At 42.4% G+C, this 144,179-nt stretch overlaps 4 protein-coding genes across 4 annotated transcripts; 2 read left to right on the top strand and 2 right to left on the bottom strand.

Annotated features, from left to right (window-relative positions):
* Nucleotides 1-39,677: 39,677 nt before the first annotated feature.
* TIMP1 (TIMP metallopeptidase inhibitor 1) lies at nucleotides 39,678-49,514 on the top strand. Its single transcript, XM_039320371.1, has 6 exons — nucleotides 39,678-39,832; nucleotides 40,482-40,651; nucleotides 44,286-44,383; nucleotides 45,009-45,126; nucleotides 47,617-47,738; nucleotides 49,207-49,514. The coding sequence occupies exons 2-6, from the start codon at nucleotides 40,525-40,527 to the stop codon at nucleotides 49,414-49,416; spliced, it is 675 nt and encodes a 224-aa protein (XP_039176305.1). The 5' UTR covers nucleotides 39,678-39,832; nucleotides 40,482-40,524; the 3' UTR covers nucleotides 49,417-49,514.
* A 1,872-nt stretch (nucleotides 49,515-51,386) lies between these two features.
* On the bottom strand, nucleotides 51,387-93,288 carry SYN1 (synapsin I). The gene is made up of 5 exons (XM_039320370.1): nucleotides 92,195-93,288; nucleotides 58,569-58,626; nucleotides 55,551-55,642; nucleotides 52,787-52,943; nucleotides 51,387-51,836 (listed from the first exon to the last, which is right to left on the bottom strand). The coding sequence occupies exons 1-5, from the start codon at nucleotides 92,557-92,559 to the stop codon at nucleotides 51,654-51,656; spliced, it is 855 nt and encodes a 284-aa protein (XP_039176304.1). The 5' UTR covers nucleotides 92,560-93,288; the 3' UTR covers nucleotides 51,387-51,653.
* Nucleotides 93,289-107,152: 13,864 nt separating this feature from the next.
* LOC120297583 lies at nucleotides 107,153-118,275 on the top strand. Its single transcript, XM_039320373.1, has 5 exons — nucleotides 107,153-107,555; nucleotides 111,715-111,874; nucleotides 114,980-115,163; nucleotides 115,252-115,323; nucleotides 117,169-118,275. Exons 1-5 carry the CDS (start codon nucleotides 107,489-107,491, stop codon nucleotides 117,313-117,315), a joined length of 630 nt encoding a protein of 209 aa, XP_039176307.1. The 5' UTR covers nucleotides 107,153-107,488; the 3' UTR covers nucleotides 117,316-118,275.
* A 1,078-nt stretch (nucleotides 118,276-119,353) lies between these two features.
* LOC120297595 (complement factor properdin) lies at nucleotides 119,354-143,402 on the bottom strand. The gene is made up of 10 exons (XM_039320402.1): nucleotides 143,262-143,402; nucleotides 138,125-138,275; nucleotides 135,560-135,726; nucleotides 133,634-133,804; nucleotides 132,106-132,303; nucleotides 131,121-131,294; nucleotides 130,381-130,575; nucleotides 128,800-128,911; nucleotides 126,109-126,248; nucleotides 119,354-120,245 (listed from the first exon to the last, which is right to left on the bottom strand). Exons 1-10 carry the CDS (start codon nucleotides 143,341-143,343, stop codon nucleotides 120,241-120,243), a joined length of 1,395 nt encoding a protein of 464 aa, XP_039176336.1. The 5' UTR covers nucleotides 143,344-143,402; the 3' UTR covers nucleotides 119,354-120,240.
* Between the last annotated feature and the right edge of the window lie 777 nt (nucleotides 143,403-144,179).

Here is a 144,179-nt window from a genome sequence, read left to right as displayed (position 1 = left end):
ACGGCCTTCTTAAAGGCCGGCAGGGTGGGAGTAGTTCAAACCTCGGGGGGAAGCTGATTCCACCAGGTCGGAGCCACCACAGAAAAGGCCCTTCCCCGAGGGCCCGCCAGCCGACATTGTCTGGCCGACGGGACCTGAAGGAGGCCCAATCTATGGGACCTCACCGGTCTCTGGGAGCTATGCGGCAGAATGCGGTCCTGGAAGTAACCTGGCCCTATGCCATGAAGGGCTTTAAAGGTGATAACCAACACCTTGAATTGCGTCCGGAGACCCACAGGAAGCCAGTGCAGCTTGTGGAGGATAGGTGACACATGGGTGTACCTTGGCGTGCCCACAATCGCTCTCGCGGCTGCGTTCTGAACCAACTGCAGCCTCCGAACGCTCTTCAAGTGGGCAGCTGAGATATTTTCCTAGTCTAAAAGTTCATTTAGAAAATTCTACATTATTTGTAAACAATCCTACAAGCCATCAGGAAATCTATAAGGAATTTTCTAGCATTGTAGCAGCTGCAAAGGTAAATTTTAGTAACAGATTTTCACAGTTCCATAAGATGGAGACAACCCTCTGTTTTCTTACTTCTCCAGATAAAGCCAAATTTGAAGAACTTGATCTTTCCTGCTTAGAATAGTTAGATTTAGAAAATCTAGAAATGAAGCTACTGGAATTTCAGGAAAATACTATCTGGGAAAATAAATTCTGTGACTTATGTGAAACGCTAGAGAAGATGGAAGGGATGACAAAGGACAGCAAAGTTAGTGCTGAAAACGAAATCCTCAAAGTGTGAAATTCTCTGCCAGATCATTTTACATCCATGAAAGCACTTGGGATTGCTTTCCTTACTTTGTTTGGATTATTTTACGCCTGTGAGCAGCTGTTTTCAGCTTTGAATTATATAAAATCTGACACCAGAAGCAGACTAACAGATGACCTGAGTGCTGCATGTGTTGCTCTCAAACTTACAGACTATGAGCCAAGGGTAGATAAGTTATCAGCAGGCATACAACAGCAAAAATCACATTAATTGTTTAAAAACATGCCAAATGCAAACTTTTACTTTTCAATAAAAACTTATTTGTGTCATTGAAAGCTCCGTTGTTGTGTTTTTGGGACGTGGAGTGAGTGGGGGATTTTTACTTTTTGCCTTGTTTTGCTGTTTTAAAAAGCACGCGCCCCAATGCCCCCCTGCATAGCCAGAAGCCTTGCACCAGCCGTTCTCCCCCAACCCTTCTTTCCCTTCCTTTGAAACAAACAACCCCCCAATCCTCCCGTTCCTTCTGAATTAAAACGAAAGAAAGCCAAGTTTTTTCTTTTGTGGTCTTTATTTAACCTGCAGCTAGAAGGAAGTGGGGAAGAAAACCATTGCGAGACACTCTTCTGTTTTAACTTTTTTTCCTTCTTGCTTTTGAAGTTTTCATCCTGCTTTCGTGATAGGGCAGCGTTTGGGAGGGGGTGTAGCTACCCTTCTCCTCCAAGCCATCAGCTGAGCCAGACACCCACCTGCCTGCGCTCTTCCCTCTGTCCGAGGCTTTCATTGAGGATTGGCGGAGGGGCTGTTTGGTTTTTATTCCCCTCCTATCTGCTGGATGGTTGCAGCAGGTTTTGATCTCTTCTGTCGCGCTTTGAGGTTACCCATGAAGTACGTTTGTTTTGGGGGGGATCCCCACTCTGGTTGCTAAGCTTGCTTAAACCCTCTTCCACCACCTCCTCCTCCTCCTCCTCACTGGAGCCCCCCTTTGTCTGCAACCAGCCCCTGCCGCACCTTGCCTTGCCCCATGGCAATGGCACCCTGCCCTGCCCCCTCCCTTGCCTCACCTCATCCTGCAGGACGAGCCTCCTATCCACTGCCCCACAACCAGAGAACTCCTGGATCTCCCCCAATCTGCCCAGCCCCCACATGCATCCCTCCCCAGGAGCAACATTGAGCTGTCAATGTCAATGTCCTTACTAGTCCCTAGCCTCCTCCAACCCGATAGCAGAAAGACTGACATGCAGGAACATTGCAACAGATACTTTAATGGTTTGCACACAAAGTCAGTGCTGGGAGTGTTTTGCTCCCAGTGCATTAAATACCTTCCCTCCTGCAGCTCCACTCTTCCCCTCACAGCAGGCCAGCATCCAGTGTCTATCCTTAAAGGCAGCCGAATCTTCCTGGCCTGCCTTCCTGTCACTGCCGACCGGAGCATCTGTCCCGGTAAGCGGAGCATCTGTCCCTGTAAGTCCTTATCCCCGAACACCCCCCAGGGTCCGTGCAGTGTTGGTGCTGCCTCCTTGCCACCCATAGCCAGCTGCAGGCTCCCCAGCCATCTGGTGGGGGATCCGTCCTGGGCCACCAGCTGATCAGCAGTGTCAGGGATGACGCTGTAGGTATCCTGGCTGCTTGGCGGTGCTGTAGCTGCTCGGAGGCCATCCTGGACCGCCAAGTGATCGGCAGCGGGGAGAACAGGCCGACGGACCTCCGAGCTGGTTGTCTCTGCCGATGGAGCTGCTTTCAGTGTCATGCTGGCTGTCTCTTCCCTTGAATGTGGAGCCCAAGGGGTTTGACACCCTGGTCACACTCACCCACACTGCCATGACTACCATAGCCATACCCACTCGGTGGCCACGCTCACTCGGTGGTCATGCCCCTGGCACCCAGAGATGCATAAGTGGGTTTCAGGTTGCAGTTTAGGCACTCAATCTCTAAAAGTTTCCTCACCATTGGACTAGACATACCCAGTTCCCATAACCATTCATCAGCCTCAGCCCCCAGTCTTCTAATCATCTTTGTTGCACATCCCTGCTCTTTTTCTAGAATTTCAACATCTTTTTGTATTGTTGTGACCAAAACTGGATACAATATTCAAATGTTGATCTTACCAGTATAAAGTGATACTAATGTGATCTTGATATTATTCCTCTGATGATGCAGCTTAGGACTGCATTGGCTTTTTTTCACAGTTGAAAAACTCTACTGGCTCATATTTAAGTGGTTATCCAATTGTACTCCTAGATCTCTCTCACAGTTACTGCTATTGTGCTAGGTACTACCATTCCTGTGTATTTGATTTTTCTTGCTTAAGTGGAAAACTTTACTTTTCTTACCATTGAACTGCATTTTGTTGGACAGGGCCTATGTTCAAGTCTGTCAAGATCCTTCTGAATGTTGAGCTATTCCTCCCAGCTTGCTGTCATCTTCAAATGTTATGAGTTCCCCTTTTGTCCCCCAATCTAAATAGTTTTTGAAAATACTGAAGAGCATAAAGCAGAACCTTAACAGAGTAATGGAATAACAGAGTTGGAAGGGATCTTGGAGATCTTCTAGTTCAACCAGGGAACAAGCAAGAGACCCAATAGCATTTTGGACAAATGGCTGTCCAATCTCTTCTTAAAAACCTCCAGTGATGGAACACTCATAACCTTTGAAAGCAATCCATTCTGCTGGTTAATTGTTCTCACTGTCAGGAAATTTCTCCTTAGTTTTAGGTTTCTTCTTTTCCTGATTAATTTCCATTTATTTTTTTCTTGTCCTGCTTTCTGGTGCTTTGGAAACTAGGTTCATCTCTCTTCTTTGTACCTCAGGATACTCTACTACATGCTTCCTCCATGTGGATGTAGTTCCATTGAGAACTACACACTGAGTTCAGTTGGTCAGCCAGTCATGAATGCATCTCATGGTGATGCTATTTATCCTATATTTTTCAATCCTGTCAAGTGGGTGTAGCCTACTTTATTCTGCCTGAGCAGGGGGTTGGACTAGATGACTTCCAACTTTATTATTATTATTGTTGTTGTTGTTGTATAAATATCTTATTGAAATCTAAGTAACCTACACCCAGAGCTTTTTGCTGGTCCGCCAGTTTAGTCATTTTGTCAAACAATGCAATAAGGTTTTGTTGGAATATTCATGAGCAGGAAGAGTCATGTGGTAACTCAGTCAACCAATGTGAAGAAAGTGCTACTGAGTCTGTACAAAAAGGGTATTGAGTTAGCAGCTGAATTTTCAGTCTCAGGTTTCTCTCTGTATCTCTCTGTAAGAAGTCTTCAATTGAGCTATGTTGCTGTAAAGAAGAATGTATGGTATTGTAAATATTTTGATATAAATATAAAGAAGTTATTTTGAATCAGCTAAATGCAGTCAACTATGAGAGCTTCTGATTTATTTTTTCACCAATAGAGAAATTAAAATTCTCTAACAGGTTATGGGCCCAGAGCTTACTAAGGACTGCATTGTAATTTAAAGCTGGAAGAAATTGCCTGTGTTTAGAAAGTATAAGAACAAGGCAGAATAAGCAGAATGCCTGCAATGGAATTTAAGGAAAGCTCTGTGCCTCATTTGGGCCAGAAGAATTACATTATATGGGCTGCTAAAATGGAATGTTTGCTCAAGGCTAAAGAGCTGTGGTATATCGTAGAAAATCCACCACAAGTGTTTGCAGCAGCTGATCAGAAAAGTCATGATCGAGCAAAGGCTTATCTCATCTTGAATTTAGATGATGAACAATTTCTAAATGTTGCAAATTTAAAGACTGCAAAGGAGATTTGGTTGAAGTGAATGTTTCTGCATGCAATATAGTGCAATTGTCAAGAAAACTTTACAGGGCCTGTTTGCAACCAGGTGAATCTGTGGAACAGCATTTAAATAAAATGCAAAGTTTATTTTTGGACTTAGAACAACGTGGGATTAAATTCCCTGAGTCCCAGAAGGTTTTATTGGTGTTGAACAGTTTAGATAAAACCTGGGACACAGTTTCTGTGATATTTGAGTGTAAAGAAGAGCAAGACTTAAATTTTGAGGCTTTAAAGGCATGTTTGCTTAATGAAGAAGAAAAGCGCCATTTTAGGAACAGGCACGAGGAGGAGAAATTCCTGAGGAGGGGGTCCAGACTGCAAGTCTCCAGAGGAGAAGAAACAAACAGATCGGACCTGGACCAAGTTGCAACAAAAGAGAGATTTTGCAAACAGAGAGCTGCTCAGCAAGAAAAGAATTGCTACATTTGTGGAGCAAAGACACATCTGAAAAGGAACTGTTTGCAGAGGAACAATTTGCAGCGAAGGACATTTGTGCAAACAAAAAGGACTGATTTACAAAAGGAACATTTTGGTGTTGCAAAAGTTTGCTATAGCAACAACAGAGGCCAGTGGCTAATAGATAGTGGGGCAAGTCAAACAATTGTTAATGACTCTGAATTATTTTGCAGGTTTGTTCCAGTAGCACATGAAGCTGTGGCTTTGGCAAATGGCCAGAAAGCAAAAGTCATCGGAAGAGGCGATGTAAAAATTCCATGTTTGGAATCAAAGTTTACCAATGTGTTTTGTGTACCTGAGATGGAACATAATTTGTTAAGTGTGTCTAATTTAGACAAACAAGGTTTTGAGGTCATTTTTGTAAATGGGAAGTGTCTCATCAAGAGGAATGGGAATATTTGTGCAGAAGGCATAAAGGAAGATAATCTATATGTATTGCAGGGACAAAAGGTTCAATGTTCCCATATATTTAAGAATGTTGCAGAGCATGATTCGTGTGTTCATCTTCTACATAGAAGATTTGGCCATGCAAGCTTTAAAGTTTTGCAGCAAATGCAAGAGTTTGCAGAAGGGCTAAATTTGAAGGACTGTGCAGTATGCAAAGCATCGAAGTCAAAGGCATTCCCAGTTAGTAAATATAGCACAAGACAAACAAAAAGAGTTCTAGAGCTGGTCCATGCAGATCTGGTGGGACCTATGCAAGCCAGTTTGGGAGGAGCAAAGTATGCACTGGTAATTGTTGATGATTACAGCAGATATGGTTTTTGTTACCTCCTTAGAGCAAAGACAGAGGTGCTACAACAATTCAAACAGTGGGTAAGTTTTGTAGAGAGAAGGTACAGACAACAAGTGTGTCAGTTGCAAACTGACAGAGGTACTGAATTTATGTCAACTAAATTCCAACAATGGTTGGGGCATTTGGGGATAAGACACAGATGTACAAATCCTTACACAGCAGCAGAGAACGGTGTAGCTCAGGGGTAGGCAACCTTGGCTCTTTTATGACTCGTGGACTTCAACTCCCAGAATTCCTGAGCCAGCCATGCTGAGGGGAAAGGGAGAGGTTCCCAAGCTGAGCCATGCTGGCTCAGGAATTCTGGGAGTTGAAGTCTTCGAGTCATAAAAGAGCCAAGGTTGCCTACTCCTGGTGTAGCTGAAAGAAGGAATGGTATTTTGCAAACAATGAAAGATTCATTATTAGAGGATTCTGGTATGAGCAGGGGGAGAAGCCATATTGACTGCCAATTATATAGTTAACAGGCTGTGGAGTTCCTCCATTAATAATACTCCATATGCCATTCTATATGGGAGAAAGCCATCACTGGCACATTTGAGAATTTTTGGAAGTATTGCATGGGTACATATTCTGAAAGCAATCAGAAGAAAGGGACAGCAAAAGGCAAGAAAGCTCAGGTTTGTGGGCTATGAGCCAGGGTCAAAAGGATATTGCTTTAGCGATGGAAGTAAAAGAATTGTAATTTCAAGGTCTGCTAATTTTGCAGAACAAAATTGGGACAGAATTAATGCAAATTCTGGGTATGTCTCACTTAATGACAGTGATCTATTTAATGACAATAACTCATCTAATGATAAAAAAAGTATTATTGAAGATGTCAATGTTCAGGGAGGAGAGGCTGAACAAGACATGAAGCCAGATAGACTTGAGACACAGCAGCAGTTAATGCCACGTAGGTCAGAGCTATGTAACAAAGGAATTCTGCCTGACAGGTATTCTGCCAGCAAGGTAAAGGTTTGCAATGTGTGGTATGAGCCAAAAAGTTATAAAGAGGTGTTGGCATTACCAAAAGCTGAACAAGAAAGCTGGAAGGAGGCCATGGATAAAGAGATGAAATCCATGGGAGACCATGAAGTATTTAAATCAGTGACTTTGCCACAGGGAACCAAAGCTCTGGGTTGTAAGTGGTATATAAGAAAAAGGTATTGCCAAATAATGATGTACAGTTGTTGCAAGATTTAAATATTAATGTAAAAGAATCTGTAAAGGTATTTGAAGACAATGCTGCCTGTATAAAAATGGCAACTGGTGAAAGGGTGAAGAACAGAAGTAAACATGTAGACATTAAGTATTGTAATGTCAAGGAAGCTGTAAAAGGAAAATTGATTAGTTTACATCATTGTTCTTCTGAGGATAATTTGGCAGACATGATGACTAAACCATTGGGTAGTGTTCACTATGGAGAATGTGTTAAGTCAATAGGTCTGATGTCTCTTCCTGTCATGAAGGGAGGAGTGTTGGAATATTCATGAGCAGGAAGAATCATGTGGTAACTCAGTCAGCCAATGCGAAGAAAGTGCTACTCAGTCAGCCAATGTGCAAAAAGGGTATTGAGTTAGGAGCTGAATTTTCTGTCTGAGGTTTGTCTCTGTATCTTTCTGTAAGAAGACTTCAATTGAGCTATGTTGCTGTAAAGGAGAATGTATGGTGTTGTAAATATTTTATATAAATATAAAGAAGTTATTTTGAATCAGCTAAATGCAGTCAACTGTGAGAGCTTCTGATTTATTATTTCACCAATAGAGAAATTAAAATTCTCTAACAGGTTTGTCTGGCATGATCTGTTTTTGAGAAATCCATGTTGGCTTCTAGTAATAGCCTTACTTGTTTCTAAGTTTTCTTGGGTCTGTTGCTTGATTATCTTTTCCAAGTTCTTCCTAGGTATTGATATAGGTCTGTAGTTACTTGGGTCTTTTTTTAAAATATTGGAACCACATACATTCTATGCTAGTCCTCTGCAGTTTCCCAGTGCTCCAGGTTTTTAAAAGATGTGCTTCATCTTTAATGTCCATATCCTGGTGATTTGAGCTTGTCTAGAGTGGATAGGTGTTGTCTTACCATTTTCTTGTCTATTTTTACTTGTATTCCTAAAAGCAGGGCTTTTCAACCGGTGGTATGCGTACCATTGGTGGTACGCGACCACTTGGCTGGTGGTACACACTGTCGCCTTCCTCCCCCACGGCCTCACCTTCCCCCCCCTACGCTCCTTCCCAGCTCACTTACTTGTAGAAAACATGCTGCTTGGCAGTGGCCTGCAGGAACCCTACCGAGGGTGCACAAAGAGCGCAGGCACAGAGCAAGGCCCCGCCCTCCCCAGGGACTCATTGTGCAGAAATCAGATTGAATTTGTCTCGTGCAGGATCCATGTCGCCCTTCCCCCCCTCTTCTTACTTCAGAAGCAAGCACGATCCTGAAGGGGACAGAGCCATCCACTCCCTCAGCAAGTCGGTGTTTGAGACCACTTGCATCTCAGCCCTAAATGCCAACGTCACAACTGCCCCCTGCTTCTTTCCCCCCTCCCCCTCTCTCTCTCCTTCTCTCTTTTGCGGCCTCAGTCTCTTCCATTTTCTTTTCCTCTCCCCCCATCCCACGAGCTTGTGATACCCTTACAGCCCTCACGTTGCCTTCCGGGGCTTGAGTCTTTTCCCCCTCTCCTCTTCCCGAGGAGCTTGCCGGCTTTCTGGAGGGGAAAGCAAAGCGGCCAGATAGCACGCGCCCCTTTGAGACTCATCCTGCAGCAGCAGGTGGGAATCCAGACCATTTGTTTTGTTTATGCGCACCAGGCAAAGCCATCAGAACCCGGCTATGGAGTTTCCCCTTTGAGGCCAGGAGAAGCGCACAGCATTGCCTGTATTGTGGGCTTAAAGTTTTTTTTAACTCACCGTTTTTAGGGGCAGTGTAAAGACAACCTCCAGGAGGTGTGCACGGGGCGATTGTCTTGGCCGTCTTCCTTCCCAGCTCACATGTTTCCAGAAAGCAAGTGAGCAAGATTGCCAGGAGTGAGGGTAAACAGGGGCTTTGCACGGGGCTAGCCTGGAGAGATGCAGGGCTGCAATTTGCCACAAAGTTGCTGGAAGTGTTAGGCAGAGGAGTGGGGGAGGAGGCAGAGTACAAGGCTCTGGCAGGTCTTCAACTGGTGTTGTGCTGTGTTTGTTTGTTTGTGTGTGTGTGTGTGTCAATCACACTCTCCTTGCTTGCAGAAAGCGATGGGGGTGGAGGAGGAGGGGGGGTGGAGGAGGAAGGAGCAGAGGGCTCTGAGAGGTCTTGGGCTGGTGTTGCACTTTGTGTGTGTGTGTGTGTGTGTATACACACACACACACATATACACAACACAGGGATCCTTGGGGGAAGAAGTGTCCTTTGGGTGTGTGCTCAGAAACGCAAGAAAACAACCAAGTTCAGAGAGCACCAAGGACCCCTCATGTCAACCCTGACCTACAAATACTCTCCTTTATCAGTTGAATAAACATGTTATTCTTTTCAATATTTCTCAACTTTACTGCATCCTTCTTGGTTGCATTATCATTATCATCATCTTAACTTTATTGCAGTCATTAACCAGAACAAAAGAATTGGCATTTAAATACTCAGAATATCCAAAAGTAAAGTGAGAAATTCAGTACTTTCAGACAAACATTTTGGCTAAAAAACAGTATCAAATCAGAATCGGACAAATATTTTGGCTAAAAAACAGTATCAAATCTGTAAGGACCCACACCACTTTGCATCTTAAGAAGACAGAACTCTTGGAATAATTCTCCCATTCAAGGTTTTAAGGGGTTCCCCAGTAGCCCCACCCAATCACCCCCTTCTTCCAGCGACAGTCTCAGGCATTACACTCCTACCCCCTTTTCCTTACTGCCGGCTGGATGGAGACTTCAGAGAAAACTACATGAAACGTAATAGCCCCCTTTGTTATGATTAGTCCTTTTGGTGATACACCCATCCAGTTCCTTTGAAGTGTACCGAAGGAAGTGAGGGCCATAAAGCCCCTTTGTTCACTCCCTTCCCTTCATCGTATGACAGAATCCATAGAAGGCAGAAATGGGGTTTTCTATAATTGATAACTAGAGATGAAATATAATTGGATTCTGACATCCTGCCCCCTCAAAAATAAGACAGATCCACCTGAAAGAAAACAAAACAGGTATAAAAGTTAGTCAGGCTTGTTAGGATATTCTGTGTGAAACTTCTTTAATAGCTTTGGGGCTCTGACATGACGTTTATGGACCCACTTGTTTTGTGAGGGAGGGAGGTGTTTCCAGGCAACTAGGTACTGAGTCGCTCCATGATGTCTCCTAGAGTCAAGGATTTCCTTTATTTCAAAGTTTTGTTTGCCCTCCACCATGATTGGAGGTGGTGGTGGGGGATTTTTGGCCGTAGAGGTGACTGACGCTCTCTTTTCAGCAAGCTGCAATGAAAAATTGGGTGTATTTGCCTGAGATTTTTAGGTAATTCTAATTCTACTGTTACTGGGTTTATGATTCTTTTAATTGGAAAAGGCCCTATATATTTTGGTCCAAGTTTTTTACAGGGCTGTAGGGCTTTAGGTATTTTGTAGATAAGTACACCATTTCTCCTATAATGAATGGTGTAGGCTCAACCCTTTTTTTATCGGCTTGTACTTTGTATGCCTGCCTAGCTTCATCTAGTGCTTTTCTAACTATTGGCCAGGTGTCTTGTAATTGTTCCATCCATTCTTTCAGTGATGGGATCATTGGTTTGTTTGGGATTAATTCTGGCATGGGGTTGAAACTTTGACCGTTGACTATTTGAAAAGGAGTGTAACCTGTGCTGGAGTGGACTGCATTATTGTAGGCAACTTCTGCAAAAGGGAGTAAGTCCGTCCAATCATTTTGCTGGAAATTCAAAAAACATCTCAAATATTGCTCAAGTACTGAATGACAACATTCTGTTTCTCCATTCCCCCTGTGGATGATGGCTAGATGTCAGTCCCTGAGTGGTCCCTAAGAGGGATAAAAATTCCTTCCAAAATGCAGACGTAAATTGCACTCCCCTATCAGAGATGATGCGTTGGGGTGCCCCGTGCAATCTGTAAATGTGCTGGATGAAAAGTTTGCTAAGGCTTTTGCAGTGGGAATCTTTTGGCAAGGGATAAAGTGCACCTGTTTGGAAAACAAGTCCGTGACCATCCAGACAACAGTATTCCCATTGCTTTCTGGCAATTCCACTATAAAATCCATGGCTATTTCCCTCCAGGGGGCAGAGGGATTTGCCACTGTTTGTAATAGTCCGGGCCATTTCAATTGTAACCTCTTTTCAGTAGCACATTTTGGGCAGCCCATAACTTTCTATGTCCTTTTTTATTGATGGCCACCAAAATTGCCATTTAATTAAGTGTAAAGTTTTTACAAATCCAAAATGCCCTGCTGATTTTGTGTCATGGCAAAGGTGCATGAAAGTGACTCTTTGGGTTGTTGGTATACATAACTTTTCCCCTACCCAAGACAACCCGTCTCTCATGGTGCACACATTTTTGTTTTTCTGGAACGATTCATTAGTTTCCAAACTTTTTCTGAATTCAATTCCAGTTTGGCTGTCCAGTTGTGGTTTTAATTTAGCTTGGGTTCTTGTGGTTACTGGTGCTGCCAGTTGTGACTCTGCCATTATTGGTCTAGAGTCTGTGGTTTGTGCGCTGTTATATTGAGGCATGCGAGTTCTTTCTCCCTGGTAAATATTTGAGCTTAAATTGGAACTGGTGAAAATGCTGGGACCAGCGGGATTGTTTGGGATTGAATTTCCTGGGTGCTTTCAGGGCTTCCAAATTTTTGTGATCAGTCTACACCTGGAAGGGGATTTTGTTTCCTTCCAGGAACTGTCACCACGTGAGTAATGCCCAATGCAATACCCGTATGCTTCCTTCTCCCATACGGGCCAGCGCTGTTCTGTTTCCATGAGTTTCTTGGATGTATATGCACAGGGTTGCAATACTCCATCATCGTTTTCTTGTAATAGAACAGCCCCCACTGCCACATCACTTGCATCTGCCTGTATTACGAAGGGCTTGTCATGTCTGGGTGCCTTAGTACTGGTTCGGCAGAAAAAAGTCTCTTTAGTCTCTCAAATGCTGCTTGGCACTCCATTGTCCATGTTAGTGGCTGGCTAGGTTTTACTGAGGATGCTCCCTTCATTTTTAGTAAGTTAGTGAGGGGCAAGGCTATCTGGGCAAATGAGGGGATGAATTGGCGGTAAAAGTTTGCAAAGCCCAGGAAACTTTGTAGTTGCTTTCTTGTGCGGGGTGGTGCCCAATCTAATACTGCTTTGACCTTCTCTGGGTCCATTTCAAATCCCTGGGGGGGATATGCGATAACCTAGGTAGTCTATCCTTTCCTGGTGGAATTCGCATTTTGAGAGTTTGGCATATAGGGGGGTGGCTCGCAGTTTCTTTAAAACCGCTCTAACAAGGTTGACATGTTCCTCTTTTGTTTCGGTGAAGATAAGAATGTCGTCCAAGTAAACAAGGACCCTCTTAAAAGGTGCTCCCTTAGAACGTCATTGATTAATTGCATAAAGACTGCAGGACCCCCTTGTAATCCAAATGGCAAGACTTTGAATTGATAGCATCCCATGGGGCAGTTAAATGCGATCTTCCATTCATCCCCTTCCTTAATTCTCCTGCAATAGTAAGCTTCCCCTAGGTCTAGTTTAGAAAAAATTTTCCCTTTTGAGAGGTGTGACAGCATGTCCTTCATGAGGAGCAGAGGGTATAGATTGCTTTCACTGATTGTATTCAGGGCCCTATAATCCACGCATAAGCGTAAAGAGCCATCCTTCTTCTCTCTAAAGAGGACTGGGGCAGCCACTTTAGGCTTGGCTGGCTCAATGAAACTTCTCTCTAGGTTTTTTTTTATGAATCTTTCCATTTCCTCCTTCTCCTTTGGGCTCATGGAGTATAATCTGGGCTTCGGGAGTTTTGCCCCAGGCTTGAATTCAATGGTACAGTCTGTGGGTCGGTGGGGGGGGGGAGCTCATCCACCCTCTCCTCACTGAAAACCTCAGCAAGGTCTCTGTATTCCTCTGGTATTTCTGTTAATCTTTTTTCCTCTCCTATGGATGCTTTTTCTATTCTTGATTCTGGTAGCCCCCCTTGGGATTTTAAGTCCATAGGGTCCGCCTTCGGGAATTTGATTTCTGTCGTCCTCCAATTTACCCAGGGGTTCCATTATTTTAACCATTCCATCCCTAGGATCATTGGGCATTCCATGCCTGGGGTCACCGCAAACGTTATGTCCTCCTCATGTTTGCCCAGGGAGAGGTGTATTGGTAGAGTGGCTAGGGTAGCTGGCAACCCGCCTGCTATGGATCCATCTAACTGGCCAAAGAGATTGGTTGTTCCAGTCTCGACGGAATGCCCAGATTCCCCAGTAGTGTCAGGCTAATGAGGCAGCGGGTGCAGCCAGAGTCTATTAAGGCTTTCACCTTCCGGCTTCGGGCATGGGGGAAATTAATGTAGTCACTGTCTTGAGGATGGGTGCAATGCGTCCACTTACCAGGGGTTCGCCCTCTGAGCTGTCATCTGAGGCGTCCACACGCCCTGTGGTGTAGGCTGGAGTTCTTCCCCCCTGATGAGGGGGGTTCCGCAATTTCCATCATTCTCATGGCAGTTTCTTTTGGCTTAGCTGAAGACTTTCTGGATTTGCTGATTGGGGATTTGTCTGGGTTGTGCTGGGGGGCTTTGGAGCGGCATTCTACAGCTCGATGCCCTTCTCTTCCACATTTGAAACACCCCATTTGCTTCTTGGCTGTAGCCAATGGTTTCACTGGTTTGTGTGTCAACTCAGGCAGGGAGTGGCTCCATTGTTTTCCTCAGCGGTGTATGTTCAATATGTCGATCTCTGCTTCCTCTGCCAAGATGTACCACTCCTCAAGTTGGTGTGGGTCTCCTCGGGGCAAGCAAGCGTCATATAGATCATAATTTAGTCCATCTTTGAAATGGCTAAGGAGGATGTCTTCTGGCCAGTTCAGTTTGCTGGCAATGGCTTGGAATTCTTCTGTATATTCAGCCACCGGGCGTTTGCCTTGCCTCATCATTTTTATCCTTTCATGGGCTTTGCAATCAGCCAGGGGGTCTTCAAATCGTCTTCTCAGAGAGGACATGAAACGGTTGAAGTCGCTGAGTTCTTGGGCATTGGAGTCATGCAAGTTCACCACCCAATCTGCAGCCGGTCCATCCAGGGCAGATTGCACGATCCGGATGCGGGCTTTGTCACTGGGGATGTCCCGCCCACATTCCTCCATGTAGCTGAGGACTTGGGTTAGGAAAAACCCCAAGCGTGTTAGCTCCCCTTTGAATTTCACCTCCAACGGCGGACCTCTTGGAGTGGATCGGTTCCTCCGTTGTTGATGGTAGTGTCTTCCGTCCAGATCACCATCTGTGGTTCGGTAGGTGGTGGGGACTACTGGATCAGCAGATGTCCCCGAGGTTGCAGGTTCCACTTCTCCCTCGGTGTCTCTCCCTTTGCGGCTCCAGGAGCTGGGGTGGCCGTAGGGCTCAGGATTCTCCTCTCCTAGGGAGCTGAGAGTTCTCTTCATCAGGTCAATGGCTTTCTCTAGGATCCAGTCTGAGTACGGTGCCCAGCTTTCTCCCTCTTCACTTGCATGCACGGATTTCTCCATCTCCTGCTTCCATTCTGGTTGCTTGGCCCCCCGTCTCAGAGTCACCTTTCTTGATTCCTTTCCCCACTCACTTTTCTTTCCAACGCCCATTGACCAGCAAGGCTTGTGGTCCCGTGTCTCCACTACTTCTTCTCCTGAGGAATCTAACCTCTCGGATCCCAATATCCGGCAAGGTTCCAGTTGGGGCAGCGGCTCTCTTTCCAGGGAGTTTTCCCCCTTTCTTGCTCCATTGTCTGACATGGTAAATTTTTGCAAAATCCCCCGGCAAGGGTCTCCCTTCCAGGTGGATTAATTTTGCAAGTCCTGTCTAATGTAAGGACCCACCCCACTTTACATCTTAAGAAGACAGAACTCTTGGAATAATTCTTCCAACAGGAATCCTTTATTAAGAGAAAATGGTTGCAGGCGTTCTAGACAGGACTTGGGGTCCAAGCTCTCCCATTCAAGGTTTTAAGGGGTTCCCCAGTAGCCCCACCCAATCACCCCTTCTTCCAGCGACAGTCTCAGGCATTACACTCCCACCCCCTTTTCCTTACTGCTGGCTGGATGGAGACTTCAGAGAAAACTACATGAAAGGTAATAGCCCCATTGTTATGGTTAGTCCTTTTGGTGATACACACATCCAGTTCCTTTCTTCAGAGAAAACTACATGAAAGGTAATAGCCCCATTGTTATGGTTAGTCCTTTTGGTGATATACACATCCAGTTCCTTTGAAGTGTACCGAAGGGAGGCCATAAAGCCCCTTTGTTCACCCCCTTCCCTTCATCATATGACAGAATCCATAGAAGGCAGAAATGGGGTTTTCTATAATTGATAACTAGAGATGAAATATAATATATGTTAAATATATAATATATGTTAAATATAATATACATTAAAAGGGCTTATCATACTATAGATATACAACAAGATGAAATTTAAATATGCAATCTGGATAATATGAACTTGGAATAGTACTTTAAAATATGAATATATGCACAAATACATATGCATATTTATATAAATTCTCCCTCCCCCCCTCTCACACACACACACACACACAAACAGCCCTCTTATCCTGGGGCTCCACTTAGCAAGCAGCATATTTGCCCTTCAGCGTATAAACGGTAACGTGCCTATTGAAAAGTTTGGTTTCCCTCCTGCCCACTCACAATAGTAACAACTTTTGGGGTGTCTTTTATGGTAGGTTGTAGTTCTTACACAAAGGCTGAGATTTCTTGCATCAGAATCTTGGCATGCAGTTTTTGCAACTATTCCTGTATCAAGAGATTTAGTCATTCCTTTATATTGGACTTAACACTGCTCTGCTTCTGTCATGCTAACTCTCCTCTGCTTCTATGCGCACACAGGGAGGGCTGTGATTTTCTCCAGGCTGGGGTCTGAGTGGCGTAGTGCTGGACAATGGGAGGGAGGAAGGGAATTCTGAAAGTCGGTCAAAACAAGATTCGACGGCCTGAGTTTAACTCGTTGGCCACTTCTGCAGCAAATCTGTTCTTTGGGAAATTATGGACAAAGCTGAACCCGTGTCCAGCTCCATGTCTGAGGGGACCCCCTGCAGTTTGACTTCAAGATGAAGCTTTTTCTTCAAAGGCCGGTGGGCACCAGTTCTAAATATGCTCCTTCTTGACACACAAAAACCCACTCTGTTTTGACTGGGGACCCCAGTACCTTTCCGAGGCAACTCTTCCGATGAACGGTCTTTCTTGCGACCAAACAGACGGCGGCGATGTGGCCTTGCCGGCCACACACCCAGCAAGTGGCGGAACGAAAACAACAGTTGGTATGTTTTTGGTGGCCTCCACACCCGAAACACCGAGAGAAGGGAACTGTCTTGTCAAAGCTTTTGTCTGCTTGCCTTTGAGGTCTTCATTCCAGAGGCTGTTGCAACTGATCAACCTCATTGTCTGACTCGGAGTCTTCAACCTTCTTGGCTTCCTCTTGATGGACCGTGTCCGAGCAAGGAGGGTTCTTGGAGAGCTGCAAGGCCTTAACAGCTCTACCTGCTGCTTCTTCAGCCATTATCTCCCTCAGCACATCTTGGAAGGAGATGGTTTCTTTAGCAAAAAGCTTTTGCTGAAGTTCTCGGCTCCTCAGACCACAGACTAACCAGTCTGGTAGCCGCTTTTCCAGGTGTCAATCCAAGTCCTTAGTCATCCGGAATGAAAACCAGGAACGCAGGAACTCAGTGCACGTCAGGAAGTTTATTCACTGCCTAACTAACAAAGTCAGCACTGGGACTGGTTTGTTCCCAGTGCTCTTTATAACATGCCCACGCCCACATCCCCACCCTCCGCCCACAAACCACCATCCTCTTGATTACTCTTATAAACCCACCCTTGTGATCCAACCCCTCTTCCCGTGCAGCCCCGCCCCCCTTAGTCCAGCGCCTGGCCCTCTGCTGCTGCCTCACGTCTGCTTCCCTCAGCTCTGGTAAGTGTGGTTGCTCGGTACAGTCCAGCCGGGGTAGTTCTGCACATCCTCTTCTAGCAAGTGAGCTTGTTTGCTCGGCCGCCGGCCAGTCCCTGACACTCAACTGGCCGGCGGAGCGTGCAGCCCCACCCCCTATGGCTCCTACAGTGGCCGGCAAGCTGCGGTTACGTGGCACCGCCAGCCGGTCTCTGCCACTCAGCTGGCCGGCGGGGTGCTCAATGCCGGCCCCTGCATCTTCTGCGGCGCCTGGGGAGGAACGGTAACCACGTGGCGCCGCGGGCCGGTCTCCGCCGCTCAGCTGGCCGGTGGGCTCAGCGCCGGCCTCTGCGGCTGTGGCGGTGACCGTGGAGATGTCAGGACTCGTGGGCATGGCGACGATCCGGACCGGTGGGGATGGGGCTTTCCTTCCGTTCCCCCCCCCACTGAATGGCAAGCCCCATGGGGCTTGACACCAGGTCCTTAAATTCTCAAGGCCTTGCAGCTTGTCACAGAGCAGCGATGAAATCAGCAGTGGACTTTCCAGGATGCTGGTCCCGCTGTTCAAAAGCATGTCGCCAAGCTAGGACCGACAGCTTCGGCTCAAAATGTTCTTTGAGCATTCTTTTCAGCTCTGCGTAAGCAATGGACTCCAAGGGTGGTGGAGCAACCAGGTTTTCTGCAATATCAAAAGTTTCTTGACCGCAAACACACAACAGAGTTGCGGCCTTTAGTCCATCGTCCCGAACCTGGTTGACTCTTAGTTCTCCACCCTACCAATGTAAGAGCTCCATCATTCTGGATGCTTAACGTCGAATTCAGAAAGACGACCAATCTTCGCCATGGTGGATCTTTGGCGGCCTTTTCAATGCCTTGTGCTGCGCAGGCTTTTGAAGGGATTCCAGGACGATTCCTTGCAGCACTCTCCTCCAGTGTTTTTGTGCTGGCAGGCAGAGTGAAGGAGGTTGGAATGCTGTACTTCTCAGTGCTTCAAGACTTTGCGTGGTGAGTCAGCCCTTGAAGTTTCGGCAGCATGATCCCACCTTCGTCGCCAATGTTCTGTTTCTTGCATTGGTAGGCATTGAAAAGGCAGGACTCACAAACAGGTACTTCTTTATTCACAGCTAAACAGAACTCAGAACAAAATGGCTCTGTCCCTTTTTTATACATTTGCCCTGGGGTGTTGCCAGCCAATGAATGCAATATATTTTCCTGCTCAATTGCATCCCAGCCAGCCCTTGCAGATAGCAAATCTAGCCCAGCAGGCTACGTGGTCTGCTAATGGTCCCAGTGCAGCTCCCTGCACCTGTTCTCAATTAAGCTCAGTACATAACACACACCACTGTGGAAGACAGAGGATCGGGGAAGCAATCTTTTTTTGTTGCATGCATACACACATACACCACTGGGGAAGGCAGCAGGATCATGGAGGTGATCCTTTTCTGGTCACACTCATACACACATACACAATTTTGTTTTAATGCCTAGGATTCTGTGTTGATGCCTGGCAATTACCAGGGAAAATAGAAGTATTTTTCTTTTTTTGTTTTTTACAAAGATGCAAAGAACACCCATGATTTGCCCACTAAAAGATTGAATATGCAAGCTGACTGCAATACAGCTTTTATACAAAAATAAAAATCTTATTTCAGCCTTGCTAGTGATGAAATGCAACTAGAAAAGTTCACACTGCATTTTTTGCTGTTCCTCAGAACTCTATTTGATTCATTTCTCTTGCTCACTGCTGCTTTTTTATATAGCCAACTGTGTGTGTGTGCCTGCCACTGCAGCTGCCTCCCCCAGCACCTTCAGAGGCCACCATCCTGGACCAAACATCCCAAAAAGGATTGCTTCCCTGATTATACTGCCTTCCCCAGTGAAGTGTGTCTTTCTGCCACTGTCTGCCACTGCAGCCTCCCCCAGCGCCTGCAGAGAGGCCTTGATCCTGGGCCCAGCATCCCATTGGTGCTGCAGCCCCACCTGCCACCACAACCAGCAAGTTCCTCCATTGCTCAGCAGAGGCCCATCCCTTGGAACCCAGATTGGCTGCTGAGAGGCATGGCTCCTTGTCTTTTTGGGCAAATTGCCCAAGTACAATTATCCCACTGTGAATCATCTGTGATGTGGGGACACAGGTGGAAGGCTTGGGGTCCACTGATGGAGAAGCACCAGCACAGGGCCAGTCAAGTTTGAATGCCAATTGTCAATCAGCTGTGGCTGGAGGGCTGGGGTGAAGGGGACATGATTACGTGGTGGAGGCGAATTGTCCCATTCTGTTTCCCAGTAATGAACCAATTGTTTCCTTGACCTTTTTCTTGTGTTTTCCATGTTGAAAGAAACTTCTTTTAAATTAGTTTTGACATTTGTTGCAAATGTTAATTCATTCTGAGTTTTAGCTTTTCCAACTTCATCTTTGCAGATTTGGCTATTTGTTATTAATTGGAAATAAAAATTAAAATATATTTATGGAAAAGCATTTTAAAAAAAGATAATGCGCTTTTTAATGGTATTTGAAAACAGGCTTAAAAATGTTTTCATTAGTGGGATGCCACTGATCACTTTTAAGGTGTTCTTTAAGGTGTTCTTTTCATTGAAAGTGGTCAGTAGCATTATAAGGACCCACCTCAGCTAACCACCCAAGAAAGCAGAACTCTTGAAACAGGCTTTTTCTCAAAAGGAAACTTTTATTAGGGGTGACAGTAGGGATGTCAAGGCGAGACCTGGGGGAAATCCCACTTAAACCGTGTAATTAAACCAGCAATATTCCTCCTCCCACCAAAGTCATAATGTACATTTGAATTCCAGCCAATCCACAGGTGGCACCATGAGAAGGTAACTGGTACAGTTGGCACGCATCTCAAGGTCTTCTCCAGCTTTTGTTTTTCTGTAACCATCTTCCTGATAAGGAAGACACACTCCTTTCTCAAGTGGATAAAGGTGGAAGAAGGAAAGCAGAAAGCAAAAGCCAAAGCAAATATCCCCCCTCCCCTCAGCTAAATGGTAGGCCCCAAAGCAAGGCAAAAAAATATATATATGGAAGGGAGACAAGAAGGATTTGGGGACCTGACAGGCATCCACTGATGGAAACATTTTTAAGCCTATTTTCAAATATGCCCATATTGTCTAATTTGTTCTAACAAACTAGCTGGAAATGTTTCAGGTCCCTTATTCTTTAGTAAATGATAGCATGGAATTTCACTTTGGCCTTTCCCACAAGCCTAACAGCATGAAGCTTAACTATAAGATAGTCACTAAATGCTATGATGTGTTTAAATAGTAATAGCAAAATATCACAAAATTAATATTTTAAAATTAAATTAACATTTGCACACTGTATTTGTAGTATACCAATCAAGTAGAGTCAAGAAGATGAGAGGCAGATGAGAGGAGAACAGGGGATAAGAAAAGAAAAAGTAGAATTGGACGGGGGAGTAGCTTGTAGTCAGAGTTTGAAAAGACATTACTGCAGTTGTTAAACAGATAAGCAGACAAACTGGACACACCACAGATGAGGACAAAAGAAAGGCTGAATTCTGGTAAGAGAACAAAAAATGAAAGGTCTCACTTCTGAAATTGAACATTTGTAACATGTTAAAGAAGACTGAAGGACTTGCAACTTGAAAATGCTGGGCAACTTGAGAATGCTGAAAGCTCCAAATAATTTTAAAAGCCTAATATTTTAAGGTGTGCAATTTGCCAAGGGCAGGAGAGTCTATCTTTTATATTTATTCTAAACTAGATCACATTATTTTAGAGACTGAAAAATGCTTATATGTTCCAGGATTAGTTCCATAGTAGTTTCACTGATTAGTGATAGGATAAGAAAAGTAACTTAAGAAGGTTATTTCCCTACACAAGTAAACTTGAGCTCATGTAGCTAGACACACCTCATGTTTCAGGAAAAGGATAGACTGATAAAACCCATTTACAACACATACAGAAAACACATTCAAAAGTGAAACTTTTCCAGCAAATGAACTTAAAACATTCCCTTCTGATAACTTTTGGCTGTTCTTAAAAGTACAGAGAGAGAAAGGGAAAAAAAACCCCAACCTCTTCACCCTGTTTGTTGGCCAGACAAACAGAGTGAGGGTTATTTTCCTTTTGGTGGCTTATTTTAAGCAGAATTTCTAGCAGAATTTTAAATTCTTTTCTCTTTAGATTAGAGATAATTAACGGTCACATTTAACTGAATACAAAGACTTTGACACACATACATACACAAAGACAAGGAAAAGAGAACAGAAAAGGGAAACAGAATTCTTAGTTTTACACATCCTGGTCATTCCCACCATAAATCTCAGTTAACTCAAATTAGGGAAGGCACAATTCTTAAACATAACATGTGGTTGCATAGAAAGAGAGAGAGAGAGAGAGGGGGGGGGGAGGGAGGGAGAGAGAGAGAGAGAGAGAGAAAGAATAACTATTTCTATATTTTAATTTCCCTTTAAGTACCTTTATTTAGCCAAATTGGTTTCCCAGCAAAGCCCTGAGCAAAGTCCAATTTTTTTACACAAATCTTTCACCTTTTTCTTTTTCATACCTGCTTGGACAGGCAATTGCCTCCTGTCCCAGGCGTCAAGCAAGTCTTCCAATGGGGAGCCTACCATGGCCCTCGAGTTAGAGCTTCCCATGTTTCCCTATTCTGATGTAGGGATTCACTTTGTCTCCGCCAGGCCCCAGCAAATTTTGGGCTTCCTAGTGAAGCCCCTCACCCCATCTACAGTTTTCAGACCAAAAAGGGTCTGGGAGGACTCTGCTTCCCTTTAAAGAGTATGGACCCCTCCTCCAAGGGAACTCTGCCATCAATTTTCGGACCAAAAAGGAGTCTGGGAGGGCTCCAGCTGCTCCCCGCAGTGAGTATGGGCACCTCCTTCTTTGGCCTTTTCCTTTTCCCGCCTGCAGTTTTTGGACACACTAAAGTCTGGAAGGACCTCCACTTGCTTCCCAGAAGTATGGACCCCTCCTTTTTTAGGGCTTTGTTTATAGGGCCTTATCAGCTGGTTGCCCAAATCCTATTCTCTCATTCATTTTTCCATTCCATCTCACACAGCCTCTCCCTTTTTCCTAACAAAAGGAACTGTGCTCTGGCCAAACCCCCATGCTTTCCAGGGTATGACACTTAAACAGATCCTTTCTGCGGTTAGGAAAAGCCAGAGGGAGCAAAATCCAACTGTGATTGGGAAAAGGGTCTTCTCACTCTCACACATAGACACACATTTCCTTTGCTCCCCTGAGCTTTAAAGGTTAAAAATTAGAGGTACCCACCTTCTTTCCATAGCAGTCCTTGAGCTCAAGCTCAAAACTCCCTTTTACTACCCTTGCTCTACATGGCCATAGTCATCCACAGACACAAGGGCTCTGCTGCTGACAAGATGGGTCTTACTAGTCTCAGTCCATTTGAGAGATTAACTTGGAGTCCCATCTGGGGTGCCAAATTGTTGAAGAAAAAGCCTTCTTCAGTCCAAGCTGGGAATAAACAACATGGTGAGTACTTTAGAAAGAAGGTTGTAGTTTATTGAAGAGGAGAGCCAGACAGAAAGATGGCTCTGCAAGAAAAGAGAGCACATGTAGTAGGGAGTGGATTTTTATACCTTTTTGAGCTTTTTGGAGTTGTTTCTGTGACATGAACTTTGACCTGAGTCTGAGTGTACGTTTCTGGTAATTCTGATGGTGGTGGGTTAATCCTATTATGTCCCAAAGGTCATATCCTGCTTCCCTGGGGCCATGGCTGATTACTGTTGGATTTTTGGTGTGAGGGATTGTTGACTCTAGGGATCTTTCTTCCTAATCCCAGTTTCCTGGCTCCAATCTTTCTGACAAGATTATCACATCTGCATTTCTGCAGACCTGGTTTCTCTTTGGGGCAGAGAGAATGGGGGGGGGTTGGTTTTTGCCTTTAAAATTTTGGGGGGAAATATATTCTGCCTTTTTAATGTTTCCCAAAATATTTATTTATTTATTTATTTATGAGACTTATATACCGCTTTAAGTGCGAGCACTTTCTAAGCGGTGTACACCAGTAAGCAATGTGTATGTGTGTATATATATATATATATATATATATATATATATATATATATATATATATATATATATGTTTTCTGAGGTTTTCGCGGGTATTTGTATGTAGGTCTTTGGTTGTTCGGGTTTTCTCCCGCGTAAAATTGGAAGTGTCTTGGCGACGTTTCGACGAAGTCCCATTCGTCATCTTCAGGCTGGTGTTTTCAGCTTCGTGCTTTGAGCAGCAATGTGTGGTCTTAGCTGTTTCTTCCTTTTAACTGCCAGTGGGGGTATGAACTGATTGGGTGGGAGCTTGGCTGTGTTCTGATTGGGTGGAGGTGTGTTCTGAATGGTTAGGGGCTTGGCTGTGCTCTGATTGGCTGGGGGAGTGTTCTGTTTGGTTGTGCTCAGGTTAGTCTGAGTTGCAGAGGGGTTTAAGATTTTGGGCTGCCTTGCTATTTTTTGGCTTCGCGTTCGTGGTCGTGCCTCCTCTTCATGGAGGGTGTCAGTTTGCTTCGTGTATGGATTGGAGGGCTTTAAAGTGGCTAATGATGCAGCTCTGGTCTGGCTTCTGGTTTGTGGTCGTGCCTCATCATCGGTGTGGCTTTGGGTTTGCGTTTTGCGTGGATGTGTGGTGGTGACATCCTGTGTGGTTTTTGTGAGTGTGGGTCTGGTATCATTTTTTGTATTAGGGAGTCGTTTGTCAATAAGGGCAGGTTTCCAAATGGCTGGTAGGCGGGAGGTATCATCTCGCTTGTTCATGCTGTGTGGGCGTTTTTCTATCTCGATGGCTTCTCTGATTATTCTGTTATTAAAATGTTCACTTTTGGCAATGGTTCTGGTATTTTTAAAGTCAATTTCATGTCCTGTGGCTTTAAGGTGTTGGACCAGGGAAGATGTTGGTTCCTCTTTTTTGACTGAGTTCTTATGTTCTTCAATGCGTGCACTTATTCTTCTGTTGGTTTGTCCGATGTATGTGGTGGGACAAGTGGTGCATGGGATTTCGTATACTCCTTGATTTTCTAATTCAATTTTATCTTTGGGGTTTCTAAGGATGGTGGATATTTTTCTGTTTGTGCAGAATGCTGTTTTGATGTTGTGTTTATGGAGGATCTTACTGATTCTGTCTGTGGTGCCTTTTATGTATGGGAGGAGGGCTTTGCCGTTTTCTTGTTCTTTGTCTTGGATTTTAGTGGGGGTTTCTTTTTGGATTAGGTTTGTAATCTTATTTCTATGGAATCCATTGGATGTTAGTACATTGGTGAGAGTGTGTAGTTCAGGTTTTAGGTGTTGTTCGTCAGCTAAGCGTTTTGTTCTGGAGATGAGTGTCTTGGCTACAGAGTTGATCTGTGCTGGGTGGTGGTGTGAGAGAGCGTGCAGATAGCGGTTTGTGTGTGTTTTCTTCTGGTAGATGGTGTGTCCTAGGGAGCCATTGGATTTCTTGTAGACTAAGACATCCAGGAAGGGAAGTTGGTTGTTAGCTTCTGTTTCCATGGTGAACTGTATTTTGGGGTGTAGGCTGTTGAGGTGTGTGAGGAAGTTGTCCAGTTTTTCTTTCCCATGTGGCCAGATTATGAAGGTGTCGTCTACGTATCTGAGCCAGAGTTTGGGTTTGTGATCCGATTTTTCTAGAGCTTGGGTTTCAAAGTGTTCCATGTAGAGGTTGGCAATGACAGGTGAGAGGGGTGATCCCATGGGTGCTCCTTCTGTTTGTTTGTATTTTTGTCCATTATAGATGAAGTATGTGTTGGATAGGCAGTGGTTGGTCAGATCTAAGATGTGTTTGGGGGGGTTATATTTGTTTTGGATAGCTGTCAAGGCTTCTTTGATAGGCACTTGGGTGAAGAGGGATATGACATCAAAGCTCACAAGTAGGTCGCTGGGCTGTAAGTTTTGTTTCTTGATGATCTCTATAAAGTGGAATGAGTTTTTTACGTGTGAGGTGATGGATTCTGCATAGGGCTGTAGTTGTTTGGCGAGAAATTTGGCTAGGTTTTGTAGAGGTGAGCCTATGGAGCTGACTATAGGTCTGAGTGGGATTCCTTCCTTGTGTATCTTGGGGAGACCATAGAGTTTGGGGCATCTGGATGATTTCTCTCTGGGAATGATTCTTTGCTGGATCTCTTCGCTAATGGGGGAGGCTTTTATTTTGGATCTGGTGGTTTTTTCCAGGTAGGTGGTGGGATCTGTATTTAGGGGTTTGTATGTGGAGTCTTGGAGTAGGTTGGTTAATTTGGTTTGGTAGTCAGATGTGTTCATAACCACCGTGGCGTTGCCCTTGTCTGCTGGTAGGATTATTATGCTGGTGTCTTCTTTCAGGTTACGTAGTGCTGTCTGTTCCTCTTTGGGTAAGTTGCTTTTGGGTGGCTTGCTGGTACAGAGGATGTTGGTGATTTCGAGTCTGATTCTGTTAGCATCGTCGGGGTTGATTTTGGTCAGGCTGGTTTCAACTCCACATATACTGGTTTCAGTGGGGATGTGTTTGGGAGCGACTGCAAAGTTGAATCCTTTGGAACGGACATTGGTTTCGGCTTTGGTGAGGATCCTATCTGAGATGTTATGCACTGTTTGTTTCATGTGTGGCTGTGAGGGAGGAGGGTTTTGTTTCTGGCGTTCTTGTAGTCTTCGGAGTTTGTTGGTGTGTGTATCTGTCTTGAGGGTGGTCTGTGTTTCGGCTCTCCAGATGGCGAGTTGTTTGGATTTGTCCCAAAGTGCGGGGTGGATCTTGTTGCTGAGTTTGAGGTGGAGTGTGAGGAGATCTTTGTTAATTCGGTCTAGGAGGAATCTTTTTGTGTGAAGTTCATTTCTGATTAGGGCCAAGTCTGTTCTTTTCAGGATCCGTTTGGTGGCTGCAGAGTTGGAGTGGAATTTCAGTTGGAAACATGTAGGGATTAGATTTTGATCTTGGCAGTTGCGTAGGAATGCGAGATCGCATAAAATGGAAGCTCTTTGGACTTCAGGTTTTTCATAGGTCCTGGTCAGATGGTGGATTTCCTCCCCGTAGAGGTTCGATATTTGTTTTCTGAGGTTTTCGCGGGTGTTTGTATGTAGGTCTTTGGTTATTCGGGTTTTCTCCGCGTAAAATTGGAAGTGTCCTTTGCGACGTTTTTCGACGAAGTCCCATTCGTCCATCTTCAGGCTGGTGTTTTTTTTTTTTTGCCGCCCCACTCAGCCAACCAAAACCAAACCCCCATCCAGCTTCGTGCTTCGAGCAGCAATGTGTGGTCTTAGCGTTTTCTTCCTTTTTAACTGCCAGTGGGGGTATGAACTGATTGGTGGATCTTGGCTGTGTTTCTGATGGGTCAGGGTGTTCTGATGGTTAGGGCGTGGCTGTGCTCTGATTGGTCTGGGAGGTTGGCTGTGCTCTGATTGGCTGGGGGGGCTTGGCTGTGCTCTGATTGGCTGGGGGAGTGTTCTGTGTGGTTGTGCTCAGGTTAGTCTGAGTTGCAGAGGGGTTTTAAGATTTTGGGCTGCCTTGCTATTTTTTGGCTTCGCGTTCGTGGTCGTGCCTCCTCTTCATGGGGGGTGTCAGTTTGCTTCATGTATGGATTGGAGGGGTTTAAAGTGGCTAATGATGCAGCTGTGGTCTGGCTTCTGGTTTGTGGTCGTGTCTCGTCATCGATGTGGTTTTGGGTTTGTTTTTTGCGTGGATGTGTGGTGCTGACATCCTGTGTGGTTTTTGTGAGTGTGGGTCTGGTATCATTTTTTGTGTTAAGGAGTCATTTGTCAATAAGGGCGGGTTTCCAAATGGCTGGTAGGCGGGAGGTATCATCTCGCTTGTTCATGCTGTGTGGGCGTTTTTCTATCTCGATGGCTTCTCTGATTATTCTGTTATTAAAATGTTCACTTTTGGCAATGGTTCTGGTATTTTTAAAGTCAATTTCATGTCCTGTGGCTTTAAGGTGTTGGACCAGGGAAGATGTTGGTTCCTCTTTTTTGACTGAGTTCTTATGTTCTTCAATGCATGCACTTATTCTTCTGTTGGTTTGTCCGATGTATGTGGTGGGACAAGTGGTGCATGGGATTTCGTATACTCCTTGATTTTCTAATTCAATTTTATCTTTGGGGTTTCTAAGCTAACTTGACACAACCAAACAGAACCTCCCCCCGCCAATCAGAGCAGCCACCCCCCCAGCATCAAGCACAGCCAACCCCCAGCAAACAGAGCACAGCCACGCCCCTAACCAATCAGAACACACCTCCACCCAATCAGAACACAGCCAAGCTCCCACCCAATCAGTTCATACCCCCACTGGCAGTTAAAAGGAAGAAACAGCTAAGACCACACATTGCTGCTCGAAGCACGAAGCTGAAAACACCAGCCTGAAGATGACGAATGGGACTTCGTCGAAACGTCGCCAAGACACTTCCAATTTTACGCGGGAGAAAACCCGAACAACCAAAGACCTACACTAATATATATATATATATATATATATATATATATATATATATATACATAAAGGCATCACAGACAGAATCAGTAAGATCCTCCATAAACACAACATCAAAACAGCATTCTGCACAAACAGAAAAATATCCACCATCCTTAGAAACCCCAAAGATAAAATTGAATTAGAAAATCAAGGAGTATACGAAATCCCATGCACCACTTGTCCCACCACATACATCGGACAAACCAACAGAAGAATAAGTGCACGCATTGAAGAACATAAGAACTCAGTCAAAAAAGAGGAACCAACATCTTCCCTGGTCCAACACCTTAAAGCTACAGGACATGAAATTGACTTTAAAAATACCAGAACCATTGCCAAAAGTGAACATTTTAATAACAGAATAATCAGAGAAGCCATTGAGATAGAAAAACGCCCACACAGCATGAACAAGCGAGATGATACCTCCCGCCTACCAGCCATTTGGAAACCCGCCCTCATTGACAAACGACTCCCTAACACAAAAAATGATACCAGACCCACACTCACAAAAACCACACAGGATGTCACCACCAAACATCCACGCAAAAAACAAACCCAAAGCCACACTGACTATGAGGCACGACCACAAACCAGAAGCCAGACCACAGCTGCATCATTAGCCACTTTAAACCCCCCCAATCCATACATGAAGCAAACTGACACCCTCCATGAAGAGGAAGCACGACCACGAACGCGAAGCCAAGGAATGGCAGGGCAGCCCAAAATCTTGAATCCCTCTGCAACTCAGACTAACCTGAGCACAACCAAACAGAACACTCCCCCAGCCAATCAGAGCACAGCCAACCCCCAGCCAATCAGAGCACAGCCAACCCCCAGCCAATCAGAGCACAGCCAGCCCCTAACCAATCAGAACACACCTCCACCCAATCAGAACACAGCCAAGCTCCCACCCAATCAGTTCATACCCCCACTGGCAGTTAAAAGGAAGAAACAGCTAAGACCACACATTGCTGCTCGAGGCACGAAGCTGAAAGCACCAGCCTGAAGATGACGAATGGGACTTCGTCGAAACGTCGCCAAGACACTTCCAATTTTACGTGGGAGAAAACCCGAACAACCAAAGACCTACATACAAATACCCGCGAAAACCTCAGAAAACATATATATATATATATATATACACATTGCCCCCAACAATCAGGCATACTTAATACTGGGTTTTATTCTAATCTAAATAAATTTCCTTCCTTCCTTCCTTCCTTCCTTCCTTCCTTCCTTCCTTCCTTCCTTCCTTCCTTTTATAAGCTGGTTCTTCTTTCCTTGGTTGAAAGAGTGAAATATTGAGGTTGGAAGCAGAAGGTCACAGAAAAAGAATGTGTCTAAGAAGAAGATACATCTTTGTAAAGCTAAGTGGTGGAAGCTTCATTTCCATTTTGTCTAGTTCTTAGCAGAAAGGCTACTGGATTTTAGGGCACTTGATATGAAAAATTAAATGGCAATAGTGTCTCTAATCACATAGCAAGAGCCTTATATCAAGTTCAGTTGTTTACATTGCCAACTGCAGTAGTCTGACAGGACTGGCACTGATTCTCCAATGTCTGAGAGAGAATTAGAATTATAGAGTTGGAAGGGACCTTGTAGGTCATCTAGTCCAACCCACCCACCCCGCCCAAGCAGGAGACTGTACACCATTTCTGACAGATGGAAGACCAGTCTCTTCTTGAAAGCTTCCAGTAATGAAACTCCCACAACATCTGGAGTCAAATTGTTCCATTGATTGATTGTTCTCGCTGTCAAAAATTTTTTCCTTATTTCTAGGTTGAATCTCTCCTTGATCAGTTTCCATCCACTATTCTTTGTCTGGTTTTCAAGTTCTTTGTAAAATAGGTTGACCCCTTCCTCTCTGTGACAGCCCCTCAAATATTGGAACACTGCTCTCATGTCTCCCCTGCTCCTTCTCTTCACTAGACTAGCCATGCTATAACCATTCTTCATATGTTTTAGCCTCTAGTCCCCTAATCATCTTTGTTGCTCTTTGCACTTTTTCTAGAGTCTCAACCTCTTTTCTATAGTGTGTAGACCAAAACTGGTAGCAGTATTCTAGGTGTGGTCTTATTAAGGCTTTATAGAATGGTATTAGTTCCTCACATGATCTTGATTGAATCCCTTTGTTAATGCAACTTAGGATTGCGTTGGCTTTTTTGGCAGCTGCTGCACACTGTTGGCTCACATTTAATTGATTGATTGAAAGAGACCTCATCACTTGATACCCAATCCTATCTAGCTAGAAATGGTAAGACCTAGACAGGTATATATTCTGTATACAAGTAGATGAACAAACACTGAACTATAGTCTCAAAAACCTAGTTAAATGGCCACATCAAAATTAAACATCATCAGTACAATACTAATGATTACTTTTCTTTCATTGGGGACTCATGGCCCAGTTTTAGCACAACAGACATAAACTCGCTGATTTAAAATACAACTGAAATAAAGAGGAAAAGTAGAGAAGGCGACACTTCTTAGATTGTTCTGTCTACTTCGGTGTATCCCCCCATCCCAGGTTGGGAAGGAATTTTGCAGAAAGAGGTTTCCATAACAACCCACAAACAGGGTGGGCAATGTTGGGAAAAGCATCTACATGTGAAACCATGATACTTTACAATCATCACATCCTTCACCCGGAAATGTATATGAGAATATCTTGACTGCCAAGTAGCTTCTTGCAATACCAAAACAAACACGTGAAAATATATACTTGATGTCAAAATGATTTTCAAGGACTGGGGAATGGAAACAGAAACACGTGGAATTGCCCTCAGAGGCAGCTGCTAAATTATTAACTAACTGTGGAAGGCATTGTCTTAGAGATGAAATTGTGAAATTGTATTGTTAGATTTTAAATACCAACTCACAGCATAGCTGTTATTATCTGATGCTACAGCAGCACTTCTTGAAATGCATATGCAAATCCATCACCATGTTTAAGTGTAAGGAAAAATTGTTTAACTAATGAGATTGTGGGTTTGCCATCTCTAGAAGTTTTCAACAATTTGCTGCACAGGTTTTTTTTTTCTGTTTATTGCAGAGGGTTGGACTAAATGATCTAATTCAGGAATTATCTGATTCTATAAAAATTGGATCTGATTAATACTTGGATAGGAGACTATTAGAAAATCCTAGATCTGTGGGCTAAATTGGGAAGTTGAAAAAAAATCCTAGGAAAAATCAGTGGCAAATTACTTCCATACAATATAACACCATATATAAATATCTATGTTGCCAACAAAGTTGATTAAAGAAATTAAAAAGTGATGTCTTATTATTGCTTCATGTTAATTACAATAATTTGTATTATGATTCGTTCTGTCAGACTGTTTCATTGAAGGCATACCACATAGCTAAAGCAGCATGTAGGTAAGAAATTGTTTTTGTTTGTTTGTTCGTCCATGCATCCATGCATGTATCCACATATCCATCCATGCATCCATCCATACATCCATCCCATCCAACCAACTATCCATCCATCCATCCATCCATTCCATCTTTATTTTTACAAACAACTCAAGGTGATGAACATATCCAACAAATCTTTCTTCGCCTATTTTCTTCACAACAACTCTATCAGGTGGGTTGGATTGAGAGAAAGTCACTCAGTTGGCTTTCATGGCTAAGACAGGACTTGAATTTACAGGGTCCTGGTTTCTAGCTTAGTACCTTAACCACTATGGTAAAATAAGATTTGAATTCTCCTGTTTCAGTTTCAGAGATAGTTAATGCCAGGGCTTTTTTTGTCATAGAATGCACTCAATGGATTTTCCAGAGTTGCCTTGAACAAAATCCTAGTCTTTTAGATACACTAAAAATTGAAGGGTTTTTTTTTCAACTACAAAGCTAAACCTTGTAGGGTAGGCAAGGCGGGTTGTATGACATGTGTGAGTTCCAGAACCTTTGTTTTTTTGTTTTTTTTTTGTTTTGTTTTTTTTTTACAAAAAAAGCACTGGTTAATGCCATGTGGCTTCTTTTGAGATTGTCCTCCAAGCACCATTACATAAATGTCCATGATATGTTCCTGAGAATGAGTTGGTCCTTTTTTCTGTAATGAAGCCTCTCAAAGAGGGAGAGAGGGAGGGAGGGAGTATATAAAGCCTGCAGAATTTCTAGTTTCTCTATATCTCTATCTTTAAGAAGTTTCTCTGCCTATGATTACAAAAAGGAGAAAGAGAAGAAAAACCATTGCAAATATTGTGTACCACTTGCTGCCAGGAAGGTTCAGGCAATTAATATTCATGTTTAATTCTTCTGCCATGAAGAACAATGGACCTTCCATTGATAATCCAGGTGTCAAAACAAATTTTGCAACAAAAGTGACTTCCCTCATTAAAGACATGAAGTCCTGAAGGATGCAAGATAAAACAATTTGTATTCAGGCAAGGAAATGCAGCTCTGAGTTCTTTGGGTGCAGAAGATGCCAAGGTTCCTTTGCATCTTAACAGAGAGGGGATTTCCTCATTTGAGAATCTAGAAAGCTACTTGCTTGCTTATTTATACATAAGCATTTATTTATTTATACTATTTATTTATTTATACACAGACTGCCTGACTCCCAATGGCTCTGGGACATTTTTAATTTAAAAGGTTACCAAAGAAAGACAAAAGACAGGAAAGAAAGGTGTGAGCAGCCCAAAGACATTACTGTACATAATTTAAAAGGACTCTGTTTGGGAGCGTAACCCTCTCTTCTATGCTGAAGCAGAAGGACCGAAAACTTCATATGATTAAGCCACATTTCCATAGGGAGCCAGTTTGGCTATTACGTCACACTTTCCTTGTGTAATTTCATACCACCGCAAGCTCAAGTAACTGCTATGCAAAAGAAGATCTGAGTTGAGGTGGTTGCGTACCAAGCATCTTGCCACTAGGAGATGCTGTGTCACAGAGATCTGGCAACAGTAATCAAACACCTGGCAAAAGACCCACAAAGAAATAATATACCAAATATTAATCTTCCACAAAAAAATCTGCAGAGCTTAAAAACTGACTATCATGTTATACAGTGGAAAATTACCCAATAGAAAACACATCTACTTATGGATTTCTTTGTCCTGTCCATCAACCTTGTATAGTCAATCACCTAACTGACAAGGACAACCTAAGAATTCCACACAGGTGAGTGCACAGAATTCTGTGTGGGTGAATGGGCAGGTAGCTGGATGAACAACAAACCTCTCCGTCCTCTTTCCATTCTTTGGCTTCATCTCCAATGTGGTTGAGAAAGAAGGGAAAAACCTTTTAGATCCACTCTTTTTTCAAGACCTCATGGTGGGAACTATTTTTAGTATCTTAGTAATGCTAATATCCTCTATTTCCATAAATAGAGGATGGATGAAGGGAATTCCATTCTCTTGCAGTCAGTTCAAAAATACAGAATCCTATTTTCTTAGCAACATAATTTTTAAAATATGCAGAATAATCACTTTTGTGGAGAGATAGATAGATAGATAGATAGATAGATAGATAGATAGATAGATAGATAGATAGATAAGAGATAGAATCATTGCAGTCTATAGTAAACAGAAAAGTGGAAATGCATAATAATGTAAAGACACAGCTAGACATCGTAAATCGAGGGTTGCATATTCTTTGTTAACATCGTGATGATGGCAGAGTTAACAAAAGTACTATTCGAAGATGTCTTATAAAAAGGACCCAGAGCTACAAAAATCCTGAGTAAAAACAAATGTGGGCCTTCCCTTTTGCGCATTTGTCCTAACCCAAGATATGGGTAAAAAAAATCATTTAACCCATCAGTTTAATTCTATAGCAAAGGAAAAGCCTGCCACACACCTCTTCTTATAATCTAGCACAGCTGCTCATTCCAATTTTCCTATTTGGCAGAGGCAAGGACTGACAAAGAATATATAATTATCAGTTCTTGTATGGCTGTTACACCCCTTTACTCTGAAACATTCATTCCTCCTCCCATGTACCCGTGTCTTGGCTGAGGCATAGAATGGAGGTAGCTACGTGATGAAATTCTGGCAACACCCTTTTTGATATTCATGTTCCAGTGGGAGGAATAGTATGAACATCTCTCTCTCTCTCTCTCTCTCTCTCTCTCTCTCTCTCTCTCTCTCTCTCTCTCTCTCTCTCTCTCTCCACCCCCCTTCTTTCCCCCTCTCCCTCTCCCTCTCTCACATACACATGAAAATGGCTATGGGCGGACCTTAGGAAGCCCTTGAATGGCCAGATTCGGGCTATTTATTCCCAAATAAGCATGACGAAGCTGGATAGAGATTAGGAGTCATGTGGGCATGGCATGGAAGTTTCCTTGCTCTTATTTCCTCCAGACTTTCTTCAGCAAGCCAGGCTCCACCATTGTATTGTATCCTCTTTTTTGTCATCCCTAGCAAGAAATGCCCATGAAAGGATTAAACAATGTCTCAGCATGTGAAGATATAAAGAAAAATCACATGGCTTCCTTACACTTTTCTGGACACTACAGCGTCTAGCAATTACTTAGCATCCAAGGATTTTTATTTTTTATTTTTTTGGGATCCAGGATACTGGCATCATGAACTGTGACAGGACTACATTCCTGCAAACAAATAAAGCCCAACTCCAAATCATTTTGTGATTTTAAAAATTCAGATATGATTCAAAGGGTTCAGCAAATTACCACTCTTCTTCCTGGGTGTTTCATTTTCAATAAACGTCACTTCTAAACCTCTCATTTGCTCTTCCACATGAAAACATTTCAGCCAGTTTCTGAGGATTCAGCAGCAGAAGTCTCTCTAGGAGAAAAACAACCATACCTCTGCAAAGTCCAGAAATCTGAGCTGTTTGTTAAAGCAAACAGCTAGATCAAGGTATTGAAGCCATAGGAACCTTGGGAGAAAGTGATCATGCAATATTGGAATTCAACATTATGGAAGCACAAGCAATAGAACACAGTCAGAGTAGAGTCTTGGACTTCAAGAGAGCTAATTTCAATAAACTTAGAGAGGGTTTGGGAAGGATTCCATGGATGAGAATCCTCCAGGGGAAAACAACTCAAGAGGCTTGGGAAATTTTGAAAAGTGAGATAATAAAGGCCCAATCTAGCACAATACCAACAAAGAGAAAAAATAACAGCTCTCAAAAGAAACCAGCATGGCTGCATAAAGAACTCTCTGATCAATTGAAAGATAAAAAGGACAAGTATAGAAAGTGGAAAGAGGGACACATAACTAAGTCAGAATATCAGCAAATAGCCCGAGCCTGCAAAGACGAAGTGAGGAAAGCTAAGGCTCAAAATGAACTAAGGTTTGCAACCAAAGTCAAAAATAACAAAAAAAGCTTCTTTCAACATGTAAAGAACAAGAAAAAAGTGAAGGAAACGATTGGTCCATTAGTGGGTGAAAGTGGCAAGAAAGTGATAAGCAACAGGGAGAAAGTAGAACTATTTAACTCGTTTTTCGCATCTGTCTTTACACAAAGGGAAAAAACAGACCAACCTATCAAAAATAGTGCCATAAAAAACAAAACAAAAATATAAGTTAAGATAGGCAAGAAAATGGTAAGTGAACACCTGTCCAGCCTAGATGAGTTCAAATCACCAGGACCAGATGGATTACACCCCAAGGTTCTTAAGGAACTGGCAGATGTGATCTCAGAACCACTGAACTATATTTTTCAAAGATCCTGGAGCACTGGGAAACTACCAGAGGACTGGAAAAGAGCTGATGTAGTTCCCATCTTCAAAAAAGGGGGGAAAAAGGACCCAGGAAATTACAGACCTATCAGCCTGACTTCAATACCTGGGAAGATTCTGGAAAAGATAATCAAACAAGGAATCAGCAAACACCTACAGGCAAACAAAGTCATTACTAAAAGCCAACACGGGTTTGTCAAAAACAGATCATGCCAGACAAATCTTATTGCATTCTTTGACCAAGTGACAAAATTAGTGGATCAGAGGAATGCTGTGGATATAATTTACTTAGACTTCAGTAAGGCATTTGACAAAGTAGACCATAACCTACTACTTGATAAGATAGAAAAATGTGGGTTAGACAGCATCACCACCAGATGGATCCATAGCTGGCTGACCAGCCATACTCAGTGTGTAGTCCTCAATGGAAACACATCTACATGGAGGGAAGTGTGTAGTGGGATGCCCCAGGGCTCTGTTCTGGGCCCAGTGCTCTTCAACATCTTCATCAACGATCTGGACGAGGGGATAGATGGGGAAATCATCAAATTTGCAGACGATACCAAGCTGGCAGGAATAGCCAACACTCCAGAAGACAGGCTTAGGATACAGGAGGATCTGGACAGACTTGAACACTGGGCGCTATCTAACAAAATGAAATTCAATGGTGAAAAAAGTAAGGTTCTACATTTAGGCAAGAAAAACCAAATGCACAGGTATAGTATAGGCGGTACCTTGCTCAATAGTACTAACTGTGAGAGGGATCTCGGACTCCTAGTGGACAATCATTTAAATATGAGCCAGCAGTGTGCTGCAGCTGCCAAAAAAGCCAACACAGTGCTAGGCTGCATTAACAGAGGGATAGAATCAAGATCACGTGAAGTATTAATACCACTTTACAATGCCTTGGTAAGGCCACACTTGGAATACTGCATCCAGTTTTGGTCACCACGATGTAAAAAAGATGTTGAGACTCTAGAAAGAGTACAGAGAAGAGCAACAAAGATGATTAGGGGACTGGAGGCTAAAACATATAAGAAACGGTTGCTGGAATTGGATATGTCTAGTTTAACGAAGAGAAGGACAAGAGGGGACATGATAGCTGTGTTCCAATATCTCAGGGGCTGCCACAAAGAAGAGGGAGTCAAGCTATTTTCCAAAGCGCCTGAAGGCAGGACAAGAAGCAACGGGTGGACACTAACCAAAGAGAGAAGCAACCTAGAACTAAGGAGAAACTTCCTGACAGAACAATTAACCAGTGGAACAACCTGCTTCCAGAAGCGGTGAATGCTCCAACAATGGAAGTTTTTAAGAAGAAACTGGAGAGCCATTTGTCAAAAATGGTATAGGGTTTCCTGCTTGAGCAGGGGGTTGACCTCCAAGGTCCCTTCCAACTTTATCATTATTATTATTATTATTATTATTTTGTGAGAAAACTCCAAACATCAATATACCATTTTCTATAAAGAAGGAGAACTAGGAGGAAGAGGCTTCAAGAAGCCCAAAAAGGTTTCTTCACTTTAAAAAAAAGCCTTTGCTCTTACTATGAACTTTGTATCAATAATCTCGTAGCTAGCATTCTTGATTAGAAATATTCAAACAATGCTTGAGAAGATGTGCAGAGTGTCTTTACTAGAAAGCAGAGTGTACGCAGCAACAAGGATGTATGACACGGTAACTTAGCATCCCTTACACTCAACTGCATACATAACCCCTTAGATAGAATTTAGAATAAGGTTGAAAAAGGGCACAGTGTGGCCTTTTATGAAATGGTAGGAAAAAGTAGCACTATCCTTTATATCAGTGTTTCCCAAACTTGACAATTTTAAGGCATGTGGACTTCAACTCCCAGAATTCCACAGCCAGAGTTGCTGGCTGTGGAATTTTGGGAGTTGAAGTCTTCATGCCTTAAAATTGTCAAGTTTGGGAAACACTGCTTTATATTATAGGTACCACAACTTAAGCCCTAGGTCAGGGGTAGGCAACCTTGGCTCTTTTATGACTCATGGACTTCAACTCCCAGAATTCCTGAGCCAACATAGCTCAGCTTGGAAACCTCTTCCTTTCCCCTCAGCATGGCTGGCTCAGGAATTCTGGGAGTTGAAGTCCACGAGTCATAAAAGAGCCAAGGTTGCCTACCCCTGCCCTAGGGCCATATTTGTCCCCATTTTTATAAAAAAAAAAAAAACCCCATAGCTCCTTTAATTATAGTTGCTAAAAAGTGGTGAAATTTTCAGGCAGGAAATAATTAAAAATAGAGTATAAATCCTAAAATAGGTTTTACATAGTTTTAAAAATGAAGTAAGCACCAAGATAACAACTACCAGAAAATCCTGACCTTGCCACTCAAGACAGTCCTGGTCTTACATTGTATCTTGTGCTTCAGATCAGGTTATTTTGCAAAAGCACAGCCCAATTGTTTTAAATAAATAAACAAGCACAAGCTATATTATCTAAATATTTTTTTCTTTTTTTGGTAATTTTATGCTGGGTGAGACGCCTGGCCCTCAACTTGATTCCTTATAAATTCAAATTTGGAGCTTTGTCTGGCCACCTCAACTCACAGAAGGAACAGAATGAGTACATTAAAGTTTGGGGTAATCATCAATATAAACAAAGCATCGTTAGCAATTTTTGCTTCTGCAGATTTGGCTGTGTGCTGACTATTAGTCTGGATGAGTGACATCCAGGGTTATTGTTTACTCAGAAGTAGCCATGTGTTGACTATCATCTGTCTGGATGACATTCAGGATTTTTGCTTTTGTAGCAAGACATGTGCTGACTTTTACTAATCCGTTGTGAGGAAAGAATCTAGAATCTCTTATTCTGAGTCATTCAGTAGAAGACAATCGTAATAGTTACGTTCTGACACTTAGCTGCACTCAGCATGCCCCACAAATTGTACGTAGGACCAACTAAAAAAGGAAGTAAAAACATAGCTTCAAGGGTACACGCTCTTGTGACATCTTCTGATGGCAAAGAGGATTCCCAAAGACTTACAAATAGCTAAAAATTTTCAAATCATTTTCTCCCTCATATTTATTTAGCTTTCTAATCCACCAATCTGAACCAGAAGCCCACCAGGCAAGCAGTAAAAGCAGATTTATCAAACTCCCTAGCATATCACAATATGACAGGATGGGCAATTTTTTTATTCATCTATGACCTCCATTTAATTGTATGTGATGTGCTACTGAAAGAGCTTAAAAAGAAAATATGGAAATCAAGTGGACAACCCCACTCCCACCCAAAGGGAAGTGAACAAGGCCACAGGGAACAGTATAGACTATTTAACAGACAGTAAATTAACATATAGACAATATAAATTATGTGTAGGGTATTTTTCTATATTAATAAATAAAATAATCAATTTCTGGGAGTAGCCAGTCAAATCTCCTAAAATGTTCAGAACATTGTATTAATTTTATTAGCATTGCTCATTTTTTCCATTGCAAACTAAGATACCCAAATACAATACCATCAGGAAAGATACTTCAAATAGACAACCAAAAAAGATTAAAAATTTAAAACAGATTAAATCCAAAGTATTTCTGAAAATTAATTCTGCAGTAAAAATTATATAAAATCAGCAAAAGACATAACACAGATGTTGTTCGTTTTTCAAATTCTTTTTTCCTAATCTAAAACCCTTTCAAATGTAAGTGCTTAATGGTTTGTTATTGCAATTCAGGAGTGAAGCACATTGACACCAAGACAGCAACAAAGGGTTTTAGAATAACAGGGTTGGAAATGAACTTGGAGTTCTTCTAGTCCAACCCCCTGGTCAAGCAGGAAACCCTACACCATTTCAGACAAATGGTTGTCCAATCTCTTCTTTAAAACTTCTGGTTTCTGGCAAAACCGGAGCATAGCAAATAATTGGTTCCCTTAACTAATGCTGCAAAAAAAGGTAGTCTGGTCATATGAGTGACCCATTTTATGATGTCATAACTTATGACCATAATGGGCAGGTTTCATTAAGTTTGAAAAGTCGAGAGCTACCTGTAATGAGAAACATAAGAGTATGATACAGAGAATGAAAGAGCTTGTCATGAAGGAAAAGGTTTGGCTGGTAAGATGATATTTTCATTAAAACAATTCATCATTATTGTGCAAGCTTTATATGATTTAACAGATGGAAAATTCAGAGCCCTAAGGTTGCATAATCTGCCTGTTCAGTTGTTCTGTTCTGTTCTCTGTTCTGTTCTCTGTTCTGTTCTCTGTTCTGTTCTCTGTTCTGGTCAGGTCTATTCTAGTCTAATGTTGTATACCATAACTTCAGTACGTTCATTTTGACTGAAAAGTTTGTCCTTCCTTCAAATCATAGACTGGCTTATTAATCTCACACAAACTGACTATGTCCAGTTTGACCACATGGACACAGTTGTCAGCAGAGACACAATAGGCAGAAAATGGGCAAGGGCAGTCAGGTAACAGGTGAGAAATAACTTGCCACAGCGCCTAAACCATCTACCATCTACTTTAACAAGGCCGACATTCTGAGAGGGAACCAACTCTATAGTGCCACCCTCTGGACACCCTTTGAATTTTCACCTGTCTGCCTCCCCTTCAAAGGCAGCCTTCTAAATCATCATCACCGTCTCTCTTTTTTCAGTTGAGTAATCCAAAACTTCCTGACAAATTCTTCCCTCCAAAGTTGCTAATGCTGCTCCTTCCTCCCCATCTCTAAAGGCACTGATCACCCCACCCTGGCATGGTTGGCTCTCTGCTAAAAACCGCAGGCTGGATCAGTCACGCCTCCTTGGCAGATAGGACAGGAAAAGCAGGGGGAGTCATGGGGGAAGCGGGGTGAGCTTTAAATACCAGTCCGATGGGCTGGGAGCTGCAGTCTTGAAGTGGCAGGAGACGCCTAGACTGCAACAGAGAGAAAGGTGAGGGGAAGGGCCATTATTTTGCAACATGCCAAGTCCTCCCTAGATTCTCTTTCCCACCTCAAGGGGATCCCTCTGTAATCTCCCCACTTTTGAAATTTCAGCTGATTCCTCTGGTAAAACTCTGATCATTTCCAGGAAGACCTTCCCCTTCTTTTAGTCCTGGCACCCTCTCCCTTTATCTTTTATTTTTCCTGTGACACCCAGGAACTTCTGAAGTTAGAAATTGTTTTTTCAGCCAGGTTGTCACCCCAAGCTCTGCTAAGGCTTTCTTTTTTCAAGTAAATATCCCCGGCTGTGCCGGGTGGTGGTGGAGGGTGTTTCCTGTATGAAGAGGCCACAGTAAATGAATTGAGCAAAATGAAACCAGAGTCTTTCCCCACACTGGGCTCACTCCTTCAGTCATCTAACCCTTCATTTAGATCCTGCCCTGCTTGCCCAGCCTATACAACAAAACACAAAGAGCTGTGTTCATCCAGGCAGTAAGGAATTCCCCTCCTTGTCACCAGCTGTATTGCAAAGAGGGAAACCAACAATTGCCCAAGTCCAGGAGTTTTTACTGGTACTTCATAGTTGATGTTTCTTTTTCACACCCCTTCATTTCCTGCCATTTCTTCTCCTGGAATAACACTTTGTCTCTGTCTTGTAGGCTACTGTCTGAGCGACTTCTCTCCTTGCCTCCTCCCTGCAAAATGGATTCTAAAATGTGCAGATTCCTTGCCGTCGGCGTTTTTCTCCTCAGTCTGAAGGCAGATCCAACAGCAGCCTGTTCCTGTGCCCCTAGACATCCTCAGTCTGCCTACTGCAGTGCTGATATTGGTGAGTGCCTGGACGATAGATAGATAACCGTAATAAAAATTCAATCGTTCCCTCTTTCCTGTGTCTTATCTCGCTCTCTCAGGATGTCATTTCTGCTATAGCCCACCAATCTGCTGTCTATCCCTCTCTCAAACTTTCGTTAGCTGCGATCTGCTATATATTTACAAGTTTGTAAAGTCATATTTTTTTTTGTTTCCAAATACGGAAATATTTTCTCAATAACTAGGTTCGGCCACCCCCGAAGGGCACTTTAGATTAAATCAATGGTTTTACATTACAAGAAAAGCTATGCTAACCAATCATTAGTAATAACTTCCTAAGAAGTTGATGGCATAACTGCTTGATGGTGGAACAGTTTCCCTTGGAAAAAAGCAAAGTCTTCCATTCTCATTTTTTTTCCAGCTGCCTAAATGACTACGGTACCTATCAGAGAAGTAGTTATTTTCTGCATCAGCAAAGGTTGGACTTGGTGACCCTCAAAGTTGCTGGGGTGAATAAAGCTGTAAAAAAAGCCATAAAGAGTATAGGGGGAGGGGAAACCAGATGAGATTGCAATTTGCAAAACCGATGCCTTATTTCCTTCCTCTTACCCAAAACACTTGTTTTGTCTAGAAAACTAAAGACAGAAAAAAAGCCCTGCTGGATAAACTACCAGCAGGGCTTTTTTTCTGTCTTTAGTTTTCTGGCACCATCTATTAAAGCCAACATTTTGAGTCCTATAATATTTAACTAGATGCTTCCAAAAACCCTCAACCACCTCTATGCTTGTTTCCCAGCAACTGGCACAGAAAAACATGCTATCACTGGTCCTGGAAATAATACATAATGATCATGATTTGTAGCCATAATGTTCACATTTATAGGAAGGGGAGGTTGAAGAATTTTTAGAACCGCTATAAATTTATTACTCTGGAACACTTCCAAAGAATAAAGGCAGAGAAGATTTCCACCCATCAACTCCTCAGCCTACTGCAACTGAAATAAGATTGCCAGCTTTTATTTATTTTTTTCCTTTCTGGCAGAATTTCTGTAATTTTCCATAGCAGTCTAGTATAGAAATTATGCTATTTCCCCCCCCCAAAAAAATTTTTTTTTAACGTATACCAGAAAACTTTCCTTTGCTGGGATATACAGATCAGGCAGCTATTAAAGGCAGAGGAGATGGCCCCCAATCTTGCTAAATAAATTGGCAGTCTAAATGGAAAGTTGTTCACGTATCACAGAATGCTGGGGTTTTATCCATCTTGCCTGTTTGTGGAAACATTTGACTATATGAATTTGCAGTATCTCTTAGTAGAAAATTCAATACCTAGCATTTAAAACAAGTTAAGCAAATGGACAAGTTTAATCTGTATGTGTGATTCTAATGCACAAAATATTTTCTCTTCAACTGTTTTGGCTCCATTTTTTTAAACTTTTGAAATGTTTCAATTTTGTTCTTGTTGTTTGAAAAATGCCTGGATTTTATATAACATTCAGGGAAGAGTAAGAGTAACAGCTGGAAAAAGAACGAGTATAAAGGTTCACCTCTGGGTAATGAAATATCTATTTAGTCTGTTTTAATGCCTTCAGCACAGAGATGGGTGATCTCTAGCTGTCTCTTAATTCATATCCTGCCATTCCCCCACCCTCCAAACTCAAAGCAGCATCCATAGTATTCCTCCTCCAATTAATCCAGACAGTGACTCTGACAGGGGAGCTGAGATGATATTCAGAATCATGCAGTGAACTTCCAGATGGTATCATTGATATTAAATTATAACAAACTGATATTAAATTATAACACAGATTTATAGTTTTACTACATATCAGACTAGATCTCCATACTAACTATTCTGACCAGTTCTGGCTACATTTACATATGTTTTATCATTAAAAATATTGTGTGTATGCCCTCAAGTAGTGTCCCATTGCAGCTAAGAATTAGTCATTTAGGACAGGCATATCATATAGGCAAAGCTACTCTAAAACAAAGCACAGGTTCACAGATGTCCTAAAACAGTAACCTTATGACATCCTTACAACTCAACAAGTAAGAGCGGAATATGTTGCCATGTGGTAGAGATGGGAAGAAAACAATATAGGGGAATGAATGCATTCAGACTGCAATTATAACCACCATTTGCTACAGCTTAGCATTATGTGCAAACACAGCCTTAGATGCTCTAGATCGGTCCCCTTATCTGCCATCTGATTCTTTTAGATAGAGAAAACTGAGTTTTAAACCTGGGGTCTTCTGCATACAAAGCAGGTATTTTATACCTGAGCTCTGATTCCTTCCAAACATGGTTTGCTTATTCTGATTTCACAACACAGTGCTGTTAGCATAGCACACATAAACATAGTGAACCATAGTTTAGAGGACTTGAGAGAAAAGAAAGAAAGAAAGAAAGAAAGAAAGAAAGAAAGAAAGAAAGAAAGAAAGAAAGAAAGAAAGAAAGAAAGAAAAACACCATTTTCCTCCTCTGCATTCTTCTAGAATTCACAGAAAGGAACTTCAGGAAAGGGGGAGTGGGGTTGAGGGATAGACAGATTACTTCTCCACATCTTTTCTCTGTGTAATTTTCTTTAGACTGGTGCAGATTCCTCATGGCTTTGTTACTATACATTCAGCAACCAATAACTGAAAGTTCAAATTAACCTAACTGAAAGATACTGTTGTGTAAAAGATGTTCCTGGCTATGTTGTTAGATCTGAGATGCACGTAAATGTATTTCCATCTATTTTATGTCGTTTGTTATTCTTGTTACCAATTACTGAAGTGGCATTTGTGCACTAGCTCCTTGAGTGGACTGCAGGAAAGAATTCAGATTGGCTTTTCACTCTGAAGTCAAGTCCTTCACCATCATATACTATCTCCACACAAACCTAGGATATGGTGTTCAAAGCCTATTCTGGGGAGGTGATGAGGAAAAAAAGAGATGCATTTCCCATCATTTCTGAGAACAAATGTATGGTCACAGAATAATTTTTAATGGTCCAAAAAACAGTTAGAACAATTAACCGGTGGAACAACCTGCCTCCAGAAGCGGTGAATGCTCAAACACTGGAAGTTTTTAAGAAGAGACTGGACAGCCATTTGCTGAAATGGTATAGCGTTTCCTGCATGAGCAGGGGGTTGGACTAGATGACCTCCAAGGTCCCTTCCAACTTTTTTATTATTATTATTATTATCATTATCATCATTATCATCATTATCATCATTATCATTATTATCATTATTATCATTATTATCATTATTATTATTAAATAGCTAGTAATGTAACTCCAGATTGACTGTATGAGAATCGGTGTAGTGGATATCTCTAAATCCTAAAAAGAATCCAGAGATTTCTTAATAAGAGTGCCTTGCCTGCTCTCTACAATTACAACTATTTCAAAATCACCCATCATAAAAAGCTGAAGGACAACCACTGACCCTACCCAGACATTGTGTATCATTTTATAGCAGGATCCAGGGATACCAGACAGAAATTGAACTTTCAAACTGACTAAATCAAGCCAGCAGTTCTATCTGAGGTCCCAGGAATTTAAAGGATCACAAACAATCCTTCAGCTAAAACTACAGAAATAAGTAATAATTAATGATAGAATTGAGGAAAACACGATGTTACCTGCCACCTCTTTTTTGTAGTGATCAGAGGCAAATTTGTGAGTGTCAGCAAGCAGCATGTGAACATTTCTGTGGGAGAACCTGTGTGGTGGATACGCCATGAAATCAAAACAACCAAGGTTAGCACTTCCTCTTAGTTATTTGACAAGTATTTCCTTTTCTTTCTGCAACCTCACTACAAGACTGTGAATTAACCTACTCTGAGAGATTGTGACTGTTCCAAAATCACCCAGTGATTTCCATGGATGAAAGAAACCAAGAAACCCACTAATACCTCCCCCCAAAGCTGCCTTTAAGGAGACTGTTAACAGAAGATGCTTGAAAGACACAAGTCTATGAAAAAATATTTTTGTAAAATAATATGAAACAAAATTCACTGGGTATCCTTATCTGAAACTGCTCGACTCTGCATTTTTAATTATACATTTAATGGATTCTGGTTATTTTATTGCTGTCTCATTCCTCCATCATTGCTTAAGTCTGGAAATCCAATGAAAGTTACTGAAGCATGCCATTAGTCTTCACATACTTTAAGAAAATGAGAAACTGGTTGATATCTAGTGGTTCAACCAGCTTATACTGAAACTGAGATTTGAACTCCAACTTAAGAATAGCAGATACAACGTAAGTCTTCTAGTTGCAGCCTTAACTTTCCTTTTTTCCTCATGGTAGTCCCTTCCTGGTCTGAATAATTCTCCCTCTTTCCTCCACCCTGTACCCATTCCTGTTTTTCTCTTTCTCCAGGTATACAAGGGCCCAGAAGAGATGCAAGACATCCGCTTTCTCTATACTCCATCTATGGAAAGCCTCTGTGGTTATGAACACAAGGGCCCACTCAAAGTGGAAGAGTATGTCATTGCAGGTACGGAGTGATCCCTAATACCAGGAGCAACTGAAAACAAATCCAGTCATTCTTATTTTTTTTTCATCTTTATATAGGCCACTATAACATTATCATAAATTTTTGAGGGTCAGCACATACATTCAAAGTCGGTAACTAGCATATGCAGGAACCAGAACACACATGAATCCCATTGGTAACAGCCACAAGGCTCCAAAATTTCTTTAATAATATTAATAGCTGAAATATCATTAAATATCATGCCAAATCTCATAAGATTTTGGTCTTAAATCTTATGAAATCTCAGGCAAGAACACCAAGAATCTAACAAGATTGCAACAACACCCAACTTTTCTGAGATTTGGTGCTCTTCCAAGATTTTTAAACTAGCTAAAAGCTAGTTTTTAAAAATATATGTTTATATTTACATTTGTACCAGGGACTATGGTATGGTGTGCCATACATCTTCATGGGCCATAGTTTGAAAATCAGTAAAATATCCTATAGCTAAAGAATTTGGACGTTTGTTTTGGATGCTTAATACAAAAAACAGATTTGAGCATGATGAGAAATGTTTCAAAACAAGCCTATAAATCTTCTTATGGAAAACATAAATAATGGGAGGAAAAACTGAAGAAATCTGTCATATCTAACATAAATGGAAGAGGAAGGAATAGTGAATTTCCCCCCCACACACACACACACACACACACAAATAATTTAAAACTAAAAGACCCAACCATTCACAACTGGTTTCAGTTTTAGTAGTATCTAACGCAGGGTAGGCAACTTTGGCTCTTTTATGGCTCGTGGACTTCAACTCGCAGAATTCCTGAGCCAGCTATGCTGAGGGGAAAGGGAGAGGTTTCCAAGCTGAGCCATGCTGGCTCAGGAATTCTGGGAGTTGAAATCCACAAGTCATAAAACAGCCAAGGTTGCCTACCCCTGATCTAACGTTTGCCAATCTTTTGGAGCTGTAATTCAAAAGCTGCAAAACATTTCATAGAGAACTGGAAAAGGCTTTTGTCTAAAAAAATTTGCCAATTCACAGTGCATATCAGACTTCATTTAATTGAAAAAAATATGTTATATTGTCTCAAATGTATTATATTAGCAATATTAAACTGATAAGCTGAAGCACAACATGTCTCCAAGACAGAGAACATTATAGGAAATTCACAGCTTCTTGTAAAATTCAGCTCTTTTCTTAGTCCTGACCATCATATTGATCTTGCTGGCATTCTTTATATTAAGGAATGTTTTCATTCATACCATTTATTTAAAATATTTGTCATATAATCTCACTCTAATCTAGGCAATCACCTCAAGAAAATGTATTTTGGTTGCAACTATAAGTACGAAGCTACATATTAGAGAGTTCCTCCCAAAAGAAAAACAATCACCTCTTACATTTAGAAAACCAGCACGTCATGGAAAAACTAGGCCAGGCCAAAGCTTTTCTCTCTCACATCTACTTTTTGTGTGCAATGAATTTTTTTTTTCAACCAAGCATTCAAAACTCAGCCCCCCACCTGCAGTCTGAAATGACACAGTCCAGAAACAGTTTTACCCCATAGTGAGTAGTTCTGCCAAGGCTGACCTCAAAGCTGCTTATAATAAACAACTCAAACAATATGTTTCTGCTCTAAATAGAAAAAGAAAAAAGAAAAGCAAAAGTCTATTGTTCGTTTTGTGGGAAAGAGAAATTTAAATACAGAATTAATTGCCCAAGATACAGAACACAAAACTTTTATTATTTATCATAAATACTTTAACCCCATACTAAATGCACAGAAATTCATGGGCACATATATAGTATAGGATTTGATTTCACAGTGCATATCAGATTTCGTTTAATTGAAAAAAGTTGTCATGTTGTCTCAAATTTTGGAAGAAATCTTGACTTAATCTATATTCTGGCTTAACAAAAAATCTGCAATACAGATTAGAACTATCACATCTTTAAGTCAAAGGGTTAAATCATTCCAGTGACTCCCTTCCCAGTTGTACTATCAAATAACCTATACTGTTAAAGCATCTTTTTTCCCAGTGTTTAGCTGAAATCTGATTGCTTCACTTTTGTTTTTGGCATATTAAAGAATAAATCCTTAATAAAATATCTGCAGTGAGCAGGAGAGAAATATTTTATAAAGTTCTCCATATAGGTAAGTCGATGCAATACCAACAAAGGAAGAAGCCCAAAATAAAAACAAAAAACAAAATAAACCACCCACCAGCTCCCTAACTCCACATGCGTTATTCATTCAGGGGAGTTTAAAATTTTTTGGCAAAGCATTTGCCTTACCATGGAAGCAACATTTAATTTCATTATTCATCCCCGCAAGTGGAAAATAGCACAGTATGCTGGTGAAGATGTACAATAGTAATATATTTGCAGGATACTCAGTGAGCCAAAGCTTGATCATAAAAGTAAAATCTGCAACTAATGCGTCAGATAGAATTTTTATATTCCCCGTTTTAATTTCTCTCTCTCTCTTTCTTGGCCAACAGGGATGCTGGATGGCGATCGCGTCATGATAACAGCCTGCTCCTTCATCCAGCCATGGTCTCAGCTTTCTCTTGCGCAGAAACGAGGCTTGAGTCTTGATTACAGCAAGGGCTGCAATTGCACAGTGAGTGTCTGGGTCTAGGAAACAATCTATCTCAGGGATCTGACGGCAGAAACAAATGCTTGCAGGCAGTCTTGCAGGCTAGCCAAAAAAACATTACACATAGAAACACATAGAGTGATCTTTCTGGTCCTGAAAGCTGATATTATAGCTCATTCTCTAATTTTCCTCTGCCTAAAGCCCTCCAAGTGGGTAAGGTTACAGTCCTGAAATCCTCCAGGTATAATGGTCATTGGCTCTACTAGCTGGGAAATAATGCAGATTGAGGTCAAACGTATCTGGAGGGCCTCAGGCTGATGAAGGCTATCCATATTTATGGCTTTATCCACAGTAGCAATTCGTCTAGCCAGGCCACAGATGCAGTCCTTGTAGATGATGGTACAGGGTTCCATAGATTGCCATGCACATGACTGATCTGGAGGAGAAGAGACCAACCTCCTCCAAAATTTTTGTTTACGTGCTGGCTCCAGAGGAAGAAGACCCACCACAACTCTCATTCAGATCTTGATAGAAATTTTTTTTAAACCTAGCCTACAAAAGGATTAATATCCTGAATTTCCATTCTGGAACTGAAGGATTTTTCCTTCTTGACAACCAATAAGAAGCAAAAGCTTCTAAGCTCTTGGAAAGCTAGAAGGATAAAGCAGAGTAATAGTGGGTCTATTTGCAACAAAAAAAAAAAAAGGGAGAAGGGGAAAATACAAAGATGCAGCTTGTTATATGTAGAAACAATTACCCATCCACAGAGGCAGAGGGTACTGTAAATGGGAACGAGCAGCTCTGGTAAATAATGAATTATGGGATGGATAATGGTGACATGACTTAGGAAGATGGGTTAAAGCAGTGGTTCTCAACCTGTGGGTCGGGACCTCATTTGGGGTCGAACGACCATTTCACGGGGGTCGGCAAACAACGCAGTCTGCCATTTTTTTCCCCTTTTCCTTAGCTGTGCTACTCCCTTTTATTCTATTGGCTTTTGAAAGCCAATAGAATAGACTCTCTTAAATAGAGAGCCTGCCAAAAGTCCCATTCTGCAAACGGTGCTGCACCAGTTGAGTAGTCCACGACTTACGACTGGTTGAGTAGTCCTTGACTTACGACCGGTTGGGGGTCGCGGCATTAAAAAGGTTGAGAACCACTGGGTTAAAGTGTCTTTTGCCTGAGTGTTGGTTCTAAAGGAATACACAAATGACACAGCCAATGTTATCTGTCCTTCAGTCCTTGCTCAATTCAAAGCATACAGTATATTCTACTAAAATTAAAACAATTCTCCAACACTGGGCCCTCTGATAAGACATTCAGTAAATCTCCAACTTGCAACAACTTTTGAGTTCTTTTTGGCCCCGTCATGTTTGATTGCCTATTCTAGATTACAGCAAAGCAGAACTAACAGTAATGTAGTATTATATGCTATTCGAGAGGAACGTCTCCCTCACACTATCCTTATGTTCTTCTGCCATTCTTTCAATAGGTCATGGCCTGCCTTTCCATGCCATGTTTCATCTCTTCCGACAACCAGTGCCTATGGACAGATGGGTTCATGTCCCGGATATGGGATGGTCTCCAGGCCAAGCGCCTGGCTTGCCTTCCTCGATCTGAAAGCTCTAGCTTCTGCACCTGGCAATCCCTGAGTTCCCAAGGACCTGGGTCCCTTCGCAAGTCTCACCTCCTGAGGCAGTGACATCCTATGGACTCTGGAGTGGTACTCCTCTCCCTGACAATCCCTCCATTTCTATCTGAGTTATCTCTTTTTAAATAAATGCCAATTCCAACAATTAAGCTTGCTCAAGTTCTGTCCTGGTTCTGGCAAGACAGTAGCAATGGCCTCTACAGTAGGATACGGTGAATCCTTTAAGGAAAACCCAAGGGAACACTTTAGATGTTTTTTTCCTGGGGAAAAAAACTTAAGAATGTATGTAAATAATTTTCACAAAAGAAGCAGAAGAAGCTTTCAGTAGCCTGCACAATGGCCTGCAAAGTGCCTTCCAGTTTTCCTACTGCAACCCTAGCCCCCTCCCCCACCCAGTCTTTCTTCCTGTCTGGGTGTCCTGGGTTTACTATTCCACTGCCCATATTCTGGATTAGAAGTAAAGAAAGCATCTTCCAAAACTGCACAGCTCAGCCAGATATCCAGTGTGGGAATAAGAAACTGTCATTAACAACAGCATATCACTAAGCACAGGAAAAGCACTTTTAAAGCCATCGCTAAATAACTGCAAGGTCACAGGAGGGCAATGCGCACATATATACAGGATTTAGAAGAAAGAGCAGAAAAGTATGTATTTTAAGGAATGACTGAGCTCCTGCCAAGAGTGCTTGTCCATAGAAAGGAAGAGGATAGCCAAGGGGAAATGTCATCCTTTGCATCCCAAGACTACACAAAATGATTCTGCACTTTGAAAATAACTATTCTAAAGTAAGCTGACCTTCTACAGCTTGGTTTTCATCACTGCACTTTAGAATTATACTAGGCTTATATTGGTTTTAAAGTCTCTGCCTACACCTCACAATAGAAAGAATTGAATGGAGGGCAGGAATGAAGTTGTGAGAAGGGGTTGCTAGGTCACAAGCATAAATTAGCCTCCAGGAGATGGCAAGATGGAAAAAGAGAACACTTATATTTATAAATGAGAATAATACATTTTCCAAGTTTTCCATAGGCAGAAAAGGGGTGTGCCACTTGCAAAAACAAAAAGAAGCCCAATGGTAGAGTAAGTATTGAATACTGAAGCAAATTAAGGGGGTCCAAATCTGAGCCTTTGCATACCAGAATTATATTTATTGTTCAATATATTACTTTACATTATATTAGTTATTATGTTACATTCATTAAACTAATCTTTTATCTGTTACATTGATTAAAGTAATTATCAGGATTTGTTTTCACCTTGAAGAGAAAATTAATTTTATCACCTTTAAGAGAGAGAAAATGTTTCTTGCAAGCATTATTGGCCACATAGGAGTATTTCACCTCTGCCTCTACTAGATGAAGTCTTTCATTAGAAGGTGCATGAGAAAACATTTGCTAGTAAATAATAAGTTTATAACAAAATGGGTAAGAAAAATGTGGATATGAGTGTACATATCCCGTGGGCTTCTTGGATAGAGAATAGTATCCACTGTCATTGGACTCTTAGTTCCAACACTAGCTCTAACATGAAGCTCAAATGCAGTTTACCTACTTTTTTGGAGTCGTGTTAAGCATGAACAGATGATTAAAACCCCAAACTAAGTGCAGGTTGAAGTATGGCAACTTCATTAAGATGTCAAGCCTTGTCATGCATGACACATCCTTGAACAGGAAAATGAAGACATGCACTGAAAGCAAGGCGATATTGGACAAAAATTCACACTTGGTTAGAAAAAATGTTAGAGAAACTATAAACCTGAATTTTCTTTTACTAGGTATAATGCCAGAAAAACTTGATAAGCAAAGTGCACATTTGATTTTACATGCGATTAACAGCGGCAAGAATTATATTTGCACAATACTGGACGAACGAAGAAACACTACCAGAGAAGACATAATTTAAAAAATACTAGACTGTGTGGAAATCGACAGACTTACTTTAAGGGTGAAAGAAAAAGAAGGAACAGAATATTTTCAAACTTGGGACTGATTTTATCAATGGTTAGAGAAAAGATTTAGGGATTAGGAATTTAATTTGTATTAGTGAATAAGATACTCAGACAACATGTTTTGTTGAATGATTACTACTGAATTCTATTTAAAAAATTAATTAATAAAACTTTATTTTTAAAAAAGGAAAATGAAGACATGCTAGCTGAGGAGGAATGACTATGACATGTTTTATATCTGAAAACCACATTTACGCGGCTAGCTATATGCATAGATATACTGTATGCATAAATATGGTCACCCTCAATGGTCCCACTCAGAAATGGCTACTTGCCTTTTTAATTATTAAAGGAGCCAGAGAACTCAGAACGTGCTAGTCTCAGCATATAATCAGAAAGATCCTCAGCCTTCCCCACGTCAGTCCAACTTACCATCTCCTTATGATTAGGATAGTACGTCTGGTCAATGAGGGGGAATTCTTCCGGACCAAGCTTGCGTTGCAGGCGGACCATCTGGGCAAACTATTGGAGAGACAGTGCAGTAAGAAACAAGGAAGATATTTCTAAATCTATTTCCACAAGCTTCTAAGGTTAACTTTGCTATCAATCTCGCCCCCGCCCCCCCGCCGCCTTTTTCAACTTTGCAACTCCTGCCTTTTTCCTTCCCTCTACCTGAGTCTGAACAGGAAAGTTTCTGTTAGCAGAACCTGTTGCAAATGTCAGAAATCCTACACAATGTCCACCATCATTGGTAACACCTAGCTGACTCCTAGTCAGCCTAGACATGCACAACTTAGCCATGTTTGTAATATGCTGTCTATGGACTGCCCTCAAAGACAAAGTAAAAGGTTCTGATAATATAGAATGCAGCATTCAAAATGATAACTCACTCAACCAGGAAAAATGATACTACTCATTTCCTTCCAAGTCCAACTTATGGTGCCACTCATGCCTATCTTTAAATACATAAAGAGTTCGGGAACCAGTTAATTCTAGGATCACCTCTTCTAAGCTAGCTTACCTATGAGCTAAGAGAGTTGGCATCTTGGATAGATTATGTGATGACAAAGAGAAAGAGTTTCTCTGTGGAAAGAGTAACTAATACAGCACTGCAATTATTTCAGCACTTTTGTTTACTCAGAGGTTTTAATTAGTTGACATTACTTGCTGTTTTTTTTAAATTACTACCCTTCTCTTGTTGCAAAGGTGTTGTTTAGCTGTTTCTTAAACTGCAGGAATGACTGTGTTTGCACATTTTACATTATCCAAAAGCAGCTTAAAACTAAGTTAGTAAAATGGAGTGAGCCCTCCTGGATACAGATTGAATACCTCTTTGTGCACAAAATAAAGAAATCTTCCACCTTATACGTTCCATAATTTACAATATTAAATTTTCTACGTCCGGTTGTAATACAGAATCTACAGCACCACAGATCTGGTTCTTCATTCAATCACTGTCTTCTGCCACTCACCACCCAAGGCTTGTCACAAAAGTTGTACACGGAATGCAAAGTGTTGACGCTGGGCACGCCTGCATACTGCAAGCCAATAACAATGCCGCGGTGGTCTCCCCCACGAGCCATGCTGTAAGCATGCTGGCGGATCAGGACAAAGTCTGGTTTCAGGCTCCTGGAAGGAAAGGTATGAATAGGTAAAGAAAGGAGAGCCAGGATAAAGAATCTAATACATTTGTCCACAAAACCTGCTTCTTAATCTATAATTTCCATTTTAGGTGCCTAAATCAAACCCTCTTGCTCAATGTGTTCTCTTTCCTTTGGACTTTTACTGCCACTAAGAGGGTTACAGAACATCTGTAGGATTAGATAGAATAACACGTTGAGATACAAAATGCAAGGAAATTCACAGCTTTTTAAGTATCCATGCAATTTGCAAAATTTGTTTTAAGCAGTCCATTAGTCTTAATTCAAGTTGCTCTCGTTTCCTCGGTCACTGGAGGAAAATGAAAAGCTTACTCATTAAAACCCAAGGCTGCCACATTCCCAAGCTCAGGGATAAACAATAACTATGTGTTCACAGACTATACTAATTTCCAGACAGTGCACTGTTTATTCTGCCATCACAATTCAATCTTCATGGGTGGTCAAGCTCTAGTAGAAATTTCCCAGCAATTATCAGAACATGGACGCTGGAGGCTTCTTCCAACACTTTCACTGCAGTCTCTGCAGCTTGGAAGGCCCCTGGGCCATGTCCCAATTTAGGCTATGTCAGACCTGACATAACAAAGATTGATGTCTCTATATGCTGCCCCAAGAGTATTCAGGGAGGTTGATCTGGCACCAACATTTAGCAGAAACCAAGTAGTTAAAAACATTTTATTCATCCAGACATTTTAATAGATTTACTGATTGAATTAAATGTATTGTGCCTGAAGGATTTATCTACTTATTTTATCTTTGGCATATTTGCTGATATCACACTCATCCTGAAGTCTGAATAAATTACTGCATTATCTGAGTGTGTGCATTTGTACGTGCACTGTATTAAAGAAAACCAATCCAGTTCAAGATAGGAAGACTTGTCCCCACTGTAGTCTTGCTCCAGACTAAAAGTTAAATAAAATTCCTTTAAGTTGAGGTTGCTTCCTTACAACTTTATAGACCCATCCATGTCTACTTAGGGGAAAGGATTGTCAGCATAAACACGCTTACTCCCCAATGCAAATAATACCAGATGTGTCTAGGGATGGGGGGAGGGGGAGACAGTCCAGGTAGAAAATTCAGATCAAGAATGTGATGAGAGAAAAAGTTAAAAGCTTCCTACTTCCCATCCCATAGCCCTGAATCAGATAAGGGGTCCATATCTGAAGTTTATCTTGCAAAACTAACCCTGCAACTTCAGTTATCCTTCATTTAGTGGCTTATCTAATTGTTCACCAAGACCGAAAGCATATGAAAGAACCACGGCTCACACAGTAAATTGATACAGTTGGTACAAGAAGGTCCCATTTTTAGCATCTCTGACATTTCATTTTTTAAAAGACTTTGGGCAGTTAGTGCTGGGAAAGGTTTCCATTTGAGAATATAGCAAGCTTTCATCATAAGTTAGAATCACTATTGATGAACAATTTACTTCAGCATTGGCCAATCTGGTAATTTCCAGATGTGTTGGACATAATGGGGATTTAAGTCCAATACATCTAGAGAAATACACCTATCTTATACTGCAGTGGCCCAGGGGGGGAGTGCGATGTCATCACAGGGGTCCGCGAAGGCTTGAAGAAACGTTATGATTTAAATCTTGAGTTACGTCTTGGTGGTCCATGGCCACAAAAGTATTTAAAGGGGGTCTGTGGTGAAGAAAAGGGTCTGTGGTGTATATGACAGCTGGGAGGGGCTCTCAGGAAAAGCAGAACACAGGAGAACATAAATTTGTGAGGAAGAGTCGATTTTTCAAATGTTGCTTAAAGAGCTGTGAAGATAGAAGAATAGCTACAGGGATAAATAAGATTATTTAGAAAGTCAAATAACCACACAGAAATGTTAGACTGCACAATCTCAGTAATCAGAAAAGTGTTTGTCATGGTTCCGATAAATGAGACCAGTAGAAATAAGAACTCTGAGGCAATTGCTTTCCTCAAAGAATACTTTTAATGGCTACATAATATCAGCATGAACATAGGTGAAACCAAGACTGAAAGTTACCCCCCCCCAAAGGTTACAAAGTAAAAGTTGAACTCCCCACCCCTTTATGTATCATAAATCACAATCCCCAATTAACACCTTTGGCGGGCTTCCGAACAGTAGCTCCAGCCCACCAAACATTAAGGCTGCTTGTCCTTGGTTCCCACAAGAAAGTTATTGTTTTGACTAAACTATAAGGATGCATCTCACCCCTTCCATTGCTGTGGCAACCGAAAAGCAAAGAAATATGGCTGAATTCAGAACATTTGAAGGTTTGACAGTGTTGGGCAAAGTAACAATATTCTCCTCTTGGGTCAGCCAAGGCAAATTACACATAAAAAGCAAAGATTTGTGTAACTGCTAATTTCATGAAAGTTCCCAACTTCTAGTTATATAATAGGCTTGAATAAACTTGGTATACAATTTTTAACACACTACTTAAACATCCAGATGAAACATTATTTCATCAGGAGCCAAAATCAAACTCAGTATTTCCTCTGAAATATATTAAAGCCTAATAAACCATCAATACATAAAATACATAACATTCTGAACAATCGTAATAAACTATGGATAGTGCCATGTTTCTACTCACCGTACTACCTTGATCCCGTTGCGTATAACCTCCATGTCAACAGAAAAATTGCCATTAGCATGAGCCACCAAGTTCAAGTCACAGAATTCTGCCTAGTAGAAACAAGACAAAACCATATATGGGTAACACATTCATACATTCTCAGAACCGTCACCCCATCAACTTTTCAAGGTAAAGGGATACCCTTGATGATTACCCCAGCCCACAGAGCAAGTTTTCCATCCACAAATGTCAGTGGGACCTGGACCGTCCTGAAGTCCAGCTAATAGTACAGACAGATATTTCAGTCAGAAAATCAGTGAGACAAGACAAGTTACATTTGAAGGAAACTTGCCCATCACAGCAAACAACTTCTTCAACTAGTCCAAAGTAGGAGTGCAGTGTGGTTAGAATGCTGGTGTGACAATCAGTAAGTCCGCATTCAAGACCCTGTGATAGGGCGAGTTCCAATCATTCACTCCAGCTCCTGCCAACCCAGCAGTTAGAAAGTGAGTAATCACAGGTAGGTAGATAGGTACCACTTCGGTGGGCACATTAAAGGCAACAGGAAAGGAGCCCCCAACTGGATGTCCCCTGAGCAACAGTGATGTACCAGCTAATCTTTTCAATCCAGGAGCCCCTTGGTGCTTCTGACATGAACACAAGGAAGTTCAAAGTTCAGTTAAGTTATTAAGACCAAAACTTGTAACAACATGACATGGAATAAAAAAGAACAAGATTAGTGGTAAGAAAAAGAAAACAACCAAGAAAAAGCATCTGAGATAATTAAATTAAGATGGAACCAGTGCTACAACTGAAAACTATTTTCCCCTGTTTTCATTATATGGACGTTCTCAGCTATCTTCAGAAGGTGAAGAATTTTAGGATGATACTCTATAGCCATTGTCAGCTCCCAGAGAGTAGCCAGAAAACCAGAGAGACCTCAACTAAATGAATTCATGTCAACCTCCAGACATCTTTTCTAAATTCAGACACTTCTCAAGTGCTTCCTGATAAAAATTATATATTTTAAGTATCACTTGAACCATTTGCATGGTTTGCATTAATCATGATTTTTTTTAAAAAAAATAGTCAAAAATGGCCTGGCTGCACATGTAATACTAAATTACTTCTATATATACTCCATTCTAAACCCCAGAGCCCAACTTAGCTCAACCCTTGCTTCTTGTTTCTCTTCAAACAATAAACCTGTGCAACAGATTGGGCTGAGAGACAGTGACTGGCCCATGGTTAAAGATGAACCTAGACCTCCCTAGTCCAACACTTTAACTACTACAATTCAGTTTGTGAGTCATGATCACAAGAAGACCATTTAAAAATCTAGGCTGAAAATAATCTCTGGTGGTAGACAGAAGTTCACCACCCCATTTGCAACCCTCATAAATCATATACGATAAGACTTTACTGGAATGGTTTAAAAAACTAATTCTGGAATTACCCTAGAGTAGGAAAACAGGGTGGGATTCCCATCAGGCTTACTTACTCTGAATTCATTCCCAGTTTCATTTTAAGGGCAGAAATGTAGAAACTACATGCTGATGGAATTTAACACCTCTCCTCCCTGGTTTTTATCCAATAGATTCTCAGCAGAAAAATATAATCTAATGGTGAGGTAGCTTCCTTGAAATATATCTTGCTCATGTGTCTAACCTTCCGTGGCAGTGTGTATTTTATGCTGTATTCTCAATTCAAACTGAAAGGCCTATAGACCACATTTTAAGTTCAGTAAACTGCAATTCAGTTGAGGCAACATTGAAACCTAAACAAACATTCCATGTAGACTTACCCTTAACCAAGGGTGCACCTAAAATACTCCTTAAATTCCTCACAAGGCAATATGACTTTCAGCATCAATCAATGTTTGTTCACCTCCACAAAAAAACTTTTGCAACAGAACCATGCTCCTATGCCAGTGATGGCAAACCTTTCAGAGAGTGAGTGCCCAAACTGCAACCCAAAACCCACCTATATATCGTCGGGTGCCGGGTGGGTGTGGTCCATTTGATGGGTGTGGCCAATTGGGTGGGCGTGGCCCATTGGGTGGGCATGGCTGCGATGGTAACAGCAGACTGGGTGGGACTAAAAAGCTCAATCAGTCAATTCCAACTTTGCAAGATCTTTTTTTTTCTGCGAGAAGTTGAAATTGACTGATTGATTGAACCTTTTTTTTTTTTTGCATATGGCAGCAGAGGCCTAAAGCGAAAAGGTTTTATAAAACCCAGCTGAAGGCCTAGGACTGGGGCAACGGCGTGCATGCCCACAGAGAAGGCTCTGAGTGCCGCCTCTGGCACCCGTGCCATAGGTTCGCCACCACTGTCCTATGCAGTCCCATAACATCAGCTCTGTGGGTAAGCAATCTTTTGAATGTATCTGAAGCCAGAGTAAAACTAATATTTGCAGGCAGAGGGAGTTTCTTCTCCCTCTGAAAGGGACTCCTACTTTTTGCCTGTTATCAGCTCTAGGGCTTCACTTGCATGCTATTGTTTCATTGGTCTTTTAAGGTGAAAGGTAGCTTGGGGGCTTTGCAGTTCCCTATCATAGTACTGTTCTAATTTGTTTGCATATTACCAGACCTAATGTAAACTAAGAATGTGGACCACAGACACTAGTAATTTATTTGCTTCTCATTTTGTGTAGAACAGGAGTAAAAAGAACTTTGTTCCTCCAAGGTCAGCCATGACTAATGGTAGGTAGGTCATTTGGCATTCATTTGATTGAATGGCATGCATGTCTTTGCATCTTCCATTACTATTTCAAGGTCAATATATGTGAGAACAACTGTGAGTTGGCTTTAAGCTACTTTTGAGGGTCAGGCCAGACAAATTACGGATCCCGCTAATAACAGGGGCCAATGCACAATAAGCAAGTGAAGATGGTCCTGGTTTTATTTAACTCCAATTACCACCAACCCTAGCTGGAAATTGGAAACTGCAGCCAAACAATAACTGGAAAGCTATATGGTTGAAACTCTGATAAGGATTTCAGAAGTCAGTCCCTAATATTTGCTTCCTGACTTACCTGTTCAACCTTGATGTCCAACTCCCCATGAAGTTTCTTCCCCTTGAAATATTTTGCCCTGGAAAAAGGAAAAGACATCATAATGTTTAAATTACCCCCAAGTCAGACTGTTCTTCAAGTTATGATTCCAGATGGAGTCAATATTCATACTCACTCTTCATAGCACATGAAGCAAAATCTATGCTACAAAGGGGAAAAATCTAAGCTCAGCCTGATAAGCCAAGATGTATCAGCTTGAACTGATGCCACACCTTAACCTCTTTTAAACCATCATTTTCTATTTCCTTGATAAATCTGGAGGAACCCAGAACACCCAAGAACAGGGCAGATTTGAACTACACTTCACCAGATTTTCTTCTGCTAACTTTTGCTCAGGAATCTTCCACCATTAGCCAACATCATCTCCAAATACAAGTAAACATCCCTATTGATATTTAAGATGTCTGCCAATTCATCAATTTGGCTCCCATCCAAGGATTCATAAGTGATGTGGCCTCATCTGAGATTTTCCAAACCGTTTTTAAAATGGAAAATCTTTAGAATATAAAGATGGTTAGATGTAGTAAATGTGCCATAACCTGTTTGTTTCTAAGGCAGAAGACATTTTTTTCCCTCCAGATAGCACTTCTATCTGGAGGGGCAAAAGCCATGCGTAACACAGGATTGAAGTATTACACATACACACATAAATCAGGACAGAAATCTCTCAGAAGCTTCTTGTCCACAATGGGAAAGACCACTAAGGAGACAAACCATTCCCTTCTATCTTCCCTTTTATGATATTCTTTTTTCCATCCTTTCCTCCTTGTCCATCAAGTTGCTAATTAAAAAATAATTCACTCCTGCCAAGGACTGAAATAGACACTTTCACTGAGCTTTAGAAGGCTGCCAAAGTTTGCATTAATATCAGCTGGACAACTGAATTGAGTGTTTTTTTCCCAGAAAAAAACCTCACTGGACTTCACAAGAGCCCGCTATTCAATGGAAACCCTGTGAGACAATTGTTACAATGACTTGTGATTAATGCACAATTGATGAATTAAGTTTTACTTAATGCAGCTATAGAAGGCAAGTACTGTACCTCACCTTTATGGAACACCTAGCCACGCAATAATAAACATTATCATCCCCTCCACTCCGAATTACATCCAGTTTAACTGCAAAAGCCAAATTAGATAAGTAAGACCTCCCTCCAATCCAGACAGCAATTCCAGGATGAAAATACATCTTCACAAGAGACCTTTCTTCTCCTTGTGACAACTGCCCTCCCCCACTGCATCTGGTGAGTTGGCTCCACGCTGAGAGGCCTAAATACATCAAAACTCTTCCAACACACACTTCTAACATAAGCTTTTAGGAGTGACCAGGACTTTTATGGTTCAACTGTAAAATCACTCAGTAGGTAAGTTTAGCCACAACATTCCTAACTAAACTCATGATTTGAGAGACCGAGCATTTTGCTTGACTGGGCAAAACAACAGTGTCCCCTAAGTGTCTGGCTTTCATTTAATTTTCTATAAATCTAAGCCTATTGCTCTAAAAAAGAGAAAAACAGATGGAAGAAAAAAGCTAATTAGCATCTAAGCAGGAGGCCAGCCTGCTCTTCCTCTCTCAGATAATTCTCTCTACAAAGAACTCTCCCTAACATCTGAAACTCACTGGCATAAGCTGCAGGGATACTAATTTTAAAAATTGCTGCCAAATCCTTTCTAAGACAGTTCCCCTCTAAAAGATATTTGAGACAGAGTGCCATCAGTCAGACTGATGTACCTCAGATACTCTAATATTGCCAGCTGGAGAATTCTTAATGCTTCATTATCCCCCCACGTTAATTAATGGAAAATGCATTAATGCCACTGTATTATCGCTGCTAAATAATGCCAATAATTATACAATGACACAAATTAATGACACGTAGTTTCATGTCTTGATTTGTGTGAGTCAACATGTAGGAATGATGTAACACATGAGACCCACTCGGAGGAAGCCAAGGAGGCAGCAAATAAAGATTTCAATTTATTCAGCATGTGAAACATACCAGAATTAAGACTTGGAACAAAACAAAGCTCGCATTTCTCACAAGAAAAGATGGTTTCTAAATCAACCAATAGTTTCCATGTAGTAAAATACCAGGAGGTACGAGAAACACACAATAATGGGACTAGCCAAGTTTTCATGGAATGAACAAGTCTTATTACGAGGCATAAAATGCATGGGAATTGTGGTCTTTTGGAACTTGGATGCAATATACGGTAAACCTCCCATCTGAACGCTTGGGTCACACATAGGTTTAGCACCTCTCCACTGTTCACCAAAATAGCCTGACTTTTTTTAAGCTTCCAATTAGAAGGGAGGGACGGAGGGAAGAAAGAAAAAGAGAGAGAGAGAGAGAGAGAGGGAGGGAGGGAAAGAAGGAAGGAAGGAAGGAAGGAAGGAAGGAAGGAAGGAAGGAAGGAAGGAAGGAAGGAAGGAAGGAAGGAAGGAAGGAAGGAAGGAAGGAAGGAAGGAAGGATATGCTTTAAGATATCCATGTGACTCTTAAAAGAACAACAGCCTGAAAAAAAATCAGGCTAGCTTAATGAATACAGGAGAGGCATTAAAATGGCCAGCTTAATGAACAGAGGAGGCATTAAAATGGCACTGATGGTCAGAAGCTCTTCTTCCAAGTCATTTTCAAAGAGTGCCCAACCCTAAAAATCAATGTAGTCCCTCTAGCTAAACTAGTTAGTGCCTGTTTGGCTAAGACACTGTGGTTCAGTACATCTTCAGAGAAAAGTAGAAGAGGTTACTTCTGCTTGTATATTATTAGGAAGTCCCTTCCTATCTCTTCTGTTTTTCTGAGCACAATCGTCAGTTGGGTGGAGAAGGTAAGTTAAAGCCAGTCTCTTTCAGGATAATGATTAAGGCTTTAGCCAATCAAATAAAGGTAAAGATAAATATTTCTCCAGAATAGTTGCGTCTGACTCTAGGGGATGGTGCTCATCTCTGTTTCTCAGGCGAGGGAGCCAGCATTTTCTGCACACATTTCCGTGGACATGTGGTATGATTATGCGCCGAGGCACACTGAACACTGCTTGCCTTCCCACCAAAGTGGTACCTATTTATCTATTCTCATTTGCATGCTTTCGAACTGCTCGGTGGGCAAGAGCTGGGGCAAGTAATGGGAGCTCACCCCATCATATGGCGACTGGGTCTGAAACCTGGGCCATTCCATTTTTACTATCTTGGGTCTAACCAGCAAATCAGAAATCCTCAAGGAGAATAGTAAAAAGCCACAAACTGAGTTTCACCAGAAAAAAAATAATTTTGTTTTGGGCTGGGAAAAACAACTGAATTCCATCTGTTTAGACCTGACTTGAAGCTACTTTAGGGGCATAGTGGTGCCAAAGCAAAAATTAAGAGTTTGTCACCCAAGCAGGCAATACATAACTATCAGCTGCTAGACCACCTTAATCTAGAATTCTGGGAAGGGGAAAGGCAGCAAGGACTGTTGCCTTCCCTTATTTTTCCTGCTTTTCTCTTTTCTCAAGCAAACCTATTTTGCATTTAAACATCTGGCTTTATCCTTTGGAAAGAGATTTTCCAATTAAAATCAAAAACTGTAACTCCCCGATTATTGTCTTTAGATTTCCCCCATCCTGTTTACTGCCCCTTCTTAGGGTAGCATTAAAATAATCTGAAAACATGGGGGAAAATTTCCCTTCCCTAAGGACAGCCTTGCCATTTAATCCAGTGTTCTGGCTTCATTGAAAATGGTCTGCTGCAAGTTTCACAAACAAGGAAAAACACCAAGGGGGCATTCCATTCCCTGCTGTTTGTCCCAGTGCCAGGCCAAACTAGGTGCCAGCATTCATGAAAATCATTACTCCTTGTGCAAGAAGCTTTTTTTCCTACCTCAATCTCAGGAGTAAACAAATTCCATAAGGAATTTAGAGAGGGGGAGGGGAAGAAGTGGAGGTCAGTGGCTGGTTCTCTTAAAAAAAAGCCCCCCCCCCAGCTTGTTTCCAGTAGCACAAACCACTCCTTCTCTTACATTTTATCAACTAGCAAACAGAGGGACCACTATAAGAAAACGTCTAATTTCTTTTGCCCAATGTCCTCTAAGCCAGCGTTTTATAATCAGTGGTGCATGTATAACTAACAGTATCCTGGAGTCTAGGTGAGATGCAAGCAGACCCTACCAACTGCAGCGGAATGAAGGGTAAGAACATCTGACGGAGGCATTTCATACTGCAGGGGGGAAAGAGATTCTTAAGAGGTCCCTCCTGGAAAAGTAAATTACAGAATCAGATCCACTGTGAACTCCAGGGGACACATGGGCCAACTGAACATAACCAGTCACACAAAGGACAGCTGCTGCTCTGCAGTAGAGATGGAGATCTTGGCTGTAATTGCCAACAGCAGGAAGTGACTCATTTCAGACACTACATTTTCCTGGATCTGCCTTGACGGGCGTCTATCTGTGATTTTTAATGCTGCTTCCTAGGATATTCTCAATTGTCCTGGTCCCAAATCTGTGTTCCTGCCCAGCCACCAGGAACATGAACGTAATGAACCAGTGCTCATTTCTTGCCAAGAATGAGCAGGCCCTTGCCTGGAAACTCTACTGCCTGTTAAGAGCATGCCTTTCTCTGCCCAGACAGTGAGCACCAAAGGGCACCTGTATCTCTTTCATAGCCACAATTGATGGTTCCTCATATGGGCTGTCTTTGTGCTGTTTCAGGCAATACTGAGGTCTGGAGCATCCAGGGCCTCCCTTTGTGGTCTTTCTGTGTCAACATTGGACTGCAGAGAGATCTTATAATAAAGCATGCTATTTAAGTTTATATGTATCATAAAAGATAAATATGATAGCATTCACCACTTCTGGAGGCAGGTTGTTCCATTGTTAATTGTCAGGAAGTTTCTCCTTAGTTCTAAGTTGCTTCTCTCCTTGATTAGTTTCCATATATATATATATATATATATATATATATATATATATATATATATATATATATATATATATATATATGTAGGTCTTTGGTTGTTCGGGTTTTCTCCCACGTAAAAGTTATATATATATAACTTTTTGGGGGGAAAACAGCTTTTTTCCTTCTATTATAATTGTACCAGGGGGGTGGGGGGTGGATGGGTTGAAGTTTAAGTAGTTCAGATAAAGTAAAAATAGTCTTATTGTATATAATATTAATGTTTTAATTTTGAGAGAGGAACTGCTTGGGCATTTCCCCTGGACCGCATCAAGAGGGAGAAGAAGAAGGTGAGAAGTAAGTAGGAAGGTGGAGGTGAAGGAGGAGAGGGGGTGAGTGAAGAAAAAGAGGGAAAGAAGTGAGTTGGTTTGAGGTGGGATGCGGTTTGGGGGAAAATGGGTGGGCAAGACCGAATGTGGTGTGTATCAATTTGTTTTATTTTATATCTGAAGTATTTGTAAGATTGTTATGTATTGTAAAATTGAAAATAAATTTTTTTACAAAAAAAAAAGAATATATAAGATATAAATGATAAAAAGCTACCCTCTAGTCTAGTCTAACAGCTATGCCAGTCTTTGTAAGATAGTGCCCTCTAGTGTCACAAACTGGACTTACTGAGGAGTAAGCCAAACAGGCAGATTTTAGGACTTTGCTTCCTGTTCTATCAAGTCTAGACATAGTACCAATGTTTCTCAATCTTGGCACCTTTAAGCTATATGGACCTCAACTTCCAGAATTCCCCAGTTGGCAATGCTGGCAGTAATACCAAGGTTGAAAATCACTGCATAGTACAGTAGACCAACTTCACAAGCTGTTCCTCCGTCTACCAAACGTCAGCAGAGACTGTAGCAGACAGAAAGGGGACCAAATATGGTGAAGATTCAAACCACTGAACACAAGGCTGATAGCTGTGAGAAACACCCCAGACCAGGGCAAACAGCAAGTCACAGGCTCAGGCCATACTATACAGCACAGCCTAGGATTTTCTAAATTTTCCCCAAGGAGGGATAGGTCTGGCTCTTTTCTGGTGTATAAAATCTATGGCATAAATGAGTATTTCATTATTTCCCACTTAAAAATGGTAAGACACTGATGGTTTTCAGCAGGAAACTGCAGAACTAGGCCAGCATGTCAGAGCTGGCTAAACATGAGAGTCAAGACTATTATATATGGTCCACAGACACGAGGGTCAAGACTATTACATATGGTCCATATAAATAGTACTTAACTTTATTTATTTTTTATTTGTCTGTTTTATATTCCACCTTTATTGTTTTTATAACTAACTCAAGACAGTGAATACATACAGTACTCCTCCTATTTTCCTTGCAAAAACAACCCTGTAAGGCAGAAGGGGGGAGAACTACAGCCCCTTTATGATTTGCGGACTTCAACTCCCAGAATTCCCATGTGGGCTAAGGAATTCTGGGAGCTGAAGTCCACAAGTCTTAAAGTTGCTGTAAGGACCCACCCCACTTTGCATCTTAAGAAGACAGAACTCTTGGAATATTTCTTCCAACAGGCATCTTTATTAAGAGAAAATGGTTGCAGGTGTTCTAGACAGGACTTGGGGGCCAAGCCTTATGGTTCAAGGTTTTAAGGGGTTCCCAGCAACCCCACCCCACCATCCTTCCAGTGACAATCCCAGGCGTTGCATTTCCACCCCCTTTTTCCTCACTGCCGGCGGGAGACTTCAGAGGGGAGTAGATGAAAGCTGATGGCCCCATTGTTATGGTTAGTCCTTTTGGTGGTATCCACATTCAGTCCCTTTTGAAGTTGTCCCGAAGGAAGTGAGGGCCATAAAACCCCTTTATTCACCCCCCTTCCCCTTCATCATATGACAGAATCCAGAGAGGGCAGAAATGGGGTTTTCCATAGTCGATAACTAGAGATGAAATATAATTGGATTCTGACATCCTGCCCCCTTAAGAATAAGATAGATCCACCTGAAAGAAAAACAAAACAGGTATAAAATTTAGTCAGGTTATTTAGGATACTCTGTGTGAAACTTCTTTAATAGCTTCGGGGCTCTGACATGACGTTTATGGACCCACTCATTTTGTGAGACATGGAGGTGTTTCCATGCAACTAGGTACTAAGTCGCTCCATGATATCTCCTAGCATCTACAATTTCCTTTATTTTGAAGTGTTGTTTGCCCTCCACCATGATTGGAGGTGGTAGAGGGGATTTTTGGCTGTAACAATGACTGATGCTCTCTTTTCAGCAAGCTGCAATGAAAAATTGGGTGTATTTGCCTGAGATTTTTTGGTAATTCTAATTCTACTGTTACTGGGTTTATGATTCTTTTAATTGGAAAAGGCCCTATATATTTTGGTCCACGTTTTTTACAGGGTTGTAGGGACTTCAGGTATTTTGTAGATAAGTACACCATTTCTCCTATAATGAATGGTGTAGGCTCAACCCTTTTTTTATCGGCTTGTGCTTTGTACGCCTGCCTAGCTTCATCTAGTGCTTTTCTAACTATTGGCCAGGTGTTTTGTAATTGTTCTGTTGTGGAAAAAACTACGATACTTACATCAGAAGACAAGACCACGAAGGGTTGGAGAAAACAGGCTTTATCTGTGCACAATGGTTCAGAGCATTCGCATGACAGATTCTGAACCCTGAGTTACTCCCAGGGTGTCATTTTTATACAGCTTGCTGCCCACGCTTAACCTAATAGATGACTTCTTATCTACCTTTAACACACTAAAAGAGAGAAGTTCATATCTTGAGACAAAGGAAAAAGGGAAGTTTATACAATGTGCAGAAAACCACACTCCTCTACACGTGTAATATCTTACACCATTTGTGACTTTGAGTGGGCACTTCTTGTAAAAATGTTTCTTCATAGAATTGCACACAGTTCATCACACTCAGCCAGTTTATAGTATTAGTTAATGCTTTCAAAACATCACCCCTGTTAATTAAAATATAATTCAAAAGTACGTTATCATTTCTCTTAATGGCAATTTTTCATCTACCTCAGTTCCATCCATTCTTTCAGTGATGGGATCGCCGGTTCGTTTGGGGTTAATTTTGGCATGGGGTTGAAACTTTGACCGGTGGCTATTTGAAAAGGAGTGTAACCTGTGCTGGAGTGGACTGCATTATTGTAGGCAACTTCTGCAAAAGGGAGTAGGTCCGTCCAATTTGTTTGCTGAAAATTAATAAAGCATCTTAAATATTGCTCAAGTACTGAGTGACAGCATTCTGTTTGTCCATCCTCTTGTGGATGATGTCTAGATGTCAGTCCCTGAGTGGTCCCTAAGAGAGATAAAAATTCCTTCCAAAATGCAGACGTAAATTGCACTCCCCTATCAGAAATGATGCATTGGGGTGCCCCATGCAATCTGTAAATGTGCTGGATGAAAAGTTTCGCTAAGGCTTTTGCAGTGAGAATCTTTTGGCAAGGGATAAAGTGCACCTGTTTGGAAACAAGTCCATGACCATCCAGACAACAGTATTCCCATTGCTTTCTGGTAATTCCACTATAAAATCCATGGCTATTTCCCTCCAGGGGGCTGAGGGATTTGCCACAGTTTGTAACAGTCCAGGCGATTTCCCTTGCAATCTCTTTGCAGTTGCACACTTTGGGCAGCTGGCCACGTAACTTTCTATGTCTTTTTTATGGATGGCCACCAAAATTGCCGTTTAATTGTAATGTTTTTACAAATCCAAAGTGCCCTGCTGATTTTGTGTCATGGCAAAGCTGCATGAATGTGACTCTTTGGGTTGTTGGTATATATAACTTTTCCCCCACCCAAGGCAGCCCGTCTCTCATTGTGCACACATTTTTGTTTTTCTGGAACCATTCATCTGTTTCCAAACTTTTCCGGAATTCAATTCCAGTTTGGCTGCCCATCTGTGGTTTTAATTAAGCTTGGGCTCTGGTGGTTACTGGCGCTGCCAGTTGTGATTCTACCATCATCGGTTTAAAGTCTGTGGCTCGCATGCTGTTATATTGGGGCATGTGAGATAGTACATCTGCCAGGAAGTTCTTTCCCCCACAGCAAATGCTTGAGCGTAAATTGGAACTGGTGAAAATGCTGGGACCAGCGGGCTTGCTTGGGGTTGAGCTTCCTGGGTGTTTTCAGGGCTTCCAAATTTTTGTGGTCAGTCTACACCTGGAAAGGGATTTTGTTGTCTTCAAGGAACTGGTGCCACGTGAGTAATGATCAAGATATCCCATACGCCTCTTTCTCCCATACGGGCCAGCGCTGTTCTGTTTCCGTTAGTTTCTTGGATGTATACGCACAGGGTTGCAATACCTCTTCATTGTTTTCTTGTAATAGTACAGCCCCCACTGCCACATCACTTGCATCCATCTGTATTACGAAGGGCTTATCCATGTCTGGGTGCCTCAGTACTGGTTCGGCAGAAAAAAATCTCTTTAATCTCTCAAACACTGCTTGGCACTCCATTGTCATGTTAGTGGCTGGCTAGGTTTTCTGAGGATGCTCCCTTCGTTTTTAGTAAGTTCGTAAGGGGCAGGGCTATCTGGGCAAATGAGGGGATGAATTGGCGGTAAAAGTTTGCAAAGCCCAGGAAACTTTGCAGTTGCTTTCTTGTGCAGGGTGGTGCCCATTCTAATACTACTCTGACCTTCTCTGGGTCCATTTCAATGCCCTGGGGGGATATGCGATAACCTAGGTAGTCTATCCTTTCCTGGTGGAATTCGCATTTCGAGAGTTTGGCATATAGGTGGACAGCTCGCAGTTTCTTTAAGACCACTCTGACTAGGTTGACATGTTCCTCTTTTGATTCAGTGAAGATAAGAATGTCGTCTAAGTAAACCAGGACACCCTTAAATAGGTGCTGTCTTAGAACGTCATTGATTAATTGCATAAATACTGCGGGGGGCCCTTGCAATCCAAATGGCAAGACTTTGAATTGGTAGCACCCCATGGGACAGTTAAATGCGGTCTTCCATTCATCCCCTTCCTTAATTCTCACGCGATAGTAAACTTCCCTTAGGTCTAGTTTAGAAAAAAAATTCCCTTTCGAGAGGTGTGACAACATGTCTTTCATGAGGGGCAAAGGGTATAGGTGGCTTCCACTGATTGTATTCAGGGCCCTATAATCCACGCATAAGCGTAAAGAGCCATCCTTCTTCTCTCTAAAGAGGACCGGGGCAGCCACTTTAGGCTTGACTGGTTCAATGAACCCCCTTTCTAGGTTTTTCTTTATGAATCTTTCCATTTCCTCCTTCTCCTTTGGGCTCATGGACTATAATCTGGGCTTCAGGACTTTTGCCCCAGGCTTGAATTCAATGGCACAGTCCGTGGGTCGGTGGGGGGAAGAAGCTCATCCGCCCTCTCCTCACTGAAAACTTCAGCAAAGTCTCTGTATTCCTCTGGTATTTCTGGTAGTCCCTTTTCCTCTCCCATGGGTCCTTTTTCTGTTCTTGATTCTGGTAGCCCCCCTTGGGATTTTAAGTCCATAGGGTCTCCCTTCAGGAATTTGATTTCTGCCGTCCTCCAATTCACCCAGGGGTTCCATTTTTTTTAACCATTCCATCCCTAGGATCATCGGGCATTCCATGCCTGGGGTCACTACAAACATTATGTCTTCCTCGTGTTTGCCCAGCGAGAGGTGTACTGGTAAAGTGGCTAGGGTAGCTGGCACCCCCCCTGCTATGGACCCATCTAACTGGCCAAATGAGATTGGTCGTTTCAGTCACTAGACCAAAGCGGCCATCCACATTCCCAACAAATAGCTTCGAAATCAGCACATATATTTCAGACAAATGTAGTTATAATATCAACAAATACTGCACCATCTCCAGACCGGATTCTCCACTAGTAGATTCTTTATTTTTCTGACATGTAAAGGAGGGGAAATCCAGCACTGACAATCCCCCCCATTCTCCATTACAAATCACCTCCTGTTTTTCCTGTCAGGAGTTCTTCTAACCTCATTATACCAACAAAACAAGAGAGGGGTTTTCACTGCCAAGAGCGAGCCCTGTAATTTACCAAACATAAATAAAGGAAAGAGGGCCTGCAGTTGGCCTGCCATGCTCCCGCCAGAGGACACTGCACCATTCTTCCCCCCAAAAGGAAACAAACTGCTCATGCTCAACTACAATTCCCAGAAGCACCAGCCAATACGCAGCGCTTTGAGGCATGTGGGAAGTCATAGTTCCGTAAGCTTTACTGGCAATTTTTCCCAGGAGGCTTGAATCCCATTCTTGTTTAAAAAGTAAAGGGTCACTCCAGATTTTTTAAAAGCGTCTTCTTCCATCGAGCCCAGCCCGATGTTTCCTTGGCAAGCTCTTTGCACCTGAGCTCCTAGGATGTTTCTCGACCTATACTATGCCGCGGTGGTCTCCCATACTAAGAACCTCATCCCATTTAGCTTCGCAGCCCACTCACGGGCGACCAGCTGCTGGGTATCCTATCACCGCGCTATCAAAATTAAAGCTTCCCCCCCCCCACCTTCTCCCTATGCCAAACGTAGACTTCCTGAAAATAGAGCGAAAAAATGTTGCGCTCCTTGCAAAGAATGAAATTCACGGCCGCCTTTACCATTTAGGGCAAGGATTAGCGTGCAGTTGGTATCACCAAACCTCTCATTGCGGATCTGCGTCGCCCCTTTAGGACAGAGCACTTACCCCTCTCCCCTTTCCCAGCCCCTCCCAATCGTGAATAGCTCTCTTCCCCCCCCCTTCCCCCATTTCCGTAACGGATTGGGAGCATCGCGGAGACGCCCCCACAGCTTTCTGACTCACTAGGATTAGTCGAACCGGGTTGAGGGGGGGAGGGGGGCGAGAGAGAAAATAACTGCTTTAGCCATGCGACAAATTTGGAGGAGGGGAGCTGCTGGTCGCAAGATGCTGTACTGTGTGTTGATTCTTCCCCACGCGCCGAGCAAGTCCGCAGCCCACTCGAGCTAGCCTGAAATCTACCAAGCGAATAAAGCTCGAGAGCAACCCATGGGGATTCCCAAGTCAACACTCTTGCTTTCTCCTCTGCGGTGCGCGGGATTCCGACGCGCAGATTTCCCCCCGCCGCCGCCGCCGCCGCCGCTTTGGCGCAAAGTTCTGCACCCTTCCCTTGGAGGTCAGATTCCGATTGCTGCATTGCTAAATCTAGGTCTTAGGGGCCACCTTTCCCGGACTCGGTCCCTGTTTTACTTCACTGACACCCTATTATTGTAAAGCCCCTCGTGCAGCCGTGCAGGATCACTACTCCCATAATCCTTCATCAGATGGGCCAAAGGGAATTAGATTATTCCCAAACTGCCGGAAGGCGCTAAAACTGGAAAAAGCTGCCTCCGATGCGAGTCAGAGCAGCTGTCATGGCTAAATATACCGATATTCCCTGTTCGCAGTTATCTCTGCAGCAGCAACTGCGTTTCTAAAGCCGTTCTCTTGTTTTTCCCTAGATAATAGCTTGGTCAATTACCAGCTTTACAATCTCCTGTACAGCGATCTTTCTAGAATTTGCAGCCCGTCTCTAAAATATTGCTCCAGAAACTGCTGCCACCATTTGTCCGGAGACAAACGGAGATGTCCATTTGCATTTTCCTTTTTAACTGCAAGAACAGCTAAATCAAGGAGGCGTGCGTTCCCATTCTCTGCCTGCAACAAAACTGCACGATCCTTTCGCACGCACTACATTAAGGAAAGTTCCCCGGGTTTGTGCAAATCCAAACTACATTTCTGTTTTTAACCTGCCAAGACAACCCTGGTGCTTTATATATTTGCCGTCTACTGCATATCGTGTCATTCACTTGCGACCTTTACACAAGATGCTGGGATTTTTCCAATTCCTGCAGGATTTGCTGCAGCACTTTTGGATAGTCCGCGCTTCTGTGTTCTGCAAAATATTGCACAGCGTTGAGCCACTGTGAACGCCTCAGCCATCCTGTTTTCCACTGAAAGCTAAAGCCTCAAGTGGATCCACGGCTATATGCTGTAGTTTACGTGTTCAGTCCTAGTGCACCATTTAACCCTTAACTTTCCTCCTGCCTGGCATTCAGAGTTGAGAGGCTGCTTTTATGCTTCTTGCTAATTACGTTTCAATCCTTGCAATGTATTATTGTGTAGCTCTCCTTTCTGGGTCTTTTTAAACATGCAGGCTTTTGAGTCTGAACACTTGAAGGATCCTTTGCCTTCCCCACCCTACTGAAGAGTTGTTGTTTTTTTAAAAAAAGCAGTTACCCAGGCATATGGGCAAAGTAGTCCCCTGACAAAAATGGATTTTGTAATCTTTTAAGCACAATAAAAGGTAGAGGAAGAAGATGCCTGATCTTTTCCTTATGTTTCTCAATACCGTCTCTGTAGGGCAAAATGGGAGGAGGAAATGCTATGTATCCACCCTTGAGCTCTTGAAAGAAAGGCAAGATGTAAATTAAATAAATAAGTATAGGGTGTCATGTTCTGGCAATGGGCCAGAAGAAAGAAATTATAACTGAGCCAAGAGAAAAATTGCTGGCAGGAATCTGTCCTTGAGTCCTAATTTATGCTGCAAAGCACCGCCCTGACCATTAACAGGCATCCTTTTCAATGAGAAAACACGCTCCATGTGAGCTTCCTATCTTACTGCAATTGTACAGCAAAACTGGAAACCATTCATAGCCCGCCTGGGGAAAGAAACTGAAAAGCAGCGACTGTGACTGACACGCACGTTTTATAACATTATCCCTTAACTACCATGGCACTGTTGCTTTTCTTCAAAAAAAAAAAAAGACTTGAGCTAGGTAAAAACCCGTGGTTTCCGCATTGCAGCTCACTATCTCTGCAGTCCTTTATTGCTACCAAACTGAAACCCACTGTGTAACAGGGAACAGGGCTGTTTCTGCACTGCTACAGATCTGCGCTTTTGATCGCTTAGACGTGCTCTACTGTGTCTGCCACCCACACAAAGAAGAGTACATTTCGGTGCTCTGCTAATTCCACACACCCCAGCCAGTCATTCATCCCATAGCGAACAAGGATGTCATCAAGCTTTTCCTGTAAAGATCCTCTGTAACTGAACATTCAGCTTAGTAGCAGGAAGCTATCCTTTTGATGGAGAAGCATCACTTCTTCAACATTTGCAGTGCTTCAATCAGCTTTTTTGTGGTGCAATGACATCTGTTCCACCATCAACATCATAGGCTTGGGTTCCCTGCTTTAAGTTTTGTCCCGGAAGTGAGGGATCTAGTTTTCATGAGATTCTAGCAGAAAGAGAGAAATCTAGAATTAAGGGGGCAACTGTCAGCTGGTTTGATTCCAATAGGCACAACTACACTTCTCCCTAAGATCTGTTTTAGCACCTCATCTTTAGAAGTACTGCCAAGTTCTTTGAGGCTCACACAGATATATATTCCTTGTAACCCATCATAGGCCTCCATATCTATTCTTTTCTGTGCAATTCCCCATTCTGGGGTTGTTGGTTTTTTTGCCCTATAGTGTGCTGTCATCGTTCACCATCCTGCAAAGAAAAGAGGAGGAGGAGGAAGAGGAGGAGAAGGAGGAGAACCCTCCAGAATGCAGAACCCTGGACCTGAAATGTCTATCAACACCGCTGCTGTCTTTCCCAGCAATCAGGAGACACTGCAGCTATTTCTCCTTGTATATGTGTGAAGTGATAAGAGAGGAGAAACAATAGCAAACCACAGAATGTTCATCATGACAACATTTTCCTTTGGACTCCAATTCTGTACATGAGATGGGAGTGGGGCAAAAGAAGATCTAACTCTAAACAAAATGTTCTCCCCGCAGTACATACACTTACAGTACACGTATAGGTTGCGCTAAACTGGAGGGGGGGGGAATAAAGAGCAGGGGAGTGGCTGCATGTGGCCTTGATGTGGCATCCCTTTTATAGTTCTCAGAGACCCCCAAACTGGGTAGGAAAAAGGGCAGGTCACAGTTTTTGATTGTTAACTATTCTGTAATTAACTGAATCTCTTTTCCTTTATTCGGAAAACAATGCAGACAAATAATTCCTGAATAGGAGAGAAATTTTAAGAGTCAGAGAACTGATCTCAAGCATTTTAACTCAAGAATTTGGGTTTTTAAATCCGAAGTTATTGAACAAGTCACAGATAGTAGAGATCACACTACACACTACACATAAATAATGGTCATTATAATTGTTATATTAAAGCTTGAACAGGAATGGAAATTATTATAAAATTTTCTAAATGACAGGGAGCTGTCTGTGAATATAAAGAAATAACATTGTAAAACAAACAATGTATAAACTCGAATGGGATAGAATGAACAATATTTTGAAGGAATGCCTCCTTCAAGCAGCCACATATATTTCAAGGTGCTTGGTGAGTTTCAGAAAGACATGGCTTATGTCATGAGTTGCATTAAAGCAGTAGCATTTTCCCCCCAGGCTAATTGTAAGACTGAAAAAAAAGACCTGGCTGTTTTAAAGAGATTTCTGTTCCTGCGTGTTCCAACCTCTTCCAAATTTTCAAAGAATCTGCAGCTCTAGTCTTAACCTCTCCTCCGTGCTTATAAAAAATTATAAAATTATAAAAATCAGGGTTTCCATTTCGGTTTGCAGGGTGGCCCTCAACATGTCCTTCATAACCACACATGGACTTCAGTCTAACAGAAGGAGCAGCACCCCATTGTTAAAAGACCTTTTTTACACGGTGCAGAACTGGGTGTGAAATTTTTCCGTGTTGGACCATAACCAGTTGCCAAGTTGTTTTCCCACTCAAGAACTTCCCTGCAAATAGCAACTGTAACCAAACTTATTGAGAGAGAGAAAAATGGTGTTGATCCCGGAGTCAAATAACATGCATCAAGCAATCAAGTGACTTGATCATTGTTTAACGTGACCTGCAAGCCTGAAGCAGTCTACGGTATTTTGCAAACCATGGCTTATGAATTAGACTAATAGGTGAACCTTGCCCATTGAATTCTAGTCAGTAAGTCCCAGATACCGTAAGTATATCACGAGATGGGTCAGGGGCTTTCTGCATGCGGAGGCTTGCTCTTGTTTTAATTCCATTTGAATTCAAACATGCCAGCCTCCTACAGTCTGAAGGGCAGCATCTAGAAGCAGCTTTACTGGTTCTGCCAAACATGCAGCCTTTGCAAATGGACTTGGTGGCTCTGCATTATTTGTCTGCCCGACAAGCAAGCCACAGACTCTGCAGTGCATCAAGTCTGCACCCGTCTTCCCTGCGTTCGCTGCAGAGAAGACTTCATGTCGGGCAATACAGAAGCAAGGTAAAACATGTGTCAGGTCCTTTTATATACATGGTGAGATCCTCTCAAGCGGGTTGCCCTTAGTGCTACGTGACACTGTCACTAAATTGTTCAAATCTCTCACTAAATCTCTTTGAAATGCAAAGATTAGAGAAAAACAGTAGCACTTACTCTCCTGCTACAAAGCAACAGCCTGAGGATTTTTGAAAGGGCTTTTTTTATATAAATAATAATAAAAAAAGACAGAAGTGCAGGCTAAAGTTTTAGCAACCTGTATTGTGTCCCTTCCACTAGGTTAAAAATAAAATAAAATGCTTTCCAAGTGCTCCCCAGGAAGAGCTGTGTGAGCATTCACAACAGTATTTTTATAACCTGACACCCTGTGAAACCACCCTGCTTCATCTCCAAGGAGAAAGGTAACAATCAACACATCCTGAATTGCCATACACTGCCTTGAACTTACGCTGCATCAAAGCACCCTCACAGCACCATTCCTCTGCACTGGACCTCTGAAAAGAAAGAAAGAATACATCTCTGCCTTCTCACAGAACCTACCCTCTCTGGAATTAACTTCATCCAAGGCTCAAACCTGACATCTTTTTTAACATGCTATTTCCATCTTGACCAAAGCCCCTCTGAGCATGCGAAGAGCACGCCGCTCTCTGCACACAGCGTTTAGAATGAGAAGAAAGGAATATGTTATGAATCAGGAGGTGTGGTTGCCTTCCAGGGGCACTCTTAAGGCTCAGCATCTCACTGGGTACTAATGAAATGCAAGACTAAGGTTAGGATCGTGGGTCCACAACCTGCATTTGCAGACCCCCCTGTATGGCCCTTGCCCTAAGGCTCAGTATGGTCCCCACAGCCTCTCCAAATGTTGCCAGGAAAATATTTATTTTCAATCTAATAACTAATACAGTGTAATCATTAAATACACCAGGGAGTAATCAGTAATCACGTTAGCTGTGTTTAGTTAATTTACTTTTAATTAAATGGGGAAGTAATTAACTCAAGTGTAGGCTTTTCTTGATCTCATCCACTGCTCGGGCTGAGTTTCCTCTTTGGATGCACTCCGGGCACCCCAATCAAAGACTCTAGAACAATGGTTCTCAACCTGTGGGTCGTGACCCCATTTGGGGTCGAACGACCATTTCAGGGGGGTTGTCGAACAACACAGTCCGCCATTTTTTCCCCTTTTCCTTAGCTGTGCTACTCCCTTTTATTCTATTGGCTTTTGAAAGCCAATAGAATAGACTCTCTTGAATAGAGTCTAATTCTATTGGCTTTCAAAAGCCAATAGGAATTGTCCAGGCTGTCTCTGCCCTGCTGAGCCCGCCAAAAGTCCCATTCTGCAAACGGTGCTGCAAGTTGTCTGCAGCGAAGGCAAGCTGTCTGGAAGTTTCCACCCCTCCCTGCTGAGCAACTACTAAAAATGTAAGTAAAAGAGGGCCAGGGGTGGGAGGTGGGAGGCCGGTTGGCGCAGGGAGGGTTGCTGGCACGCATGGGGCCCGACGGGTGCCTTACCTCCCTTGGGCTGGGCCAGCTGGTGGCCCAGCCGGTGGTCGACCTGCGCTGTCTCTGCCGCTTGCCAACTATGCCTCGGCCAGCGCAGGGGGCGGCACCATGCATGCACAGCGCTCCTGGGCAGGGAAAGTCCTCAACTTACGACCGGTTGGATAGTCCTCGACTTATGACTGGTTGGATAGTCCTCGACTTACGACCGGTTGGGGATCGCGGCATTAAAAAGGTTGAGAACCACTGCTCTAGAAGCTAAAAAATAGGGTAGCCCTTTAATGCCACATGCCGTATCATGCAGGACCCATATCTGACAAAGTACACACCAGACTGATTGTATGCCAAACCTGGTCTTTTCAGGTGTTCCAAGGGGGCACTCATTGCCACTGGAACTGAGTCCTTGATGCTGGTCCCTCTCTTCCAGCCGTTCTTTGGCCTCTCTCCAGTTATGAGGGAGAGTTGCAAAGCTTAAAACCAGCAACGGTGTAACAGGTGACCTATCTTACTAGAGAAACAGCATCTCCTTTGGGACAGTTACAGGTAGTCCTCGACTTATTGCTATTCAATTAGTCGCCATTTGAAGTTACGTCTTAGGACCATTTCTCACAGTTGCAAGCTTGTGGTCACGGGATTAAAATTTGCATGCTTGGCAACTGGTTAAAATGTACGATGCTTGCAGTGTCCTGCAGTCAGGTGAGGTCCCCTTTTGCAAACTTCTGACAAGCAAAGTCAGTGAGACTTCGTCGAAACGTCGCCAAGACACTTCCAATTTGATGCGGGAGAAAACCCGAATAACCAAAGACAGACAGACAGACAGACAGACATATATATCACTAGCAAAAATGCAAGAACACCAGGAAATTATAAAACTATAAAAAGTTTTAATAAGTTAAAAACCAAGCTTTCGCCGGCAACTGCCAGCATCGTCAGGGTAGCTTCCAGTCGATGGAGAGGCTATTTATGGATATGGCGTTCTTTGCGCCCGGCTCCTGGACCTCGTTACAGGTCCCAGCCAATCCACTTGCACTCTGATCATAGTTTCCGTGTTGCTGATTGTTATTTTCTTGCTTTCCTTGTTTGTATCTATGTCCCCACCCCCCCTCCTCATGTGGCCATGGATTGGGGGAGCCTGTATGTTTTTGCTGTTTGTTTTCCTTATCCTCCTTCCTGATACTCCCCCTCCTCATTCTCCTCTCACCTTCCCTCTTTCCATAGTCCTTTTTCACAGTTGCCATCTCATTGCTTTCTCCTACATCACAATTCATTGCAGTTATCTTATCGTAACCCCCATTCTCCAATGTTGCCCACTAACTTTCATTTTCTTATCAATGGGAGCGTTTCCAATGGCATTGCTAGGGCTCATAACATCTTTAGGTTGACTGCCACTCTCCCCTCCACATAGAGTCCTTGTTATGTTATATATATATTGAATTTCCTCTGCCACATCTGCAAAGAGAGCAGGAGTGCAATGATGGCTATACACAACAAATATCCCTTCCTAATATAATTCTTAAGGGTTGCTTTAACATGCCATTTACTTTATTTGGAAATAGCTGTTTACATGATGTTGTGTTCCAAGATGGCAAACCATCTTCCCCAGCAGCTTGAAGCAGTAAACTCATAGCTCAGTCTACTCATCCTAAATAAGCTATAAAATACTATAGGGACACATCATAGTATAAACTCACATTGTGTTTTGTAAACAATTCTTGGTTGTACGGTACCTATTATTGAATGAACCACAGTGAAATAAATCTAGATATAGAACTATGCTGTCAGAACTGGAGGTACAGAAATCTAGGCTCCTACTAAATAACTGCAAAAAAGTAAATAAAAGTTGATATTGCTACTGGCATCTAGTGATCTTCCAGACTTTCACAATCCAGCTCCAGTAGCATTAATATTTGTTCTTCCCTGGTATTTTATATTCACAAATATTGTAAGCCCTGGTCGACTTCTTAATCTGGTCGACTTTTATTGCCAAAATTCCTAACCACAAAAGGGCTCACCTCTCAGGAGCTAAGGATTTAAGAGAACCAAAGTCTGTACTTTTGGACAGGTTGGGCTCAAGAAAAATGAGCCTAAATGTCTCAAGCCTTTTTCCACTTCAGCGCCTGGCTTTAAACAGGAGCTACTCAAACCACAATGTATTTTTTAACTACATCACTTTTGTGAGTCTCTTAAATATGGGGCATTGTTTTTAGTCATACTACATGGAGAAGAGAGTAGAGGGACTTTTGACCCACTTCATTTAACATTTGGTTTCCTGTCTAGATCTAATCCATTTGCAAAAGGCCTTTCGCATTAATGCATCCCCATTTATGAAATTGCAATCGATTTGATTCCAGTAATTGTGGCTGGAGATATGTGTGCATCAGGGGGAGTAGCAGATGCATTGCTATACAGTGATCCTCCCCTTGCTTTTAATCTCTGCATGGTAGAGTCCACTTTATTGAACGTGCCATTTAATGCACAGCTGCATCAGACATTAGGCTACATCACATGGAAAGGCAACTGTTCCCTGCATCTAGCAATCCTCCCCCAAAGGCCTTATAAATACAGGCAGGCAGGATTAATACTTAAGCAGTAGAATGACTGGAGAGGTATTACCAGTTTTTCCTTTTACTGTTCTCCACATCTCCTCTACTCCGCCCCAAAGTCCAGACAGAAATGAAGTCTAGCATAGCCAAATAACCTTTAATTCTTTGTTCTTCTGCAAATGTTCTCCCAGGTTCCACCTCCTGAAACTAAACAAGCACTAGATGTTTTTAAATACAAATGCGGTTGCCTCTCTTGATGGGACTTAATCATAAATTTGGAACAACCTCACCCCTCTAAAAATTTTGGAACTATAATCCCCAGTCTTGTGAGCTGTAGTATCAATACATCTGGAGGAAGCAATTGAGGAAGGCTGTTTTAAAAGACTTTCCCAATCCCCCACTAAACATAATGCAACAAATGATAATTCAAGCATAGATAGATAGATAGATAGATAGATAGATAGATAGATAGATAGATAGATAGATAGATACAGACAGACAGACAGACAGACAGACAGACAGATAATAGATAGATAGATAGACAGACAGACAGACAGACAGACAGACAGACAGACAGACAGACAGACAGACAGATAGATAGATATTAATATATAATGGATAGATGGATATAGATAATGATAATTTTACTAACCACACCTTTTCTCTCTTTCCTGTGCCACTGCTACCTGTTCTCAAAAATACTCTATTAAGCTCAAAATTGATCCTGACTGAAAAGCTGTGTTAATTCTTCCCTGCCTGCTGCAGACCAATCATAAATCCATCCATCACTGTGACTACACCTGTAGGATTGCAGCATTTCTAAAGCGCTTCTTGATGCAGTGCTAGACATAAAATAATGTGCACCAGGCAAAAGGCTTGCAACAAAATCCCTCTGGATCAGCTATAGCTGGAATCCCACAGGGATAGGCTTTGGAAGCAGCCTTCAGGCCAATAAAATTGAAATAGACTTTTAGATTATCCCACTCAGCTACCCACCCAAAAAAAGCACCTCCATTAAGAACTTGCAAAGAGGAGGAAATGGGGAATTAGCTCCAAAGATGTCTTAGCCCTTGAGTCTTAGGAGCTTCTGAACATTTTTTCAGATCAAAAGGATTTCTTCAACATTCCCAAGCTATTGCTTTGGAAGAACAATGAGTCAATATAGAGAAGTATTGCAATGATCATACATGTGAGATCACCTTTGAATATAGCCTAGTTAGTCTAAAACAGGAGAACAGCCACATATCTGTGCACAGCGATCCAGCGCACTGTATATCAGCATAGATGCTGAAAGGAGTGCCAAAAAGTTGCCAAAATATCTGACAACATGCAAATGGAAATAGAAACATGCTTGTTATTCCTATTTGCACATTCAGCTACCTTTTCTCTGGTCACCCAGTCCCAGCCTATTATCAAAGACTCTGCCTGCAGCATACATTTTGTCTGGAACAGCTTCTCCTGAAATGATTTAAAAGCCTTGGGGGAGGGGGTAGAGTTTGGCACCGCTCTAGGAAGGAATAAGCACAAGTGTCCTACACAATATGTTGTCAGTAGTTCAAAATAGACTTCATACACAGGTGTTGTGAGAAAAACATTCTCTATTTTTTTCATGCACTATTTGCAGGCCGGTGCACTAAAAACAAAAGGCATTTTCCCCATTTCAATCAGCTCCATTCTTTTCCATAATATATTTACTCAGGTAAGTGTTTATAGGCCTATTCTGTATTATGTCTGCCTTACTGATCTGAAAGGGAGTATCAGCTGAGTAGATACGCAGAGGATTGCTTTGTTAATGTCAGGCGAGAGACAATTTGGACAGGGAATGAAATGCTATAAAACATAAGGTGACCAACCGTTCTCCTTTAGGAAGGACAGTCCTCCTTTTGTAAGGTCTGCATGAGCTGTGCTACTCCCCCTATTGGCTTTCGAAAGCCAATAGGAATTGCTGCTGAGCACGCCAAAACACCTGGCTGGCAAACTTTGCACATGCAAGTTGTCTGCAGCAAAGGTGAATTGGCAAGAACTTTGCACCCATGCCTGCTACCCAACTACACCATCTGGAGGAGACTGGAGCAGTAAGTTTCTCTTGATCTTCGGCTCTGCTAGGGCAATAATGGGTGCGGGCGCAAGAGGTAGGGGCGGCGGGGGGTGCTGCAAGCAGGGGTGTGAGGGGCGGCAGCGGCTGGCTGTCCCCCCGTGCTGTGGGAGCCGCGGGGCTCTCTCTACACGGGGCTGCGCAGGGTGGACGGTGGTGCTGGCGGGGCAGCTGCAGGCAGGGTGTGTTGACAGTGGGCTGCCCCCCGGGGCCGGAGCCGGTGCGGCTGGTGCTTTGGGAGCTGCAGGGCCCACTCTACACGGGGCAGCGGTGCTAGTGGGGCGGCTGCAGGCGGGGGCGCAGCGGGCAGTTGACCTTCCATGGGCCGGGCCAGCTTTTATGATATTTTTTTCTTCAATTTATTTGTGTCCTCCTTTTCATTGTAAAAAAGCTGGTCACTTTATAAAACAGTGGTGGCGAACCTACGGCACGAGAGCCAGAGGCGGCACTCAGAACCTTCTCTGTGGACACGCGCACCGTCGCTCCAGTCCTAGGCCTTCAGCTGGGTTTTATAAAACCTTTTCACTTTAGGCCTCCGCCGCTGTGTGCAAAAAAAAAAAAAAAAAGGTTCAATCAGTCAATTTCAACCTCGTGGGAAAAAAAAGTTCTTGCAAAGTTGGAATTGATTGATTGAACTTTTTAGTCCCACCCAGTCTGCCGTTACCACGGCAGCCATGCCCAGCCAATGGGCCACGCCCAACCAATGGGCCACACCCACCCGGCACCCGACGATGCATAAGTGGGTTTTGGTTTGCAGTTTGGGCACTCGGTCTCTAAAAGGTTCACCATCACTGCTATAAAACAACCTTTTCTGAGCCTGAACAGCTCCAGAGGTTCTGGGCCACAGCCTCTTCAGTTTGAACCTCAGCAACATAGCCCATGGACTACATTCTGGGGCTTTGTGTCAAAACATCCAGTGGTGACAAGGCCAGGGGAAGCAGCTGCAGAATGACCAAATCTTACCAATGTTCAGCCAAGTGAGAAATTAGAGAGAGAAAAGGGACCATCATTTAACCAGGATTGGTGCTCTAAAATAGGGAATGTCTTTTAAGAAGCACAGAAAACAAGAAGTATGTGCTAAGCACCCTCTGGACTTCCCTGTGATATCTTGGACTTTCAGCTTGTCATGTAGTATGAATACAGGTAGTCCTCGACCACAATAGAGCTCCAAATTTTTGTTGCTAAGTGAAATATTTGTTATGGTGAATTTTGCCCCATTTTATGACCTTTTGTGCTACAGTTGTTAAGTGAATCACTGCAGTTGTTAAGTTAGTAACACGGTTGTTAAGTGAATCTGGCTTCCCCATTGACTTTGCTTGTCAGAAAGTCACAAAAGGTGATCACATGACCCCGGGACACTGCAACTGTCATAAATAGGAGTCAGTTGCCAAGCATCCGAATTTTGATCACGTGACTATGGGGAATACTGCAAAGGTCTTAAGTGTGAAAAATGGTCGTAAGTCCCCTTTTTTCAGTGCTGTTGTAACTTTGAACGGTCACTAAATGAACTGCTGTAAATTGAGGACTACTTGTACAGCTGCAACAACACTTCCAAGGGGGCCTAATCCTACCTGGCAAGGGGCTGAAAGAAAAATATCTAGGCATGCTGGCGAAATATCTAGGCATGCTGGCTCAGGGGCTGCCACAAAGAAGAAAGAGTCAAGCTATTTTCCAAGGCGCCTGAAGGCAGGACAAGAAGCAATGGATGGAAACTAAACAAGGAGAGAAGCAACCTGGAACTAAGGAGAAACTTCCTGATAGTGAAGACAATTAATCTGTGGAATGTCTTGCCTTCAGAAGTTGTTGGTGCTCCATCAATGGACGTTTTTAACACGAAACTGGACAGCCATTTGTCTGGGATGGTATAGGATTTCCTGCCTGAGCAGGGGGTTGGATTAGATGACCTCCAAGGTCCCTTCCAACTTTACTATTATTATTATTATGGATCATCGCACAGTCAGCCAGATGTTCAGACTGGATTTGGCATTTTGTCTACCTATCGAGTCCTTACCCAGGACCTGGGATAGGCAGATGTGGATGTTGATGGTATTACAGATATCGTCGCAGGATGGAAGCAGTTCCTAGTAAGGCCGCCTTTTGCAATTGACTAATAGCGAATTTGTCAATGCCAATGATGTTCAAGTGGTGCTCCAGTTGTTTTGGGATTGCACCCAAGGAGCCTATGACTATTGGTACTACCTTGCTTGCTTTTGCCACAGTCTTTCTATTTCTATTTGTAGGTCTTTGTATTTTGTTATCTTCTCCAGTTCTTTCTCGTCTATTCTGCTGTCTCCAGGCACTGCCACGTCCACTATCCAGACTTTTTTGTCTTTCTTATCGACAATTGTTGTTGTTGTTGTTGTTGTTGTTATTATTATTATTATTATTATTATTATTATTATTATTATTAAATGCCCATAAAAGTGGGCAACTCTGGCCAGAAGCCAAAGGCCATTCAAAGCAATGAGTTTTGAATCCTTCAGCAGAGCCAGGGGTAAAGGATAATGAGAAGTGGTATCCCAGCTACCTGCACTTTGCTTTTTAGACAAGAATGGGGGGGGGGGAATGGGATCAGATGGTTCAAGCAAAGCCTGAAAGCGGCACTCAGGACAGTATGCTAGGGAAGGGATGACAAGGCCTACAAGGCAGCCTTTTGATCATCCCTTAGTCGGGATCTCATACCAAGGAGAGACAGCATGAGAGCAAAGCCACAATTTCCTCTCCTTAGGGCTGTGCGGCCTGCAAGGCATTGACATCCTCCATTTTGGCCTGCTGGGAAACAACCACCTCTGCATCCTAACATATCGTCCCCAGCAGGGATCCGGTGAGAAATGCCAGCAGTTCTGCTCCCTGTGGCTCAATCCTCCTAAAGCACCAGCTTCTTTGCAGAAGAGCCTCTCCTTTCCCAGCAAGGTGGGGGAAGAGCAGCATGTCAAGGAGAAATATTGAGTAAAACCTCGGAGGGCATGACAGTTCCCTTTTCTCGTCTCAGCTGTCCTCTGCTTCAAGCAGGCCATGTCCCTTCGAAAGGGAATTCCTTTGTAGCCCCGTTATTAGTCTGTCGTCTGCAATCTAACCAGTGCAAGCTGAGTGCAAGCTTTTGATGGTTTCCACTTGCTAGAAATCTGGGGATGCATCTGGGAACATCTGGGTCAGTCTGGCACATGCCAGCCTCAGAGACCTAAGTCTCTCATATAAGAAAGGGCCACATCACAAAAGTGCATTCTATTACTTTACCAAGGACTTTTTAAATAAAGTGTTTGTATAGTCACCCCTTCCCAATTTAACACAATGTTTTGAACTAATGTAGTATGTTGTTATAATTGATTGAGAACATTAGAATATTAGGTATACTAAGTCTAAAGCTCCATCTAGACCAGGGGTAGGCAACCTTGGCTCTTTTCTGACTCGTGGACTTTAACTCCCAGAATTCCTGAGCCAGGCTCAGGTTGCCTACCCCTGGTCTAGACCAATATCTTTTTCTCCCAATAGCAGCCTAGAATATTATTTGTGGAGCCTCAAAAGCAGGATGCAAAGGGAATAAATCACATTTGGGGTTTTTTTGTAAATATACTATGAACCTAGCAGCAGAAAATTCCGACACGGGTTCCATTTCATCATACCTCGTCACTGTTGATGAAACTGTATTTGGTTTCATCCTTTTATGAAAATCTATCCCAGCTAAATCCCACTTTTCCACTTTTGAGAGGGTTAAGAAAAATTAGGGCTGTGTCATTTGATTCCAGTGAAGCAGCTAGAGGCACAAACATAGCACATGTCTGCAACTCTTCAAAGCAGCTGTGTGTTTCCTAAGATTACATGGTAGTAAAAAAAATCATCCATAAGTGTTGCAACTTGCTAATTTTTTTTTTACAAATCCATATAGCCTATTGTAACTATCTGAAGTACATCAGTACTTTCTGGGATTCACACATGCTAGAAAAATCATACCTTTGCTTGGATGGCAAAGCTTTGGATCTTAAACTAATTAAAAATAGAAGGTGCACAGGTGGAACTAAAGAAAAAGTAGGGGGGGTCTATATCATAGTGAGACTAAAGAGGAGGATAATTATGTAGAGCAGTGTACATTGCCCTTCAGATACATACATATCTCAATTACTGAAATCAAATTTATTGCAGTTTTATAGATGGGTATATGTTAACATGGAAGTAGTACTGTAAAGAATTAGATCTAGATAGGAAAACCAAAATGTTAAGTGCAGTTGGCTAAATCTTCCCCCTCCATCTGTTATGATCAGGAAGGGTGTTCCATCTTTAAGAGACTTGTTAAAAAGACATGGAGGTTTGAGTAGCTCCTATTAAAACCAAGATTTTCTTGCCCAACTTTGACCAGACTCTTTACTCAATTTATATGCAACTGTAATATTTGTGCTATTTCTTCCTGAGCCCAAGATAGTGCTATCCAAGTGTAGCTCAGTTTGCTTAAGTACCAGTTCCCAAGATCTTTCTGACTAAGAATGATTGCAGTGGAAGTCCACTGTGTTCAGCAGGTCAGCGGTTCAAATCTCACCGGCTCAAGGTTGACTCAGCCTTCCATCCTTCCGGGGTAGGTAAAATGAGGACCCAGATTGTTGGGGGCAATGGAAATATATATATATATATATATATACATTGCTTACTGGTGTACACCGCTTAGAGAGTGCTTGCACTTAAAGCGGTATATAAGTCTCATAAATAAATAAATAAATATCTTGAGGCCACCAGATTGGGCAAAAGTCCACCGTGGTCTACAATATTAGTGAATATAAAGTACCAAGGAAGGACCTACACATCAGCCAAAGAGGAAAACAAATGTTAAGGCTATCGGATCTGGATTGGAAAAATCTAAATGACCAATTCCATGGTACCAGATGCCAGCAGCAATTTCAATGTTTTTTCAAAATTTATTTGTATTAGAATGTTTTAAATACAATAAAAATATAAAGAATCAAAGGAAAAATAAGAAAGAAGAAAATAAGAGTTACCATTGAGGGGTTATCAACATACTCTTCCCCCTCCCTCTTTTGTTTTAAACTGTTATTTATCTTTTATCTAGTGGGTGTCTTCATTTTTGCAGTCCCAGCTCTGATAGCCCTGGGCTATGCCCAGGTTTGTTTGGTTTACTGAACAGACTATAAATGAATAGGATCACATAATGAGGAACACTATAAACTAAGGTTTATAAAACACACTGTGGGTTCAAACAATGATCTGTTCATACAATACTTTATACCCTATATATTGTAATATGTGGACCCATCCCTTAGTAAAATGAAGATATTGCCATGAGCTGCATATACATTTGGGGAAACAAACATTAGGGTTAGGTTCTGGATTGCAAAACATGGAATCTGCATGTTTTGCAATTATATGAAACCAAACAAGCAGGTTATATATCTCCTTGCTGCTTTCTATTGGGATTTTGGTCTTGTACAGTCTCAATCAGTTCACCTTGGCAATAATATACTAACCATCAGAGCTCTAGAAAAATTTCATTTCTCAATATTATATCAAAGCACTGAAAAACAGGTGCGTAAAGGTTTCATGAAGGTAGCTTTTTCTCAGGAGTGAGAAATTGCAGAGGCAGGTGGGAGGATCATGTAATATTCCTTATAGGCAACATTTAAAAAAAAAACAATAAATACTTCCTCACAAAAAAGTAGGAGGCCTAGAAAAAGACCAGGCTGTATTTATGTTCTCTGATATTTAGCATAGAAATGTTCAGTCATGTCAGACCTCTGTATTCTGCAGTGGTGAAGCTCAAGATCAGCTTGTTTCTTCAGAGAACACTGAGCTCTGATTTTTCTTTGCCTCCTGACTATTACACAGCCAAAGGAAGAGGCACAAAAGCCCAACACTCAAACAGGACAAACGAAATCAATATGATGCATTGCCTAGTGCTGGTCTGGGTCACTGCAGATTTAAATTCCCATTATGCAATAATATCTACGTAGTTGGTGACCAGTCATTCCCTCAGGCTAATTTACGTCACAAGGTTGTTGTGAAGATCAAAGAGAGGAAGAAGCTTGAGTTCCATGGAGGATACACTGAAATAAGTGAATACACTGTCCTAAAAAATCATGAACTAAAAAAAAAAAGATGCAGACATGGTCATATCACTTCTTCTAGGGTTTCCAGTTTCCTAGGAAGGTTCTTATTTCTCTGGAGCTCATCTATACATAAATGGTGAAAGCCTTGATTGGTGGTGTGCTTGGGGCACTATGCCCTTTCTATGAAAACCAACATTAATGTGGATGCACTGTAACCATTTTGCATCCAACTGAACCAGAATCATAGAAACTAGGGTTCCCAATCAGCCCTCAGCCATGAAGCTCAGTGGCTGATAAAGCAGGATGTTCAGGAGGACAAAATGTTGTATTAATGTTCCTCGGATAAAGGAAAATATAATAAGTAAAAGAATTTAACAAACAAAAAGAAGACAATCCTCCAAACAGGCCCATAGAGGACTGAGTATGCTCAGTGACATTCCTGAGCTAATAGTCTAGAAACTGAAGATAAATTGCTGTCCAACACTCTAACATCTGGTTTAAATCTCCAAAAGTCAATGCTATAATAGAAATTAGCAACATTTGGGGGCTTACAGATCCCTCCATCCTCCTGGAGTATATCTATTACTCTTTAATTAGGGGGCCACAAGATTCTTCCACTGCCTTTGGTGAAACATAATAAGATGATCAAAATTGATGCTGGTGGCATAGTAGCTAGATGAAAGCATTCCAAATGGGATGGAGACTACGGACTGTAACATTTTGTTGCAGATCCCATTAGATAAAAACAACAACAACAATGGGCATAGCCAGCAGTGTGATTGGCCAACAGACTGCTGGTCTTCTTTTTTTCCCAAAGAGTAATGCCCTCTTACTATTAGGAGACTAGGCTCCAGCAATGACTGTGCAGAAATCCATTTGGAAAACAAGCTGGTTCCAGCACCAAGCTCACTCTGGAAACTTTCATGGGAGGCAGGATTTCAGCAGATGACCCTTCCTCCCATATGAGGGCATGAGCTGGCTGAAATTCTGCTTCTTGAAAGCTGAGGGGCTTTGCAAGTCTAGCTCCTCCTGAAAGTTCACCAAACCTGGAAAGTTTGTTCCTCCTTAGCAATCCCTATGACTGCCTCTGGTGGCTAATGATTGGTCCCTATCCACACCATCTAAACAGCCTTTAGATTTATGGTAGCCATTTGTCCAGGTTATAGACATTGGACAACTATTGCCTTGACTATCATATTGTCCTCATGTTTAGCCTTGTATTTCCCTATAAAGTAGATAGCAAGTACTAAATTTATCTGAAAGATATCTCAACTCCCACCCCCACCTCCCAAATAATTTATCTTTAGAATAGAGAGACACATATTTTACCTTTAAGATATTATGATCCACTTAGGTTTCCTAAGAATATAAAAATAGAGGCAGACAGATTTTTGTCCAATATATGCTTCTATTGAAAAGGTCATCTTCAATTCAAGGTTGTTTTCCATTTGGAAAAGCACAACTAAACAAGAACACCATTGCTTTGCCCTCAATTCTTATAAATATATGAAATCCAGTCCATGAGAGAAGAAAGGAAAGGAGAGAGAAAAGAGTAAAGGAGGGGAGAAGGAAGTAGGAAGGCTGGAGGAGAAGAGAAGTGGGGAGAAGTGATGAAGGAAAGAGAAGAGGAGAGGAAGAAGAGGGAAGTAGGGAAGAGAAGAAAGGGAGAAAGAAGGTAGAGAAGAAGTAGTGTGGATACAGTGAAAGGGGAAATGGGCGAGCAACACCAAAAGTCACATGTATGTATTTATTTCATTTTATCAAAAGTATCTTATATTTGAATGTAAAAAGAATGTATGTTAACATCTGATAAATATCACGGTATATGTATGGGGGAGAGTTTGGAAAAATAAAAAATTATTTAAAAAAAAGGTCATCTTCAATTCAAGGTTGTTTTCCATTTGGAAAAGCACAACTAAACAAGAACACCATTGCTTTGGCCTCAATTCTTATAAATATATGAAATTCAGTCCGTGATTCTATTTCTCAATCTTGCTAAACGCTATTTAAACTTAGTCTTCTAGTTAGAGAGAGAAATGATGGACTCCTAACGGCCAACTTTTAATCCTGCCTCTTGATATACTTCACAACATTTTGAGATTTACCCATAATGTTCCTACCAAGCAGCCTCTCCTTTTTTTAACATTTCATTCAAGAGCATAACTGATTATGCATTTTCTTATTTTGGGCAACATTCCACTACAAGCCTTGAAAGTAAAGGACTGCTGAAGTTTGGCAATCTAGTCAGCTTCTGTGCACATGAAATATGGACCAGCTCCATCCATAACAGATTACCTACTTCGTACCCTTTGAAATATGAGCAATCCATAAACATTATGAACAGGCAGAAAGTCCACCAACAGCAACGGAGTAACCATGAGAATGGAAGACTGCAATTCAGCCTAGAAGGTACAGGCCAGAATGTGCCCTTCAGGTCAGGAAAAAATGTTTTTCCTCCATAAATTCTCCTTGCTCATGTATCAAGTCTCATATGGCATCCAAAGGCATTAAAGGAAACTTTGGCTAGTCTTTCAGTTTGGACCGTGAATTGTGTATCCATTTTCCCCAAGTGGATAGTGGATAGACTTGTCTATCTGCTTGCTGGCAGTAGTCAGTATCACAAATTTTTCAAAAAGTGTAAAATATTTAAAAAAAAAAACCTCTTCCTCAGTGCATGCCTGGCCTTTCCAGCCTATAGAAACCTATCATTTAGCTATGAGGAAATAGGGTGTTGCCCCATTCCATCTCAATGCTGATTCACCCACCATCCATACTTCGGTCACATAAACTGGCCTCCCTACATCATCAGGAAGCCACGAGATTTTAGACTCTCTGCTGGGTCTTGGGAATTATCTGATAGAGACTGAATTTATCATTTAGGACTTAATCTATTCATGTTGATTTCTCAGTACATGAAAAAAAAAAGCCTATATTGGTATTGCCGTGTTATATTAACCCTTGGTTTTTTGCCTTTATATATTTGATTCTTTAAAAACCCTTTGTTGTACTTAATTAACAATCCCTTCTTATATTGATATCCCTTTTGGAGAAATCATGCTACTTCATTTCTTGCACTAAAAAGACTGCACCAAATACTAGAAACCAAGGAAGCAGAACAGAAAACTGAAGAAGACTTCCATGGGATGAGTCACTAAGGAGAGGTTTAATTCATCGAGTTGATTAAACTGCATGTCATAGATCACATCCTTTCTAAATTTTTATCCTGACTGGACTTATGCTGTGTGAAAGATCTTGAATCATAAATAGACTGATAGCTCAAGGCCTGCATTTCCTACTTAGTAGATCATAATTTGACTGTTAACAGGCCACAAATACATATAAATTGTGTTGATTTGGGGGATTTGAAGGTCTATGAATTAGTGAATGTGCAAGTCAGAATGGGCCCCTCAGCTAAATAACTTGCAAGGCTGGAAAAAAAAGGAAGGAAGGAAAGAGAAAATGTGGGCTCAGGAAGAATTACCACAAGATCTGAAAATCTCCATCTGATGATGGAAAACCAATTTAAGGCATGATAGGATAAGAAAGAGAAAGAGACTAGAATGACTGTCAGGTATATATCAGACAGGGATCAATGTGCTTGTTATTAGGAGATCTGAGAGTCTCTGAATATACCCTGTAGTCATTTGAATAATTCTGATCACAGGCCAGGGAAATTGCCATCCTCCTTAAGCATCTTTGAAAAAAAAAAAAAAACAAGTCAAGTGGCTCCTTCAATAAGTTGCAGGAAAAATGTCAGATGCTGTTCCTTAATCTTTCATGAAGTGGCGGTGAGGAGATTACCCATATCAAATCCCTGAATCTTCTAATTCATTATTAAAGCCATCCTAACTCTTAAAGCTGAACTGGAAGGAAAGAGGGCTAGACAATCCAATGTGCAGGGTAGGAGACCTGCCAGACTGGGACCGTAGTTGATATTTTCACAATTCGGCCCCAAACTAGCTTGATCTGTGATACAAACGTTGGTATTTTTGGAAGCCATTTGAATTCCCAAACTGCTGTGTTGCGTCCTTGGAAACAGCACTTCCTTTGCTTGTAATGCTTGTAATGCTGCATTGCAAAAAAAATTGACAGGAAGTGTTCTCTCCCTTTCTTGTCACTGTGCATCTTCTTGTTGGGACTTAACTGAACAGCAGTGGCCCTTGAACAGAACTAGACTCTATACACCCAAGTGTATCTCCAGTGGATCTCACCGTAACACCCTCTCATCCTGTTCTTTGTATTTCTCTCCATCATGCCAAGAGCTTATAGATATTTAGTCTTTGCTCAGACGTGGAACAGACAGAAATCCAGTTCTGCAAATATATAGCTTCAACAGAAGAATACCTTTGTGGAGGAAATTACAGGTTGCTGCGTAAATTAAATAGCAAATAAAGAACTGAAAGTCCACAAAGATTGGAAAAGGAGTCAGGAATGTCAATGGACAACACCCTACTAAAGGATATCAAAGGATTTTGAGCTAGGATATAAGACTACATCATCTCATTGTCTACCTTCCTCACTAAGAACTGATTGCTTCTTCTAGCACCACTTGACCTATTATTTTGCTGAAACAATAGTAATGGGGATATATTGTACATTGCTCCAACATCCCTGGGTGATCCTAGAAGCAAATGTAAGTAACTAATGAGGAAACAGGGCCATGTCAAAAAGAGCCTAAGGGACCCTATAACTGGATCAGGCAGGGGTGAAACAAAAGAGGCTATTTCCCCATTTCGCCTCCTTACATTACCGCCACCTTTCTTTACATGAAGAAGTTCAATATGAAGTATTTTGGAAATCCCAATTTGCCCCTTCCCCCATCTATAGCTCACAGCTCATTTGAATCTGAATGGGAAAAACCACTGAAGGGAGGGAGGGAGGGAGGGAAGGAGGGAGGGAGGAAAGGAAGGGAGGGAGGGAGGAAGGAAAGAGAAGGGAGGGAGGGGGAGGGAAGGAGGGGAGGAAGGAAGGAGGAAGGAGGGAGGAAAGGAAGGAAGGGAGGGAGGGAAAGGAAGGGGGAGGGAAAGGAAGGGGGAGGGAGGAAGGAAGGAAGGGAAGGAGGGGAAAGGAAGGAAGGAGGGAAGGAAAGGAAAGGAGGAGGGGGGAGGGAGGGAAAAGGCGGGAGGAAGGAGGAGGAGGGAGGGAGGAAGGAAGGAAGGAAGGAAAGAAGGAAGGAAGGAAGGAAGGAAGGAAGGAAGGAAGGAAGGAAGGAAGGAAGGAAGGAAGGAAGGAAGGAAGGAAGGAAAAGCACGGATGGATGGATTTCCTTCTCCCCCTTCTCAGGTCCTTACCAGTCCGTCCCTGGCTCGTCGACCACCAACAGTACTTTGCCGCGTCCCGACGACGTTGCCGAGCCAGCCACCCCGCCGACTTGCTCGCTGAAGGTGGCTGCTGCCGCCGCGGTCGTCTGCTTCACCGCGTTGGACAGCGACGAGAAAAAACCCCCGGCTCCGCCGCCGCCACCGCCGCCGCCTCCGGCTCCAGGGCTGGGGGCAGCCGGTGGCCTTTCCGCTGGGGAGATGCTGCCCGGCGACGGAGAGGTGGCGCTGGGCGGCGGCGGTGGCGGCGGCTGAGGGCGTTGGAGGTCCGTCATGTAGCCGTTGGGCAGGTTGGCCATGAAGTTGCTGTCAGAGAGTCGCCTGCGGAGGTAATTCATCTCGACGACTGGTTTGAGGTCTCGAGGGTTACACGGGCGTCCCGCAGATGGGGGTCGCTATATTGGGGTGTCTCCGGGGGGAAAGATGAGGGGCTCTTCCTCGGGATGACCCCTGGAGGGGTTTCCACCAGAAGCCCTCTTCGAGAAGGGGGGCTTGCCCAGGTGCCCTAGGAAGGGGAACCGCCGAAAAGGCGACCCAGTCAGCCAGCCTCGGGAAAGAGGGTCTTTCGGGGGGGGGGGAGGCTTCGATCGCCGGGCGAAGTTTCTCCCGACTGATTTCCCGGGAGCAAAGCAGCTTGCCGTGGGGACAGAAAGGAGAGCGCTCGCCTACCAGGGCTCTGTTTCGAAGGAGAAGAAGGACATCCGCTCTTGAAGGAGATGGAATTTCGCAGAAGAGAATCCTTCCAACTAGCTTCCTTTAAGAGCGCTGTTTTTCTCGCCTTCTGCTTGCCTCCTGAGGGGAGGATCTATGGGGGGGAAAGGGATTCCTTCTGCCCCTGCGCTTCGGAGAGAAGGAGTGGGGGCTATTTATAGGAGGGGGGGAAACAGCCTGAGAGGGCTCCTCGCAAGTCCTGGAGCCTTCTGCAATCCTCAGCAACCAGCTCTACCTAGTTCATTGGGACCCTCTTGGCAGCAATGGGAGCAACCTCTCTTCTGCAAAACTGATGTAGGGATGCACCATTAACCAGTAAGATCAGGGGAAAACTCAACATTTATCTTCCCTTCCCCCCCTCCCCAGCATGGGAGAATGGTATAGCCTGGTACCCGACAGCACAGATGCAGAATACAGGGAGAGAAGGTGATGCTTATGATGCTATGTTCCCCTCTGGAGACGATGCTTGTTGTGCCAATACCCATAATGTTGATGCTGTCGTCGTGATTGCCAATGTCCAGGGTATCGTGAGACAAATTGGAAATCTTAGTTCCAATGCTGCTTTGCATTTTGTAGGAAAGGAGATGTGACGCAAATCTCAAAATCAGGTGCAAGTCTGCCTCAGAGAGGAAGCATCTTCAGGAAAATCAAGTTCTGAGTTCATGCTCTCACTTTCAGAGGCTCAAGGAACAGACTCCCCAAACACCAAGATCCTAATAAATGAAGCCTGGTTACAATACTTTCACCCAAAAACTGAAAAAGAAGATAATAAATGTCAGTAGTAAATAATATATATATATATATATATATATAATGTGTTCCATGTCCATTATTTATGCATTCGTATATAGCATATGAAGCATACAAGAAGATGCTTTGCAAAGTAACGTGAGCTAAAAAAGGAAGAGTTTCTTCTCTTGATCTTTCAAGTTTCAAAATGGTGCAGATATATGCATTAGGCAGCTGCAGTAGCCAGTAGTTTTCCAGAATGGACCCAAGCAGAAAAGATGGACAAAGTGGGAATAAGGATTCATCATTTACACTATAGACCAAGAGAAAGTATGAGAGCTGGGCTATATACAGACCAACTATATAAGAAGACAAAAGACAGAAATTAAAACATATGTCTTAGTTTCCTTTTTTTTGTTCTGTTGTTGCTTACTGTTTTTCTTTTTACATAAAATGATTTAAATTACATAGGTGGCAGCAACAGAAGGTAATTCACTACTGCTGCCAACATTTTTATTAAGCTTTAAAAGATAGGCAGAAGAAAAATCTTTGACTGATTTGCAGCACGTCAGAAAGTGTAATTCTGTTTGTTTGGCTATGTAACACTTTAAAATTTAATTTAAATGTAAGACAAATCTGACTGATGAAATTAAGATAACCTGAGAGAAAACCCAGATCCCTGAAGCCCGATGTCTGTCCATTGCAAATATTTTAAAATATTAAAAAGCTTTTTAAAGCTGGTTTCTTATCACAACTGTATTTTATAGGGGACAATAAAAGAGTTGCACAGTAAAACTATATTACAATAATATAGCATAAACTGATTTAAAACTGGTCATGGATGTTAATATGTTAATATTAATGTTAATAATGTTAATATTTTAATATGTTAATAACACAATACATAACATAATTCAATCTGGGCATAATACTTATACTTTGCTAAAGCATATCTAATTCTACAGTAATTTACTTGCATGCTTTAATATTTGCAAAACAAAATTTAGCTGTGTCATATATGATGTTAGGCTTATTGTTTTGGTATCTTCATATCTTCCAAAATATTGGGCATTTTATTATCCTTACTTTTCCTATTTTTATATTTTACCCAAGTTTTGAGAAATGTATTGATCTATTGTGATTGTCCTCATATTGCTGATAAAGAAATCTAAAACTGAAGCAGTCAATATCTGTAAAAAATATTATCACAGATGGAACACGGCAGAGATATCATTAAAAAGCAGAACATTTTGAGGTAGACATTGCAAATAAAATAAACCTCCTCACTTCTCTCTCTCTCTCTCTCTCTCTCTCTCTCTCTCTCTCTCTCTCTCTCTCTCTCTCTCTCTCTCTCCCTCCCTCCCTCTCTCTCTCTCAGAGAGAGGGGGGGTTTCATTTGGTTCATAAAATTTAAGCTGCATTATAACATTTTAATGGCACAATAATTGAGGCAGCTGGTCAAAATACAGGATTGTTGGAGTACTATCCATGGTGCTGAAAATGTTAGTATATTTGTCCGTGGATTAACTCTTAATCCTCTGTGCTTCAGAAGTAGGAAATCTGTGATTCTCATAATGTTGTGAATTTAACTCCCAGCAGTCTTAACCAATACATCCAATGATGAGCAATCCAGGGAATGGTAAGTTGGCAGTGTCTGGGACTACTGGTTGTTCTAAAATGCTCTTTCTAGTTTACCAAACACCATCTGAGAAGATAGCTAGACAGATCAAGAAACAAATTACCATCTATGTAACCATTCAAACTTAATACTTATGACTCTTTTAAAGTCTGCTTTAATACCTATATTAATGCTTACATAGTGAAAGGAATATATAAGAACGAAAGGAATGCATTAGACTGAAGTTTATACTCTGGAAATTCAGTGTGTTAATGGACAGGTTGCAAATGGACAGGTTAGAAAACTAGTAATTAGGCTTCTTCATGAACCAAGACTTTTGCCTTAGTCATCTCATCTCATTCAGAAACTTTCAGCTGGTGCAAAATGCAACATTGCCAGCAGTTGATATGTGTATTTCAGGTAGAATGCACATTACATTACATACCAATGTTCCAATATCTCAGGGGCTGCCAGAAAGAAGAGGGAGTCAAGCTATTCTCCAAAGCACCTGAAGGCAGGACCAGAAGCAATGGATGGAAACTAATCAAGGAGAGAAGCAACCTAGACCTAAAATGAAATTTCCTGACTGTTAGAACAATTAACCAGTGGAACAACTTGCTTCCCGAAGTTGTGAATGTTCCAACACTGGGAGTTTTTAAGAAGAGATTGGACAACCATTTGTCTGAAATGGTAGAAGGTTTCCTGTCTAAGCAGGGGGTTGGACTAGAAGACCTCCAAGGTCCCTTCCAACTCTGTTATTCTATTCTATTCTATTCTATTCTATTCTATTCTATTCATATCTGTGCTACGGAGATTGCATTAGTTACCAGCTTGTTTCCAGGTTCACTTCAAGCTGGTGTTGACCTTTAAAGGCCTACATCTACAGTTTATCTGAGGGACCACCTCTTCCAATTTTCATCTGACCATCCCAGCAGATACAACAGAATATGTGTGTTATGGGTTCTGTTGTCTAGATAACTATATTTGGCAGGCCTTGGGCAACAGGCCTTGCCTAATATTGTGTCTACATTGTAGAATTTCTCCCCGCAAAGGTGAGGTCAGCCTCATTATTCCTGAGCTTGCAAAGGTCCCTCAACCTGACACCCTCTGCCTTTGGCAGACCCTCAGATACTGGAATACTGCTATCATATCTCCCCTATTTCTTCTTTTCTTTAGATTAGCCAAACACAAGTTCCGTAGCCATTTTCGTATGTTTTGGTCTCCAGGCTTTTGATCATCTTAGTTGCTCTTCTCTAATTTTTTTTACAAATTCACAATATCTTTTTTGTGATATGGTGACCAAAATTGGCTGCAGTGTTCCAGGTATGGTCTTACTAGGGTTTTATAAAGCAGTATTAATACTTCACATGATCTTGATTCTATGCCTCTGTTTATACAGCCCAGGATTGTATTAGCTTTTTTGGTTGCTGCTGCACACTGCTGGCTCATAGTCAAATGATTGTTGTTGTTGTTTTGGATGGCTTACAAAATGACTTTAGGGGTCGTTGTTGAGAGGTGGGGTCCTTTAGTCAAAACAATAATTCAGTGTTATATTCAAGGCAGGAAATCTGATAGGATATTTTCAGAAAGCTCAGGGTTTGGAAAGCTGAAGCCCTGAAGAATCTGAACCTGCTGTGGTTTTGTGTTTTAAAAAAGTGGATGTTGACAGTAAATTCAATTGCTTCGCCCACAGGCCCTGTGGGAATAGTCTCCTGTTCTTGCTTTGTCTCCTCCCTCCATACTAAGTGGTAATTGCATGTCTCAATTCCAGACCTGCCAGGAGTTCTTTAGGTGTTAATAACACCCACAGCTGGTTGCATGTCTGCCAGCCCTGGCTGTATTTTAAATTACATCTCATTATACTGTTAGAGAACTGATTACTGAACAGTTACTGAACTGACTGGATTGCTTTAAGAGAGAGGGGACAGGAAGCACAGGGAGTTCCTATAGTTATATCTAGGTGGTTTTTGTTGGGGTTTTTTTTTTTGTATTTTTACAGGGCCTTGTCTGTGATGTGTTGTGGGGAGGTGTCTGTATGACTTTATGACAGTTAAGGCAGTTCATGCAAAACATCTTGTATGAAACTGTCCATATTTATTAAGCCACACAGAGATATCAGTGCAACAATTAGCAGTATTGTTCCAGGGAATGGGAGAAATGGACCCCAGGCAGAGATCTGCTTTACTTTTGTATTTTGCTTTTAATATTGCTTTTAATTTTATTCCCAGCTGCTTTGGGCATTTCAAATGGAAAAGTGGTCTCAGTTAAATAAATCTGAACTGCTGAACATAATTTGTCATCTAGCCACGACTGTATGCATGACGGTGCATCTCTATGTATACTCCTGAAGAAAAATCTGTGGAGATATGCAAATTGCCCACCACTGCAGAAATGCTGTTATTCACATAGGATGCTCTGCTTCTTTTTGTGGGACCACTCACATTTTCTAATCCGATGACATTAGAGGACAGGCACCTTAGCAAACATCCAGGCTGCTGTGACTGCAGTGGGTGGGTGGATGAATGCGTGGAATGGAGACGGAGGGAGTATTGTCTGATCAGGCATCACCATAGCAACCATTCTGAAAGAAACTGGAAATCCCATTCTCTAGCCTCCTTTCCTTTGCAAGGCATGAGAGAGAAAGCGGCAGATGAAGGGAAGCAAGAAAAAAACAACAGCTAAATAAAAGCTGATGGTTACTTCTGTCACCCAAGGGACAGATGGGAAAAGCTGGGAAGCACGTTTTCCATCAACGACCTAATAATAAATAGAAGCCGGGTCTTGTTTACGGATGACACTAGATGTCGCTGATGTCCTAATTTCATCTGGTTGAACAAAGGACAGGGCAAACTCTTTTTTGCATCAGCCCTTCACCAAAACAATCCTCTCCAGATGTTTTGGGGCTTTGGTTTCCAGGAGTTCTGGGAGCTCCATATCTGACTGCTGGGAGAATCAGGGGGGGGGGAACCACATGGAATATTGAAAGGCAGCTTTTCCGGACTTGATTTCATCCCAGCTTCACATCTGGAGGGCACCACATTGGGGAAACCTACCTTTGAGTGTGCCATCCATCAGGTACGACCCTCTAGTCATCAAACTGTCCAACAAAGGCATTCCAAAATATACACTTATTTCCAAATATTCTGTTTGCTTGAACGGTCACCAAGTTTTCCTGGAAACAAATCAAGCGGCTCTCCTCCATCCAGATGTACAATGGGGAACTTTCTCTTATTAAATCCCTTGTTATTGTGTAATTAAAGACTCATGAGTATTGCATGGAAGACATGGGGGGAGGGCAAGTGGAGAGAACACATAGTATCAAAATGTGGATGCTTGGTGGGATTAAGGCTGCAGGTTGGATCCAAACCCTCCAATGCTCCACCCCACCCTGCAAGTTCCCTCTAATAGTTTCAGCCCCCTTCCTGACATGTAGTGCCAACTCATCCAAGATCTAGAAATAATCATTCAAGAAAGACAGGGTTTGTACATGACTCATTGCATTTTTCACCCAGGCAAACCAGATCAACCAGCATGTTAGCTCATGCTTCTTCTGGGTAGGCTTTTTTAACTTCAACATGCTGTGCAAACTTGGCCCATGCAGGGAGGTTTTATTCCACACATCCAGAAAAATGAAGTCATGAATGAATACAAATACACTCCACAAGTTTGCCCTGGATTACATGTCGCAGAAGAATGTTCATATGTAATATCGTAACTTGAGATTGCTTTAATTGCTAGGTGGAGCCAATTTAAGGCAAAGAACTATGTAGAAAGGTACATCAATAATTATATATCTATCAATATTGTTCAGTTGGCTCCTCATCAAGGTATGTTAGCAAACCATTCATTTTATTTTCCCAGTTTTTTTAAAAAAATGCATCACTTACACTCTAAAGCCAGTCCCACAAAATTCAAGGAAGATTCTTTCCCATTATTTGACTATAGGATTGTATTTTGAGCATGCTCTAAATGCAATTTTTTTGCTCACTTAGAAGTAAAAACTAATTGAATTATCTGGTTGGGTTCACATATTACTTTTAAGCAGTGTTTTAAAAATAAAAAGTTTATATCTGCAAAGAGAACATTGATAGGGCTACCAGGTCAGGAATGCAAAAATCTGGGGAGTTTTTTTTTTCTAGTCCCCAGAATTCCTTAAGAAAGGGTGGACCTCACATTTTCATTTGGAGGGGCATTTCTGTAAAATATTGGACGGAGGATCAAGATCCTTAAGATGTGCATTTCAACCCTTCAGGCTCCAAGCCCCTCCCTGTTTTGGAGTGAGCTGTCATCACATTAGGCAAAGCCTGGCACAGCCTCCAAGCAAAGAGAAGTTCTGTACCATTTGCTAGAGAGATATGATCTTGGGTGGCAGAAAAAAACGTTATGACATGCCCAAAGCAATCCAGATCTTGTGGGTTCTAAGTTCTCACACCACACAACCCTTTGGTAGTTCTTTTGTAGCTTCTACCTGTAGCTTCCACCTGGCTAAACCTAAGCAGGCCTAAACACAGACCCCTGGAAGACACTTTCAACAGGTTCTGACAGGCCCAGCATGAACTCTTGGCCCAGACGGATGGAGGCCTCACCAGGTGTTTCAGAGGCACCAGCTGGTGAGCAAAAATGCAGCTGCCTCCAGGCAGCATTTGTAGATGAAGGTAAGGGGGGGGGGAATTTCCACTTGATGTAGGAAGACTTCAGATGCAGGAGGAGGAGACAATACAAATTTCTTTAAAGGGGGGAACTGAGAGGCTCTGTTGTGGTGGTGGGATTAGAATGCTAGACTTGGCATTCTGTTGCCTCCTCAGCCATGACACCCACTGAACAATGATGGACCAGCCATTATACCCCAACCTACCTCTCAAGATTGTTGTGAGAATAATATGGGAATGAGCGTCTTTAAGTTCTTCTAGGAAAGATGAAATCTAATGTAATAACTAAATATAGACTATATTGGTGAAAGTGGAATTGCAAAATGTAGTATATTGGAATCTAGTTTAATGAAAAGAAGAAATAAGAGTGACATGATAGCAGTGTTCCATTATTTGAGGGACTGCCACAAAGAAGAGGGGTTCAAATTGTTCTCTAAAACACCTGAAGGCAGGATAAGAAGCAATAGATGGAAACTAATCAAGGAGAGAACCAACCTAGAACTAAGAAGAAATTTCCTGGCAGTTAGAACAATTAATCAGTGGAACGGCTTGCCTGCAGAAGTAGTAGGTGCTCCAACACTTGTAGTTTTTAGGAAGAGATTGGACAACCATTTGTCTGAAATAGTGTAGGATTTGCTGCCTGAGCTGGGGGTTGGACTAGAAGACCTGCAAGGTCCCTTCCAATTCTGCTGTTCTGTTATTCTGAAGCCCAAGAATCCAAACAACCGCTAGTATTATATTATTTTTATATATAAAAATCAATTCTCTTTTCTCATTCATATCTGTGTCACTTACTCATGTACATTATACACAGAGGTGGGGAATCAGCTTCAAATCCTTTTTCAACTCAAGGATTTGAACTGACATTCTGCTTCCCAATTCTAAGATGGAATCATGCCCCACCCACCCTTTTCTGCAATGTTTAAGTCTTTGACCTTGTCTACAATGGGGAAATCAAAGATTCTCCTTCTTTCCTTCTTAGACTGTGGCTGTTTTGGTTGAAAAGCTGAAAGCAGAAATTCTACTTCTAATTTCATATACATAACCACTTCCATCTTAGTCAGTATGATACTGCTGTTTGTCCGTCTCCCCTCTTATTCTTCCTGCCAAACAGCACAACCCATTTTAGAAATTGTTCCTGAACTTTCATTGCAGTATCTTCCTTTCCAACATAGTAAGACCTGAAAATACATTCCTAGGATAGCCCATTTAAGAAGCTGTTGTGGAGTTGTGATACATGGAACACCTTACTGTGTGTTCCTCATTACAAAATACTTCAAATGGCACATGCTCTCAACACATTCTTACCTGCCTTTTGATCAAATGCAGAGGGAGAACAGGAAAGCCATGCTAAGCTCCAGAAGCTCTGCTACTGTTTCGTTTTACAAGAAGTTTAATTTTTCTGCAGTTGAAAGAAAAGCAGAGACCTGAAGAAAACTTTGCAGAGCAATAAATGGGAGATGATGGAAAGAGATACCCTTTAAAAAATGATTGCTCCAGGAGAAATCAGAAACTGTTCTCATTGAAGAAAACTCTACTAGTTACCATCCCATCATTCTCAAACATTAGCTATGCTGGCTGGGTATCCTGGGAACTGGAACCCCAACACGTACAGAGGGTGTTAGATGGGGGGGGGGGGGAATGATCAGGTAGAGGAAAAAAATCTGCTTACATTCATATAATACAGACAATTATTCATAGAACAGAGATTTAAAAATTAGAATGACTCAGTCAGTTCCTCAAATACACAGACAGGAATGGAGAAGAAAGTACCTTATATTCTTCTGCTACCCAGTTTAGTTTTCCTGGACAACTATACTGGGGAGAAAGGGAAGTTTCAGCTCTTTGAGATGGGCCAAGTGAGGGAAAAGACAATGCAATGACTACCCCAACTCTATGTTGTAGAGCAGGGGTCTTTAAACTTGGCTCTTTTATGACTTGTGGACTTCAACTCCCAGAATTCCTCAGCCAGCGTGCCTGGCTGAGGAATTCTGGGAGTTGAAGTCCAAAAATCATAAAAGGGCCAAATTTGAAGACCCCTGTTGTAGTAGAGTATTATAACAGAATCTCAAAAGCCTGTCGATTTCCCTCTGCCCCCCTCTTTGTGGAGTACAAATAGTCCTCAACTTACCACAGTTCATTTAATGACCATTCAAGGTTAGAATGGTGCTGAAAAAAGTGACTTATGACTATTTTTCACAGTTACAACTTTTGTAGCTTCCCCATGATCATGTGATCAAAATTTAGATGCTTGGCAACTGGTTCCTATTTATGACCATTGCTGTGACCCAATGTCATGTGATCACCTTTTGCAACCTTCTGACAAACAAAGTCAATGGGGAAGCCAGTTTCACTTAACAACCAGGATATTAACTTATCAACTTCTCAGTAGTTCACTTAACAATTGTAAGGTCGTGGAATGGGGCAAAACTCATTTAACAAATGTCTCACTTAACAACAGAAATTCTGGGCTCAGTTGTGGTCATAAGTCAAAAACCATTAAAGTGAGATTGAATTTCTGTCTCAACACTTTTCCTTCCCAGGATTCAATTGATATTTACTAAGCAGTTCTTGCATTCGTTCCTCAAAGCTATCTCCATAATCCACTACCAGTAAGTGGGCATCCCTAAATGCACTGAATCTATTTAAAGAAGGCTCAGCTCTCATAACTCTCGTAAGTGCTAGGTTTTTATCCTGGAAATTTGGAATACAAGATGATGCTTTAATCCCTGAGGTTTAGCTGCATAACCACATTTACACATTACCCCCCCCCCCCGGTGATTGTAGGCAGGCACACATTTGGACATAGAAAGCAAAAATAACTTTACTCCCTTCTTTAAAAATAACTGGACTAGTTCAGGACAGGGGTCCATTTGTCTAGGCCTTGGTTAGTCACCACTTAAACATCGTCAACTCTGTATGATGGTAGAAGAGCTGCATCCAGTGAACAAAAGAAGTTGGCAACTCTGATCAGTCAAGCAAGCAAGTGTCCTTCATTACCAACCATTTCTGGGTCTTAGTATGCCCTCTTAACTTGGCTTTCCTAGATTTTGTATCTCAGGTGGACTCCTAATCCCAAAATGATTGCAGGATTATGGGACTAGAAGTCAAGAGCGCCAATATGGAGAAGGCTGATTTGGAATTAGCTGCAGGGAGGCTGAAGAAAAATCAGAGCAGCTTGAGTTGAGTGAGCCAATTTGGGCAAGTCCCTGTTTTTTCTTCCTATTCAGCCTTTCCTTTGCTTGCTTCCCCAGCTGAGATTCAATTTGCTGCACCCTGGCAGCTCTTTATTGAGCCCATGTAGAAGCTCGGCCCAGTCTTCACTCATAGCTTCCCCCTCCTTGCCTACAAAATGCCGAGACAGGATGAGGCGTGCCAGGCACTGGGTGAGGTAGATCCCAGTGTACCAACCAAGACCTGCCCGCCTTGGTGGATATTCCTTCCCTCAGGTAGTTGGTTGGGTTGGGTGGGGTGGGGAAGGCCATGGAATGCAGCTCGACTGCTTTGGGGTGTGCAGGGAGCCGGCCTTGACACGCGCCTCCAGCTGCTTGGCTCGTGGCTCCCTCAGGCCAGGACTCGTGGGCCCCACCTCTCCCCTTTAACCCTGGAGACGCCAGATCCTACTACCAATCCCTGAGTTTCACAGCTAGTTATGGTGGGATTTTTGCATAAACAGCACCCCCCATCCAGAGCAGCCCATTCTTACCATTTACATAGGGAGATTAAACTCTAAAGCAGGACTAGCTCAATTAAAATTTGTCAGTGGATAGCCTTAGGCCACCTGCTGGCTCTCAGCCCCTTAAACTCAAAATAGAGATAATAAGGTATCTGCTTAATAGACTGCCCCTGTCTCAAGGAGGCTTATGCAGGTGTGTATAAAATAGAACTATGGCCATCCATATGTGTAAAAATGCAAATTTGGAAATGTATATTATATAATGGACAGAAACACAGTGCATCCCATCAAAATGGGAAAGATTGGCCAGCTTACAACCAGAGCCTCCTTGTTGGGAAGGACCATCAATTTTCCCTCCCCCAGCTCCAAATTAAAGCCCCCTCCCCAGACACATGGCTGTCTAGTCCTTGTTTGAACACATCCCAGAAGGCGAGTCGACCCCCCCATAATTAATTCCACAGTAAACCTATTCACAATGTTAGGCCGTCTTCTAATTGAAATCCTTTATTCCATGTCCTGCCCTCTGGAACAAGAGAGAACAGGTCTTACTTTTCTTCTCTGTGACATCTTTTGCTTTTAACTATGTAAAGAATGCTTTCTATTCCCCTCTCAGTCCTCTCTGCTCAAGGCTTAGCATATCCAGCTCCCTCAATCGTTCTTCACTTCATTTCTTGTTCTGTGGTCACTTCTGTAAGGCACCAAACCAGACTGTACACGAGCAGAATAAAATGAAAATATTTGCTGCCTGTGATGCTGCTTGATGCTGTCTGAATTCTGCATTGCCTTCATCTGTAGCTAAATCACATTGCTAACTCATTCTAATTAATTGGGCCATTCAACAATCTGGATCTGAAGAGGAAATGGTGTTTCAGAGGACACAAGAACTAAGGAGAAATTTTCTGACAGTTAGAACAATTAACCAATTGGAACAACCTGCCTCCAGAAGCGGTGAATGCTCCAACACTGGAAGTTTTTAAGAAGAGACTGGACAGCCATTTGTCTGAAATGGTAGAGGGTTTCCTGCCTGAGCAGGGGGTTGGACTAGATGACCACCAACTTTATTATTATTATCGATCATCGCACAGTCAGCCAGATGTTCAGACTGGATTTGGCATTTCGTCTACCTATCGAGTCCTTACCCAGGACCTGGGATAGGCAGATGTGGATGTTTGATGGTATTACAGATATCGTCGCAGGATGGACGCAGTTCCTAATAAGGCCGCCTTTTGCAATTGACTAATAGCGAATTTGTCAATGCCAATGGTGTTCAAGTGGTGCTCCAGTTGTTTTGGGATTGCACCCAAGGCGCCTATGACTATTGGTACTACCCTTGCTTGCTTTTGCCACAGTCTTTCTATTTCTATTTGTAGGTCTTTGTATTTTGTTATCTTATTATTATTATTATTATTATTATTATTATTATTATTATTATTACTACTACTACTATTACTACTACTATTAAGAACCTTTGGGAAGCATCCCTCAGACTTAAATTCATTCTTTCCAGGAACCATAGAAAAATGTGAATTATGTAGGCAGCTGTGAAGAGGACAATATCCCCTATTTGCTTTGAGATTTTTTTTCACAAGTACCATTATAAAACCAGATAGTCCTCACAAACAAAAACATAGACACGTAGAACACAAGATTTTGCTTTCTCACTGAAGAACCTGCGTTTGTCACTGTTAAAATTCATGTTGCTATTTTCACTTCTTTTCTCTAACTGATCAAATTCTTGTGAAACTGAGTTTTGTCTTCTAGTGTATGAGCTACTCCACCCATTTGCAGACATGCTAAACCTTTCCTCCACCTCTTTATCTAGGCTGTGTTCTTGTTCAGTCAGCAAACCAGATGTTCATTTTGGATGAGCAAATTCGAAGCACCTCCTTAGAATTCGTTGCCTTTCAACTAAAGTAGGCAGCCTTTCAGACAAAGGGATAAAGTGCTGTGGAAAAGAGAACCTTTGGCAAGCCTAATGCACGCTCGGCTTTGCTACCCATCAGGATTTGCTGGGAAAGATTTAAGCTACCGCATCTGAAGCACTGTTAAATTCTAAAATAGGATTTTCCAACCTTGCGCCTCTCACATGTACCGGATTTAAGTTCCCAGGATGCTCAGTTAGCATGACAAGCTACAATCCATCTAGAGAATTATTGAATTGGTTGAAGTCCAACACATTTGGAGGGCATCAAATTGGGAAAGTTTTCTTTAAAACAGAGTGTATATCTGAGCTTCTCCAAAATCAATTTAGGAAGTTTCTCCAAGCATCCTCCATTCCCATCAGACCTCTGTCCACTTCTTATTCCAAACTCTTCCACATCCCTCGACTTCAGAAATAAACATGTGCACACGTGCATACATGCATTTGCATAGCCCAGTGTTTCCCAAACTTGACAATTTTAAGGCATGTGGACTTCAACTCCCAGAATTCCACAGCCAGCGTTGCTGGCTGTGGAATTCTGGGAGTTGAAGTCCTCATGCCTTAAAATTGTCAAGTTTGGGAAACACTGGCATAGCCAAATGCACACACATGCATGCAGATAACCACATGCATACAGGTGCGAGAATGCGTGCACACATACACACACTCGTTGCTTGTTGCCCAGTCCAACTGAAGATGCATGAATGTTTGTTACCCAGATTTCGTGTCATTTTAAACAGAATCTATAGCTTGTGCCAGAAAGCTTTCCAGGAGGTATCCCATGTCAAACTAACAATCCTCTCATCTTTCTCCCACTCTCTAAGCCTGTTGACATTCTCATGCATGAAAATCCTGAATAACAATTCTCTCATTTCTTGACTTATACCAGTAAGGTATCCTTCCAACCAACAGCTTTCCTTTTTTCCACTGGTCTTTTCAGGATCTTGGGGGCAGGGGAAGTAAAGGAGCCCCCCCCCTTCCAAATTCAAAATGTAGGTTAGTATTTGAAATAATCATGTGGACCAGTCCATTTGATTAGTTGATTAATGACTCTTGAATTCTTCAAAAGAGCTCACATTTTCTACTTATCATTCTTTAAAAAAGAAAGCAATATTTTAAAAAATGAAATTAAGCTGCTGCAAAATTACCCGGTTCTATTCTGTTTTACTGTATTATCGGTGTATGGGTAAGGCCATGAAAAAAATAAAAAATAAAAAAAGTTATCAGCACCACCAAAACTAGATTAGCAAGTCTTCCCCAAAATAATAGAGCTCTTCTGACAGTTCCTTTCTTCTCTTTGTTCCTGTCAGCAATGAATTTCTAAATGCAGATCATTTCTCTGAAATTGATCACATGTTCCCTAATAGAGCCAATATTTCCTACTCCTTTTGGACCCCCACCATGCCTGCCTCTGCCTTTTACTTCCATTCCAACCCCGCCCTACACACACACACACACACACATACACACACACACACACACACACACACACACACACACACACACCCCGCAAGGGAATGGCACAATCCAGGCACACGCACTTGCCCGGAGGGGGCTAAGAGGCTTGGAGAGGCGTGTGTCGGGCCTGTTGTGACTGGCCAACTGAAGCCCCACCCCCTTCAGAGGCACACTCCAGAAGTTCAAGAAGGGAAGTGGCATGCGCTGCAAGGGTGTGACTTTTGTGAAAGAACAGCCTGCAGGGCCCAGGCAGTTGGTCATCCCTTCCCTTCTCTGAAGAAAGGGGACACTTTCAATGCAGGAAGAGTAGGAGGAAAGAGAGAGAAAGAAAGATTTAGGGCTGACATTCCCCAAGTCCCTGCTTCGTGAGCATAAGAAGGCCTGAAACATTTAGATTCTGGGGACCACCTCCTGGATACCCCCATTCTGAAGCAGAGTTGATATTTTTTGCAATTGTCTGGGGTCAGCATCTATCCTGTGGGGACAGTCCCTTCATCCAGCAGTGATGGCCTTGGCTGATTTTCATTACACCACAGGGATCAGCAGTGGATTCAAAGTCTATATCTTGGAAGGTGAGCATTTGAAAACCTTTTTCCCCCCTGTCTTCTTCTATGGTGCTTGGCGATTTTCAGGCTTTGATTGAATAGTTCAGGATTGAACTGGCATCTGCTCAGGGGCCAAAAACTGCTATGAGGGAGGGGTGTGGGAGACTTTTATTAATTGAAGAGTAAGAGCCATCAGAATCTGTCAGTTCCAATGTCCAGCCTTCTCCTTAATTCCCGGAGGGCACTGGGGTAGAATGATTCAAGCATGTGTGCATTTCACTGAATCTGGGTGATCCAGTCCCGAGGATCAATCAGATCAGGAAAGTCCAGTTTGAATGGGAAGAGCTTCTTTGCAGCAGCTGCTGTTACTCCTGCAGAAGACAGCTTGACAATCTCCTGAGGGCATGAAAATTCATTCATGAGGCTCCAGTTGACCAGGGGCCTTCTTGGACCAGCATTCCACCTTTCTATCACCCCTGTTCCTTCCCAGGACCAACTGCTATCCTACTTAAAATACTATCCGTTGCCACCCAAACCTGTCTCCTTCCACCAAAGCAACCAAATCCACTCTCCATCTCACTCCATTTTGTCTTTTTTTGTTGTTGTTGTTGTTCACCCTCTAAGCTGAAATAATCAGCGTTGGAAATGCAACAGCCTCCAGTGCACAATCCAAATTTTAATAGGTTTGCTTTCGTTAATACTGATTTTTTTTTCAACCTCATTGTATTCACTTTTTGGAGCTCCAACTTCTTTGTCACCTCGGTGTTGTAATCAGTCCCATGGGTTGCCTTGTGCAGGGCTAACATTTGAATTGGAAGCTCGTTGAGCGAGAACACGTAATACTATATTTAGCAGAAAGAAAGAAGTGTTTTCCCTAAGGAATTTATTTTCAAATTGGGAGAATTTGCTTAGATTCCCTAAGATATGGCCATGAAAACAAATGAATGGGGGGGGGAGAGTTTTCTGTGTAAAATTTCCTTTTGATATGGGTTGAGAAAGTGTTAATAATTTAAATTCAGAGTGGTCTTTCTTTGCTGTTGCTGTGGTTCTTATTTACTCTTTATGAAAATAATGATTTGGGGGATCCTCATTGTGGAATGAAAGCACTCAGATTTAGCATCTGTAGAAGGGAAACCAAGTATTGAAGAATCTCACCGTTCAAGTCATGCACAAGCGAGCACCAAGTGAAGATCTTGCAGCACACCATGTTTTGTTTGTGGACTTCAACCTCTATGTCAGGGGTTCTCAACCTTGGCAACTTTAAGACTTGTGGACTTCAACTCCCAGAATTCCTCAGCCAGCTTTGCTGGCTGAGGAATTCTGGGAGTTGAAGTCCACAAGTCTTAAAGTTGCCAAGGTTGAGAACCCTTGCAGTCTATGGCTACAAAGGGCTCTTCCAAAATTACTCTTTTTCTTTCTCCAAATTTCGACCAACCAAGGCCCCTAATTCTTTGAAACAAAGGAAATCTGGCTTGCAAATTGGCCAAAGTTCACCGCTAATTAGCAAATCCCAGATGTAAAAATGCAGGTCCTGATGCGCCTCTTATAAATGTGTGTCAAACGCCATACCAAACCTGTCTGAACAGGAATCATTCATCACAGCCATTATGCCACCTACTTTAATAAGGGTAGGAGAGTTCAGCTTAAACATCTTCCCGGAGGGGCAATTTAGAAATTCAGGGAAAGTGTATGCCTCAGCCTGCCAAGAAAAGCATTAGATCTCCTTAGCATGCAGGTGAGGAAGGCTACCTGCCTGAACAAACCAAGGGTTATACCAGTGGACCATATCCAAACAAACAAGGAAGAACCAGGAGGCATCAATTAAGTACTTTTTTGATGTTCCATATGTATGCTACGGGTCATATAAACCTATAACATCTGCGTTTATGACTCATCTCCATTCCTTTGGATGCCATAGCAATGTGGAGTTCTGCAATTCCGATGCCATGTATTCAAATTGCCTAATTCTGCACATGCTGCATGCCCACCCTGGGCAATGTTGCGGGTTAAGTGGCAAAATCATGACATTTCTCCCAAGGCATGATTTCAATCAGTCTGGCAATATTGCCTATATCAGAGAGAAGTATTTAGGTGATCTTGGCTGATCCATGAAAGCTAACCGAGCTTGGAACTGGTTGGTATTTGGATGGGAGACCAAAAGGAAATCCCAAGATTATAGACTGGACTGGGAAATCAGAAAAAAAAAACATTGTAAACGAAGGCAATAGTGAATTACAGTACTTACATACTATAGTCAAGAAAATTACATGGACATGCTCATATAGTCATATCATAATAATTTTTTTATCATACCATACCATAGCACAGCAATCCCCAACCTTTGCAGCCTGGTGGGCTGGTTGGGAGGGAAGAGGGGAACCCCGAGCTATGTGAGCAGCGGGCTGGTGCACACACACACGCAGCTCCACTAGCGCGAGCAGTGGGCTGGCGTGCCTGTCCATGTACACCAGCCCACCTCTCAAGCGGCCTGGTTTTGAATAAGCCACAGTCCAGTAGTGGGCCACGGCCTGGGGATTGGGGACCCCTGCCATAGAACACCATACTGTTATCATTGTTAGATACTGGGAACAGGGCAGAAAAGTTGGAAAAGTCATGTCTTGCCTAATTCTACACAAATCAAAGACATGATTTGAACTCTGGAGGGGATAGAATTTCTAGTTCACAGCTGGAACTTGAGGAGAGTTTAAACTGACAGGGAATATTGAAAAAGTCTGAACTGAATTAAAGTTAGATGCACTCTGGATGAAAACGGGGACCTGCGAATCAATTTGGTGTAGTCTGGCCCTTACAACATTGTCAGGAAACTTAGTAAAGGTGATGGCAATCATCCTTGATTAGCTAAGATAGCCTCAACAAAGAAGGGGAGGGAATCTATGACAGTTTTATGAAATGTCTATTCCAGAAATAATAGGACCTCTGGGAATAGGGACAGGTGGTACATTAGGAATAGCTCCCTTCCATGGCACAATCTGACATTTTTTGTTTCCCGCACACCCAGTTCAACACCTAATGTCAAAAGCAATAAATGCCAAAAGTACTTGCTTTCCTTTGACAGGAACTGAAATGAAATGATATCCATTTGTTAGTTTTGACACTATTTCATTCTCCAGTGCTGCTTGGGAAATCAAATGTTTCAGGGGAAGGTTTTTTCTATGCAGCTGCCTGCTTCAAATTCCCCAAAGTCCATGCGAACCTGTCTTCCCATTGTTTTCCTATTATTTTCTCTTACCAGAAAAAAAAAATGAAAGAGAAAAAGGTGTTGCTGAAAGGCTTTTTTTCTATGATCTATCTATCTATCTATCTATCTATCTATCTATCTATCTATCTATCTATCTATCTATGTATCTCTATCTATCTATCTATCTATCTATCTATCTATCTATCTATCTATCTATCATCTATCTATATCAGCGGTTCTCAACCTATGGGTCGCGACCCCATTTGGGGTCGATCGACCATTTTTCGGGGGTCACCAAAGAAGGCGATCTGCCATTTTCTCCCCTCAGGGGGCGGCGCCGCGCATGCGTGCCACGCTGCGCATGCGCAGAACGTTTGTGTGACGGGGGTCGCCATCACACAAACGTTGAGAACCGCTGATCTATATGTATATATATATGTGTGTGTGTGTGTGTGTGTGTGTGTGTGTGTGTATTTCTTGATATGGTAAAAATACAAGAGAAAAATCATAACTGAAAGAAAATAATGAATAATGAAATAATGAATGAATAACGAAAGAGAAAAAAGTGGAGTTGCTGAAAGGCTTTTTTCCCCTGTGATAGATAGATAGATAGATAGATAGATAGATAGATAGATAGATAGATAGATAGATAGATAGATAGATAGATAGATAATTTTATTTCTTGACATGGTAAAAATACAGGAGAAAAATAATAACTGAAGAAGACTCTCCTATCTAGAAGAACCCACAAATCTTTAACCAAGCAGACTATTTTTTTTAAGCCATAATATATCAGTGCCAAACATGGTCTTTTCAAACAATGGGTGACATTCGTAACATCAACTGAAGGTTTAAAAACACAACCCAGAAGTTCCAATTTAGCGCTTGCTTGCAGCCTTCTCTAGCACTGAAATACAACCTCCATCCCCCCCCCCCCACCAAGTTTTCTCCACTTTTCTCAGCTGCCCTCCTGTTTCCTCTTGCCAGGCCACTCTTCCTTTGAGAACCAGCAGAGGTTCCACCCCCTCCCACCCTACCGGCTGCCCACGTGTCCCATCAAGCGCAAGGCCAGCCTTGATGGGAGAAGAATTCCTGAGGGTCAGAAGGCATCCAAAGCCAGGCGATTGTCATGCCTGCCTGTTGCCGCGTGAGTATACTTTAGTTGCACAGTAGGGGGCAGTGCAGCCCTAAGAGAAAATCCGACCCAGGGACTGAATCTTGGTGTTGAAGTCCCAAAGGTGCTTTTTCAGGACAACCATGACCTGGATGATGAGAATCTCACTGAAGAATGACAAGCCTTTGGGGAAGCTTAGGGGTTCTATTCTATTTTCTGTGTATAACGATCCTGCGAGGTAGCTCAGTGGTATCACTTCTATATTGCATAGAGAGGACAAAGAGGGACTTAATGCAACATGTGCCTTTGATTATAAGGTGGGGGGAACACCATAGGAGGAAAAATACATAAAGAAGCATACCTATTTTGAGAGTTGCCTATTGGAGTTTGCAAGAACAGTACAAAATTTAGGGTAAAAATGTTCTGGCTTATAGCTCAGCTTTTCACCCAAGAGCTGAAATCTCCTGTTGGGAACACAGTTTTATTCTGTGTTTATTTTCTATCCCTAGAAACTTTTTTCCACCTATAGCAGCATTAACTCTAGGGAGGTCTCTCTCATCCTCTTACATGAAGACACACGCAGATGGTCCTCAACTTGTGACCACAACTGAGTCCCAAAATTTATGTTGCTAAATGAGAAATTTGTTAAGTGAGTTTTGCCCCATTTTACAATTTTTTTTGCCACGTTTGTTAAGTGAATCACTGCAGTTGTTAAATTAATAACACAGTTGTTAAGTGAATCTGGTTTCCCCATTGACTTTGCTTTTCAGAGAGTTGCCAAAGGGACACTGAATCTGTCGTAAAGATGAGTCAGCGGTCAATCATCCAAATGTAAATCATGTGACTATGGGGATGCTGCAACAGTCATAAGAGTGAAAAATGGTCATAAGTCACTGTTTTCCGTGCCATTGTAACTTCAAATGGTCACTAAAAGAACTGTTGAAAGTCGAGGACTACCTGCACTCCGTTTTATGCCAGTCACATCACAACCTGCCAACGTATGGCCTTGTCATTTCAAGCTGCTCCTGGCTCCTCAGGACAGTTTTAATTTTCTTCTCCTTCCTCAAAGAGATACTCCTGTTTTAAGAGGTTTCTTTCTTTAGGCAGTGACTTCAGACCTGGCTTTGTTCTAGTTTTTTTCGTTTATCTGAAAAGCAGAATTCCTGGAGAAACCCTAGAAAAAGTCCAAATGATGGGTTTCCAGATGTCAGCTAGAATTTTTTTCACCCTCTCCTTCATTCCATAGCTGCTAGGATGGATAAGTGCCAGTGAATAAATTCCCCTGTGAACATGTCTCCAAACGGTGGGTCAAAATCCACACATCCTTTCAGAAAAAACAGAAGCGGGTTGAAGGTATTCTTTGCCCAAAGGACCCACTTTAGCAAACCTGACATTATTATTTTTTTTTTCAAAAGTTTAAAATTCTAGTTTCCAATTGATATATGGTCGTTGTCTAGAGGCAAATGTTTCCAATTTAATAACATTCCAGTTTAAATGGCACACTGTGAATTTTAAATCCGGTTGCACTGGGTGAGTCATTAATCTCTGAACTTCAATTTCTCATGAATAATATAAAAGATTAAAATATATAGGCTATCTTAGATCCATTTCACTTCTGTTTATATTAAATTAATGGGGGGAAAAGAGACCGACCAGTTGGATATGAGCCATATGTTAAGCTGGAAAACTATTCTGGGAACTGCTTCAAGGACTGAGGGGCTTATCTTATCTTAAAGCAGAAAAGCACACCTTGAAATTCCACAGCCTATCTAAAAAAGGCCATAAATGGATGCTTTCTTAAGGTGACACAAAAAAGAACATGATTAAATATAATAAATCTTAAATCAAATTTAATATTTGTCCTGGTCTGGTCCACATTTTTAGACCTAGCTACCCTCCTTACCTTTTCGACCGTCACACCAAGTGCAGAAGGTGGTGTAATATCCGCACACGCACAACCCAGAGGTCGGTATCCATACATTACATGCCTCTTCCTGTTCTAGAAGTTACATTCCAAAAATATATAAATCATCCCTGGAACAATGAGTAAGCCATTACTGGAAGGAGCTGGGGGTGTGAAGAGAGGAAACAGGCCTGTCTGTTTTGAATATCATCCCTATCTCTGTTTAAAAGGTAGCAATCGTATCAAAGCACAGAGCCATAATCTAAGATCTTTTGTCCATGATTTCCTTTGTTGATGCACAAAGTGACCTATCCTATCTTGTGTCTGAAATAATAAACTGAGGTGTCTTCCCTCCACATTTTTATTTATCTACTTATTAGTACTATTTTGATAAATAACTCAATAGCAATGAACATACCTAATGTTCCATCCTCCTCCTATTCCCCCCCCAACAACAACCCTGTGAGGCGGGCTGGACTGAAAGAAAGGAGTTGGCCCAAAATCATCCAGTGGCCTTTCACACCTAGGGCAGGATTAGAACTCAATAGCTCGTGGGGTAGGCAACCTTGGCTCTTTTATGACTCATGGACTTCAACTCCCAGAATTCCTGAGCCAGCCATGCTGAGGGGAAAGAGAGAGTTTCCAAGCTGAGCCAGGCTGGCTCAGGAATTCTGGGAATTGAAGTCCACGAGTCATAAAAGAGCCAAGGTTGCCTATCCCTGAGTCCAAATATTTTATCTTCACTGTGGTGCGGTGTGGTGCTACATCAAAGAGAAGTCTTTCCTGCAGCTGTGGGATGAAAGACTTCTCTTTAATCTACCAACGTTAAGCTGCACGATGAGGCCTCCTTGGTGTTAGACCTTGGTACGGATATGACACTCTGCACGTGGCTCAGAAGCACTTTATTACTACTACTCAAGCGATGAGACTGACCCTAAAGTCACAGAACAGACTCCCCCAACCGATCTGATACCGTCTGGTTTATAGGTTCTAAAAACCCGGTAATCATCCCAGTTGTACCCTCTCCGTCATTTCCGGAGCTCTCCGGTTGGAAAAAGCTTAACCAATTTGTTTATTTTTCTCTCTTGCAATCACCCTTCCTCTGAGTTTGGAAGGGTGGGGAGAAGGGGGGGCTATGGGAAAGATGCAATTAATCCCGCTCGGTGAAGCCTAGAAAGCCTCCCTGCTGATGAGTGACAGTTTCTCTGTGTGTGTCTCTCTCTCTCCCTCTCCAGCTCTCTGGAGCAGGTGGCCCCTCCTGCAGCCGTCCCCGTGGCCCCCATTGCCGTGTCCTGCGTCTCCACTTCCAGCGCTGTTACTTGCAGGGATTCCCGGGGGCTTCTCCCCTCCTGTGCACAGAAACGCCCCCCAAGGGCGCCCCTCTCAGAGCCCGCCCTCACAATCGCCCAGCTGCAGCAGGTAAGTCGGCTCAGTGCCCCCCCCCTTTTTTTTTTTGCACCGCTCCTCTTTCTGACTCCTCACATCCTTCTCTGGCTTGCTCTTTCAGATGCGACCGTCGGTCATCACCTGTGCCCCGCGTCGGAGCTGCCCGGAGGCGCCGCCAAGTCCCAGCTCCCCAGTAAGTCTCTTCCCGTTTCCCCACTCGCGCTTCCTTTCGTTCCTTTGAGCCCTGCGACACCATGTCTCCATTACCGACTGGGAGTTCCCACCCTGCAAAGGGACCGGGGAAGCGCCATCTCTGGTGGGGACAGCTGGAGCATTTTTGGTTGCTGAGCACTTGAGTTGCGATCACTAGACAGCAGAGATGCTACCACGGCTGCAACTACAAGGACTTTCATGAGTCCCCCCTCATCCAGCACTGTTGTGACTTTGAGCCCTTGGATCACCAAATCTTGCAAGTCCTCGACTTAAGACCACAACTGAGCCCAAAATTTCTCTTGTTAAGTGAGACATTAGTTAAGCGAGTTTTGCCCCACTTTGCAATCTTTTGGCTTCCTCCCATTGACATTGCTGGTCAGAAGGTTGCAAAGGCTAATTACATGACCTTGGGACACAGCAACGGTCGTAAGTACAAACCGGTTGCCACACATCTGAATTCTGATCACATGACTCTGGGGGTGTTGCAAAGGTCGTCACTGTGAAAAACGGTCATAAGTCATTTTTCAGGGCCGTTGTAACGTTGAACAGTCACTAAATGAAGTGTTGTAAGTTTGAGGACTACCTGTATACCCCTCCTTATAGTTCAGTGAATTAAGGAGTCATCTGGTATTTGCCTGACTTCCAAAAGTTGCCTCTTTTTTCTGGACTGGAAAAAAAAATTTCAGCCCCTTTTAACAACAGCAACAGCACTTAGACTTATATACCGCTTCATCAAGCTTTACAGCACTCTCTAAGCGGTTTACAGAGTTGGCCTATTGCTGAGTCTGTAAACCACTTACCTTCTGCCTAGATTACCCTTCTTGCATAGACTGGTGGTCCTCATCTTACAATCATTTGTTTAGTGACCATTCAAAGTTACAACGGCACTGACTGAAAAAAGTCACTTGTAACCATTTTCCACACTTGTGACTGCTGCAGCATCCCCCCCCGGTCACGTGATCGAAATTCGGACGCTTCGCATCTGGGATGCATTTATGACGGTCGCAGTGTCCCCAGAGTCACGTGATCAACTTTTGCATCCTTCTGAGAAGCAAAGTCAGTAGGGAAGCCAGATTCATATAACAACTGGGTGACTAACTTAGTAACTGCAATTTGATTCACTTTACAACCGCAGCAAGCAAGGTCATAAAATGGGGCGAAACCCACTTAACTATCTTGCTTAGCAGCAAAAGCTTTGGCCTCAGCTGTGGTTGTGAGATGAGGACTATCTGCATCCATCAAGTTCACCTTTCTTGTTGGAGAGTCCTCGGTGCTCTCTGAGCGTGGTTGTTCGTTTATAGACGTTTTGTTACCAGACTAGGTAGCATCTTCAGTGCTAGAAGGGAGTGGGATTTCTTTTCTGTTTATATACAGTACTTATCCTGTCGGTGTTGTTTTCTCCTTGGAAAATTCTTGATTGTTCAGAGAGGAGGATCTACCAAAGATCGCTCTGATAGATCCATGAACAAAGAGCAAACCCCACTCCATGGTGTTTCTGGGTTTAGATAGCAGTCAAGATCACTTAAGTCGGAAAGAGCCATCCCTCAGCGGAACTACTGTGTCTTTCACCATATTAGAGTTAAGTACCATAACTTGACCGATCCGTTTTTAGAGATCAGAGGAGGAAGGAAGCAGGAAAGAGGACATTTAAAAAAGGGGATGTGGAACCATGGCCTTCCCATTGACGCTGCAACACGTAATGAACTCCTCACTCCTATCAGTGGCTGATAACTGGACTTCAAATTAATCCAGGATAGATGTAATCTTAGATAAATGAAACCAGAAGTCAAGGTTTCCCAAGTAACCTATTTCCCTTTCTCCCTAGCTCTCCCCAGCCAAGCAGAAGAACAACATGACCTCCAATTCTCCTCGCTCTCAAAGGCTTTGTCCATGGAATACCAGCATCTCGGCTTCATTCAGCAGAGCAGCATCTCCCAAGCAGACAATCAAAGAGGCAGACAGGAATCTCTAACCTAGCTTTTGATAGCTTAGTAGTCATTGCCCTTGGCCTGGGGGAGTCCTCTTCTACCCCTGAAGCAGCCTGTCCTTCTTAGGACTGGGCCTCAAAATCATGCTCACTTCTTCCCCTTTTTTTGTATCTTGGTAGCCTACTCTGTTCCTACACCCTAAACCTGGCTTAGGCATCTTGGTGGTAGCTGCATCCCTGACTTTAAATCCATGTATGTGAAAGCTCCCCTCAAAATAGAGAATTGTCTTGCTAATCTCCACAGGTGAGCAATCTTCTAGTTCAGCATTTTGGTTCCAGTAAAAACCAGCCGTATGCCTCCTCACAACAGGCAAGAGATGACATTCTTTGTCCTTGCCATGTGGTGCTTGGGTATACCTTTATATACTAAGGTCCATTGGGTTACTGTCTCTACCAATGTTTTTCGGCTTTAAGATGTGTGCATCTGAATCTCCAAATTTCCCCAGCCGTCATTAAAGTTTGCCAGGTTTGAGAAATCCTTTCCTATACCAATAGTCATCTCAGAATCCTTTGGGAGTGAAAATAAATCCTCTCAGCAGAAGAAGGGGATTTAGGAGTAAAAAAAAACCTCAGCCTAAGGAGGAGAAGACAAATCGAGCCCAATAATAACTGAACACAATCGTGATCCAGGAACATCAGAAAGAGGGGAACAGAAAACTGGAGGAAATGAAATGGCGTTTCCTAGAAAAAGGAAATGGCATGGCTATCTGGAACCTAGCACATTTTCTTGCAGATCCTACCTGTCATAGCAATCATCCATCAAAGAATCGTAGCAGTGTGCATGGTGTCAGAGTATGTGTAAGAGGCATGTGCGGGCTAATAATACAGATAGTCTTCGACTTACAATAGTTCATTTAGTGACCGTTCAATGGCACTGAAAAAGTGACTTATGACCATTTTTTACACTTATGACCATTGCAACACCCCCTTGCTCATGTGATTTACATTTGGAAGCTTGGCAACCGGTTCATAATTATGACGGTCGCAGTGTCCCAGGGTCACATGATCAGCTTTTGCTACCTTCTGACAAGCAGAGTCAATGGGGAAAGCCAGATTCACTTAACAACGGTGTTACTAATTTAAAAACTGCAGTGATTCCCTTAACGACTGAGGCAAGAAAGGTTCAATGGGGCAAAACTCACTTAACAAATTTCTCACTTAGCAACATAAATGCTGGGTTCCGTTGTGGCCGTTAGTCAAGGACCACCTGTAATGAAGTAGAAACAATACAGCAGGTGCAAATTGTTCTCACAGGTTGCACTTGCAAACGAATTCTTATTTTCTCCCATACAAACGCACTCTGATGGGGAAATCTTTAGAACAAAACACATGATGACTTGCAAAGAAATACTGGAAAGAGGAAACTGTGGTTGACCTAGCAATGCCTGGAGAATCGGAAACCGCAAGTAACTTCTGACACTGGAAGAGTCAGATGAGGAACTTCCACAGCCTAGAAACTGGAGAGTAGTTTTTCTGCCTATATGTACCTACCTACATCTATCCTATTTGTAATTCATGAATGTCAATAAAGTAGTATTTAACTGTGTCTATGTGCAAGGGGATGGGAGGTTGTGGCGAGGATAGAACACCATTTTCTTGAGGCTTCCTATCAGACTCCACAAATAATCATTAAAAAAACAACTAACATGGGAGGGGAAAAAAAGTTCTTAAATTATTTTCCATGGAACTATTTTTTATTATTTATTTATCTGGCCAAGCTTTTTTTTAAGCATCCATCTGGTCTAAAGCAATGCACTCCATACTATCATTTCGTAGCCCTGCAACTTTACTCTGCTGAAAATTAGGCTTCAGGATTGCATGGAGGATCAATAATAGGTGGAGAAAGAGGAAGTATGTTGGTAAATATGCACACACAGACACACACACACTCCTCAAATAGATTATTATCTGACTTCTCCAGGACAAATAAACTGAGAGTGTGGCTAAGTATTCCATAACAGCAGAACATGCCTGCCAGACCTGCCACAATTAAACCTCTAAATAGAAACAATCCTTGGCTCAGTTTGTTGAGAAATATATAGTTTTATTAGAGGCCAAGTATATTGCAGTAGTGCAAAGCCAGAACTGAGAATCACATGCCAAAATCCCTAAGTTCTACTTTTCTCTCCCTTAACTATCTCTCATTGCCCATCCCAGTATCACCAATCGGGTTCAGGCAAGATGTTTTTGTAACAGTCCAAGTGCAGTTTAGTATGCGGCTCTCTCCTCCTTCCAGTTGGATGACCTTGAGGCAGCATCTCAAGGAGATGCAGCACTTACTTTTGTTTCCCCAAGCATTTTCCCTTTCATTCTCTCTTCCCACAGTTCATGGCAGCCTGTTACTGCATAGCAGCGAAGCACAAGCAAGAATGAGGTGGTAACTGACAATGCCATTAATTTAATAATGAAATCTCTAAAATATTTTTTTGTTTTACAAATGTTTATGGCTTTAAAGCAAACTGACTAGCCTATTTTTCAGCACATCTATATGTTCATTGCTTTTTTCATCTACAAGTAAAACATTCTGGTGCCGTTGATTCCTTTGCTAAAGTATATCTTTAACTCCTGTGGAACTCTTAAATGAGAGATCATTGGCTTAACACACACTGAACCGTATACCTTAAACTGTAAATATAGATGCTATGCTAAAAAATATTTAAAATCAAGTTTGCCTTATATTTGAAACAGGAACATAACACAGAACACGTGCATTTTTTTCTTCTTTACTGTATATAGAAGAGACAAAAGTCCAATGTAATGTATTACCCTATGATTATTTAATCATTAAAAAAGCAGCAGATGATGGGTTCAAAAATCATAGGAAGCAAAGTCACCATTTCTCACAGCTTCATATATTGTGGTTTGCAGGAATTTCCAGGACAACAATTTATAGCCTCCAGTTCTGTAGAATCAATCTACAAGAAAGTTTAAAAAAGAAGTTGGAGTAAACAGGAAGTCCAAGAAACTGCTGGCCCTGCTTTGAATATTCAGTGCCACATTTGAATTCAGAGTATTATATTAAAAGCAACAGTTTTCTTAAATGTCTTCTACTTTAGCAGCTTTATACTGAATTGGGGAAATGCCTTTGTTAAATAACCAGGAGTCAAGTCCTTGCTGCTTTGGAGCCATTCACACAGAATTCCACACTGTACTCTTTAACAGGATTTAATTTTTGATGCAGGAATAAAGATTCCCCCTCCCCAAATGCTTCCTTTACATTTATCACTAACCTGCCACCCAAGTTGTATTGTAAAATGGGAACCAGGAATCTGGGCAGAGGGCCCAGAAAAATCTCACAATCCTTAGTGTTATTTCCTGAGCCTGCTGAAGTGTTCAGCAGGCTCAGAAATGTTGCAAAGGGTCCTGGGCAGACCAAAAGCTGCCTGGGACCAGACTGGCTGTCTCCAGCCTTGTGCGCATGTGCAAGGCACGAAAACAGCCAGGTTTTCATTGGCTGATGCTGTCCGGTGCAAGGACGCTATAAAAGGCCTGCATGCCATTTTTTCTGTTGCTGTTTTGTTGGAGTGATCAATAAAGAAGACTTGCTGTTAGTATGAGAGCGAAATAACAAAATCACAGTGGCGACATCATATAAAGAAAACCTGTATAAGATGGTTTACAGATGGCATCTCCCTCCGGCCAGATTAGCCAAAATGTATAACGGATATTCATCAAAAGTGGAAAGCAATGGAAGTACCAAGGGGAGAAGCACTAATAAAGAAAATGATGTATTGCACAAAACTAGATAGGATAACTAAAAGATTAAAAAATCAAGAAGAAACAGAATTTTATCGAATATGGAATAAATTTTATAGATGGAGGGGAAAAAATGGAGGTCACAGTAAAGAGATAAATTGAGACAGAGACTAGAAATGTATAGTTGTATATAGGTATATTATATGTAATTAATGTACAATATGGACTGAGATGTCAGTCAAAAATGATTTACCATGTTCAATGTTTTTAATCCTTTTTTTTCTTTGTACTTAATAAAAGTTTTAAAAAAATAAAGAAAGAAAGAAGACTTGCTGTTTACACTACTCGTTTCCTCGCAATGCCTTTTACCTGCGAATCTAACAGTGGCAACAAAGGGGGGATCGCTGAAAACAAGACAAACAATAAAAGAAGATAGGACTCACCCAAGAAGTCCTGAAGCCTGGGAAAGTTCAGCGTCTAGCATCGCGACTCTACCTGCCAGTACAGCATCGCTGGAGGTGAGCTCAGTAGAAGGACCACTTCCCAAATAAAAGGTTTGCAGTGAAGGCATTAATGAGGATTGCAGAAGGCTAAGATGTCTAAGATTGGCCGGTTGTCAGACTTTGATATTTCTCACCCGGAACGTTGGAATTCGTACATGGTACGGGTGGAGAATTACTTCAGGGTCAATTAGATAAGAGAAGACGGCCTTAAAGCGGCTACCCTGCTATGTGTCTGTGGACAGGAAACATTTGACATAGCAGAGAATCTGGTGGCCCCAGCGCTTTTGGAGTCAGTGTCTTATGCAGACTTGAAGAAGATGCTGAAAGAACATTTCCAGCCTAAACTTTCTGTGATTGATTGGTGACACGCGTTCGAGCAGAGGGACCAGAGGCCTGGTGAGTCTGTTGCGGACTTTATTGCTGCCTTAAGGCAAGTAGCAAGGCCTTGTGAATTCAAGGACCTAGAAGAGAGGCTGCGGGATCGTTTTGTTTGTGGCCTAAGGAGTCGTGAGCTGCAGCAGAAGATCTTCGCCAAGGAAGATGTTTCATTCCAAGATGCCTTGAGAGAGGTTGCAGCTGAAGAAGCAGCGGGCGGCGCTGTGAAGGCCTTGCGGCTCGCCAGGAACCCTCCAGCCCCCATGACTGTCCATCAAGAGGTCGCTCGAGAAGATCCAGAACAGGATCCTGAAGAGGAGGTGGATAGGCTGCACCTGTCAATGGAGAGAAGGCCAAAGGAGCGTCCAGACAAGGCCCCAGCATCTCCTCAGTGTTTCAGGTGTGGAGGACGCCACAAGCACGCTGACTGCCAATTCTGCTCTGCCATTTGCCGGGCATGTGGAAGGCAAGGCCACATTGCCTCTGTCTGTTTGGGTCGCCAGAAGGTCCAACCTCGGGAAGAATTGCTTCAGAAAGTTACCAGGGTCCCCAGCCAATACAGGGTGGGTTTCTGTGCATTGCGCAGGAACATTTTGACAACAGGGACACACAAGCCTCTTAAGAAAAAACTTCACATTGATGTGAAGTTACAAGGGGTTCCCTTATCGATGGAGTTGGACACAGGGTCCGCTCTATCGATCATTTCGCATGACACCTTCAAAAGGATTTGCAGCAGTAGTGGCCTTCAAGTCAAACTCAGGCCATCGAACTTAATTCTCACTGACTTCCAAAATTCCAGAGTCAGCGTGAAGGGGGAGGCTACGCTCAAGGTACAGCGTAGGGCTTTTGAAGGCCTACTAGATGTGGTGGTAGTTGGGGGTGATCGCACAAGTCTCATTGGACTCGATTGGTTCAAGGCCCTTGGGATCCAAGTGACTTTGCTTCACAGCCTGCAAATGTTAGGCCTTGCAGAAGTCTTCAAGGAGTTTGCTGATGTGTTTAGCACAGAGCTTGGTTCATACCAGGGGCCTCCCATTGCCCTACACTTAGACCCAGCTATCACACCCATTAGGATTAAGCCCAGAAAGGTGCCTTTTGCTCTCAAAAGCAAAATTGATGCAGAGCTGGACAAGCTGCTCCAGCAGGGCATCTTAGAACCTGTGGACTCTAATCCATGGGAAACCCCCATTGTAATGCCTCTAAAGGCTAATGGAGAAGTCTGAATTTGTGAGGACTATAAATGTACACTGAACAAAGTGCTGCAACAGCATGCATATCTAGTGCTGTGGTAAGTCACATTCTGGCCTCTCTCAAGGGGGGGGGGCGAACTTTTGCAAAACTTGATTTGGCACAGGCCTACCAACAGTTACCTGTTGATGAGGCAACAGCTGAGGCTCAAACAATTGTAATGCACAGGGGAGACTTTAAGGTCAAAAGACTGCAGTTTGGGGTTAATGTAGCCCCTGGCATCTTCCAAAGTGTAATGGAGCGCACACTCCATGGTATTCCTGGGGTCTGTCCCTACTTTGATGATGTCCTCATTGCTGGGGAGTCATCTCTAAACTTAGCTGAAAGATTAAGGGCTATCTTGCTTTGTTTTCGACAAAACGGGTCTGAAACTGAAGCAAGATAAATGTAAAATTGGAGTCACTTCCACTGAATTCTTAGGCTTCAGAATTGATGCTCAAGGCATCCATCCTGCTGAATCCAAGCTTCAAGCAATTCAGCAGGCCCCAAGTCCAAAAGCGAACTTCAGGCTTTCCTGGGACTTTTAAATTTCTATCACGCATTCCTTCCCCACAAGGCTGCAGTGGCTGAGCCATTACACTGGCTCTTGGATAAACAGGCTCATTGGCAGTGGACAAGGGTCCATGAGAGGAATTTCAATGAGGTTAAGGCCTTGCTCTCTTCAAATGCGGTTTTAGCACATTTCAATGAGCAATTGCTTGTGTGCATCACATGCGATGCATCTCCTTATGGGGTGCGAGCAGTACTTAGTCACCTGAAGGCTGATGGGACACAAGTCCCTGTGGCCTACTACTCAAGGACTCTGTCATCTGCAGAGCGTAATTACGCTCAGATTGACAGAGAAGCCTTGGCCATAGTGGCTGGCATAAAGAAATTTCATGATTTCTTATATGGCCACCACTTCATGGTCTACACAGACCATAAGCCTCTGTTGGGTTTGTTTACCACAAACAAGCAAACCCCTCACATAATATCTCCTAGAATGCTGAGATGGTCAATTTTCCTGTCAGCATATGACTACACACTGATTCACAAACCTGGAAAAGAAATGGGCCATGCAGATGGCCTCCGCAGATTACCTCTAAAACAGATAGAGGCAGATCCTGCTCCTGCTATTAATATTCTCTCCATTCAGGAGTTGCCTGAATCTCCCCTCAATGCTAGGGACGTGGCTGCAGAAACTGCCACTGATCACACGCTTACACATGTGCTGACATGGGTGTGGTCAGGATGGCCTGACACATGTCCAGATACTGAGTTTCAAAGCTTCTGGCAAAGGAAGCACAAGCTTTCCACATTCAAAGGGTGCCTGTTATGGGGTAGTAGGCTAGTCATTCCAGCCTCATTGAGGACTAGAATCTTGATCTCTCAGCATGAGGGACATCCGGGGATTGTCCGGATGAAAGTGCTCACGCGCAGCCATCTCTGGTGGCCTGGGCTCAATAAAGCCATTGAGGCCCAGGTGCACGGGTGCCAAGTGTGCCAACAGTCAAGGCCTGAAATACCTCAGGCCCCTGTACACAGGTGGGAGGAAACACAAGTCCCTTGGTCAAGGGTATATATAGATTACGCTGGGCCGTTTCAGGGACCATTCTTCCTTCTCCTCGTTGACAGCCATTCCAAGTGGCTAGAGGTTGTGCCTGTTTCCTCCACTACTATTGCTAGGACCATCCAAGTGTTGAGAGGAATCTTCGCCTCCCATAGACCTCCAGATGTCCTAGTCTCAATTAACCACCCCCAATTTACTTCTTCTGAGTTTCAGGCTTTTCTACAGGCCAACCTGATCCGGCTTGCAACTTCAGCACCATTCCACCCATCTTCCAACGGCCAGGCAGAGAGGATGGGGTGCACTACCAAAGATACTCTCAAGAGAATTACATATGGCAGCTGGCATCACAGATTAGCTGATTTCCTTCTTTCACAACGCACCACACCTTACCCAAGGAACCCTGGCTTGGATTCAGAGGATCCAGCCAGTCAGCAGCTGGGTGGGTCACTTGGGTATTTGGGGCACCAAAGTCCTGGTCTGCCTAGCCTGGTAGGCGAGCTGGCAGGCCAGGCACACACACTGGCCATAAGAACGTCACAGCGGGCCAAGAGCCCACCCAAACATCTTGAGGACTATGTGAGGTTTCTGCCAAGTCAAGGGAACCTTGCTAGTTCTTAAACAAGAGGCTGAACAAACACTCAGGTGAAGGAGTGTTATATTCAGCATATTATTTTGTTGTTGTTTTGTATAATTACAAATGTAAGAGTGCTCTGCCTGTGTGCATATTGTGCTTCACAATAACATCCAGTCAATTGAACACATGTACCTGTGCTGCTATAACAATCAGGGTACTATTGTTTCATCCAGGAGGGAAGGGTGTTATGTCCTGAGTGTTCAGCAGGCTCAGAAATGTTGGAAAAGGTCCAAAAGCTGCCCAGGACCAGACTGGCTGTCTCCAGCCTTGTGCACATGTGCAAGGCATGAAAACAGCCAGGTTTTCATTGGCTGACGCTGTCCGGTGCAAGGACCCTATAAAAGGCCTGTGCGCCATTTTTTCTGTTGCTGTTTTGTTGGAGTGATCAATAAAGAAGACTTGTTGTTTACACTACTCATTTCCTCGCAATGCCTTTTACCCGCAAATCTAACACTTAGGATTGCAAAATTCTAATCCAATGGAGAACAGGAGCATTCTTGTGTGCATGATCGAACCTTCCCTTCCCCTTCCTCCATTTTTTTGCAGAAAAATTGTATTTGGAATACATGGAATACATCTAATACTTGACACCTGCATCCTCTCTATAACCACAGATAAATGCCAGCAACTTCAAAACATTCCTAAATACAGGATGGTCCCTTGCAGATTTGTCCATGATACTTCCCAAGATAGCCCAGAATTCGGAGTGCAGTTTCCCCTCTGGCTCCTGAGATGGGCACACACACAAGGGAACCTCACTGTCACCTCCTCACCTTCACAAGGAGGCACATTTTGGCACGGTGTTTCTTCCACCACTTCCAAATCTTGTCCTTCCAGATGCTTACACTGAGGGTTTGGGTTTCCCCAAAATGTTGCATTGTACTGCTTCCCGTCCTCTCCTGTCACCACCCTCCTGCAGCCCGGAAGAGAAAATTTAAAAAAATAGAAAATCAGAGCCAACATCCTAGAAAGAATGAATGGTACATTTTCTCTTCCTTGTGCCCCAATCTTATTTGTCTAGGACAGATATGAGTAATATCTAGGTTTTATATGGCGCTCAGAGACCTTACCCATCACCTTTTTAATTTCCCATTACCATGATCCAATCACTCCTGACCCTCTCCCCTCCCACCCCACCACAGAGATTTTTACTTAGGCAAAAATCCCATAAAGTTGGCTTTCTTTGAATACCCTCTTCCAAAAAGAGTTGGAATCCCAAGCAGCCTTTTAAAAAGTTTGATGGACTGTTGGGAATAGGATAGTGCTAAGGAAACAGAACATAAAAGCATCATTCACACACTAGCAGCAATTTATAATGCCTTTGTAATATCACCAAGCCAGATATAAAGCCTGTTTGTGTTACTGTTATTTTGAAAAGACAATGGTTGGTTGACTCTAAAGGATGCCATAGGTTGTAGGGCAGAGATTACTATGGTCTTTCCCTGCAAGGTCTTAGCTCCCTCCCGTGATTCAAATTTACTATCTCCACTACTAACAGATGAAACTGGTAGGAGCAGTTTGATCAGCACCATTGAGAAAATGGAAGGGGCCTAATCTTGCCTCGTGACAGGATTTAATGGGGACAGAGTTAAAGACCCTCTTCCCCAGACACCCCAAACCTGAATGTCATTCTTGGCAGCCTTAACCTGATATGTTAGACCGCCCATCCCTCAGATGAAGACCAAGAGAGCCCACACAATCCTCCCACTGGCTACCAGGGGCAGAGCAAGATGGCACACAGAAGTACTCTATCTAAATTTACAGAACTTGATTAGATGGGCAGTTGACCTTTTGTCTTGCCATGAGGTATTGTCTTCTCCTGAGCCAGAGGTAGGCCATATGTCAGATCTGCTCCTGCCTTCCAACAATTTGTTGCTGCTCCCCACCTTCTAGCAGCTGCTATTTCATTGGGTCTCATGGCAGAGCTGGCCCTGGTTTCTGGCTCAAGCTGCACAGGCAACTCACCATTTTTTTTTATTTTTTATTTTTGTATTGGTTTCATTTTTGTGCTCTGAGCATCGGAGCTCAAATGCCACTGCTCCTGTGACATCAGGGAGGGTGAGACACTAGCCGTGGGGGAAAGCAAGGAGACCAAACAGATGGAAAGGGAACAGATAAAAAAGAAAGAAGAAGAGAAGAAAATCACCAAGCAGGCACCAAGCACCCCTGCCCCAAAGTATAGAAAGCCAGCTCAGAGCATCCCCAGCCAATATTTTCTGGGAAAGAAGCAAGCGAATGAATGAGAAGGGGAGAAATGGACAGGGAGCAACAGGAACTGAGAGATGCCAAGAGCGATTGCAGAAATTGCTCTTTATTCAGAAATCATTTATCACAGGAACTGATTACCATTATGGCTACTGTAAGTTGTTCAGGAGAGCAACAAGTTAAGGTTTCTTCCACCAGCAAGAAATCTACCCATCATTTTCCTTAACCTGTCCCTCATCATATTTCTGAGAAAAAGCTTTAGTTGCTGCCCTTGTCAGAGAGGCAGAATAAAGGTTGGTTGTCACACCTACAATCCTTTGTAATTGATTGGGATTCGCTTTTAACTGAGTGGATCAAGACATGGTGCTCATAATAAGACTCCAGAATGGCTGCCAGGCTGACTCTTCTCATTCAGAATTGGGAGCTGTACTGTCCAAAAAAGAAGCTCTGACCTGGAAACCAAATTGAGGGATTCCTTTCTGCAAGTCCAGCAATTATTAAAGTCCCACACGGGAAACAGAAGTCTGTTAAAGGATGTAGCAATCCTCATATTCAACATGAAGCCTGTCAGGTTCTACCCTTTTGTTTGGCCCAAGAAATTGGATACTGTGAAGGTAGCCTTTTCCATCTACAGAAAAAATCCCAAATTAGCAACTGATTGCTGTACAATAATACTTCAACCCAGGGAACATGATAGCATTATCCTTTACATTTAGATAAAGTACTTAAGGGGTGCAGGGAAGGATGCATGAAAAGCATCTCTCCTGAATACTCCTGGGCACCCCAGTCTATGGCTTCCCTTGTTCCTTTGAAAGTAAAAGAAAATATTTCAGAATGAGATGCAAAGGGCAGAAAAGCCGGATCCCACCCAAAATGTTCCTTCTTACTTGCCTTCTCTAAGATGGCACCTTCCAGAACATTGGAAATCCTGAGCCTTGCAATCCCCATCAGTCCTCAACCATTTGGAAAGGTACCAAAGGAGTAAAAGCTGATTTGGGAACTTTTTTAGGAATGCTGAAATCCCCAGTCAGGAATGTGCTCTTCATACATATGAGGGTGTGAGCAGGATCTCCTTGTACATTCTGCTAGATGGCCATTGCAATGACAGTTATTGAACTAACTTCATAAAACCAAGTAGACTGAGTTGTACCCACAAATCCCCAAAAGTTAAGAACCAGATTAAAATTTCAGGGTGATCCTAACTTTTGTCCGAAACTGTTCTTATTTCAACCCTCCTTCCTTCCAGATTTCAGACTTACGAATAATTAGGGTAGATGGGCGCACAGACTCTCTTACGAGATCTTTTAGGTTCAGGTCCACAGGCTGGCTCACAGAGACCCCAAGGACTCCAAGCTGTCCAGGCTCCCGGCACTGAGGAAAACCACACCAATCAAAACCAGCCCATTATCTCATATAGGACCATGCCAGCCATTTCAGGCTGGGCCCAGAAAGACATGAATGGCAATCTCTGCCTTATCATAAAGCAGGGGTCCCTAACCCCCAGTCTGTGGACTGGCACTGGGCTGTGGCATGCCAGAAATCAGGCCGCACAAACAAGCAAATCCCCAACCACGGGACGCAGGCAGCCTGCAAATCCAAGCTCCTTCTAGTCTGGGGAAAAACCTTTCTCCACGGAATTGGTCCCTGGTGCCCAAAAGGTTGGGGGCCACTGTAATAAAGTTCAGATATGTGTAACTTGAGTACTACATTAAGCAACGTTATGGCTTTGCATTAATCAACCACATGAGTTATGTTTGCCCAATAAAATAAACCTCCCATAAAAATCTAATCCAGTTTAATAGTAAACAAGCTTATTGAATTTTTCATCTGGGTTTGTAAGCTAGCTAAAGGTATCACGTAAACACAGGCACCCAAAGACTTTAGGCCAGTTGTTATCTCTCAACCACAAATTTCTTGTGAAATTAGATGGGGGGCTATATGCCAAACACATATACAGTATTAGGGTGACACAATCGCCCTACATTTGTGAATGGACACGACTTCTCAACTAACAACAACAAAAAGGGAAATCATGGAAAGTCTGTCAGCCATGAGGTGAGCAGTTTCCTCCCAGGTTTGGGTTATGAATAACAAAAGGAGCAGTTAACTGAATACGGTGCTGGCTTGGTGAGCAATAACAGAATAACAAAATAACAGAGTCAGAAAGGACTTGGAGACTTCCAGTCCAATCCCCTGCTCAGGCAGGAAACCCTATACCAATTCTTCCTCCTTATCCACACATTTTGCTGTTTTAAAAGCACTGTGTGTATTTACTGATGAAACTCACTTAAAAATAATCCTTTTCTGATGCCATATTAAATGCAAAATTCTGCAGGTAGAAGGTTTTTTAGAATGATGTTGTGGACACCAATCAGTGAGTGCTGCTTACAGTTAACTTCTGCTGCAAAGATGCAGAAAGGGCCCTTCAGAATTAATCCCTACTTCTATAAGGTTCTTTCTTTCCATTTTCTGCATTTTTTTACCTCACCACTTGCATCAGTCAGTGCACAAAATACTGGAGCCCTGAACTTTTTCAGAAGGTAATCAATATGCTCACAAAAAGGTAAAAAAGATAAATTCTACCTGGATTAGGAGGATCTTAATATTCAGAACAGGTTTCAGTGGAATCCCTGTTACTTCTAAGAACTTTCTCAGGATTGTGTAAGAGAAAAGCAGATTAAGCCACCTTCTCCAGATGTGCTGGAATTCAATTCCCAGACAATGAGCTCTTTGGGCAAAATGGGACTAGTAATTGCCAGGCACCTGGAGCCTACCAGATCGAGGAAGACTGCTTTGGGATATGAGATCTTTTTGTACCTTTTCTGATTCCCAATACTCACCCCTGCATCCTTCCAAATTGTAGCAGGTCCTGGATTCTCTGGAGAATCCCACACAACGCTTGCCCTCATGGTGCCGTCCAGTACAGGTCCTACTTCTTATCTGAGAGGCAGCAATGTCCTTACATTTAATATCAGAATCAGTCTCATGAAGGCTACACGGCTTCCAAGGAGTCCATTCCTTCCAATAACCATCCACTATGGGAAATGTTTAAAAAAGATCTGGTCAGTGCAGAAAAGGGTTGAGGCTGAGAGAGCAGTTCTCCAGCCAGATTCTCTGAGAGAGAAGAATCTAAGCCCAAAGCCACCAACAGTTTTACAGGAACAAAAGCATCCTTCCCTGTATATCTGGGGTCCTATCTCTGGCAGTGTACCCAGAAGGGCAAAGGAACAGCAGCGCCACTTCTGCTGAAGATACCTGATGTTGCTAGCCCAGAAGTACCAAGGACTATGCAAAAAATATCATCCTGACTCAAGAGACCCTGTTAAATCTATCAGTCCTGTTTTCCAGTGTTCAGCTTGCCCCATCTCTTAGTTTTTCAGAAATCACATCTAATTTAGGTTCCAATTTATGCCAAAGTCAACTTAGGTAAAGCTTTCTAGAATAGAACAGTTGTATAACTTGGGGGTGGGGAGCATCTCACTGGATTCAGCTACCTTAGAAGCAGCTCTCTTTGTTCAGGTTCTGGATTATCCCTCACAGTCTCTACTTATTCCTTTACCTTCTTAATTTTCCCCATTACCTGGGCAGGGCACCCTGACAGTGCACGGTTGTCTTCGTATGTCCTCCCCAAGGCAATTCTGCCCTCCATACTTTGGTGCAGGGTTATCACACAGACGCTTCTGCAGAGTTTGGCCGACCCCACAGGTCACACTGCAGGGTTGGAATGGTTTCCAGCTGCCCCAGTTGCCATCCCCTGTGGGAGAAAACAGTGGGTGGAGTCAGAAGAGAAAAGAGGCAGATTCTAACAGGCTTGTTCAGAGACACACCATAAATAGCATATTGTAGTGGTAGCAAACCTATGGCACACGTGCCAGAGGCGGCACTCAGAGCCCTCTCTGTGGACACGTGTGCTGTCGCCCCAGCCCCGCCTCCCCCTGCAGCCCCCTCCTCACCAGCATCCTCCCTGGAGGAGAGTCGCCCCCGGGCACAGACCACGTGGAGCAGCACAGCCAAACACATGGCAGCCGGACAGCGGGGCAAGACTCCACCTCACACCCCATCGCACACAGATGATGCATGGAGTGCGGAGGGTGTGGCCACCATGGGGCTGCTGGGTCGCCTGGGCGATCTGTGGTGGGCCGTGGAGGCGGTGAGTGGCCCTGCAGGTGGGCGGGGTGGGGGACGGGGCAGAGGCAGTTTTGGGGCACTCGGTCTCTAAAAGGTTCGCCATCACTGGCATATTGTATCTTTCCTGCTCTTAAAAAGTAACCAGGACCTTCTCTCCTGAAGCTGGTGCTTTCCAGGTGTCCTGGAGGGCAACTCTCATCAAGCCAAATCAAGATGACCAAATGAGCCTGTTTCAAAATAAGAGCAAATCCGAACAGGCCAGTGGGTCTATTCACCTGGAACAAGCTGGCCCAAGACCCCAAGGAGCACAGCCTCTGCTCTTCTCCTTTGTTGAGAGGGTGATCCCATGGCCTGCTATAAAGGGAAAGAGCATCTTCCTGGGAATGCTAAGTGTAGGAATGCTACACCTGACTAAAAGTGTGGCTTCCTTTTCTTACGTGGACAGAAGGGCAGTCCTGTGCAGCTTTGGGACTCCTGGCTTCCTCCTGGACATGCCTTGCCCTGAGGATTGATAGAAGGTGGAGGGTTGTTACATAAGCGGAATCGTAGTTGTTGAGGCTTTGCAGCTGAGCCTTCTATAGTGCAAGTATGGGAGCAGTGCTGCCAAGGTCCCCAGTTGCCCCAGTTTCCGTGAGCTACATTGAAAAGAAAAATATGAATGAGAGTCAGAGGATGCTGGGTCAGAGACTTGTGGAAGAGACCAGGAGTACAATTCATATCAGTCATATCTGTTTCTGCTATCTTGGGTTCATCGTTTCTTCTTCTTTCTGTCAGGCCTCAGTATGTCTCTTCCCCTCGATCTGCCTGATCTGATCAAACTGATCTATCATTGAGATTTCTTTTAATTCAGGTTTCCCTAGCTGGTTCCTCCCAAAAGGGTCAAATTCATTTTGCAAAATCCTGAGAGCTGAAGTTAGGGGAGTTGAAATTACTGTCTTAGTACACTCATATTTTTTCTATCTCTTCTTATTGCCTTTTATCTCCCCATTCTCAAAGTCTTCCTTCTTCCCTCCCTCCCCCCCTCCTTCCTTCCTTCCTTCCTTTCTTTCTTTCTTTCTTTCTTTCTTTCTTTCTTTCTTTCTTTCTTTCTTCTTTCCATAGCAAAGGAAGTGTGGAAACATTTTAAAAATTAACAAACCAAAAATTGCTATTCATAGTTGGAAGGAAATTCTGCTGCAAATCCTGAGATTGTGAACCAGGCCAGAAAAATGCCACAGCTTCCTTATGGAATTGCCAACTGTATCCTTATCACTTTTAGGTCTTTTGACCCTAAGTAAAGTTTATTTGTTGAGTCTAATCTTACAATTCTAAAGAGGAATTTGATTGTTGTCAACAACTTCAGATAAAGCTGTTCTGTATTGATCTGCTAGTAAAACTCAAGTGATCACTGATATTTTGCATAATTAAGAAGTTGTTCATTAACCTTTTCCTGTCTAGTGGTGAATAGAAGTCAGTGAAACTGCCTTCAATCAGGGTTGAAACTGGAATCCATACAGTTTGTTGTCAAGCCTTCAGCAACTGGTTGCTCCCCAGCCCAAATCCAGTAACACTTGAGAAGGGAGCTTCAGTGAATCCGTGTGCAGAGCAGATTACCCACTCTAAATTAGAGATTGAAATATAATCTGTAATAAACATTTCCCTTTTCTCCATCACGCTGCTTTTCACCTTAGATTGTTCTTCAAGTGTTTAATTACCCCAATGTTTGTTTGTGTGTGTGAGAGTGTGAGTGTGTGTGTGTGTTTGTACACACACACGCTTTCAACTCCTGGAAACCACCTGAACAAGTCCCTACAGTTTTCTTGGCAAGATTTCAGTAATAGTTTGTCATTAACTGCTTCCTAAGGCTAAGAGAAAAAAACTGACTTAGATGGCTTTGGAACGAAGGCAGGCCTAGAACCTACGGTTTTCCAGTTTCCAACATATGCCTTAACTACTACACCAAACTGCCTCTCTATCCCAACTTACTTGGGCAAATCTGCTGGGTATCACATATCTTAGTTTCTTTGCTGACTCCTGAGCAGGTGCCTCCACAGATAGGGGCTGGATTGGTGCAAGTTCGTTCCCTTATCTGGGTCCCAGTTAGACAGGTCACTGAGCAAGGTTGCCAGGCACTCCATTCTGTCCATGCACCCATCACTGCAAGGAAAGAACAGCTGAGATCAAGGTTCAGGCATGCTGGAGACCCATCAGCCAAGGGAATTTCTAAGTTGCATAATCCCATTTCCTTAGGAGGGAATTCCCAAAGACTTACACACATGAGGAAGTGAAAGTATCAAAACAAGTTATCACGTAAGAAACAGTAATGTGTGGGCTTATTAGCCACTATTTTCTGGAGCTGTACCAAAACATGCAGAAATATGGGATCATTGTTCCACACAAAATCACTAACGTGCTGTACAAATCATCAAAGAAATCTGACTTTAAATTTTCTGATTACAGGCACTAAAGGAAAACAATAGAAAGTTTTGAAAAACAAAAACAAAAAAAGGTTGTTTGCCTGCTTTCAATTGTCTATTGTAACTCTCTTTAAAAACAATTTAGCCTGCTATCTCTACCAACCAAGACCACCACTTGTCTCCTGTTTTTCTGCCCATCAAAATAATTGCTGAAGGCATGAAGAAGTAAGAATGCTTGTGGTGTTTTTCTTCCTTCTAGTTAATTAATAACTTTATTTCATAAACTATAGAAATTCTGTCAAAGCCAGTATTATCCACTATTGCTGAAAGTAGGTGCCTCAGACATTGACTATCTATCTCTTTGAGAGCCCTAGTGGCACAATGGTTAGAATGCCCTAGTACAGGCTAACTCTGCCCACATCCAGGAGTTCAATCCTGACAGGGCTCAAGGTTGACTCAGCCTTCCATCCTTCCGAGGTCAGTAAAATGAACTTATGTTGGGGGCAATATGCTGACTCTGTAAACTGCCCAGAGAGTGCTGTAAAGCACTATAGTGGTGATATATAAGTCTAAGTGCTATTGTTATTTATGGATCTAACTAAAATGTTTTAAGCTTATTTAAGTCTTTATCTAAGTCCTCATTTAACAACACCTCCTTCAGTGATTATTTGAAGTTACAACAGTGCTGAACGGGAAGACTTACAACCAGTCCTCACAACAGCAACCATCACAGTGACCCCCTAGTCACAAGATCATGGCTCTAGTAGTGCTTCAGCCTTCCATCCTTCTGGGGTAGGTAAAATGAGGACCCAGATTGTTGGGGGCAATGTAAATATATATATACATTGCTTACTGGTGTACACCGCTTAGAGAGTGCTTGCACTTAAAGCGGTATATAAGTCTCATAAATAAATAAATAAATAGGACTACCTGCCAGATACATGGGTGTAAAGTAGCAGCTACTGTGAGAATCTAATTTTAGGCAGATAGGATGCCATTGCCACTAAAATGGGCAAGAGACAAAAATCCCTCCAGTGCCTAAATTTGGAAGGACCCTCATGGAATCCAACTTACATGTACCTTTTTCTTTACAGGGTACATTCTGCCAAAAAGGAAAAAAAGAAATATTTTGGAACATGGCATTAAAAGTTGATTGTGATTGGTGCTGACAAACTAACACTTGTGATGTCACAAAGACACCTCCCCCACAACTTCTGTTGTTATTTTTTTTAATGTAGAAAAGCAAGATGGCCTAAATGAATAAGTATTCAGGTGGTGCTTTGGAGGGGGGAATTCTCAAAATTTCACTTAAAATGGCGGCGGGGGAGGTGGTGGGTGGGGTTAGGACAGGTAACACTGCCAGCTAATTTAGAGTCCTACTTCATAAGACTCCAAAATCTCAAAATTCAAGGTCATGCAAGGATAAAGAAATGACCCTGACTCATTTCTAGCTTCATGCTTAGGACAAAGATCAAGAGTAGAGAAAGATGCTTACTGGGACAACACTCTTTTTGAAGGCAGGATTTCATTTCCCTTTCACGTGTATCCCTCAGACATGTCCCTGCACGGGAGCCATAACACACCCGACTGCGTCGCTGGACACCTTCAGTGCAGGAGACAGAGCATGCACTCCACGAGCTCCATTCATTCCAACTAGCTTCACTATAGGAAAAGAAGAACAAAGAGGGATGTAATAACTGACTTGGATCAGGGTTTCCCCATGATGTAAAATCTAACTGTTGTGTTTTCCGTTCGTTAGCAATTGACGAAGACACATGGTGAAACAACAAGCTCTTTATTACTCTTCTCCTACAACCAAGCAAGCAGCAAAAGGCACACAGGCCTTTTATAGGGCCTGAGACCCAGACAGTGTGAACCAATAGGAACTGACCATTTTCGCGCCTTGCGCATGCGCACAATGCTGGCACCACACTGTCTGGTCCTGGGCAGCTTTTGGTTTGCCCGGGACCGTTTGCAACAATTCTGAGCCTGCTTTCTGCTCTAGCAGGCTCAGGACACAACACCAACCATGAAGGATTCCCTTAGATCAGATCAAGGGTTCATCTAGCCCAGCATCCTGTTTCCTAACAGGAAAGGAAATACTTAAGGGACTCCAGTAGTGGGATCCAAATACAAGCCAACAAGAACTGTGTTGGATTAGAGGAAAGGGCCGTTTTTTCCCTAGCATTTTGATCCCATAGTGGCTGTCATCCAAATGCCTCCAAGGAGTGCAAGATATGAGCAAGCTTCTACTTAGGGTAGATTTAACCATTATTAATCTGTCAAAAAGCTGTCCAAATTGTTGATCATCATGACATGTTCTGTTAACATATTCCTCAATTTAACTAGGAATTGTATCTAAGAGTATGTTTATATCTGTGTTCCATAATTCCACAAAGAACATTGGGGGGGGGAGGAGGAGGTGGAGGAGTGGGAGTGGCAGGAGGAGGAGGAGGTGATTGCCAGAGTGTTAATTCAATGGACAAGAACAACATTTGGTTAAATCTGCTGTCACATTTCTTTAGAAGGGATAATCTGAAATTAAAATAGAACATTTTGTTTCTCTAGGTATTTCTCTATACTCAGATGTAGAGAAAGAAATGTATTGGTCAATGTATTAACCAAATCCAGTGCTAGATAAAACAACAGGCAGGGAGAATTTAAAAAAAAGTCTGGAAGTTATAAGTACAAAAATATATTGAAATGTAGGAAATTGCCTTATACAGCCTGGGTTTACAGATACTTGTGCTCATAATGGCTTCAGTAAATCATCGTTTAAAAACCCGGGCTTAGCATGATTCATGGACACAGATCAAAGTTTAAATTAACCATTTTAATTAATTTTAATAACTGATTTTAATTTGGGTTTTGATTCTAACTGCATCAATATTCTTGTTATGGTTTATACTCCACATTTTTATTGAAATAATAGCAATAGCACTTAGACTTGTACACTGGCCCACAGTGCTATGCAGCACTCTCTGCGTGGTTTACACCAGGGGTGTCAAACTTAATTTCATTGAGGGCCACATCAGCATTGCGGTTGCCCTTGGGGGGGCAGGTGGGTGTGGCCTAATGAGTGGGCGTGGATGTAGTGGGTGTGGCCTATTGGGAGGGCATAGCCAGCTCTACGTGGGGATCTGGGCAGGAGTGGGACAGATCTGAGGATCTCTGGCAGAAGGGGATGGGACTGGGGCAAGCGCCAAGGCATGGTGCATTTCTTCATTCCTCACAAAGGGTGACACCTCCCCAGCATGCATCCAGGGGGCGGGGCCAATGCGGCAGGGGCTGGTTCCTCGCTGTTTCTGGATGGCCTTTTGGAGCTAAGACTGAATGCATTTCAGCATAGATGGTCACCACAAAATTGTACATTGGCTCCCAGCCGGCCTGGGCCAGGGCCAAGGCAGCGGGGGTCGTTCCCTCACTGTTTCCAGCATGGCTTCGCGGGCCACATGAAAGCACTTTGCGGGCCGCATCTGGCCCCTGGGCCTTGTGTTTGACATGTCTCGTTTACACTGTCAGCATATTGCCCCCAACGATCTGGATGCTCATTTTACCAATCTTGGAAAGTTGGAAAGCTGAGTCAACCTTTGAGCTCTGTCAAGATCGAATTCTAGACTGTAGATAGAGTTGGCCTGCAATACTGCATTCTAATCACTTTGCCACCAAGGCTCTTAAATAAGTTGCCCTTAATGGTGGTTCAAGTATAAACAGGAAGTCTGGGTATAAATTAAATACTTCTGTCTATGGAGCACGTGATGGAATATTGTTGTCCGTGACCAATAGGAGCTTTTGAATCTTTGGGCAGAAACTTTATTTAGCCCTGCTTGGAGACAGCAGAGTTGCAGTTGAGAATGGCATAATGCGACATGCATACTACCTGCGGCTACCCTATAGCCTCTCTTCCTATACAGGAGATGGGATAAGCAGTCCTAACGGAAGATGCCCAGCACTCAACCAATGGGCAATATTTGGAGGGTTCAAAGAATGGAGGCTTAGGACCATTTATGCAGCACATGCCAAAAATGTAGTTAATTAGAACTGTCGGTGTTTCACTTACCGGCAGGACTGGCAGGGCCCATGTTGAGCCGCCTGGAAACCATATTGATGGTTTAGGCAGCAGTCTTCCTGGGAAATTTCACCTCCCAATAGGTTCCTGCAAGTCCCTGAGGTTTCGTCAAACGTTTTGTAGCACAGAATATTCTGAGCCTCTGAAAAAGGGAGCCCAGTTTAGATCAGCTGAGAGCCACTTCCCAGAGATACACATTTTTATCCACACGAGAACAGTCCAGAGGAAGATGTAAGAGACAGGAGGGGACAGCAAAATAAAAATCAGAAAGCTGAGAGGATGCTTGTTTCTTAAAGTGATTGTTTCATTTCCCTTTTTCTACCTTTCATAACTATACTCAACATGAGCATTTATTTGTCCACAATAGCAATTAGTCTCTTAGTCAGTTAGGTATTCAAAATTAATAGTGTCGGTTTTGCTCAAATACCTGCATTTTTAAAAAGCCATTTACCTAGGACACCAATAAAATAGACATATAAAAAATACAAGGGAACAAGTCCCATCTGAATGCTCTCCATGGGCGAAGGAAGGTAAATATACGTGTCCCACAATAATGTTGCAGGATCTAATCTGGGCCATTCACCGGGACCAGAGGTTTTTGCCTTCCAAGCTTTCGGATTTGTGCTGGAGCTCATCCCTCAGAGAACTTCTCTCTCAGGGGTCCGGCACGTGTCCAAAAGCTCGGAAGGCAAAACCTCTGCAATCCTGGTGTGTGAGCCAGATTGGATCTTGCTCTCCATAGACATCCAGATTATCAGTGTGGAGAATAACCCAAAGCCTCACGTTTTGCTTCACCAAACAGAGAGGCCAGATTTGTTATGAATGAAGGAATAGATTCAAGAGGCATAGTTGCAGAAGAGGATATAAAAACCTTCTCATTTGGGAGCCGGCTTGACTGGCTGTTGAATTTTCTGTCCATTCTGGTGATGGGATGGTGTCCTACAAGCCAAGCTAAGGGCTGAAAAACTGCCCTCTGGGGCACTGGAAAGCCAAAGGGCAGAACCCATTCTGTTCTCCAAGCAAAGGAGGAGGTCTAGGAAGAACTTCTGAAGGGAAACTCTACCATTACTGCTCCCTACCCTCCAGTTATCACCATCGTCTCGAACTGCTGAACTTTTTTAATTTCCCAGAAGATACTAAGATAGCAACACGAGTACTTTAGGGGATTTAAATGATGGCTAGTTTCAACCGCTCCAAACTACTCCATTTGGGCCTTTTTTTTTAAATGGACCAGAAGATCTCTGCTCCTTGTCCTCTATCTTTCCTTCTCCACCTGCCTGAGGCAAATTAGGGTCTTCTTAGCAGAATCATAGTTGCCCTCATTCCTGCAGTGATCAGGCGTTTGAAAGCTATGATGTTTCACTTTTAATGAATGCTCACCAATTGCACTTTTTACATGTCTCTGCAATGCATCTGTTGTTCCCCTTCCCCTTGTCAACTGAGCAAGGGTAACATTTCATGTGCCTAAGGAAGTGGACATTGATCTATGAAACTTTCTGCTGTAGTAAACATAAAAAATGTCATCATACTTTATTTTATTTCTGATGGTTAAGATCTCAAGGTGGGATTTATGGAAGCTAGCTCCAGAGTACAATTTATAAATCTTAATTCTATGTTGTTGACAGTTGCCTGATAACAGACAATAAAGAGGAGAGCTTGCATTCAATACAAAAAAAGCAACACGGGAAAAATATATTTCTGAATCAAAAGCAAGAAGTTTACACTTTTACACTAAGTTTTATATTCTCAGAAGTTTGTAATTCATTATCAACACAACACACTCACTTATCTGTTTAGTTCCTGTTAATTGGACTTTCTTCTACAAATAATGTTTAAAAAACAGATAATGTTCAGATAATGGGTTTGGATTGTAACTTTTATCATTGTGATATCCTTACTTTAACTGCTTATGATTTGTTTGCTGGAAGGCTATATGCTAATGCTGCAAACAAAAAATAAATATTCCTAAGAACTTCATAGTGTATTGTACTATTTATTGTTAAGAATAATTTCTGTTGGCTCCAGTGGTATATACTGTAAGGAAAGGGAAAGAAAGGAGTCCCTGTGGATTTTACTCCACTAATTGTTGCCAACTATAGGGTGCAGCGCTCCCCTCAATTTCAAGGCTCTCCGAAGAGCCTTCGGCGGTCATTCTCCCCACTGAAGTGGTACCTATTTATCTACTCACATTTGCTTGCTTTCAAACTGCTAAGTGAGCAGGAGCTGGGGCAAGTAATGGAATTCACCCCATCCAAGTGGCGCTCAGTCCCAAACCAGGCTGTTGGCTTTCCAGCCGACAAGCCCAGCATCAACTGAGCCATTGCGCTGCTCCTCATAAAGTGTAAACTGTAAATAATAAATAATAAAATTATCTACTATAGAATTAGATTAAATAACCTTTAACTAACCGTTAAAATAGATAATTTTTGAGAGCACAGCAGAGTGGGTTGCCAGATTTCTACCAATTATATTAGTTCAACTGACTAGACTAGAAAGCCTTTCCAATTAACATGAAATCCTACAGTTCTGTCTAATGTTATACAAATGTTGGTTGGAGAATTGAGGTATAGCAACAGAAATTCTGAGGAAAATATTAAGGTTACTTTACGCAAATTATCAAAAGTTTTTTATTATTATTATTTGATGGACAACATAGAGCTGGTTGATATATGGAGACAGAAAAATGGCAATTTAAGAGAAAATACCTATTTTCCTGAAAGACGTAAATCCTTTTCATTAAAAGACATAATTTGAACTTCAAAGAATTTGGCTACTAAAATAGAGATGTTGCCAAAGAGTTTTTCAGATCATAATCCTGTGAGTTTGGTTCAGAATAGATCAGAAAATCTAATTCTTTTAGATGGAGACTAAATAAAATGTTGGAATAGAAAGAAGCAATTGTGGAGAATTGTAAAAAGAAATTAAAAGTCAAAAATAGTTTATGTAAATCTATTGATTTAAGAATGGTTTGGCATGCAAGTAATAAGAGGTTAGTTTATATAACATGATAGTAGAATTAGAAAAATCAAGAAAAATGCAGGCTATTTTGAATGAAATAAATAGGATTCAGGCCAGGGTATGGACTGAGACAGCATTGATGACATTCTTGGATGACTATAAAATCAGAAACTACTTCTTTGTACCGTTTCCTTTTTTATTTTACTTTTACTTTTTCTTCCTTTCTTATACTTTTTAGCTTTCTCTTTTATTTCTTTTTCTTTTCTTGTTCTTACTTTATATTAGTTTCTATTAGTTTTTATCTTCCTTTTCCAAAAACCTTCAATAAATATCATATTAAAAAAAATAACATTATATAAGGAGGTTTCCATTCACAGACAAAAGCTTTTCTTAATATTGTCCAAACTCTCTTCCATATCTGTTACTTTAGCCTATTAAAATATAGATCATAATGATCACAGACCAAACGCACACAAACATTTAAAAAGCAAAAAAAAGTGCATAATAGGTGTGTTTGTTAAAAAAATATGTATGGCTCAGCTAAGCATCCCTAGGCAAGTAGCCAAGTTCAGAAAATCTAATTGCCACTGCTATAGTACAAAGTTTGGCTACAATTCTAGATATTTCAGATAATAATTCAGAATAATTTGTCTTATTTTTCAGTTTCAGTGCCTGTGCAGATACAGCAGTCTAAAACAACTGATACGATTGCCTTACAGATTTTTTACACTAAAAATAGATATTTAAATAACTATGTACTTCTAAAGAGATTTTGCATCGATTCTGCCTGGGCAGCAATCAATCTCACCTAAAACCAGGTATTAATCCAATTTCTTAAGAGATTTAAAAAGAGTCAATATATCCGTGGGAAGCAACTGGAGGTGACATCTCAAGTTCCATGGAAATATTTTTCACTGTGGTTTTTAGCCTAAGTTTCATTCCTGCAGGCTTAAGTTACCCTCCAAAAAGCATTCTACTTTGAACAGAGCCAGTTTGGTTTAGTACAGGGGTAGGCAACCTTGGCTCTTTTATGACTCGTGGACTTCAACTCCCAGAATTCCTGAGCCACTTATGTCATAAAAGAGTCAAGGTTGCCTACCCCTGCTTTAGTGGTTAAGGCATCAGGCTAGAAACCAGGAGACCATGAGTTCTAGTCCTGTTTTAGGCATGAAAGCGGGCTGGTGACTTTGGGCCAGTCACTCTCAGCCCAGTCTACCACACAGGGTAGTTAGTTTTGTGGAAAAAATAACATAACTTCATTATTTATAAACATAATAAAGGTGGGATATCAATAAATCTTTAAAGGAGCATATTTGTAGATCAGGGTTGAAATGTGGGGGCCCTTGGTGCTCTCTGAGCTTGGTTGTTTTCTTGCAGATGTTTCATTACCCAAACCAGGTAACAGCAGAACATCTCTAGCATTGATGATGTTACCTAGTTCGGTAATGAAACAACTGCAAGAAAACAACCAAGCTCAGAGAGCACCAAGCAACAAGGACTCCACCCACATAAATCTTTCCTTTCCTTTCCTTTCCTTTTCTTTTCTTTCCTTTCTCCCTCTATTTAACAGGTGCATATCAGGCAGGAGCTGTATAGGAGGAAACACTGGTTGAAGCCCTGCCTTCAATGGAACTAATCCAAAGTACACCAGTTCTGCTGTGGCAACTGAAAACTAGTAACCAGTGCAAAGTGTCATTGGGGCTGCCGCTTTTTAAAACTTGGATTTGTTCCTGTGCTTCTGTTAGCTGGCGGTACATAGATATAAAGTTTTCCCCCCAAGGATGGAAAAGAATAGGGTAAGGGGCTTAATTTCTGAATGTGATGTTAAAGATACAGGTCACAGGTGCATGCAACAGATGGAAACTAATCCAGGAGAGAAGCAACCTAGAACTAAGGAGAAACTTCCTGACAGTTAGAACAATTAACCAGTAGAACAACTTGCCTCCAGAAGCGGTGAATGCTCCAACACTGGAAATTTTTAAGAAAAGACTGGACAGCCATTTGTCCGAAATGGTATAGGGTTTCCTGCCTGAGCAGGGGGTTGGACTAGATGACCTCCAAGATCCCTTCCAACCTTTATTATTATTATTATTATTATTATTGTTATTATTATTATTATTATTAAAAATAAAAACTCTTCCCCTGACCTCTCTTCCCTCTCCCCTTTTACCTGTAGGAACTTCCAGGCTCACAAAAAACCAGCATACTATCAAGAGGAACTGCAGCCTCTTCCACCCCAGAGTCCCCATCATGAGTTCTCACTCCAGGAAGAAGCATGAGAACAATAGAAATGCTTTTAAATGAGCAGCAAGGGTGTGACTCCACCCTGGTAGGTGGGACATCTTGAGGTTTTAAGATCTCTCTTTTGGGAAGCCTCTATACTATATAGCAAGGGGCAGGGCCAGTCCTGGCCAGGGACAATAGACAGTTTGCAGGGATATTGCAAGGGAAATAAGAAACAGTGTATGCACAGTATATAAGATCGTCAATATTCTAAAATGCAGTAACAGGAAATACCTCTCTGCCCCCAATGAAACTTTTACTCTAATCAACTCAAAACTGCTGTAATTAGTCTGACTGATCTTTAGATGCCCCACAAATCAGGGCTTCCATAGGAGACCTCAATTATACCCTCGTTCTGCCTCCTTCACAACATTTTACAGAGCATCAAAATGTCATGGTCCTCCATGTGAGACCCTTCTGTACTTTCCCACGGCTTCTTCCATCTATTTTTTTTCCCAAAGAGAAGAATCTGTTAATGATAGAAAGATGAAGTCACTGTCCCATTTTACGCGGTATTTTTTGAACTTTCCATCTGGAAAATTCCTCTCTGCCATTAACAGAAATCTGCCAGTCCTTAGATATGGACAGGAAGGGTTTTACAACCCTGACTTGCTTAGAATTTTTCAGCTAACGGAAATTTAGCCTCCCGGTGAACTATCTGACACTGACATACAAAGGGAAATAAAGTTACCTCAGCATTTTGACTATTGTCTCTGTTTTATATTTTGGCAAAGAAAATATTGATTTTTTTGCCCAAAAGATTACTACTTACGAAAAAGGAAATGTATAATGCTGAACAGGCATA

Source organism: Crotalus tigris, unplaced genomic scaffold, assembly GCF_016545835.1.
Source record: "Crotalus tigris isolate CLP2741 ecotype Arizona unplaced genomic scaffold, ASM1654583v1 scf7180000023637.1517150, whole genome shotgun sequence".
Lineage (NCBI taxonomy): Eukaryota > Metazoa > Chordata > Lepidosauria > Squamata > Viperidae > Crotalus > Crotalus tigris.
The sequence above is the reverse complement of the archived record's forward strand: the minus strand, read 5'-3'. Positions and strand labels throughout refer to the sequence as shown.

What these genes read in the sequence shown, in the direction of transcription:
- TIMP1 (XM_039320371.1), top strand. Translation starts at nt 40,525, where the DNA reads ATGGATTCTAAAATGTGCAGATTCCTTGCCGTCGGCGTTTTTCTCCTC. An exon ending in ATGAAATCAAAACAACCAAG is followed by an intron (nt 44,384 to 45,008) that starts GTTAGCACTTCC and finishes CTCTTTCTCCAG; the next exon opens with GTATACAAGGGCCCAGAAGA. An exon ending in GCAAGGGCTGCAATTGCACA is followed by an intron (nt 47,739 to 49,206) that starts GTGAGTGTCTGG and finishes TTCTTTCAATAG; the next exon opens with GTCATGGCCTGCCTTTCCAT.
- SYN1 (XM_039320370.1), bottom strand. Translation starts at nt 92,559, where the DNA reads ATGAATTACCTCCGCAGGCGACTCTCTGACAGCAACTTCATGGCCAAC. An exon ending in GACGAGCCAGGGACGGACTG is followed by an intron (nt 58,627 to 92,194) that starts GTAAGGACCTGA and finishes TCCTTTTTCCAG; the next exon opens with GGCAAAATATTTCAAGGGGA. An exon ending in AACGGGATCAAGGTAGTACG is followed by an intron (nt 52,944 to 55,550) that starts GTGAGTAGAAAC and finishes CTTTCCTTCCAG; the next exon opens with GAGCCTGAAACCAGACTTTG.
- LOC120297595 (XM_039320402.1), bottom strand. Translation starts at nt 143,343, where the DNA reads ATGATGGGGACTCTGGGGTGGAAGAGGCTGCAGTTCCTCTTGATAGTA. An exon ending in TACCCAGCAGATTTGCCCAA is followed by an intron (nt 132,304 to 133,633) that starts GTAAGTTGGGAT and finishes TTTTCAATGTAG; the next exon opens with CTCACGGAAACTGGGGCAAC. An exon ending in AGGACTGCCCTTCTGTCCAC is followed by an intron (nt 131,295 to 132,105) that starts GTAAGAAAAGGA and finishes TTTCTCCCACAG; the next exon opens with GGGATGGCAACTGGGGCAGC.
- LOC120297583 (XM_039320373.1), top strand. Translation starts at nt 107,489, where the DNA reads ATGGCCTTGGCTGATTTTCATTACACCACAGGGATCAGCAGTGGATTC. An exon ending in CAAAGTCTATATCTTGGAAG is followed by an intron (nt 107,556 to 111,714) that starts GTGAGCATTTGA and finishes TCCTCTTGCCAG; the next exon opens with GCCACTCTTCCTTTGAGAAC. An exon ending in TCATGCCTGCCTGTTGCCGC is followed by an intron (nt 111,875 to 114,979) that starts GTGAGTATACTT and finishes CTCCCTCTCCAG; the next exon opens with CTCTCTGGAGCAGGTGGCCC.